Source organism: Nicotiana tabacum, chromosome 13 (genome assembly GCF_000715075.1).
Source record: "Nicotiana tabacum cultivar K326 chromosome 13, ASM71507v2, whole genome shotgun sequence".
Classification (NCBI taxonomy): domain Eukaryota; kingdom Viridiplantae; phylum Streptophyta; class Magnoliopsida; order Solanales; family Solanaceae; genus Nicotiana; species Nicotiana tabacum.
In genome coordinates this window covers 111,877,037-112,021,215 of record NC_134092.1, presented here as the reverse complement: position 1 = coordinate 112,021,215, position 144,179 = coordinate 111,877,037, and the positions used below count along the sequence as shown (strand labels likewise).

At 37.1% G+C, this 144,179-nt stretch overlaps 4 protein-coding genes across 4 annotated transcripts; 2 read left to right on the top strand and 2 right to left on the bottom strand.

Moving 5' to 3' along the window:
• Positions 1-30,319: 30,319 nt before the first annotated feature.
• Positions 30,320-32,695, top strand: LOC107763209 (trihelix transcription factor DF1-like). The gene is made up of 2 exons (XM_075228326.1): positions 30,320-30,751; positions 31,087-32,695. Exons 1-2 carry the CDS (start codon positions 30,456-30,458, stop codon positions 31,955-31,957), a joined length of 1,167 nt encoding a protein of 388 aa, XP_075084427.1. The 5' UTR covers positions 30,320-30,455; the 3' UTR covers positions 31,958-32,695.
• A 53,695-nt stretch (positions 32,696-86,390) lies between these two features.
• Positions 86,391-87,191, top strand: LOC107801854 (uncharacterized). Its single transcript, XM_016625253.1, has one exon. The coding sequence runs from the start codon at positions 86,488-86,490 to the stop codon at positions 87,052-87,054; it is 567 nt and encodes a 188-aa protein (XP_016480739.1). The 5' UTR covers positions 86,391-86,487; the 3' UTR covers positions 87,055-87,191.
• Positions 87,192-89,499: 2,308 nt separating this feature from the next.
• LOC107801857 (uncharacterized) lies at positions 89,500-96,569 on the bottom strand. Its single transcript, XM_016625257.2, has 7 exons — positions 96,236-96,569; positions 93,587-93,616; positions 93,296-93,391; positions 91,627-91,741; positions 90,685-90,997; positions 90,544-90,598; positions 89,500-89,725 (listed from the first exon to the last, which is right to left on the bottom strand). The coding sequence occupies exons 1-7, from the start codon at positions 96,392-96,394 to the stop codon at positions 89,651-89,653; spliced, it is 843 nt and encodes a 280-aa protein (XP_016480743.2). The 5' UTR covers positions 96,395-96,569; the 3' UTR covers positions 89,500-89,650.
• Positions 96,570-126,064: 29,495 nt separating this feature from the next.
• LOC107801855 (uncharacterized) lies at positions 126,065-129,243 on the bottom strand. Its single transcript, XM_016625254.2, has 2 exons — positions 128,858-129,243; positions 126,065-126,835 (listed from the first exon to the last, which is right to left on the bottom strand). Exons 1-2 carry the CDS (start codon positions 129,035-129,037, stop codon positions 126,302-126,304), a joined length of 714 nt encoding a protein of 237 aa, XP_016480740.1. The 5' UTR covers positions 129,038-129,243; the 3' UTR covers positions 126,065-126,301.
• Between the last annotated feature and the right edge of the window lie 14,936 nt (positions 129,244-144,179).

Sequence of the window (144,179 nt, the reverse complement as noted above, 5' to 3'; positions counted from 1 at the left end):
AAAAAAATGCCCTATTGCCGAGGTCAGAAATAAATTCGTCAAAGAAGAGGTAACACGTTTACTTGATATCAGTTCAATCTGAGAGGTAAAGTATCCTGACTTGCTAGATAACGTAGTAGTAGTTCCAAAGAAGAAGAATAAATTTTGCATGTGCGTGGACTATAAGGATCTAAATAAGGCATTCCCAAAAGACTCGTTCCTATTGTCAAACATTGATCAAATGATTGATACGATGGTCGGACACGAGTTAATGAGTTTCCTCGATGCTTACTCCGGGTGCAACCAAATCACGATGAACCCAGAGGATCAGGAAAAAACTTCGTTCATAACGAACTTCGACACATATTGCTATAATGTGATGCCTTTCGGGCTAAAGAACACCGGAGCCACTTATCAGCAGCTTGTAAACAAAATGTTTGAGAAACAAATAGGGAAAACCATGGTAGTTTACATATATGATATGCTAGTTAAGTCTTTGAACGCAGGTGATCATCTTAAACACCTGTAAGAAACCTTTGACATCCTTAGGAAGCACAATATGAAGCTTAACCCCGAAAAATGTGTATTCGGAGTCAGCTCCGGTAAGTTCTTGGGATTCTTGTTATTGCAAAGGGGGATTGAGTCAACCATGATAAAATTAAAGCTATTGAAGACATCCCTGACCAGCTATCAAACATTAAAGAGGTTCAAAGATTGACAGAAAGACTGGCCGCTTTAAGCAGGTTCATTTCCCGATCTTCTGAAAAATGTCATCACTTCTTTTCACTCCTTAAAAAGAAGAATAACTTCAAATGGACTCCGGAATGCCAGAATGCTCTAAAGGATTTGAAAAGGTATTTGTCAAGCTCTCTATTATTGTTGAAACCGGAGGAAGGCGAACTGTTGCTGATTTACTTAGCGGTTTTGGAGGTAGCGGTAAGTGCCATTTTAGTCCGTAAAGATGAAGGTACGCAATCTCCTATCTATTATATTAGTAAAATTTTAACAGGAGCAGAAGCTTGCTACCCACATCTGGAAAAATTGGCCTTAACTCTCGTAGTCGTCGTTCGAAAGCTTAGGCCTTATTTCCAATGTCACCCGATAGCCGTGGTGACAACCTTTCCCCTGCAGAATATTCTTCATAAACCTTAACTTTCAAGTAGGCTGGCCAAGTGGGCAGTCAAAATGTGTGAATTTGACATAGAGTATAAACCTAGGACTGCGACTAAGTCATAAGTGTTGGCCGACTTTGTGGTCGATTTCAGTCTAGGACTGTTACCTTTGGCTACCAAAGAAGTAGTGATGGTGTCAGAATCGACATAAGGAGTTTGGACCTTGTTCACGGATGGAGTTTCTAATGTGAAAGGGTCTAGGCTCGGCATAGTGCTAATCACGCCTTCGGGGAAAATCCTAAGGCAGACCATAAGAACTATTCCTCTGACTAACAATGAAACAGAGTATGGAGATTTGATTACAGGACTCGAGCTTGCCCAGGGGTGACAATTATGGGGGGCAATTGAAGAAGGTGTAACTGCAGGTTATGAATGCCATATTCTCTGTAACGGGCTACGTACTTAATGCTATAAAATATTTTTCATTGAATGTTACCAGGTGTCAGGCATTTATTTTGTCTTTATGAGCAATATCCTCTTTGGGAACAAGTGTGATTGACTTTGGAGGTCAGTGGGATTGTTTCTTGTCTTTGACCGAGTTTGCTTATAATAACAGTTACCAATACAGCATCGAGATGGCTCCATTTGAGGCTTTATATGGTCGGCGATGTCGTTCGCCCATCAGATGGTTTGAGCCTAGTGAGTCTAAGTTATATGGTACTGATTTGGTGAAAGATGCCTTGGAAAAGGTAAAGTTGATTCAGGAGCGACTCCGTACAGCACAGTCCAGACAGAAGAGTTACGCATATCAGAAAGCGCGTGATTTATCATTTATGATGGGTGAAAAAGTTCTCTTGAAGGTTTCGCCGATGAAGGGAATCATGAGATTCGGGAAGAAGGGCAAGTTGAGCCCAAGGTTTATAGGCCCATTTGAGGTGTTGAGACGAGTTGTGGAGGTTTCTTATGAGCTTGCATTGCCTCCCAGCCTATCAGGAGTTCATCCGGTTTTCATGTATCTATGCTTCGGAAGTATCATGTCGACCTATCACATGTGTTAGATTTCAGCACAGTTCAACTAGATAATAGTTTGGTCTATGAAAAAGAACCAGTTGCCATTGTTGATAAACAGGTTCGCCAGTTGAGGTCCAAGAGGATTTCTGGAGTAAAAGTCCAGTGGAGGGGCCAACCAGTCGAGGAAGCGACTTGGGAGACTGAGGAAAACATGCAGAGTAGATATCCACACTTATTCAGCACTCCAAGTACAATTCTACACCCATTCGAGGACGAACATTTATTTAATTGGTGGAGAATGTAATGACCTAACCGGTCATTTCGACTTTTAGAACCCCGTTCCCCTAAATAAAACTCCATGTATGTGCTTTTATTAATTTATGACTTGCGGGGATGGTTGGTTCGGGATTTAGGAGTGTTCGGGTTGAAATCGGAACACTTGATTCCTTAAGTTGGCCTTAAAATGCTAAGTTTGACTTCGGCCAATATTTTGATAAAACGACCCCAGAATCGGGATTTGACAGTTCCAATAGCTTCGTATGGTGATTTTGGACTTAGGAGCGTGTTCGAAATTTTATTTGGAAGTCCGTAGTTAAATTAGGCTTAAAATGGCTAAAATAAGAATTTAAGTTGGAAGTTTGACCGGGGAGTTCACTTTTTAATATCGGGGTCGGAATCCAGTTTCGAAATTTTTATAGCTCCGTTATGTCATTTATGACTTGTGTGCAAAATTTGAGGTCAATCGGACTTGATTTGATAGGTTTCGGTATCGAATGTAGAAGTTAGAAATCTTAAGTTTCATTAAGCATGAATTGGAGGATGATCCGTGGTTTTAGCATTGTTTGTTGTGATTTGAGGGTTCGACTAAGTTCGTAAGATATTTTAGGACTTGTTGGTATAATTGGTTGAGGTCCCGAGGGGCTCGAGTGAGTTTTGGACGGCTAACGGATCATTTTTGGCTTTTGGGAGATTGTTGATAGCTGCTGGAATTTTCTTCTGATTTTCTTATACGCGGTCGCGTAAGTCCGTCTGCGATCGCGTAGAGTAATTTGGGCAGAGGCGACTTTGTTCTACGCGATCACGTGAATGGGGTTGCGATCGCGTAGGCTTAATTGGGTAACAGAAAAATTTGTTCTATGCGATCGCGTGGGCAAGTCCGAGATCGCGTAGGTTGGGCCAGTCTGTGCATCGCGATCGCGTGGCATTATTTGCGATCGCGTAGGGGAAACTGGAGAGGAAGCTAGGCCACGCATTTGGTCTATGCGATCGCGTGAAGAGGAATGCGATCACGTAGAGTTGGAATCTTGTCCATCGCGATCGCGTGGCATTGTTTGCGATCGTGTTGGGTTATTTTCTAGTGCAGTAAAGATTTGTGCTACGCGATCGCGTGAGGAAGTTCGCGATCACGTAGAAGAAATCACTGGGCAGAGAGTTTAAGTTCTGAAAATCCATTTTTATCGATTTGGAGCTCGGATTGAGGCGATTGTTGGGAGAAGTTTAGAGAAAATAACGGGGTAAGTGTTCTTAACTCAATATTGGTTAAGTTACCTGAATCCATCACTATTTTTATCATTTAATTGGTGAATTAAGTTGGAAAAGTTTGAAAACCCTTTTGGATAGATTTGAGGATTTGAGGGCCGAATTGTTATCGAAATTTAGTAATTTTGGTATGGGTAGACTCGTGGTTGAGTGGACGTTCATATTTCGTAACGTTCGCCGGATTCCGAGACGTGGGCCCCACAGACGATTTTTGAGTTAATTTTGGATTTTTATTGAAAAATGTAGTATTTGCTTATGGAATTAATTCCTATAATTTTTAGTGATTGTATCGAATTATTTTGGCTAGATTCGAGCCCGACAGAGCTGGATAATCGTAGAAAAGGCCTTCTAGTGGATTAAATTGGAGCAAGTTGAAGTAAGTCTCTTGTCTAATCTTGTGAGGGAGAAATTACCTCATAGGTGATTAAATTAATAACTATTGCTAATTGTGGGCGCTACGTACGCACGAGGTGACGAGAGTCCGTACGTAGCTACTATTTATGCTAAAAGTCCGGGTAGTTTAGGACTCAAATCATAAATTACTTGTGTAAATTGTATTATTTGTTTAATTGTGGGGACAACGTACGCACGAGGTGACGAGAGTACGTGTGTAGCAACTATTAATGCTAAAGTACGGGTAGTTTAGGACTCAAAGCATGAATTACTTGTGTAAATTGTATGTGTTATATAATTAAATTATTTGGTATATATTGTGAATTGTTAGGGAAAAATATTAAAAGATGAAAATCTCATATGTTTAATTTTCTGTTTAAATTAATTAATTATTAAAATAAATTATTCATCCTCTCAAATTGATCTTATAATAAATATACTCTCCTTCCGGAGGTACATAAGAAAATGTCTTCTTTTCTTGTGGAGCGGGCCGAATGCCTCGGCAGGATAGATGCATCTATGGATCGCGTTGCACGTCCCTCGGCAGTGTACATGACACTCTGGATTGGGTCGTACGATCTCGGCAGAAATCGTGTCTAATAATAATTATTATACGATACCTTGGCATTTCAATTAAAGCTTGTGAATTTAATTAATAGTTTGGAAATTGTTGCATTTAAAGGAATTTAATTATTTCTGCTGGTTAAATAAATTATTGTTAACTCTGTGAATCATGTTGATTTAGATATTCTAGTTTTATTTCAATTATTATTATTGACCCATAGTGAGTGTCAAAGTCGGTCATCTCGTCTCTACATCTTCGAGATTAGGCTTGATACTTACTGGGTACACGTTGTTTACGTACTCATGCTACACTTGCTGCACTTTTTGTGCAGGATCTGAGACAGGTGCTATAGTTGGACCTATCGGCGCGCATCCGCATTATCTGGAGGCTTAGTGGTGAGCAGCTTTCTGAGCCGTTCTGCAGCAACTAGTGCCTCATCCTGAATTTTTATTATGTCTATTTCATTCCAGACAGTATTTATAATTTTTGTATAATCTACTGGATGCTCATACATTTGTGACACCAGATCTTGGCACACACACTAGTAGAATGTTTTGATTTAATTATTTTCTTGGTTATTTTAATTTACCAGATCTTTTCATATTGTTTTAAATCTTGTAAGTAAGAAGAGTTTAATTACTCGATTAATTTTAAAGAATAGCATATGGGTTTAAATTACTGGTTGGCTTGCCTAGCTGTAGTGTTGGGCGCCATCACAGCCTATAGATGAAATTGGGTTGTGACATTCTATATACCATATGTGTACTATTACATAAGCTATTCAGCGAATCTAAATTTTCAGTAGCATGACAAGCATATTTTTCTTCAAAATCAACCTATATGCAATGGAAGATCAATTTAAACTTAGTCTATTATATATATGGTGACACTAACATACATAAGAAATATTGAACTTGACAACAAATATGTATAATAGAAGGCCATTTGGTATTAAAGTATTTAAGTATTCTTCTTGGTAGTTGTTGTTGGTATCATCTTCTGCTTAGTTAAAACTGAAAAATATTTTATTTTCACCATAAAACTTAACAATCAACATTTTAGTTGATCAACATATTCATTTCTGCTAGTTAAGACAGCTCTTTAATTCCTATCATGTTATTTGCACAAATTGCGTTTTAATCTAATAATGAAAATATTTTCCTTGTTAAATGCACTACTATTACCATTGGGGTTGATAACCAAGTGAATGTTGGATTTGTTCTTACTTTTATATTTCTTATCATTTGAATATTTTTCATTTGAGGTCATACGTATAATTTTGACAAACTAGTTTTTACAGTTTCTGTTTTAGTCAATTTTGGAACTGCTGATCGTACTTGACAGAAATCACCTTCCAAACTCTTACTTTTTCACCAAACGGTTCATCGATATCCAATATATCTCTAAAACTCTGGGCGATTGTTTCGATCGTTTGACGCTTTTGGCTGCATAGCCAAAAGCGCTTCATCCCATATTATCACTTTTGCTTTCCTTATAAATTTAGCACTATTGCTCTTATTTGATATATTTGTGATGGTTATTTCAGTTATTTGAAGAGGTATATCAAATCTAAAGTGAGTTGGACGATCTCATAATAAAATCATTGCTGGTACACCACTTGTTCTTGTTGTTAACAATATCATGCCTCTTGATATGACATTTACAAGTAATGCATGATATATGAATATTATTTCGATTCCATCGAAAGCATCTACAAATGATAATCCCGCTATACCACAGACAATGTTTTATAATATAGTCATGAAAACTTATTCTTGTTCAGAATTTAGCTTTGATTGTGCTTTCTCAAACACTTGTATGGCATTCTTAATATCATACTAATCTTTTTTACTTTGTGATCTATTTTTTAAAATCTCTAACACTCTTTTTATGGAATAAATTTATGCACACGATGATTTTTTTTAAACTTGAAAAATAATTTTACTCATATGATGAATTTTAAAAATAATTTAATCGGATTCTCTTGCAAAATAATTAATTAAAAGATTTGATTATTTTATTTCAACATAAAATATAATTTATTTTCTGTTGATTTAGATTCTTAATATTAGTTCATCTCATGTTTGAATATTTAACTGTGATTATAATTTTATCCACCATAAATTTTATTTTTAAAGAGTAAAAAGATCGATGACATTCCACGTTTAGATCTTTATGTTTGCAAAATCATTAGTGGTATTGGCTCTTACCAACCTTTTTATTTCTTTTCTCACACATTTATATTCTTAAAAATTTTCTTAGTTGTTCTTTAATAATTGAGTATATTTTTATATATTACACGAAAAATTAATAATAAAAAAATATTATTTGAGTAGGAAAACAGTTCAAATATAATATAATAATATATTATCTTGGGGATTTTTTCTCAATTACAAAGCTTTATGCAGTCCGTTTAGCATTACTGTCACGACTCAAAATCCCACCACAGACGTCGTGATGGCACCTAGTCTCTAAGACTAGGTAAGCCGATTTTAATTACATTTTGAAGCCATTTTAAAAAAAAAATTAAATAAGTAATCAAAACTAACAGCGAAACAAATATAGATATACAACCTCCCAAGACTGGTAGTACACTACATTCATAACAACCCTTCTGAGGTCACTGTTGCTCATACCGAGTCTGTGCCGGATAACTGAAATAATCATTATAGGAATCTCGTGCCAGTGGTGCATTGTAAGAACTTACTGGAGCAATCCGAGTAATCTGATGTGCGGACTGAGCTGGCCGACTGCTCGAGCCTCCGCTATAATGGGTCCTAGCTGAAGAGTAAAATCCACTGAACCCTCCAGATCTTAGAGACCTTTTGGCCTCCTTAGACTCCCTTTCCTCACCTAACACACCCTCAATCTTCCTTGCAATCTCCATTACTTGTTGAAATGGAGTATCAGTTTGCAACTCTCGAGCCATGCATATTTTAATATCATAATCGAGCCCCTCAATGAATCTGCGGACCCGTTCTCTGATTGTAGGAACCAAGATAGGTGCATGACGGGCTAGTTCATTGAACCTGATAGCATATTTTGACACGGTCATAGTGCCCAGACGCAACCATTCAAACTCTGTGCGCCACGCATCTCGGAGAGTCTGGGGAACAAACTCCTTTAAGAACATTTTCAAAAATTTTGCCTAAGTTGGTGGTGTTGGATTGGCTAGTCTAACTTCTTCATAAATTTGCCACCACCAATACGCTGCCCCTGACAGTTGAAATATAGTAAAGGCAACTCCGCTCACTTTCACAATACCCATGGTGCGTAAAATACGGTGACAATTTTCTAGAAATCCTTGGGCATCATCTGTAGTGTGCCGCTGAAAGTAGGTGGACTATACCTCTTGAACCTTTCAAGTCTCTTTTGTTCTTTTTCTGATGCCTCTGGCCTGACCTCAGGCCGAACCGGAATAACAGGTTGTACCGGTATTGCACCCGAAACCTGACCAATGTGAACCTGCTGCTCTGGAGTTGTGGTAGGAGTCTGAGCTACTCCCCCAATCCGCGAAATATTCGGTGCAACAGAGATTAGTCCCACCTAAGTTAATGTACCAAACATACTCAGGAACTGTGCTAAAATCTCTTGAAGTCCGAGGGTAACAACATGTGCTTCAGGTACCTGTCCCTCAACTGAAGCTACTGGTGGCTCCTCAATTGTTGCTCTGGCAGGTGCTTTAGTCGCGGCACGTGCCCTTCCTCAACCTCTGCCTCGGCCTCAGCCTCTACCTCTACCCCGGCCTCTTGCAGCCCCAGCAGTATGTGCGGATGCCTGCTCAGCTAACCCGGCAGCACGTGTCCTCACCATCTGTGAGAGAATAGAGATACAAAGGCTCAAATTCTACAATCAACAAATCCGCACGACAGGAATGAAAGAAGTGGAATTTTTCTAACAGTTCTGTAGCCTCTCGAAGGTAAGTACAGACGTCTCCGTACCGATCCGCAAGACTCTACTAGACTCGTTCGTGACTCGTAGAACCTATGAACCTAGAGCTCTGATACCAACTTATCACGACCCAAAATCCCACCACATGTGTCGTGATGGCACCTAGTCTCTAAGACCAGGTAAGCCGATTTCAATTACATTTTGAAGCCATTTTTTTTAAAATTAAATAAGTAATCAAAACTAACAGCGGAACAAATATAGATATATAACCTCCCAAGACTGGTAGTACTGAGTCACGAACTCTAACTGAATACATGGAATGATCACGAGGACCGAATATACAATACTGTTTGATTACAAATTAACAGTACAATGAAATGAAAAAGACTCCAAGGGACTGCGATGACCAAGCAGCTTTACCTTGAATCCTTACGATCCCGCTTTAACTCTGCTCTAGTCTGATATCTCCAATACTTGGCTCTGCACAAAAATGTACAGAAGTGTAGTATGAGTACACCACGGTCGGTACCCAGTAAGTATCAAGACTAACCTTAGTGGAGTAGAGAGGAGATACAGTCAAGACACTCACTAGTCTAATAACTTGTGTAATATAATATACAAATAATAGGAAACATATAACAATAAGGGCAGGATAAAACAACCAGTGATATGCACAACAAGACCATAAGAATACCATAAATATCACTCAACAATTAATAAATACATATACGCCCAATTAATTCAAGTTTTTCAATAAATATCCTTCACATATAATTCTTCCAAATAACTCTCTTTCAAATATAGTTTTCTCAAATAATTATCTTTCAAATATAATTATTTTATATAATACTTTCTACATAAAACTCCTTTCAAATAAATATTTGAAATATAATTCTTTCAATTAAAAAGTCACCACGTGACACCTCGTTTCATAATCAATAAAAAAATACGTGTCTCAACCCATTTTCATATTTTTCGTAACCACGGGTCTCAGCCCATTTTCATATATTTCCATGGCACTTCGTGCCCATAATTAAATCATCATATTTTCCCGGCACCTCGTGCCCTCATTTCATATCACAACTGCACGGACAATTCACGTGCCAAATATCATTATCAATTAGTCACAGCACCTCGTGCCCACATTTTATTTTATAATCCACCTGGCAATAGCCACAGACTCCCAATTTCAACATAAATCAGATTATTATCAATTTACCAACAACAAGATAATTTGCACAAGGTATAAAAATAAACATAACAAAATCACAATATCACATGAAAATCACCAACACCACAACTCCACATCATCACATATCATCCCTGACAATAGCCACCCTTATCGCTCTTATTGCCACCCTAATCGCTCCGCCCAGACAATATCAATAGTCACCCTTATCGCTCCTATTGCCACTCTTATCGCTCCTATATCCTCCCTTATCACTCCACCCAGAAAATATTCCAACAAATACAACAGTGAAATGCCACCCTTATACCCACATAATATCAACGGTGAAATGCCCCCCTTATCTCCTCAAAATGATAACTCACACAACACAATAATTTGCACGGAAAATTATCACAGCAACATAACAAAATCAATTCATGTCACAAATTGCCCAATGGCTACAACCAAAATTCCAAAGACAAAACCAAATCAATTAATTTCACAACAGATAGCCGCAGGCTCCACAAAATGTGTATAACACCCCCAAAAACAATCAGCAGAGATAGAAATGAATGTGATGCACACTATCGCCCAGCACTTAAAACAGAATCCAACACAAGATTTAGCCAAAATAATCATTTTCTCAAAAACCAAACGGTGAGAGGCGATTTTCAAGCAAAACCTTCATTAATCCAAATTTAGATAACTTTATTATCCCTTCTTTTTAAACTTGCTTAATTAATTATTTACATAGGGAACATTCATATTGAAATTAATTTTCAAGAAATATTAAACCAACAATACTCACGAAATTTCATAAATATTTCAAGTAACAATCATATCAAATTGTCATATAACAACAGATTCAACAACAAGGATTTAGGCACGATAAATAGATGATTAAATATATGCCAATAATTATCCAATTTACTACACAATATGCCTAAGACTTTAACTCAATGAATTTTGCACATATGAGTCCGAGTATGTACTCGTCACCTCGCGTACACGACTTTTCACATATCACAAATGGAACATAAGACTCGATGCCTAAGGGGTAATTTTCCCCACTCGAGGTTAAGCAAGACACTTACCTTTTTGAAGTTATGCTGATATTCCAAAATCGCCTTCTTGCTTGAATTGGCATCCGGACCGCTCAAATCTATTCAAATCAGTTGTATAACTTCCTTAAAATTCAACGGAAACAATTACGGATAATAAAATGTCGACTTAAAAATTTATTCCAAAAGGTCAACAAAAGTCAACGCGGGGCCCGCTTCTCGGAACCCGATAAAATTTCCACGAAATCCGAATACCCATTCTGATACTAGTTCAACCATACCAATTTTATCGAATTCCAATAACAAATCGACCTCCAAATCTTAAATTTGTGATTTATGAAGTTTCTATAATTTTTTCCAAATTTCCATCTCAATGTACTAATTAAATGATGAAATCAGTGATATATTCATCTATATTAACAAAATCCGAGTTAGAATCACTTACTCCGAAGAATTTCTTGAAAAAACCACGAAATATCGTCTCAAACCGAGCTCCCAAAGTCCAAAAATGAAATAATAACCTAAACCTCGGATATATAGTACATCCTCTGAACTTCCAATGTGCGGTCCGCACAAAAATGGTGCGGCCGCACATCCACAGCTCTTGCGGTCGCATAAAAAATGGTGCGACCGCACTCTCTTGGAACTGCACTGCTAGGCTTTAGTATTTTATCCATAACTTTCTCTACAGATGTCCAAATTGTGACTTCTTTAACTTTCTGAAAACTAGACACGAAGGGTTACAACTTTCGTTTTTGAATCATCTCAAATTTCCTTGTGAATCAAAAGATATAAGCTTCCGCAGTCGGACCATCGAATCTGAGAGTTCCTGAGTTCGGCCGCACACAAAATTGTGCGGTCCGCACACTCCTCTGCGGACATGAGTGCGGCCGCACCAAAATTGTGCGGTGCCCACAACTCCCCTGAGGTCCGCACTTCTCTTTTGCCTCACCACTCCCGAAACTCATCCTGAACCTCCCGGACACAAATCATGTATGAATTTCAATCATAAAACACGCAACGGACCTGATCGCGCACTCAAAACATTCAAAAGAGGTCGTCTTGACCCGATATTGACCATGGTAAAATTCTCAAATTTCTTAACTTTACTAATCTATCAACCAATGACCCAAAATATACACCCAAGCCCCTCGGGACCTCAACCAAATATACCAACACGTTCCAAAATACAATACAAACTTAGTGGAGGCTTCAAATCATGTCAAACAAATGTGTGAATTACGAATCGTGTCTCGAATCGAATTATGAGTTTTCGGATCTTCCAACTTCTATATTTTGCGCCGAAACGTATCAAATCCATCTGGAATGACTTCAAATTTTGCACATAAGTTATAATTGATGTAATGGAGCTATTCCCATCATCGAAATTCCATTCCGGTCATTTTTTCAATAGTCAACTCTCCGGTCAACTCTTTCTATTTAAGTTTCTAAATAAGAATTGTTCTTTTAATTAAATTCTGAATCTTCCGAAAATTAAACTCGACCACACCCGCGGGAAATAGTACTTATTATGAAATTGCTCGAGACCTTAAGTCACTGAACGGGGTGTTAATTCTTAAAACGACAAGTTGGGTTGTTACAATTACTTATATTATTTTTGGTATTGAATATTATAGAGTGGTAATGTATTACCAATATGGAGGATTCTTATGAAATTGATTTCATTAAACATTCCTACATATTTTTAATAAGAATTCAATACACAAGATTGTATTAATTTTAAAATTTTAAATATTAAAAAATTAACATATAAGTTAATATAGTCTAAAAAAAAAGTTATTACAGCTATGTCCTTTCCCTATGAGTTCTTCTATTTAATATTTTAGGGCTATTTTGGTCTATCAATATTATATTCGTGCTTTTATAATAATATATATAGACTATCCTGTTTCTAAATGGATTTGGACAATAATATAATACCTTTTCAAATTAAATTAGTAATAGAAATTTCTTCAGAAGTATATCCTAAAAGTAATAGGATTACAAGGCTAATATCTATGCCCGAAAAATAATTATACTAATAGGATTCCTAACGTGTAGTATTATGTCCTAAAACTAATAGGATTACAAGGCTAATGTCTAGAATTCCGATTATGTCCTTTTATTGTGAGTTATTATGCTTAATATTAAAAGGTTATTTTTATAATCCAATATTTTATTCATACTTTTATAATAATATAGATAGATAGATATAGATAGATAGATTCTTGTTTTAGACAAAATAGAAAAAGAAAGAAAACACACGGCATTATTTTGTTTCCTTAGAACTTTGCGAAAATCTTTCTTTCTCTTGGCCTTGAAATTTTAGAATCGTTTTAACGTTTCTTGCTATCATATCCTTCTTTATAATAATAATAATAATAATAATAATAATAATAATAATAATAATAATAATAATAATAATCTTACAAAATGGCAGAAAGAAAATGTTTACTACTTAATAATTTTTTAAATTAATTTAATAGTCCTAAATATTAGGAATAACAATATAGAAGGAATTATCGGAGATTGGGGTGTACCATGAGCCTGGTTTTGCCCGTATACAAATAGCCCCCTCGTTTTCCGAAGAGTAAACGATGAGAAACGACATGAGCTCCCAACTCTTACTTCGACCCATCGCGGCAGAAATGACAAAACATCTGAAACGTCTCGTCAGTCATGTCATAATGGCATTAAATGCATGTCAACCGCCGGTCGGCCGTCCTTAGACGTGAAACGTTGCTGAACTCCTATAAATACCCCCTCTTCTATCTATTCTTCACTTTACATCAAACCTTCTACCCTCGTACCTTCACGATTTCAACACTCTTTATCACGTTTACCCTCGTTACTCAAGGTCCTTTGCAAAATGTTTTACCCATCTTATTCTCTAGCCAACAAGTCTAATCCTTCAACTTCCTTTCTTTCTTCATCTTTTCCACATTTTCCTTATTTTTTTACTTTCTAAAAGAATGGCAAAGACTTCCAAAACCGTTTCCCAGAAAGAAACTCCTTCTACTTCAAGGCCGGCCACTGAGGTCGCCGTTCCGGGCGTGGCCGTTGATGAACCAGTACCCGACCCCCCCTTGAAAATGTTCATCCAAGGGGATGCTCGATCAAAGACGATTTCAAAGTTGAAAAGCCTTCCTTCGTAAAGGATCGGTGTGAGGAGATCTCGAGATACATATGCTCAATTACCGAAGAGGTCCTCTCCATGATCCGGAAAGACTGCAACGGGGTCGACAAAGATATCGTGGTCCCCAACCCTGAAGAGGCCATTACCACCCATGTTGAGGGATATCTAAGTGTTTACACTTATCTCTTTAGATTGGGCCCGGTAGATCCGATCATTTTAGACTTCTGCAAGAGGTACAACTTGTGCTTAGGCCAGATTCATCTATCTCTATGGAGGATCGTGATCCTCCTCTGAATTTTTGTGAACAAAATTGATGGGTGCTCATTCACCGTCGATCATCTACTGCGTTTATACAGACCTCAAATCTTCGGGGTGGTGGGTGGGTGGGGGGCTGATAAAGCTAGTACGTCGGGCCAGTAAAGCCCCGTTATTGAGCATTGACGATGACTGGGATTGGGGTTATCAAGGGCATTTTGTTCAAGTGAGGACCGCCGACCTAGTTCCCGAGTAGAGGCCATTCCCCAAAAGGTGGAATATATCACGTAAGTATTCCCTTTAAGCGTCGATTTTATGACTTATCTTCCCTTTTCTCATCGATGCTTGTTATGTTGTAGCCCTTGCTCGGGTCCCGAATGTTATCCCTTGACTTAAGGAGTGGGTCAAGGGCATCATATCACATATGCCCTATTACGAATGCTCATGGCGCAAACTTTCAAAAGGTCATTAGGAGGCCCATTCCCATGGTAAGGTCTTCTTCCCGAAAAAGTCGTAGTGAATCTTTTAATTCTAACATCGCATTCTTATCTCCTTTACTTTCCTTTGCATGTTTGCCTAAAAACGTCGAGCTTAGGCCCTCGGTTAGGGATGAGGATTTGCCCACTGAGTCTCCTGCTTCGGGGCAAGCCGGAGAGAAGAAGAGGAAGAGGGCTCCGAGTTCCTTGAGCTCGGAGAAAAAGAAAACAAGGAGAACGCTGGTGCACAAGTCAAAGGAAAACACCAGCTCCCGAGCATCAGCTTCGGACTTGGTTTATCAGTTTAGGGATGAGTCCGAGGAGGAAGAACCTTTTGTTTTTGTGGCCCGCAAGCCGTTGCCCCCCGAAGAGTAGGGGCTATTGAACCAGAGACCCATGAGGCCGATCTGCCTCAGACTAGGGAGGTCGATGAGGATATCGGGGTCGAGGCTTCCCGGGATGCGGGCAGTGCCCCGAAGGAGGTACTTGGTATGATAGATATCACCGACTCACCTTCATTTACCGATTCTATGTACAACGAGGCCCAAACTGTGAAGGAACGACCTAATAAGAGGGCCCATGGAGCGGATGATCCTCTTCACTACTTTTTTGATGGCGTGGATTCCACCGCCACGGAGGATGTCACCGGATTAGGTGACCTAGAGGTACTGAGGAAAAATCCATCATCGGGGGCAGGTGGACCTAACTCGAGCCCGAGACTGGTCAACCGGTTCCCTGCCCCAAGTGCGGATCCTAGTCGGAAGCAGTCTATTATCATTACCATTCCGGAGGATGCTCAAGTTCTTTTCGCCCCCGTAGGGATAGCTAGTTACCTATGGTGCCTGGTTACAGAGGAAGACCACGCCAAAATGAATGAGGTATACTCGCCATGGCTATTCAACAAAGCACAACAGGCGCTGAATCGGGTAACTCTCGATAATCCCAGATGATTCCAATATTTCTTCTGATACTTGAACTAATTTTTTGATAACTCTAATATCTTTCCTTGTGTTTGCAGTCCTCGGTGTTCCACCATGAGACCTTCCTACGGTATCGAGACGAGTTGATACAACTTGAGGCAGAAGCTAAAGAGCTTGCTGAGAAGAGAAACACATACAAATATCTCAGCGAGCAACGTGAAGGAGAGGCTAAGAGCCTTCAAGTTGAATTGGACGCGGCTCGAAAAGAACACGCCGACCTGGTTGAACAGGTAAAAATCTTTGAAGTTAGTGACGATGAGCTAGACACAATGACTAATGGTCAGAACTCGCAGGTCCAACAGAAGATTGATCGGATCGACCAACTCCGGGCCGAGATGGATGTAATCAAGGTCGAGGCCGAAGAATGGAAAGGGAAGATGTACCGCTTGGCCTTAAAAAGGAGACTGCCCGGGCATAATTGGTTTCGACGGAGGCCCAACTTTGAGCGAACGAGGGAAAAAGCTGAGGCACGGTCTCAGAAAGTTAAGGAGCTTCAGTCTTAGCTAAGCTCGGTTGTTGCCGATCGAGAGACCCTCGTCAAGGAGCTTAAAGTGTCCAAGTCGGTGGCTGAAAGAACCAAGGTTGATGCCGAGGCAGCCCAGGACTGTCTGAAAGACATTGTCGAATATATGAAGTGGCAGTTCCGAAGGTTGAGGCCAAGAAGTTGACGTATCCCGAGGATGAAGAAGACTCTAAGGGTTCAGGAAGATCTGGGGGCAAAGAAGACCCCGATGGTCCCGGTGATGAGGCGGGCTCCGACGAAGACTAGGTTGTTTAGGTGCCTCGTAGATTTTTCTTTGTTTTTGCACCTTTTTAATTTTTGTTGAGGCCTTTTGGCCTTTGTAAAGATCTTTTATATATATATATATATATATATATATATACACACGGCTCTTTTTTCCCTTCGACAGTTTTTAAGCTTGTTTACTTTCGCTATTTTCTTTATATATATATATATATATATATATATATATATATATATATATATATATATATATATATATATATATATATACATGGCTCTTTTTCCCTTCGACAGTTTTTAAGCTTGTTTACTTTCGCTATTTTCTTTATGTTCATAAAGATATCAAATGCCTTAGCACGTAATAATTAGGTCTTGTTCGGAGGTTCGAACAGGCCTTATTCTCGATATAATTTTGCTTAAGACTTATGGGGGGCTTGGTATGACCGGAAGCTTTCCCCAAAGTATTTAGAATATTTTATATTACAATTTGCTGAAGGTAGCCTTTTGAACCGGTTTAGAAATTTTGAAGGCCTTATGTTTTGGTTACGGGTCTCGGACATCTCCGAGCCATTCTAGGACGTAGCCTTTCAAGTTCAGGTATTTCCTAATGGGCTTGTTACCCCGAGTCGTCCGGGCTTACCCAAGACAACCGTCCCCGAATGGGGATGGTCGTAGCCTTTAAAGTTCGGGCACTGCCTAATAAGCTTTGTGAACCCGGGTTTCGTTATCCCGGCCCGTCCGAACCTGCCTTGGGCGGCAATCCCCGAGTGAGGCGACCCTTGGGGTCGACGTCTTTAGGGGACCAAATGTAAGAAAGAAGAAATTTTTAAGGGACAAAATATGTATCTGTAAGGTAGAAACTTCATTTTATTTTTGTGCGTAATATACAAGGTTACACATGTGTACAAGCTTTGTGTCAAGGCTCGGGAGGTCTACATTGGGCACGGTTCATTTGACCGTTTGTCCCTTACAATAAGTCCTATCGATCGAGCCTAGACTATTCGAGCACAAAGTTTCTTTCCTTGCTAAAATCATTATCTGAGGGTGATGCCCTCGGTGTTCAAGGACGATCATAGAGAAGCCTCGGATACTGTTGATGTGATCCTTGACACTGGTTCATAACCGGTCTTCGATTCTAAGTTAGCGCGATCCACTGTTGCCTCGTTAAAACCTTGCCGGAAAACCCATTTGGGACAAAAATGGTTCGAGGGAAAAAGAGTGCAACGCGTGCTTCCAGGCCTAAAAATTGTATCGTTCTTTGACGATCACCTGCAAGTGTTAATCCAAAATGTAAATAAATAAAAGAAATGAATGTGGTCGTGCCTTAGTAGAAGTATCGTTTCAAGTGAGTTATGTTCCAGTTGTTCGGTAGTCGCTCACCATTCATTGCTCCGAGTTTGTACGATCCTTTTCCGGTGATCTCGATGATTTGATACGGACCTTCCCAGTTCGGCCCCAGCTTCCCTTCATTCGGGTTCCGAGGGCATAGTGTGACCTTCCTTAACACTAAGTCCTCGACATTGAAGTGTCTAAGGTTGGCTCTTCGATTGTAATACCTCTCGATCAGTTATTTTTGGGCGGCCAACCGAACGAGGGCGGCTTCGCGCCTTTCATCTAACAGGTCCAGGCTCGTATTCATGGCCTCGTCGTTTGAATATTCGGCCGTATATCGGAACCTAAGACTCGATTCTCTGATTTCAACCGGTATTAGAGCTTTGACGCCATAAACCAATGAGAACGGGGTGGCCCCGGTAGTGGACTTCGAGGTCGTACGGTATGCCCATAGGACTTCGGGCAAGATTTCTTTCCATTTCCTTTTGGCGTAGGTCAATCTCTTTCTGAGGTTTTGGAGTATGGTTTTGTTTGTGGACTCCGATTTTCCGTTCCCACTAGGGTGATAGGGCAGAGGCGTATTCAAGATTTTGACAGGATGGGTGCACTATTAAGAAGAGGTGGATCCAAAATATAAATTTTGTGGGTTCAACCTTTAGTTCTTACGATTGCGCACCCATTACACTTTTGGAATTATAAGTTCAAAAAAAAAATTAAATAGTAATTTTCTTACATCTATATCTATTTTCTATGTTAAAAATATTGGGATCAGTTGAACCCATTGACTATATGCTACATCATACACTACTACTAGTTATAATATACATATTTTGTTTAATCATATAAGATTTTACAGCGACAAAAGAAGAATAGGAATTTCAATCTGTGAAAAATTTGAAGAATAAATTAAACAAAAAAGAAATAAAAAGAAAAAGTACTTAATTAATATGCAAAAAATAACACCAGACACGCCCATCTCCCGCGAGCGTCTAGTTCTAGAAAAGAAAAAGAGAAAAAAACAACAAGATTTACATAAGATTTGAACGCACAACCTCAGCTAGAGAGATACACCCAATAACTACTTTGAGCATGGGTGCACACACATATATTTAAAAAAAATTGAAAAAAATATAACATTACTATACATGATTTAGGGAGGGGAGCATGGGTTCACGTGCCCTATGGATCCCCCCTAGATACACCCTTGTGATAGGGTGTTGATAGGATCCTTTTGATCTTATGGTATTCGAAAAACTTGCTTACTTTGCTGCCGTTGAACTGCTTCCCATTGTCGCATACGATCTCGGCCGAAATTCCGAACTGGCATATTATGTGGTCCCAGATAAAATCAATGACTTACTTCTCCCTGATTTTCTCAAATGCCTGGGCTTTCACCCATTTAGAAAAATATTCAGTCATAAGCAATATAAATTGAACTTTACCGGGTGCCCATGGAAGGGGGCCGACGATGTCCATCCCCCATTTCATGAACGGCCAGCGTGATAGGATCGAATGTAGTAGCTCCCCGGACTGATGAATCATCGGAACATGCCTTTGACACCCGTCGCATTTTCGTACGAACTCCTTCGCGTCCTTTTCCATATCAATCCAGTAGTAGCCGGCTCTGATTATTTTCCGAACTAATGATTCGACGCCCGAATGATTTTCACAGGTGCCTTAGTGGACTTCCCTCAGAACATACTTGGTGTCTCCTAGTCCTAGATATATTGCGAGTGGGCCATCGAACGTTCTCCAGAATAGGGTATCGTCTTCGGACAAGCTGAATCGGGCCGCCTTCGTACGTAGATTCCTCGATTCCTTAGGGTCCGAGGGAAATTTTTCGGTCTTCAGATACTCTATATATTTGTGTCTCCAGTCCCAAGTTAGGCTTATTGAGTTTATCTCTGCGTGACCTTCTTCCACTACTAATCTCATGAGTTGTACGACCGTCCCTGAGTTGAACTCATCGTCGTCGACCGACCGACTACCGGCGCGGCCTCGCTATTTTGATCCCGGGGTACATGTTGTAGAGTCCACTCCTTGAACCGATGTAACGTTACCTGCAGTTTTATCTAGGTATCTTTGCATTCTCTCCTCTCTGACTTCGAATGTCCCATTAACTTGGTTCACCACAAGGAGGGAGTCGCACTTAGCTTCGATCACCTCTGCCCCCAAGTTTTTGGCCAGATCAAGACCTACAATCATGGCCTCATACTCGGCCTCGTTGTTAGTTAATTTTACAGTCCTAATAGATTGTATAACTACATTACCTGTTGGTGGCTTCAATACAATGCCAAGTCCGGACCCCTTTACGTTCGAGGCGTCGTCCGTAAAAAGGGTTCAGATTCCCAAAGAAGTCCCCGAGTTTAACAACAACTCTCTCTCAACCTCGGGTATTAGGGCCGATGTAAAGTTGGCCATGAAGTCTACCAAAATTTGAGACTTGATGGCGGTCCGGGGCCGATATTCGATATCGTAGCCGATGATCTCAACAGCCCATTTGGCAATCATCCCAAGAGCTCGGGTTTATGAATTATGTTTCTCAATAGGTAAGTAGTTACAACACATATAGGGTGACATTGAAAGTACGGTTTCCGCTTCCTAAAGGCGCTTAGCAAAGCGAGCGCTAGTTATTCTAGGTGAGGGTATCTAGTTTCGGCCTCGCGTAAAGTCCTCCTAACATAATAGATCAGAAATTGTGTACCTTCCTCTTCCCGAACCAAGACTCCAATTACCGCTATCTCGGATACTGCTAATTACAGGTATAAAGCAGAGATGGGCTCGAGTGATACCGCTTGAGTTCCTCCAATGCTCATTAGTACTCCGGGGTCCATGAGAAGCTATTCTTTTTCTTTAACAGTGAGAAAAACCAGTGACTCTTGTCGGAGGACCTCGAGATGAATCGCCACAGGGCGGCTATGCGTCCGGTTAACCTTTGAACGACCTTGACGTTATCTACAATAGTGATATCTTCGATGGCCTTGATCTTATCGGGATTAATCTCGATTCCCCGGTTGGATACCATGAACCCGAGAAATTTCTCGGACACGACCCCGAACGCACATTTCTCTGGGTTTAGCTTCATATTGTATTTCTTCAATATGTTGAAGGTTTTCTGTAAATATTTCAAATAGTCCTCTGCTCGCAGGGACTTAACCAACATATCGTCAATGTAAACCTCTATTGATTTTCCTATTTGTTCTTCGAACATCCGATTTACTAGGCGTTGGTAGGTGGCACCGGCATTTTTTAGTCCGAATGGCATCATGTTATAACAGTAGGTGTCGTACTTAGTGATGAAGGAAATCTTTTCCCGATCGCCCGGGTCCATCCGAATTTGGTTGTACCTAGAATAAGCGTCGAGAAAACTGAGGGTCTCGTGGCCGACCGTTGTATCGATCATACGATCAATGTTAGGCAAAGGGAAAGAGTCCTTGGGACATGCCTTATTCAAGTCTTTATATTCTACACGCATTCTTAATTTATTTCCCTTTTTAGGGACTACTACTATGTTTGCTAACCAGTCCGGGTACATAACCTCCCGGATGGACCCTATTTTAAGGAGTTTAGACACCTCGTCCTTGATGAACGCATGCTTGACCTAGGACTGGGGTCTCCTCTTCTGCTTGACCGGGTGGAACTTCGGGTCCAGGCTTAGCTTTGTGAGTGGTTATTTCTGGCGAGATCCCTGTCATATCAAGGTGGGACCAAGCGAAACAATCTATGTTAGCTATAAGGAATTGAATGAGTTTTATCCTGAGCTTGGAACTCAACCCCATGCCCAGGTATACCTTTTGATCGGGTAAGTGCTTGATCAGTACAACTTGCTCCAATTCCTCGACTGTCAATTTGGTAGCGTCGGAATCGTCGGGGGTTATAAAAGACCTGGGAACCCCGTAATCATCGTCTTTATCGTTCCCCTACTTCTCCGGTTGGGTCGGGGCCGATGTAGATAATTGCTATTTGGCTTCTTGCTTGGTGGCCGAACCTAGAGCTTTTATCGTTGTAAGTGCAGATACCGAAATTACCTCGTCGACCGCAAACATCTCCTTTGCAGCCGGCTGTTCTTCGTAAATTATTTTTATCCCTCCTGGCAATAGGAATTTCATCACTTGGTGCAGATTCGAGGGTACCGCCCTTATGTTGTGGATCCATGGCCTTCCGAACAGAGCGTTGTACCTCATGTCTTCTTTGATTACATAGAATTTGGCTTCCTGAATGGTCCCGGCGACGTTTATCGGAAATATTATCTCCCATTTAGTGGTCTCACATGCCATGTTGAATCCTTTTAGAACTCGGACTGCAAGCACGATCTGATCTTGTAGACCGAGTTGTTCAACGACCCTCGATCTGATGATGTTGGCCGAGCTACCTAGATCAATCAACACACGCTTAACTCGAGATTTATTTATGAGTACAGATATTACCAGTGCATCGTTGTGTGGATGTATGATCCCTTCATCATCCTCATCGTTGAAAGACAAGGTTCCCTCCGGCACGTAATTCCGAGTTTGTTTTTCCCTTGTGATGGATACTTTGGTGCGCTTCAGCATCGGCCCCTGGGGAATGTCAACCACGCCGATGATCATATTAATGACGTGTTGAGGTTCCTCCTACTCGATATGTTTATTAGAATCTCGATTCCTGAAATGATTCCTGGCTCTCACTCAGAAACTCTCGGAGATGTCCGTTGTTGAATAACTGGGCTACTTCCTCTCTTATTTGCTGACAGTCCTCCGTTCTGTGGCAGTGAGTGCCATGATATTTGCACATTAGGTTAGGATCCCTTTGGGCTGGATCAGACTGTGGAGGTCGAGGCCACTTGGTGTCTCTGATGCGTCCTATGGCGGTTACGATAGCAGCAATATCGACGTTGAAGTTGTACTCTATAACCTTGGTGCTTCCTTAGGTCCGATGGGCCTGTCAAACTGTTTTTGCTTATGAGTCCCCGGTTATTTTGACTCTGATCGCTTCTCCTTTTGTAACGACGCGGCCGATCGCTTCGGGAGTTATAGCCCTGTTTCCCCCATTTCTGTTTCATTTATCCTCTTAAGCTATATTATGATATACCGGGTTAGTTGGTTCGAGTCCGGAAGGAACTCGGAGTGAAATGAGACACTTAGTCTCATAATTAAAAATTTTAAGTTAGAAATGTGGACCGGATATGGACCTATGTGTAAACGGCCTCGGATTTGAATTTTGATGATTCCAATAGCTCCGTATGATGATTTTGGGCTTAGCAGCGTGTACGGAATATTATTTGGAAGTCCGTAGAGGAATTAGGCTTGAAATGCCGAAAGTTTAATTTTTGAGAAGTTTGACCACGGGGTTGACTTTTTGATATCGGGGTCGGAATCCGATTCTGGAAATTGGAATAGCTCCGTTATGTCATTATGACTTGTGTGCCAAATTTAAAGTCATTCCGTATTCATTTAACATGTTTTGGCACAAGATTTGTAAATTGAAAAGTTTGGAAACTCAAAAGATCGAATTGGGGTGTGAATTGTAATTTTAGCATCGTTTGACATGATATGAGACCCCGAGTAAGTCCGTATGAAGTTTTAGGACTTGTTGGTATATTTGGTTGAGATCCCGAGGGTCTCGGGTGAATTTCGGATGGTCAACGAAATTTAATTTTGGCATTTCAAGAACGTTCGACGTTGTTACTTCGAGAATAAGTGGTATCAAATTAAGCAGATTGTTCCAAATTAATATTTGATTGAATAATTAGATCCGTATTGAAATTTCTGAGCCATACCAAAAAGAATTGTCGAATTCGGACATCGTATGAGAGAGTTATGCCCATTTTCGTATCGGAAAAGATTTTCCATCGCCGCGAGCGCCCAGGGTAGCGTGGGGCGCTAGCCCTGGCGCTGGGATATTTAAGGGTACTGGAAAGTGCGCCACAGGCAGCGCCCCACGCTACCTGTGATGCTCAAAAACATCAGAGGCTCTATAAACGGGTCTTTTGGCCATTTTTGACATAAAAATAGTTGGGGAGCTCGGTTTGGGCGATTTTCAGAGGAAAACTTCACAAATTGGACTGGGGTAAGTGATCTTAACTTGATTTGGTCCATTATTCATGAATCTAACATTATTTCCAGCACTTATTTCATGATTTGGGGGATTAGAATAGAAATGTTTCAAAAATTGATTTGAGGGTTTGAAGGCCGAATCGGAGTCGGAATTTAGAAAATTTTATATGGTTGGACTCGTGGTTGAATGGGCGTTAATATTTTATAACTTTTGTCGGGTTCCAAGACGTGGGCCCCACTGTTGAATTTTGAGTTAATTTCGGATTTATTTGTGAAATTTGGCATTTTCATATGGAATTGATTCCTACACCTCGTGTTGATTGTATCGAATTATTTTGACTAAGATTCGAGGCGTTTGGAGGCCGAATCGCGAGGAAAAGGGTTATTGGAATAAAGAATTGCTCGGATTGAGGTAAGTAACGATTGTAAATCTAGTCCTCAGGGTATGAAACCCCGGATTTTGTATCATTCTACTATTTTTAGTGACGCACATGCTAGGTGACGGGCGTGTGAGCGTGCACTGTTGGGGATTTGTGACTTGGTCCGCCCCGTAGCAACTTTAAAGTTGCATACTTTGTTGAAACCATTGATACTTATATGATTTAGAAAGATTTTATGTAAATTGGGCTGAATGCCATGTTTGGGCCTTGCGCCAATGCTGTTTGGACCCTTAGGGGCTGTTTCTTACCATCCTCTCATTATTTTCGATTGAAAATCTATACTCAGTCATGTTTATGTTTGTTTACCGCATAACTCAGTTTATGACTCTATTTTGATGCATATAAATGTTTTGGGCCGAATGCCCTGTTTTACTGAAATGCCCGAGTGGCTTGAGATACTTATGACTGAGTGAGGCCGAGGGCCTGATTTGTGAGGATGAGTGTGGATCGGGGCTGCCCGCCTGCAGCATACCTGAGTGAGGCCGAGGGCCTGATTTGTGAGGATGAGTGTGGATCGGGGTTGCCCGCCTGCAGCATACTTTATTATTATCGCACGTGAGTTGTCCATGCAGATTATAGCGCTTGGGATGAAGGATCCCCTCCGGAGTCTGTACACACCCCCAGTGAGCGCAGGTACCTACTGAGTGCGAGTGCCGAGTGCTGAGTGACTGGGAGGCATGAGTGACTGTGAGGTATGCCCGAGTGGCAAGAGTGATTGTGAGGTATGCCCGAGTGGCAAGAGTGACTGTGAGGTTTGCCCGAGGGGCTGTTTATGATTTCATCATTTTGCTCACCTTTTCATTGAGCCTTTGTTTGAAAAAAAAACAAAATTGTTGGAAAAATATCTTTAAATGATTTTTACTGAAACCGGGTTTAAACGAGATGATTTGATTCAAACATTGATTTTTAAAGCATGTTGTACTTTACTGAGATTTCATGCTATGAACGTTATATGTTTTATTGCTCGTCACTGCTGCTCAGTCTTTATTTATTGTTGTTACTTACTGAGTTGGCGTACTCACGTTACTCCCTGCACCTTGTGTGCAGATCCAGGTGTAGCTGGACACGGTAGCGGTTGTTGATTGTTCTGATTGCAGATTTTTCCGAGGATAGCAAGGTAGCTGCCTGGCGATCGCAGCCCTGCTCTTCTCCCTCTTGTCTTCCTCTAGTTGTATTTAGCTATTTTCCAGGTTGAGTTAGCCTTGACGTTGTTAGACAGATCGTAGTAGATGCTCATGACTAGTGACACCCCGATATCGGGCTTTTCTTTTCTGCACATCTGTTTTTCTTTGATTTAAACTCTTTAATTGGAGGTTTTATGTTAAATAACCTTAAAATTATCTTTGAAATGAAATTATCGTTTTACTTTGGAAATGAGTTGGCTTGCCTAGTTCCACGATAGGCGCCATCACGACAGGTTAGGTTTTTGGGTCGTGACACCTTTCATTTCTCGCAGGGTTTCATCCGGATTCTTTACTCTTACGATCACCGATATACGGCTGATATCGGTCCTTACTTGGCCTTGGTTCACGGTCAATATCTTTTTTGGGTCTGTCATTGGCTCGGATAGGATAAACAAACCTGGAAGGGGTTCCGAGCTGATCATCTTTGACTCTAATTTTTGACTGATATCGGTTATGCACATCGGTCCAAGTTACGGCCGAATATTCTGCCAGATTTTGCTTCAACTGCTGCGAAGCCAACGAGCTTCGAGTATTGAGTCCTTGGGTGAAGGCCTGAACTGCCCAATCGTCCGCGACGGGAGGCAGGTCCATCCGTTCCATCTGAAAACGGGACACGAATTCTCTAAGCATCTCATTATCCCTCTGTTTCACTTTGAAAAGGTCCGACTTCCTGGTCTCAACCTTGATAGCCCCGGTGTGTGCTTTTAAGGAATGAATCTGCAAGCATAGCAAATAAATCAATAGAGTTAGGAGGTAGGTTGTGATACCATATCATAGCTCCTTTTGACAAGGTCTCTCCGAAGTTTTTCTGCAAGACAGATTCGATCTCATCATCTTCTAAGTCATTCCCTTGATGGCACACGTGTATGCGGTCACATGTTCATTTGGGTCAGTTGTCCCGTTGTACTTAGGAATTTGAGGCATGCAAAAATTTTTAGGGATCGACTTCGGGGCTTCGCTCGGAGGGAAGGGTTTCTGAATAAACTTCTTGGAATCTAGGCCTTCCAATATCGGCGGCGCTCCGGGGATTTGGTCGACCCTGGAGTTGTAAGTCTCCACCTTCTTGTCGTTAGCTTTGATTTTCTTTTCTCTCGTTTCCACCCGCTTTTTTAATTCCTCGATCATCTTTATTATTTCGGGGTTGGTTTCAGGTTCAACTTCATTTAGCCTATCTGCGACTGGTTTATTTCTGCGAGTGTTTTCCCGAGATGATTCGGGCTCAACTCTACTAGGAGCGCGGCTTCGGTTCTGCAGTTGGGCTATCGCTGCCTGTTGAGCCTGCAGCATTTCAAAGATCACCCACAAGCTGATCCCATCTCCCTCACCGTCACGAGCATTTTGAGCTACCGAACGGACTCCCCCGCGGATGTTGTTCTCAAGATCGGTGGGCAAATTCGTGTTGATGGCCACATGTGAGCTGGCGTCAATCGGGTCCGCGACCGGAATTCCGTTGGGATTAGTGGGGGGCACCTTGTTACCGAGCGTTATATTATCGTTCTCGCCATGGTGGCCAGACTCAGCATCCGTGTTTAGAGAGGCAGATTGGGAGTTCGACATTTTAACGCTGACCTGAAATCAAAGGCACTTCAAAGAGCAAGTGTAAAGTAGGGTATGTTACGGAAATTTGTATCAAATCGCCGCTATTATCCTTAACCCCACGGTGGGCGCCAAACTGTTTATCCTCAAAATCGGATAACAATTAAATTTGTAAATGGTTTTAAAGATACGCGGATTAATTCGATACAAAGTGATAAATTAAGTTACTATTGAACAAACAAAGATAGAATAAATTCAAACCGCACAAGCAGGATAGTTCCAGCCTTGTGAAAATATTTGTCCTCGAGCCGGGCTCGCCACGGCCGACACCAATCAAAAAGAGAAAAGAGCTAGTGATAAAGAAAATAACGTTATATTGCTTTGGTATGCATGTTACAATGCCTTTAATGAATTATCAGACCCCTTTATATAGTAGGGGAATCCTATTCTAGGTACAACTCTATAAAAGGTAAAAATCCTCCGATTAACTGATTGTCGATTCTTACGTCCCGAGATCTCCGTCGTGATATTCGGCTGATCACGGATATTACGGCCTTCCGTTGGCCGTGCCCGATTGTCTGACAATGTTCTTCGGAGTCGCTCAAGGCTAAGACCGAATTCGAACCGTGACCCCGATATTCTCGAGGGCGGGCGTTGTCCCCCGGATTCTGACTTGATGAGACCTTTGCCTCGATCTCGTTCTCCTGTCATCATGCCTCGAGCTTGGCTTATTTGATCGAAAATCAGGATATACTATGAGCCCGATTTTGTCCGTATACAGATATAGATATAGTTTGGGTGCTAAGCGAGCGTCCTTGAGCTTTTAAAACTTACCAATTGGACAAGGTACATCTTTTCTTTTACTCATAGTTCAACTTTATTTTACTCTGAAAAAGTTAATCTAGAAAATAAATAACAAGTTTCTTTGTCCTTACTTAAATTTAAACACAATCATCAAGCTCATAGTCTGGCGGTATTTGCGAAAGTCCCCTATATATTAGGTGAGTTTGATTCTTGTTGTCTTTTTCTTTTTTCCTTCTCTAATCCCTCAATTTAATCGAATTGTCAAAAGGTAATGTTTAGTTTCACAAATATATGTATATTGACTAGAAACAAATACGAATATTTTTCGTTTTGAAAGAACTTAGGAAATAAAAAAGAAAAAGAAAATGCTTAAATAATATACACACCCTAAATGCTTGAAATTTATGGATGAGAGTTAATATAATGGACGACCAACCAGATACTTTTCACTTGCATAGTTTAATAACTATTAGAGTTCTTTTCATAATTTTAAAAGAACCACGGATAATACAGTGTGGGACAGCATGCAATTTACAACCACAGATTCACTCCAAGTGGTTGAAAATTGGTTCAAAGATAATTACTTCACTCTTTGGCAAGTTTGAAAATGACACACCTTCTTAGATTCCTTTTTGTTTTTCTTTCTTATAATAATAATAATAATAATAATAATAATTTTTACTGCACATATTTTTTTAATTTATTTTGTTTATACGAAACTGACATGGCGTCGAGTTTACGTAAATGAATTCCATCTAGTATTGATCTCTCTATGATTAGGTGTCTCTTTCCTTTTCCCAAAGGCCAACTTTATGTTTCTTTCATCTTCTTACATTAATTGCAATTTATTATTACAAGGCAGTTAATCATACATAAAACTCAAACTTATCATCAGCCCATTAGAACCCCTCGCCCCAGGTAAACCCCAAAGATATAATAAAACAAAAAAGATATGAAAGGAGTTAAAGAAAATTTGAAGTCAAAGAAACTTGGTAAAGAAAAAATCTTTTACTAAAGAAGAGTAAGACCTAGGCTCCTTTTTTAGCTGAAAAGAAAAATTTAAGTTTGAGTACCTTTTTTTTTTTTTGGAAAACTCCCTGAGAAATTTGATGTCGCTATCTTTCGAGTGTGTGCTGTGTAATTTGCTCATTATGCAATAGCTCGCAAATCACACAAAAAATATAAAAATTTAAATTGTACTAAGCAAGTCTGGTACGACGAATTATGACTGAAGAAACCGCTGGTGAGGAAAATCGATCTCAGATCTCACATATGGAAAACTACTTACCCAACCAACTCAATCAACTCTTGCGAGCAAGTTTTAGGACTTTGCTCGAGCTCTATAAGTTTACAATATTACAATTATTATTAATATCATCATTGTATAAGGAAAAGTCACACCAAGTTTATTCCAAAATGCAGAAACGATTTTTTTCTTGTTTAACCAGTAATCAACTATTCAAATATCGTTTTAATCACCCGATATTTTAGTACAGCCAAAGTTGCTTTTACTTAACCAACAATAAGTTTTTAGTTTTCAAATCTTTCCGCCCCTTTTTTAAAATTCATTTTTCTAGCCGTAATTATGGGTCCATATTCTGAAAACAATTAAAAGAACTCTTGTCGTTACAAGGACAATATGAAAAGGCAATACCTCATTTCTCATTTTCACCCATATAGTTGCATATAAAAACCTTCGTATGAAAACAAGAAAGTGTCCAAAAGCTAAAACGTGGGCTGTATGGCCGACTTTTTAACTAAATTTTAGCTTTTAAGGAGCAAACTTACAAATCCCAACTTGGAAATTGAACATATTTCTTTTTCAACTCTTTCAAATTTACTTATCCCTCCATCTCACTTCATCTTTATCTTCCACTTGTTGGTATCTCCTCAAATTGCCAAATTGATAACAATGACTCATCTCGACCTTCTTTCTTTTTCTATTTTATTCCCTATTTCCAAAATTAATTCTTCCAAGGTTTTGAATAAATAAATAGTAGGAGAAAATATAGAAAATGGTGTATCCAAGCTGTTATTTTGGACTTCACCATAGCAAAGTTGACTAGCCATTTATAGCGTGATCAGAAAAGTCAAAATCGAGAGGAAAAATTCAACTTATACATGTATAACCAATTAACCCTTGACAAGCTGTATAATTTATTGGACAGTCACTTCTATAAACCATTAAAGACTAAAGTTGAGTGGATATGATTTATTCATTTAACCAGCGATATACGACTCGAATTTGAAAACAAAATAAATCCTAATAAAGAGTATTATTCTTTTAATAGATTTTACGAAACTTGAATTAAATTAATCCAAGTCACATCATTAATATGTCCCACTTCAATTTTCAATTGTGAAAAATCCTAATTCAGCACCCTGAGGGCATACCAGCACAGGGCACGTGACACCGCTTCGTCAAATTTTATTTATAATATATATATATATATATATAAATAATAAATAAAATTAAAATATTAAATATAAATATAAAAATTAATATTGTTTGTTATTGCAGTAATTAATTTATTTATTTAATTCTGTAAATATTAACACCGCTTACAAAAATTTCTGAGCACGATTCATTATACCTTTAGACAAAGGAAAAGAATAAAAAATAGTGGGGTGAAGTTAAGAAAATAGAAAGTAGGAGTAAAACCCCAAATTTCAAATCAACCCAAAAGAAAAAAGAAAAATAAAAGGAGAGGATAAGTGCCACTCCTCAATTATTTTACTACTAAGCCCAAGAAAAAAGTTTCACCTTTGTGAACTTTCTTGTAAACTTCTACTAGTGTGTGAAGCAAAAGAAAATGCTGGAAACTTCAGTGTTGTTGGAGAATTCAGCTACTGCTGCTGCTGGTGGCGCCGCCGTAACTCAGGCGCTGGAGCTGAGGAATGACGGCGGCGGCGGTGGTGGTAGTGTCGGTGGAGGTTCAGAAGAGGAAGAGAGAAGCAGAGGGGAATTAGAAGGTGAAAAGAATAATATATCAGGTGGGAATCGTTGGCCACACGATGAAACTTTGGCTTTGCTCAAAATAAGGTCTCAAATGGACCTTGCATTTCGTGATTCCAATCTCAAAGGCCCTCTTTGGGATGAAATTTCCAGGTAAAAACACACATCATTCTCTTTTGCATTTATACAATTCATATTTGGTTAATTTGTTTTGTTATATTGAGCTCAATTTTCAATAACCATCTAATTAGTGGTATTATTAGTTCATCACTTTTATAGGCCTGTGGTATTTTTCAATTTGCCTTGCATTTGTTATACTTGGTGAGAGTAATTGTTTTGAATTTTAGCTAGATGAGTAGCTTTTTAACTTTTTAAGCAGTATTCTGTTTGGTTGTTGGAATATTTTTTTTAATTGTAATTGAGGTGAAATTTGAAGTTTTGAAAGAGAAGGGACAAATGGGAAATTTTTTTGTTTTATTATTTGGCAGGAAAATGGGTGAGCTAGGGTATAATCGAAATGCAAAGAAATGCAGGGAGAAATTTGAGAACATTTATAAGTATCACAAGAGAACAAAAGATGGTAGATCTGGTAGACAAACTGGGAAAAACTATCGATTTTTCGAGCAATTAGAACTTTTGGACAACCAGATTAATAGGATGGATACAACAACATTAATTTCAATGCCAGTACCAATGCCTATGCCGATGACAATGATAAAACCAGCTACTAGTGGATGTCAAGATTTCAGTTATCGAAACCAAGGTTTCAATTTCAATCCGGAGTTCATGTCTACGTCCACGTCCACAAACTCTTCCTCGGGTAAGGAATCCGATGGTAGTGTGAAGAAGAAAAGGAAATTGGCTGGTTATTTTGAGAGGTTGATGAAGCAAGTGTTGGACAAGCAAGAGGATTTGCAAAACAAGTTCTTGGAAGCGATAGAAAAATGCGAGAGGGATCGGATAGCGAGGGAAGAAGCTTGGAAGATGCAGGAAATATCAAGATTAAAGAAAGAAAAAGAAGCACTAGCCAATGAAAGAGCAATTTCTGCAGCCAAAGATGCAGCAGTTATTGCTTTCTTGCAGAAAATCTCAGAGCAAACCGTTCAAGTACAGTCGCCAATGGACTTATCTCATGAGAAGAAGACTGAGAATTCGTCGGTGAAAACTGTTGAAAGCCAAGAGAATGTTTTGCAGCAAGACAATGATAAGCATGAGAACATGTTGGACAAACAAGATATAATAGACAGTGCTGGTGAGAATTCGTTTCATATGAGTTCTTGTCGATGGCCTAAAGCAGAAGTCGAAGCATTGATCAAGTTAAGAACGAACGTTGACTTGCAATATCCAGACAATGGATAACCAAAAGGGCCTCTATGGGAAGACATCTCATCTGGTATGAAGAAGCTTGGATATGATAGAAATGCCAAAAGGTGTAAAGAGAAATGGGAGAACATAAACAAGTATTATAGGAGAGTTAAAGAAAGCCACAAGAGGAGGCCAGAAGATTCTAAAACATGTCCTTATTTTCATCTACTGGATTCTGTCTATCAAAATAAGTCCAAGAAACAATTGCTCAGTTCAGAAAATCCAGGTTCTAGTATGAAGGCTGGAGAGTTACTAATGCAAATAATGAACCAACAACAGCAGCAGCAACAGTTGGAAACAGAAATTATTCACAGACAACATGTTGAACAAAGTCAATAAAATGATGAAGAGGATGAAGAAGAGAAGAGGATGACAATAAAGTTTGATACTATCAAATAGTTGCCTATAAATCCTTCTTCAGTAACTATAATGGATTGAGGGAACAAGTTTTTACTTTTTTTTTTACTATAAATCCATTTTTGAGAAGGGGGGCAAAATCATTGGAGTTAATGTCCCTTGGAAATGTGGGTTCAGATTCCATTAAGTGTGAGGAGGACTTTTTAATTCGGAAATTTACTTTTACTACAAATGCACACACAAAGAAGTGGCATCTTTTTCTTTCTAGTTATGTATATTTAATCATTCAATGTTGGGTAAATAGTGTGAAAGACGGAATAGTTTTGCTTTTGTGTGATTTAAGACAATATATAGCATAGTATACATTTTCTTTTCCTTTTGAGGCTTTGGTTTCCCCACCATCCCCATGTGTGTAATAGTTTAAAAATAGTTGGTTCTGTTTGTATGAATTGATATATACTTTTGCATGTTTGTCATATTAGGATCTTGGTAAGGATATGGAGTATTATATCTATCGGGTGTAATTGTTTTAGTTACTTGTTGCAACAGATTATCTGTTTTATTTTTAAGTTATTATTTTCTTTGAGCATGGGGTTATCTATAGTTATCATTTATATAAAATAATCATTAAAACTTCATCTACGCTTATCAGTGTATAGAAGTTAAACTCAATCAACGTATTTAAGTGGTAGAATTTTTGTTGAATTCCTGCATATGATTACGAAATTTGTCCTGCTCGCCGTCTTCCTCTCTTATTTTTGTTGCTAAACCAAAGGGGCCTCATATATTGATGGTCTATTTGCAACCACCAGGGGCGTATTTAGGGGGTTCCATGGGGCACGTGAATCCATGCTTCCCGTTCTAAATCATGTATATTAGTGTTATATTTTTCAAAAAATATTTAAATATGTGTTTGCATACATGTTCAAAGTATTATATGATGTAATGGTTATTGAGTGTATCTTTCTAGATGAGTTTGTGAGTTCAAATCTTATGTCAATCTTGTTGTTTTTTCCTCTTTTTTTTCTAAAAGTAGACGCCATGGGAGATGGGCGTGTCTGATGTTATTTTTTGTGTATTAATTAAGTACTTTTTTTTTTGTTTGTTTAATTCTTTCAAAATTTTCACACATTGAAATTCTTATTCTTCTTTTGTCGCTGTAAAATCTTATATGATTAAACAAAATGTGTATATTATAACTAGTAGCAGTGTATGATGTAGCATATAGTAATGCGTTCAACTGATCTCAATATTTTCAACATGGAAAATAGATATAGATGTAAGAAAATTACTATTTAAAAAAACAAAAATTTGAACTTATGATTCCAAAAGTGTAATGGATACACAATTTAAGAACCGAAAAAGGGTCAAAAATACCCCTAACGTATTGATAATGGGTTAAAAATACTCTCCGTTAATCTTTTGGTCTAAAAATACCCTTAACTTTTTATTTTTGGCTCAAACATACCCTTGAAACTAACGGATCATCCAACCCCACCCTTAATCCTTAAACACCGATCATCCCAAATATAGGCAAAATATTCATGTTCTGTCACACGTTGGAACCTTCTACATAAAGAAACTTCTATTACCATGAATGCAGTTGAAGTTGTAGACCTTTAACCGAATTGAATAAAAATAGCTCTTAGATATCAAAATAAAAGTGCAGCAAATAAAATGTAGTTTTCTGGAAAATAAAATATATCCATCCATTGCCTCCTCTGTTTCTACATCCTATCAAGAGTTTTTACTCTATAGATCTTTGGGTTGAATCCTATCAAGAACTTTGGCTTTATAATAATTCTGAATGCTTATAAAGAATCTATAAAACAAATCTGTACAGAGAGTCTTACCTAGTTTGAGTCATGCAGGTTCTATTTATGAGTGCTACAATGGTAAATTCCTTGTCAAAGTCATAAATTTTACACACACTTCCCCTCTACGTCCCAGACCTCAATTCGATTTTTAGAGTATATGCATATGAGCAGGCCTTTGTTCTCCATTAACTGTAAAAATTTGCTTGAGCTATTATTAAATCCAACCTCCTCCAGTTATGTATTTATTCTCCTTTCTCCTGACGCTCTCTTTCAGTATAAACAACAAGGTCTGGGAAGGTTTCATCGACGCTCCATTGATGCGATTCAATGATCAAGAATGTATTTTCTCCTTGTTTTTTAGACAATGGCAAGTTGGTCCGTCTGTAATAACTCAATCGGTCATTTTAACTTTTAGAACCCCGTTCCCTAAAATAAAACTTTCTGTAGGTGCTTGTAATGAATTATGACTTGCGGAGATGGTTGGTTCGGGATTTGGAAGTGTTTGAGGTGAAACCGGAACACTAGGTTCCTTAAGTTGGCCTTAAAGTGCAAAGTTTGACTTCGGTCAACATTTTGAGAAAATAACCCCGGAATAGAATTTTGATGATTCCAACAGCTCCGTATGGTAATTTTGGACTTAGGAGCGTGATCGGAATTTTATTTGAAAGTCCGTAGTGAAATTAGGCTTGAAATGGCTAAAATAGAAATTTAATGTTTGAAAGTTTGACCGGGGAGTTGACTTTTGATACTGGAGTCGGAATTCAGTTCCGAAAATTTTCATAGCTCCATTATGTAATTTATGACTTGTGTGTAAAATTTGAGGTCAATCGGAGTTGATTTGATGGGTTCCGACATCGAATGTAGAAGTTAAAAACTCTTAGTTTCATTAAGCTTGAATTGGGGTATGATTCATGGTTTTAGCGTTGTTTGATGTGATTTAGAAGTTCGACTAAGTTCGTATGATGTTTTAGGACTTGTTGGTATATTTGGTTGAGGTCCCGAGGGCCTCGGGTGAGTTTCGGATGGTTAACAGATCAAAAATTTGAGTTAAAAAGCTGCTGCAATTTTTCCTCTTCTGTTGGACATTCTGGGCTGTGATCGAGCCCAGATATCGAGCTAGATATCGAGCCCAGATATCGAGCCCAGGGTTGACGAGGTACAGGCTCGAGCTAATGTATCGAATCCATGATCGAAGGTCCAACTCGAGGGCCATGATCGAAGGTCCAACTCGAGGGCCATGATCAAAGGCAAGGCTCGAGGGCCAGGATCGAGACCCAAGATCGAGGGTCACAATCGAAGGCTCAAGCTCGATGCAATGATTGAGGCTATGATAGAAGGCCTAACCTCGATACCCTGATCGAGGTCATGATCGAGGTCATGACCGAGGTCCAGGCTCGAGCCTGTGATCGAAGTCGCGATCGAAGGCAAGGCTCGAGGGCATGATCGAAGGTATGGCTCGAGGGCTAGGATCGAGGCTCAACCTCGATGCCCTGATCGAAGGCACAACCTCGATGCCCTGATCGAAGGCACATGTTCGATGCCGCGATCGAGGCCCAATTCGTGGACCAATTCCGAAGGCTGCTCGGCAGTTTTATAAAAAGAGGACATTCGTCTCATTTGCCATTTTTGATGAACTTGAGCTTGAGTAGAGACGACTTTTGGCAGATTTTCAAGAAAAAAAATATTGGGATAAGTGATTCTAACTCGGATTTGGTCTACATATACAAGTGTATCATTGTTTTCACGATTTAATTAGTGTTTTGAGATTTGAGATTTGGAAAAATTTAGAAATCTCATAGAAACAAAATTTTGAGATTTCGGTATCGATTCGGAGTCGGAATTGAGTGAAACTGGTATGGTTGGACTCGTAATTGAATGGGTTGTCGGATTTCATAACTTTCGCCGGATTCCGAGAAGTGGGCCCCGCGGGCGAATTTTTAATTAATTTCGGGATTTTTATTTAAAATGTAGTATTTTCTTATAGAATTTATTTTCTATAATTTTTAGTGATTGTATCGAATTATTTTGGCTAGATTCGAGCCAGACAGAGTTAGATAATCGTGGAAATGGCAAAATTGTGGATTAAATTGGAGCAAGACGAGGTAAGTCTCTTGTCTAATCTTGTAAGGGGGAAATTACCTCATAGGTGATTAAAATTAAATAATTGTTGCTAATTGTGGGGGGGCTACGTACGCACGTGGTGACGAGAGTCCGTGCGTAGCTACTATTAATGCTAAAGTCCGGGTAGTTTAGGACTCAAAGCATGCCTTACTTGTGTAAATTGTATTCTTTGATTTATTTATATTAATTGATATCTATATGAATATATTGTGAATTGTTAGATAAAGATATTAAAGGATGGAAAGCTCATAGGCTTGATTGTCTGTTTAAATCAATTAATTGTTAAAAGAAATTGTTCTCCTCCCAAATTCATCTTATAATGAATATACTCTCCTTCCGGAGGCACATAAGAAAATGTCCTCCTTTCTTGTGGAGCGGGCCGAAGCCTCGGCAGGATAGATGCATCTATGGATCGCGCCGCACGTCCCTCGGCAGTGTACATGACACTCTGGATCGGGCCGTACGTCCTCGGCAGAAATCGTGCTTAATAATTATAATTACACGATACTTTAATAATTTATTTCAGCTTGTGAAGCTAATTAATAAATTGGAAAATTCTTGAAATTTAATGAATTATTATTCTTGCTTGTTTAGGAATTAATTGTTACTCCTGTAAATGAGATTAATTGATAAATTGGAATTTATTTGAATTGAAGGAATTTAATTAATATATTGAGAATTGTTACATTTGAAGGAATTTGATTATTTCCGCTAATTAAATAAATTATTTATAATTTCTGTAAATCATGCTGATTTAAATATTCTAATTCTATTTCAATCATTATTATTAACCCATAGTGAGTGTCAAAGTCGGCCATCTCGTCTCTACCACTTCGAGATTACGCTTGATACTTACTGGGTACACGTTGTTTACGTACTCATACTACACTAGCTGCACTTTTTGTGCAGGACCTGAGACAGGTATTAGTGGAGGACCTATCATCACATACCCACATCATCTCGAGGCATAGTGGTGAGCTGCCTTTCTGAGCCGTTCTGCAGCTACCAGTGTTTCTTCTTATATTTATATTTTGTCTATTTCATTTCAGATAGTATTTGGAGTTTTGTATAATCTACTAGATACTCATGCACTTGTGACACCGGGTCTTGGCACACACATTGATAGAAATTGGTAATTTTTTATTATTTTTTGAATAAAAGTTTAACCAATGTACGTTTGTGTAATGACCCAACCGGTCATTTTAACTTTTAGAACCCCTTTCCCTAAAATAAAACTTTCCGTAGGTGCTTGTAATGATTTATGACTTGCGGGGATGGTTGGTTCGGGATTTGAAAGTGTTTGGGGTGAAACCGGAACATTTGGTTCCTTAAGTTGGCCTTAAAGTGCTAAGTTTGACTTCGGTCTACATTTTTAGAAAACGACCCCGGAATAGAATTTTGATGATTCCAACAGCTCCGTATGGTAATTTTGGACTTAGGAGCATGATCGAAATTTTATTTGGAAATCCGTAGTGAATTTAGACTTGAGATGGCTAAAATAGGAATTTAAAGTTTGGAAGTTTGACCGATGAGTTGACTTTTTGATACCGGAGTCGGAATCCAGTTCCGAAAATTTTTATAGCTCCGTTATGTAAAGTATGATTTGTGTGTAAAATTTGAGGTCAATCGGAGTTGATTTGATAGGTTCCAACATTGAATGTAGAAGTTGAAAACTCTTAGTTTCATTAAGTTTGAATTGGGGTATGATTCATGGTTTTAGCATTGTTTGATGTGATTTAGAAGTTCGACTAAGTTCGTATGATATTTTAGGACTTGTTGGTATATTTGGTTGAGATCCCGAGGGCCTCGGGTTAGTTTCGGATGGTTAACAAATCAAAAATTTGAGGTAAAAAGATGCTGCAATTTTTCCTTTTCTGTTGGACATTCTGGGCTGTGATCGAGTCCAGATATCGAGCCTGATATCGAGCCTAGATATCGAGCCAGATATCGAGCCCAGGGTTGACGAGGTACAGGCTCGAGCTAGTGTATCGAAGCCATGATCGAAGGTCCAACTCGAGGGCCATGATCGAAGGTCCAGCTCGAGGGCCATGATCGAAGGCAAGATCGAGGGCCAGGATCGAGACCCAAGATCGAGGGTCACAATCGAAGGCTCAAGCTCGATGCAATGATTGAGGCTATGATCGAAGGCCCAACCTCGATACCCTGATCGAGGCCATGACCGAGGTCCAGGCTCGAGCCTGTGATCGAAGCCGCGATCGAAGGCAAGGCTCGAGGGCATGATCGAAGGTATGGCTCGAGGGCTAGGATCGAGGCCCAACCCTCGAGGCCCTGATAGAAGGTACAACCTCGATGCCCTGATCGAAGGCACATGTTCGATGTCGCGATCGAGGCCCAGTTCGAGGACCAGTTCCGAAGGCTGCTGGGCAGTTTTATAAAAAGAGGACATTCGTCCCATTTGCCATTTTTGACGAACTTGAGCTTGAGTAGAGACGACTTTTGGCAGATTTACAAGGGAAAAATATTGGGGTAAGTGATTCTAACTCGGATTTGGTCTACATATACAAGTGTATCATTGTTTTTCACAATTTAATTAGTGTTTTGAGATTTGAGATTTGGAAAAGTTTAGAAATCTCATAGAAATGAAATTTTGAGATTTCGGTATCGATTCGGAGTCGTATTTGAGTGAAACTGGTATGGTTGGATTCGTAATTGAATGGCTTGTCGGATTTCATAACTTTCGCCGGATTCCGAGATATGGGTCCCGCGAGCGAATTTTTAATTAATTTCGGGATTTTTATTTAAAATATAGTGTTTCCTTATAGAATTTATTTCCTATAATTTTTAGTGATTTTATCGAATTATTGTGGCTAGATTCGAGCCAGACAGAGTTGGATAATCGTGAAAAAGGCAAAATTGTGGATTAAATTGGAGCAAGACGAGGTAAGTCTCTTTTCTAATCTTGTAAGGGGAAAATTACCTCATAGGTGATTAAAATTAAATAATTGTTGCTAATTGTGGGGGGGGCTACGTACGCATGTGGTGACGAGAGTCCGTGCGTAGCTACTATTAATGCTAAAGTCCGGGTAGTTTAGGACTCAAAGCATGCCTTACTTGTGTAAATTGTATTCTTTGATTTATTTATATTAATTGATATCTATATGAATATATTGTGAATTGTTAGATAAAGATATTAAAGGATGGAAAGCTCATAGGCTTGATTGTCTGTTTAAATCAATTAATTGTTAAAAGAAATTGTTCTCCTCCCAAATTCATCTTATAATGAATATACTCTCCTTCCGGAGGCACATAAGAAAATGTCCTCCTTTCTTGTGGAGCGGGCCGAACGCCTCGGCAGGATAGATGCATCTATGGATCGCGCCGCACGTCCCTCGGCAGTGTACACGACACTCTGGATCGGGCCGTACGTCCTCGGCAGAAATCGTGCTTAATAATAATAATTACACGATACTTTAATAATTTATTTCAGCTTGTGAAGCTAATTAGTAAATTGAAAAATCTTTGAAATTTAATGAATTATTATTCTTGCTTGTTAAGGAATTAATTGTGACTTCTGTAAATGAGGTTTAATTGATAAATTGGAAACTATTTGAATTGAAGGAATTTAATTAATATATTAAGAATTGTTACATTTGAAGGAATTTGATTATTTTCGCTGATTAAATAAATTATTGTGAATTCTGTAAATCATGCTGATTTAAATATCCTAGTTTTATTTCAGTTATTATTGACCCATAGTGAGTGTCAAAGTCGGCCATCTCATCTCTACCACTTCGAGATTAGGCTTGATACTTACTGGGTACACGTTGTTTACGTACTCATACTACACTTGCTGCACTTTTTGTGCAGGACCTGAGACAGGTACTAGTGGAGGACCTATCATCACATACCCACGTCATCCCGAGGCATAGTGGTGAGCTGCCTTTCTGAGCCGTTCTGCAGTTACCAGTGTCTCTTCTTATATTTATATTCTGTCTATTTCTTTTCAGACAGTATTTAGAGTTTTGTATAATCTACTAGATGCTCATGCACTTGTGACACCGGGTCTTGGCACACACATTGGTAGAAGTTGGTATTTTATTATTTTCTTGGAATAAAAGTTAACCAATGTACGATGGACTTATTAGTTGGCTTGCCTAGCTGTAGTGTTGGGCGTCATCACGACCTATAGGTGAAATTGGGTCCTGACAGTTTGACTTATTAGTTGGCTTGCCTAGCTGTAGTGTTGGGCGCCATCACGACCTATAGGTGAAATTGGGTCGTGACAACATGGTATCAGAGCACTAGGTTCACGTAGGTCTCACAAGTTATGAGCAGACCGAATAGAGTCTTGCGGATCGGTACGGAGACGTCTGTACTTATCTTCGAGAGGCTATATGGTGTTAGGAAACTACCTTTCTTCATGTTCTATCGTGCAATTGATGTAGTACTAAATATCCTTCTCTTATTCTCTCACAGATGGTGAGAACACGCTCTAATGAGATTCCAGACTAGGAGCTACTCCCCCAGTTGCTAGAGGCCGAGGCCGAGGGAGGGCTCCAGCCCGTGGTAGAGGGCGAGGACGTCCCAGGACTATTCCGGTTATGCCGCCAGTGGATCCAGCAGAGAATCCCATTATTGAGGAGCAGGGTGAGGTGCCTGTGGCAGAGCCAGCTCCGGTGGACTTCACATCTGCACCGGGATTTCAGGATGTCATGGGTCGTATGCTGCGATTCATGGATAATATGACTCAAGCCTGTTTATTTCCGGCTGAACCAGCCACATCTCAGGCGGGCGGGGGAGCACAGACCCCTACTGCGCAGGCTCATGGACAGGCAGCTGCTGTATATCAGACCTAGGGTGCACTACCCGTGGGTGGAGTCCAGCCAGTGGCAGCAGCTACACCTGAGCCCAGGCCAGCTGTAGCCGTCGATCCTCAGAAACTATTGGACAGATGGACTAGACTACATCCTCCTGTCTTCGGGGGTGAGTGACATGAGGATCCACAGGATTTCATTGATCGTTGCAAGGATAGACTGTACAACATGAGGATATTGGAATCCCATGGGGTTGATTTCGCTACTTTTCAGCTAGAGGGTAGAGCCCGTAGATGGTGGCAGTCTTATGCTCTTGGCAGACCAGCAGATTCTCCTCCCATGACTTGGGACAGGTTCACCCGTATCTTCTTGGACAGGTATATTCCACCCTCCCAGAGGGAAGAGTTGCGGTTTCAGTTTGAGCAGCTCCAGCAGGGTCAGATGTCAGTGACTGATTATGAGGCGAGGTTTTCTGAATTATCTCGCCATGCACTAATGATACTCCCTAATGAGGCAGAGAGAGTGCGAAGGTTTGTAGCCGATTTACATACTGGTATTCAGGATACTATGGCTCGAGAGGTTGAGATGGGTACTTCTTATGAGCGAGTTGTGGAGATAGCCCGAAGGATTGAGGGTGTACGTCAGTGGAGCCGAGAGCAGATTATGAGAGATAAGCGGTTCAGGTACTCTAGAGAGTTCAGAGGTGCTCCGTCCGGGAGTAGAGGTCAGTTCGTGAGGGGACAGTCCAGTAGACCCCCATATCCAGCCCCACCACCTCCTAGAGGTGCTGCAGTACGACCTTATTTCAGTGCTATACCAGAGAGTTCTTATCGCCCACCAGCTATTCAGGGTCCTTTCAGTGGGTATTCAGGTCCCCAGGGCCAAACACTTAGTCAGCAGCCCATCGCACTGAAGAGTTGTTACGAGTGCGGGGATCCCAGTCACATGCGGAGGTTTTGCCCCAGGCTTCGGGGTAGACCAGTACAGCAGGGTCAGCAGCCTATGCTTACCGGACCAGTTGCTCCACCAGTAGTCTGACCACCCAGAGGTGGAGGACAGGTGGGTAGGGGCCGTCCTAGGGGTAGAGGTCAGCCAGGCGGAGGCCAGCCAGTTGGCGCTCCAGCTCGGTTCTATGCTTTTCCGGCTAGACCAGATGAAGAAGCCTCAGATGCTGTGATTACATGTATTATTTCTGTTTGTGGCAAAGATGCCTCAGTATTATTTGATCCAGGATCTACGTATTCATATGTGTCATCTCTATTTGCTCCATTCCTGGGTGTTTCTCGTGAGTCCTTGGGTACTCCTGTATATGTGTCCACTCCTGTGGGAGATTCTGTTGTTGTGAACCGGATCTACCGGTCCTGTATTATTACATTCTGTGGTTATGAAACTAGAGCAGATCTCCTATTACTTGAGATGACCGATTTTGAAATTATTCTGGGCATTGACTAGTTATCTCCATATCATGCTATTCTAGATTGTCATGCCAAGACTGTTACCTTGTCTATTCCAGGATTGCCTAAGCTGGAGTGGAAGGGTTCGTCTGTTAGTTCATTTAATCGAGTTATTTCTTTTATAAAGCCTCAACACATGGTTGAGAAGGGTTGTTTGGCTTATCTAGCCTATGTTCGGGATACTACTGCAGAGACTCCTGCTATTGATTCAGTGCCTGTAGTTCGGGAGTTCCCCGATGTATTCCCGTCAGATCTTCCAAGTATGCCACATGATCGTGATATTGATTTCTGTATTGACTTGGCTTCAGATACCCAGCCTATATCTATCCCACCGTATCGCATGGCTCTGAAAGAATTGAAAGAACAACTTGAAGAATTACTAGCCAAGGGGTTTGTCCAATCGAGTGTATCGCCTTGGGGTGCACCAGTATTATTTGTGAAAAGGAAGGATGGAACAATGCGGATGTGTATTCATTATCGCCAATTGAACAAAGTCACTATTAAGAACAAGTACCCGTTGCCGCGTATTGATGATCTATTTGACCAGTTGTAGGGTGCTAGGGTATTCTCTAAGATCGACTTGAGGTCGGGGTACCATCAGTTGAAGATTCGGGATTCGGATGTTCCGAAGACTGCTTTCCGTACTAGATATGGTCATTATGAGTTTCTGGTAATGTCTTTTGGTTTAACTAATGCCCCGGCAGCATTTATGGATCTGATGAACAGGGTATTCAGGCCATATATTGACTCATTTGTCATTGTCTTCATTGATGACATTTTGATCTACTCACGTAGTAAGGAGGAGCATGAGCAGCATATGAGAGTAGTGCTTCAGACATTGCGGGAACAAAAGCTATATGCTAAGTTCTCTAAATATGAGTTTTGGCTAGAGTCTGTAGCATTTTTGGGACATATTGTATCGAGCGAAGGAATTAAAGTTGATCCCAAAAAGATTGAGGCAGTTCAGAATTGGCATCGTCCCACTTCGGCGACGGAGATCAGGAGTTTTTTGGGTTTGGCAGGTTATTATCGTCGGTTCGTGGAAGGTTTTTCATCTATTGCAGCACCTTTGACCAAATTAACCCAGAAGGGTGCTCCATTCTGATGGTCCGATGATTGTGAGATGAGCTTTCAGAAGCTCAAGACATCATTGACTACAGCACCAGTGTTAGTGTTGCCTTCCGGTTCGGGGATGTATACAGTGTATTGTGACGCTTCGCGCGTTGGCTTGGGTTGTATATTGATGCAGGAAGGGCAAGTTATTGCATATGCTTTACGTCAGCTGAAGCCCCACAAAAAGAATTATCCGGTACATGATTTGGAGTTAGCTGCGATTGTTCACGCTCTTAAGATTTGGAGGCATTATCTTTATGGGGTGTCTTGTGAAGTTTACACTGATCATCGCAGTTTGCAGCATTTGTTCAAGCAGAGGGACCTAAATTTGAGACAGCGCAGATGGCTGGAGTTACTAAAAGATTATGATATTACTATCTTGTATCATCCGGGCAAAGCAAATGTGGTTGCAGATGCCTTGAGCAGAAAGGCGGAGAGTATGGGCAGTTTGGCTTTCATTTCAGCAGAGGAAAGGCCATTAGCCTCAGATATTCAGTCCTTGGCTAACAGACTTGTGAGGCTGGACATTTCAGAGCCCAGTCGAGTTTTTGTATGTGTTGTGGCCCAATCTTCACTATTGGAGCAGATCAAGGCTCGCCAGTATGATGACCCAGGTGGTTCTTCGTGAAACGGTACTACGAGGTGATACCAAGGAAGTTACTATTAGAGCGGTTGGTGTTCTGCGACTCCAGGATCGTCTATGTGTTCCTAATATGGATGGGTTGAGGAAAAAGATCCTGGAAGAGGCACACAGTTCTCGATATTCTATTCATCCAGGTGCTACTAAGATGTATCGTGACTTGAGGCGACATTATTGGTGGCGACGAATGAAAAAGGACATAGTTGAGTATGTAGCTCGGTGTCTAAATTACCAGCAAGTTAAATATGAGCACTAAAGGACAGGTGGCCTACTCCAGCAGATGACCATACCAGAGTGGAAATGGGAACGAATTACTATGGATTTTGAGGTTGGGTTGCCGCGGACCTTGAGGAAGTTTGATGCAGTTTGGGTGATTGTTGACAGGTTGACCAAGTCGGCACATTTTATTCCTGTTATGACTACGTATACTTCAGAGAGGTTGGCCCAGATTTATATTCAGGAGATAGTTCGGTTGCACGGTGTGCCAATTTCCATCATATCAGATAGAGGCCCTCAGTTTACTTCACATTTCTGGAGAGCAGTACAGAGTGAGTTGGGGACTCGTGTAGAGCTCAGCACAGCCTTTCATCCGCAGACCGATGGACAGCCAGAGAGGATAATTCAGATTTTGGAGGATATGCTCAGGGCATGTGTGATTGACTTTGGAGGTCAGTGGGATCGTTTCCTGCCTTTGGCCGAGTTTGCTTATAATAACAGTTACCAATCCAGCATCGAGATGGCTCCATTTGAGGCTTTATATGGTCGGCGATGTCGTTCACCTATCGGATGGTTTGAGCCAGGTGAGGCTAAGTTATATGGTACTGATTTGGTAATGGATGCCTTGAAAAAGGTAAAGTTGATTCAGGAGCGACTTCGTATAGCACAGTCCAGATAAAAGAGTTACACGGATCAGAAAGCGCGTGATATATCATTTATGGTAGGTGAAAAAGTTCTCTTGAAGGTTTCGCCGATGAAGGGAATTATGAGATTCGGGAAGAAGGGCAAGTTGAGCCCAAGGTTTATAGGCCCATTTGAGGTGTTGAAACGAGTTGGGGAGGTTTCTTATGAGCTTGCATTGCCTCCCAGCCTATCGGGAGTTCATCCGGTTTTTCACGTATCTATGCTTTGGAAGTATCATGCCGACCTATCACATGTGTTAGACTTCAGCACAGTTCAACTAGATAATAGCTTGGGTTATGAAGAGGAGCCAATTGCCATTGTTGATAAATAAGTTCGCCAGCTGAGATCCAAGAGGATTTCTGCAGTAAAAGTTCAGTGGAGGGGCCAACCTGTCGGGGAAGCGACTTGGGAGGCCGAGAAAGACATTCGGAGCAGATATCCACACTTATTCAGCACTTCAGGTATAATTCTACACCCGTTCGAGGACGAACGTTTGTTTAAGAGGTGGAGAATGTAATGACCCAACCGGTCATTTTAACTTTTAGAACCCCGTTCCCTAAAATAAAACTTTCCGTAGGTGCTTGTAATGAATTATGACTTGCGGGGATAGTTGGTTCGGGATTTGGAAGTGTTTGAGGTGAAACCGGAATACTTGGTTCCTTAAGTTGGCCTTAAAGTGCTAAGTTTGACTTCGGTCAATATTTTGAGAAAACGACGCCGGAATAGAATTTTGGCGATTCCAACAGCTCCGTATGGTGATTTTGGACTTAGGAGCGTGATCGGAATTTTATTTGGAAGTCCGTAGTGAAATTAGGCTTGAAATGGCTAAAATAGGAATTTAATGTTTGAAAGTTTGACCGGGGAGTTGACTTTTGATACCGGAGTCGGAATCTAGTTCCGAAAATTTTTATAGCTCCATTATGTAATTTATGACTTGTGTGTAAAATTTGAGGTCAATCGGAGTTGATTTGATGGGTTCCGACATCGAATGTAGAAGTTGAAAACTCTTAGTTTCATTAAGCTTGAATTGGGGTATGATTCATAGTTTTAGCATTGTTTGATGTGATTTAGAAGTTCGACTAAGTTCGTATGATGTTTTAGGACTTGTTGGTATATTTGGTTGAGGTCCCGAGGGCCTCGGGTGAGTTTCGGATGGTTAACAGATCAAAAATTCGAGTTAAAAAGTTGTTGCAATGTTTCCTCTTCTATTGGACATTCTGGGCTGTGATCGAGCCCAGATATCGAGCCAGATATCGAGCCCAGGGTTGACGAGGTACAGGCTCGAGCTAGTGTATCGAAGCCATGATCGAAGGTCCAACTCGAGGGCCATGATCGAAGGTCCAACTCGAGGGCCATGATCGAAGGTCCAGCTCGAGGGCCATGATCGAAGGCAAGGCTCGAGGGCTAGGATCGAGACCCATGATCGAGGGTCACAATCGAAGGCTCAAGTTCGATGCAATGATTGAGGCTATGATCGAAGGCCCAAGCTCAATACCCTGATCGAGGTCATGACCGAGGTCCAGGCTCGAGCCTGTGATCGAAGCCGCGATCGAAGGCAAGGCTCGAGGGCATGATCGAAGGTATGGCTCGAGGGCTAGGATCGAGGCCCAATCTCAATGCCCTAATCGAAGGCACAACCTCGATGCCCTGATCGAAGGCACATTTTTGACGAACTTGAGCTTGAGTAGAGACGACTTTTGGCAGATTTTCAAGGAAAAAATATTGGGGTAAGTGATTCTAACTCGGATTTGGTCTACATATACAAGTGTATCATTGTTTTCACGATTTAATTAGTGTTTTGAGATTTGAGATTTGGAAAAATTTAGAAATCTCATATAAACGAAATTTTGAGATTTCGGTATCGATTCGGAGTCGGAATTGAGTGAAACTGGTATGGTTGGACTCGTAATTGAATGGGTTGTCGGATTTTATAACTTTCGCCGGATTCCGAGATGTTGGCCCCGCGGGCGAATTTTTAATTAATTTCGGGATTTTTATTAAAAATGTAGTATTTTCTTATAGAATTTATTTCCTATAATTTTTAGTGATTTTATCGAATTATTTTGGTTAGATTCGAGCCAGACAGAGTTGGATAATCGTGGAAAAGGCAAAATTATGGATTAAATTGGAGCAAGACGAGGTAAGTCTCTTGTCTAATCTTGTGAGGGAAAAATTACCTCATAGGTGATTAAAATTAAATAATTGTTGCTAATTGTGGGGGGCTACGTACGCACGTGGTGACGAGAGTCCGTGCGTAGCTACTATTAATGCTAAAGTCCGGGTAGTTTAGGACTCAAAGCATGCCTTACTTGTGTAAATTATATTCTTTGATTTATTTATATTAATTGATATCTATATGAATATATTGTGAATTGTTAGATAAAGATATTAAAGGATGGAAAGTTCATAGGCTTGATTGTCTGTTTAAATCAATTAATTGTTAAAAGAAATTGTTCTCCTCCCAAATTCATCTTATAATGAATATACTCTCCTTCCGGAGGCACATAAGAAAATGTCCTCCTTTTTTGTGGAGCGGGCCGAACGCCTCGGCAGGATAGATGCATCTATGGATCGCGCCGCACGTCCCTCGGCAGTGTACACGACACTTTGGATCGGGCCGTACGTCCTCGGCAGAAATCGTGCTTAATAATAATAATTACACGATACTTTAATAATTTATTTCAGCTTGTGAAGCTAATTAATAAATTGAAAAATTCTTGAAATTTAACGAATTATTATTCTTGCTTGTTTAGGAATTAATTGTTACTCCTGTAAATGAGATTTAATTGATAAATTAGAATTTATTTGAATTGAAGAAATTTAATTAATATATTGAGAATTGTTACATTTGAAGGAATTTGATTATTTCCGCTGATTAAATAAATTATTTGTAAATTCTGTAAATCATGCTGATTTGAATATTCTAATTCTATTTTAATTATTATTGACCCATAGTGAGTGTCAAAGTCGGCCATCTCGTCTCTACCACTTCGAGATTAGGCTTGATACTTACTGGGTACACGTTGTTTACGTACTCATACTACACTTGCTGCACTTTTTGTGCAGGACCTGAGACAGGTACTAGTGGATGATCTATCATCACATACCCACGTCATCTCGAGGCATAGTGGTGAGCTGCCTTTCTGAGCCGTTCGGCAGCTACCAGTATCTCTTCTTATATTTATATTCCGTCTATTTCATTTCAGACAGTATTTGGAGTTTTGTATAATCTACTAGATACTCATGCACTTGTGACACCGAGTCTTGGCACACACATTGGTAGAAATTGGTATTTTATTATTATTTTTTTTGAATAAAAGTTTAACCAATATATGTTTGACTTATTAGTTGGCTTGCCTAGCTTTAGTGTTGGGCGCCATCACGACCTATAGGTGAAATTGGGTCGTGACACCGTCAATTTGAATTCTTCAATTATGCATATTAGGGATGAGATTATTTAAGGAATGAATGGAAGTTGGGATTAAGTGTTATTGTTCAATGGAGTTTGTTCTCACGTGCAAAGGAGTACACGTGGCAGGCTTAGAAAATGCCACGTCGCTATTTAAAAGTGATAAAATTTACCATCCATGTTCCGTTAGTTTCAAGGGTATATTTGAGCCAAAAATAAAACGTTAAGGGTATTTTTAGACCAAAAGGTTAACGAAGGATATATTTGACTCATTGTCAATACGTTAGGGGCATTTTTTACCCTTTTTCGATTTAAGAACTAAAGGTTGAACGCGTAAAATTTATATTCTGGATCCACCTCTTCTTAATAGTGCACCCATCCTGCCAAAATCCTGGATCCGCCTCTGGCAACCACCTTAAGTGGTCGTTTGGTTTGAAGACAAGTTATGCTGAGATTATTTCTTATTGACTGTTTGGTATATTGTATTAATTTTGGTATTGTTAATTTGACTGTTTTATCCTGAGATAAATTATTCTAGGATTATTATTCTACCCTCTGATAAGTATAAGTTATTCCGGTACTATTTTTAATCATAGATAACTTATCCTGGGATTAATAACTAAATAAAGAAAAAGGCGATACTAAATTTTTATCCCAAAATTATCTTTTCTTATCTATCATACCAAATGACCCCCAAGTTCACTAGTAAAGTGCTAACCTCGAATAGTTCAATGATTCATGCTGCAGTTTACCCTATAGTTTTCACCTCCATTTTATGGAATTTTCAATCTTGACCGTATATTCCTTCATATTATTTCCAATTTTTACCTGCAAAAATGCTCTAACGCTCTCTGTACTTTCCTAAGAACGTGTTGAAGTTTGAAAATCAAGAAGATAAAATGCTCAAACTCCCCATAAGTAAAGTAACTCTTGATTAGCGCTCAATCAATCTACCACTAGTGAATTATGAACTGAATAATCTTTACATTTGATAATTATATAAGTTCTATAGTAGAAGACAATCACACCTTAATAATATCCCAGGCTATGGGTGGCAAGTGGGTCGGTCCCGAGCCTAAACGAACCAAGTGGGCCGGTCCAAACGGTCCCGGTCTCGGGCTAAGTGATATTTTTGTAGGGACTGACACGGGACCGGGACCATTTGGTCCCGAGCTAAACGATTCCGGCCCGCGGGCTAAATGAGCTAAGTGGGGCCAACAGAATTTTTTAAAAAAAAATTAAATTAGAGACAAAAGGATGTTAAAAAAAATATCTAAGGCAATGCTTTATAAAATTTATTATAGAATTGTGACCTACATTTTATTTAACATCCTAAATTTTAATATTCAATATTTAATTACGAATATAGCTTATATATATATATATATATATATATATATATATATATATATATATATATATATATATATATATATATATATATATATACACTAGACTATACTATATATACATCTTATATCGAATATAACTTATATATATACTATACTATACTATACTATACTATACTATACTATACGTACATCTTATATAGCTTATATACTATACACTTAGTGTGTGTGTGTGTGTGTGTGTATATATATATATATATATATATAACATATATACTATACATTTAGTATATATATTATACTATACTATATATACATCTTATATCGAGATATATATATATATATATATATATATATATATATATATATATATATATATATAAAAAGTTATATGTATATATAGTATAGTATAGTATATATACTAATTGTATAATATATACTAAGTGCATAGTATATAAGCTATATAGAATGTACGTATAGTATAGTATATATATAAGCTATATTCTAGGTAATAAGAATTGAAATACAGATATATATATATATATATAGATAGATAGATAGATAGCTCAAAAACTAAAATAGATCAAATCTAAGTAATATGCTATATATATATATATATATATATATATATATATATATAGCTTATATATTATACATTTAGTATATATACTATACTATACTATACTATACTATACTATATATACATCTTAAGATATATAAGCTATATATATATATATATATATATATATATATATATAGCTTATATATTATACATTTAGTATATATACTATACTATACTATACTATACTATACTATACTATACTATATATACATCTTATATACTATATATAAGATGTATATATAGCTTATCGAATATAGCTTTTATATATATATATATATATTCGATATTAAATATTGAATATTATAATTTAGGATGTTAAATACAATTTAGGCCACAATATACTATGCTATATTATATATTCTATACTATACTATATATACACAAGTGGCAGGCGGTAATCCGCCATGCCTTCTCAATTAAATTAAAACAGAAATCACCGTTTGACCGGGAACTGGACTTGTTTCACACCTCACATCTGGATTTTATATGCCTGGAAGGTTTCCACCAGTTAAAGATTTCTATTTTAACATATTTGAGAATTCTTAATCTAGCTAATTCAGTACCCTTATATTTAAAGACTGGCGGTAATCCGCACAATCAGTAAGGATATAAGAATTGATATATACTTGAATTTTATATATAGTTTAATGACTGTATGGAAGGTTAAAAACCTTTACTCAAGCAAGGGGTCTGTCATAATATAATACATACTTTTATTGAGCCCATGTGTCTAGCAGTTCTAACCGTGAAAGAAGATGCCATTTTAACTCCTTTATCGGGCTGAGGTTCATGGCTGGCTAGACGAAGCCACTAAGGCAAAGCCAATAAGAGCAGTGTTATATCAGACTGTACCAACCATCTTGACACCAAGTCAAAACTCTATATATAAAACTCATTTATATTTTAATAGATGTCGTCGCTTTTATGGTGTATATAGGGAGAAGTTAGATATTCAACATAGATATGATGTCTCTTAGCCGGACATCGTCACGGCCAGAGAGGAGAGACTAGAAGAAAAGCTAACTAAGAAAAGACAGAAATATGTACCTTGTGGCCAAGAAGCAAGGCCCTGAAGATGAAGAACCGAAAAACTTTTATTTACTTGATCTTCTATTACAATCTACAAACTTTAAACTAACTCTTAACTTACTCTTAGAGAGAGAGAGAGAGTTCTAGAGAGAGGGAGTCTCAACTTCTGCCTCCGAAGAATGAACGAATGAATTCTATAAATAGAAAAAGAAAAGGAATCTATGAACAGTAAAAGTGGGTCCCGTGGGTCCCTGTTACAGTGTTTCTACTATTGAAACAGTGTATCTACTGTTGAAACAGTGTATTTACTGTTTGAGTGGGGTCCGGTGGCTTCACTGTTTTGTGGGGTCCAGCTGTTTCACCGTGCTGGTCTCTTTTCCGCTTCTTTCATTTTGTGGATGAATTCTTCTGTTTCATTTAAGTCTTCTTCAGATAATATTCTTTCTGCTTCAATGGGCTGAGAATCTTCAGCTATATCATCATTGCTTGTTTCACTCTGCATTGACGTATCTGATTTTTCATATTGATTGATGGAATGAAGTAAATTTCTTTTGACCTCTTCCAAGTATTTATTAATCATCTCTGCTTTATCTCCTTCTTGAAAGGAGATCCTTCTGGCAATATGCCTTACTGAACTGTCATCAATTACCTCTTTCTGAGGTTTGCTGGAATATTCTTGGATTGTCATCTCAATTGAATCCAAGAGTTCTTGACCATATAAGGTTTTTGTTTTGGGATCCTTCTTCATTAGCTTATCCCAAAAATTGTTGTAAAAAGTTCTGTATAAGCATGGGACTTGTTCTTCAGTGAATCCGACTTCTGGATTCCACTTGTGTATCCAAGGAATAGAAAATTCCAGAAAGAAATAAATTTAGTTATTTTTTTCTGGATAGCAGATATGATCTGCGTGATATAAATTGATTATAAAAGGAGAAATTTTTATCCATTCTTTGTATAACATGAGAAATGGATCTGGTAAAATTTTTATTGTTGGACCGTGGTATGACCATCAGTTTAGAAACTAATTAGGAACAGTTGCTGTAAATATCTTTGCACATACTTTTATAAACCAAGTATGTTTGTGTCTATCATTATTGTAGTATATAACTTTATCAAAAGTTTGGATATAATCCCAATAGGTAAAATTCATTTTATTTTTGTTAAGGCTTATCTGCCTTTCTTTCATTGTGGATATACCCCAGTCTTCAACAGATATAATCTGTTTAATTATAATCTTCGAGAAGTTATAAACGTTTTTGTCTGTGCTATACCCAGAAAAGTGCTGAAAATCTGCACTGCCAGTACTGGTCAATATTGTTTCATAGTAGGAACGGGTTTTGTATGACTCACCCGGATAGTATAACCCATTTATCAAATATCTTTGGAATATCTTCCATGGTTCTTCTTTTCTCTGAATGTCAGAGTTTTCTAAGAGAAATATCATTTCTCTTTTTGACACTTTCTCGTATGACTTGATATCATCATTGTCATCTTTAGAAATGGAAGCAAAAGTATCACTTTGCTTAACAGAAGTATCTTTCTGTTTTTGAGCAGTCAAATATGATTGCAAATGTGCGTATAACGGACTATCTTCTGGAATATCTTCCAGATGGACGGATGGTCCGATTGATGCTTCTTCTCTGAGAGATATCCTCTCATTGACTAAACTCCTTCTTCCCATTTGTATAACTGGGGAGTTTGATGAGGATCCGTATGACGATCCCGAAGGTGATGACCTTCCTCTGGACTGTGGGGACGATCTTCCCCAACCTCTACCTCTTCCCCTACCCCAGGGGGGTTCCATCCTGTAAATATTCACGGGATAAGAAATCTGGCAGAGAATTATCAATTCCCTTTTTATATTGTATTTCAAAATCAAAAGGGGCTAATTGAGCCTGCCACCTTGCAAATATCATTTTCGAGGCATCATGTTTAAAATCTTTGTTAAACATATATTTAACAGATTGTGCGTCAGTTTTTATCAAAAACTTTTGATTGTATAAGTCGTCTTGAAATTTTAAAACACATTTTACTATGGTTAACATTTCATGTGCCACGGTAGCGTATTTTCTCTGGGCTTCAGACCATTTACCAGAGTAGAATCTAATCAGATATTCATGTTTATCATTGGGATTTATCTGTTTCAAATCCCTCCGTAACCAATATTAGACGCATCAGTTTCTATAATCTTTTGCCATGCAGGATTAGCAAGGGTTAAGCAAGGTAAAGATTTAACACGTTGCTTAATATTTTTGACCAAAATAGTGTGACTATCAGTCCAAGGATTTTTATAATTCTTTTTTAGCCTATCATATAAGGAGGCTAAATCACGTGATAGATCTTTACAAAACGGCGAAATATAATATAAACTTCCCAAAAATCTTTGTAACTGAGTTTTATCAGTAATAACATCAGGAAATTTTGAGGCAAAATCAATCGATCTTTGAATAGGAGTAATCTTTCCCTGACAAATATAATGTCCTAAGAATCGAATGTTAGTTTGGAATAAACTCATTTTTTGTTTTGAGATTACCAAACCATTTTGTATAACAATTCTTTTGAAAATATCTAAATGCTTAATATGCATTTCAAGTGTTTTGGAAAATATCAAAATGCCATCGATATAGACAATGACGAAGTCTAGATAGGGGTTGAAAATATCATTCATAATTTTTTGGAATTCTGAAGGGGCATTTTTCAAACCAAAAGGCATAACATTCCATTCATATTGCCCAAATGGAACATTAAAAGCAGTCCTATAAGTATGCTCTTTAAATATTTGAATCTGCCAATATCCAGATTTTAAATCAAATTTTGAAAATATATTGGCGTCATATAATCTAGACAATAAATCTCTTTTATTAGGAATAGGATACCTAACCCACTTTAAATATTTATTCAAGGGCTTATAATTTACGACTAATCTAGGAACACCACGTTCCTTTTCAGCTGCGTTATTAACATAAAAGGCTGTACATGACCAAGGAGATTTTGAGGGTTTTATCAGACCCTTTGATAGCAAACTATCAATCTCTTTTTTGCAAAATTCTACCAATTCTGCGTTCATCTAACAAGGTCTAGATTTAGTAGGAATATCATTCTCAGAGAAATTATCTTCATATGGAAGAGTGACAATATGCTTTTTTCGATTCCAAAAAGCACTAGGATGCTCAGCACAAATATCAATAGCAATCTGCTCGGAAATCAATTTGATTTTTTCCTGTACTTTAGTAGAATTTAAAGTATCAAATATATTCATACTAAACAATTCTAATTGTAAAGAATCAACATGTTTTTGCTTCATATCAATTAAAGCATTAATATCTCTAGTTACTGGATCCGTAACAAAAGTATAACTAATCTCTTTATCCTTATAAGTAGCAGTAAAACCTTTCGAGTCAATGCTGGTAAAAGGATAAATAGCGTTAATAAACGGTGTTCCAAGTATAATTGGAGGGTATAACTGATTTTTAACTAAGAAAAAGAAGTGAGGAATACAAACTTTATTCTGACAAATACCCGTATTAGGCAATTTATACTTTATATCTAAAGCATGTCCGGATGCAGATCTAATCATATGAGTAGTTTTTTGAAAATATTTCGTAGGTATTAAACCATCTTGAATGCAGCTAACATCTGCTCCACTATCAATCATGGCAATGTTTGTGATAGAAAAATTATTATCAATGAGAATAGTACATTTAATATACCATTTGTGAGCAGTAATAATTTGCATCATTCCTAAAAACATATCATGTTTAGGATTAAAACTAATAGGTTTTTCTTCAATATTATTTTCAAAAATACCTTTATTTTTATCATTAGATTTCTCAGCTGGAGAATTGATTTTCTCAATCTGAGTAATCCTATGATCACAAATCATTTGATTTTGTTTAAGAGATTTAATCTCTCGTTTCAAGTTTTCAACTTCAATTTTTAAATCATCGAAAGAAGAATTTCTTGCAGGAGTTGCATTTTTATTTAAAAGACGGTTATTAACCTCCAGTAAAGAATAAGGCGGAGAATATTCAAATTCTTTTTCAAAAGGTTTTGCAAATTTAGAACTTGAATTAGAACTTGAACTAGCAGCCAAATTAATAATTTTTTCACGAAGTTTTTCATCAGTAACTTCTTTTAAAAGTTCTATTACATTATCAGATGTAATAGTTTTCATATTTAAATTTTCAAATTGTGATTGTAATTTATAAAATTCATCATCACAAGCACATGTATCACCTTTGCAAGTTGTACAAGTATTATCAATATTTTTATCACTATTAGATAAATCAAGTAAATCTATTTCGGCTTCGGATTCTGACTCAGAATAATAATCCGATTCTGATCCAGAAGTGTATAACAAACCATAAACCTTATCACGTAACTCATCGTCTAGTCCTAAGGTTTTCAGCTTTTGAAGCTTACAATTCGGAGCTATATGGCCAAATTTACCACACTTATAACACTTAATGTCAGCTAGGTCTCTCTTAGACCTATTTTTGGTAAATCTAGTAGCCTTACGATGGGCTTTCTTAGCTTCTCGTTCTTCTTTGGATCTATATCTAGATCTCTTCCTCCTATAAGGACTGTCTTGGTTGGGGTATCTATGATACTTATGTTTCTTCTTCCTATGAGTAGAAGTCTCGGGTAAACCGAACTGGGTGCAAAAGTCTCCTAATTGGTTTCTTTCCTTAAGCTTATCCATTTTAAGCTGTCTGGATAATCTTAATTCATTGCACAGGTTTAACCCTTCCTGTGTGCAGATTTCTATCAACTTACCATAGGTATAGTCTCTGTATGGAATTTCACCATAACTACCTCTTAAAATTTTCCTAACTCTTTCAGCAAATAAAGAAGGAAGGCCATCTATAAACTTAGCTTTCCAATGTTCAAGCTTATTTTCTGGTAGTTCCATCACTCTACTCATAAAAGTGTCTTTATACCATCTAAACTCACTTAAAGTCTTACATCTAAGGCTATTAAGGAGAGTACGAACAGTCTCGTTCTGGTTGGTAGATCTACCATTAAAGTGTTCTAATATAGTAAGAATAAGGGTATAAACGGCATCTTCCCTATTTGCCACTAGGGCCATGCCTAAGTTATCAACTCCTTCGTCAGTGGCTTGAGCATTAATAACCATTGCTCTTTCTTCTATAGTCAAATAATTGTCCCACCAGCCACGCAGTTGGCCAGTAAAACCTGCAACAATCATTCTGCAAATATTCCTATCTGTATTTTTCACGCTTTTACAGATAGTTGCATACATAAGCATTCTATGTACAAGAATAGTTAATTGCCTATCAGTCAAACCATCAAGATTCCATTCATAGATTTCGGGACCACTATAAGACGTATTAGTCTGATTCCAATCACGTTCCTCTATTAAAACATCTTGAGGAGTAGGACGATTGTAATAATAAGTCTGCATTCTAGGTTTATCAGCATATCTGCTATCTGCAAACTTACTATTCTTTTTGGGGTAACTTCTGAGTTTATTAAACTCTGACAAAATATCCTTTTTATAGTCAAAAGTAGAATCTAATTTATCAGCAAAATCATTTGATAAATCAATGGGTTTGATATTCAAACCGGATAACTTTTTATCAAGAAGTTCTTCTAAGTCACCAAAAGATTTAAATTTAAAATCCTGAATATCAGGGGGTCTTTGAATATGAGTAAGAATAATTTGAGGTTCTGGTTTGCTTCCTGAAGAAGAGGCAATATCAGTCAAAGTCTTTTTAGTATTCATATCCTTAATCAAGACTGTTAAATCATCAAGTTTTTTATTAAGAAAACTAACATTTTCACCCAAAACTTTAACATATAAACTCAAATAATTATTTTGAGAAATTAGTTTATTAATTTCTGTGATGCTGACTGCGGCAACATCTTCATCAATAAATTTTTGAAATGCAGTAAAAGTAATACCTGTATTATTAGGTAAAACAAAAGATGATTGAGGAGGGTAAATGGCTTTAGTAATATTGCCATTCCCGTCTTTATAAGATCTTTCTAAAACTTTTATAAAAAGTGGTAAATATGTGGTTATAAACCAAGGAACAAAATACATAATTTGATTATGTAAAGTACAAGTTTCATAAAACTCTTGGAAAATATTATTTAAATCCTCTTTATTATAAGTATCAAAAAACCAGGTTTTAAACTGGTTCCATTTATCAGAGAAAAATTCTTTTTGAATATAACCTCTAGCTTGTGACCCTGGACTAAAATCAATTTGGTGTGGAATCATTAAGTATCATTGGGGTCAAAATCCATTTCGGACGCAGAAGGAATATCCTTATCAGAAATATTATCATTATCCTGAACAATATTTGTCTTGGGGTTAATTTTAACCCTTTCGACTGGCTTATCACCTACTTTAGTAGAAATTGTGTGTAAAGATGCAGCACGATTTCTAGCTGGTCCATAGACTGGCTCAACAGGAGAAATGTGTTGAATATCAGGCAACAGTCTACGACTAGTAAAGGAATGTCTATTATAACTAGAACTAATAGTAGGCAACAGTCTATTATTAGAAAATGACTGTCTACTATAAGTGGAACTATTATCGTCAAACTGAATGCAAATCCTACCATCCGGATTTTGAGTAATATGAGAATACTCAGTATTACTGACAGCATCAGTTATCTGACTGGGGGATATAACCGAATCTAAAGTCCATGTGGTTGGAAAATTAATTTCTTCCCATTTAATAGGTCTCCTCGTAGTGACCTTAGACTTTGCAAAATTCGTTTCCACTAGAATAGTCTGATCAGATGTATCATATAATTTACATCTGGGGTTTAACGTAGATAGTAATTTAAAATAAATTCTATACGATAAACATATCAGTTCAGAACCAGGCGCATAATTATAACCATGCGTTTTCACATTTAATGTTAATGCATCAAGTATATTAACATCAGATAAAGATAATTGCAAATTGGGTTGAGTATTAAAATATACTGGGCCATAGGCGACAGTAGATTCAATAGAACCCATCAGAGACTGTCTAAAATTCAAATTTCTGGCATCTCGATATGAAATATTCGACATAGATATGTTTCTGAAATGTGGATTTAGGAGAAACTAGTATGATCCTGTTAAATGGTATTAGAGCCTAGGCACTTTCATGGTATATATAAGATAGATATGAAATATTCGACATAGATATATTTCTGAAATATGGATTTAGGAGAAACTAGTATGAAAAATACTAGATTGGAAGAGGTAGATATACCTCAAAACCTTGATTTGTTAAACAAATGGACTATTCCTAAAGTCCCTATTAGAACAATCTATGATTATGGATGGTTTGATAAACTCTCTTCTAAACAACTTGTTAAAACAACTGAGCAATCTTTAGCTTTAAATTCGTCTGAACAGACTATACGTTTGTTAAACAAGCATGATGTAGATGTTTATAAACACCAGTATAATTATTTGCATATTGGTATGGTTCAAATTGCTTTTAAGCCTTTAACCCTTAAAGGGTTACCAGAGACATTTTTGGCTGCTCTCAGAGATGCCAGAAATTTAAATTTTAGACAGTCTCTGATGAGTTCTATTGAATCCACTGTCGCCTATGGCCCAGTATATTTTAATACTCAACCCAATTTGCAATTATCTTTATCTGATATTAATATACTTGATGCATTAACATTAAATGTGAAAACGCATGGTTATAATTATGCGCCTGGTTCTAAACTGATATGTTTATCGTATAGAATTTATTTTAAATTACTATCTACGTTAAACCCCAGATGTAAATTATATGATACATCTGATCAGACTATTCTAGTGGAAACGAATTTTGCAAAGTCTAAGGTCACCACGAGGAGACCTATTAAGTGGGAAGAAATTAATTTTCCAACCACATGGACTTTGGATTCGGTTATATCCCCCAGTCAGATAACTGATGTTGTTAGTAATACTGAGTATTCTCATATTACTCAAAATCCGGATGGTAGGATTTGCATTCAGTTTGACGATAATAGTTCCACTTATAGTAGACAGTCATTTTCTAATAATAGACTGTTGCCTACTATTAGTTCTAGTTATAATAGACATTCCTTTACTAGTCGTAGACTGTTGCCTGATATTCAACACATTTCTCCTGTTGAGCCAGTCTATGGACCAGCTAGAAATCGTGCTGCATCTTTACACACAATTTCTATTAAAGTAGGTGATAAGCCAGTCGAAAGGGTTAAAATTAACCCTAAGACAAATATTGTTCAGGATAATGATAATATTTCTGATAAGGATATTCCTTCTGCGTCCGAAATGGATTTTGAGCCCAATGATACTTAATGATTCCACACCAAATTGATTTTAGTCCAGGGTCACAAGCTAGAGGTTATATTCAAAAAGAATTTTTCTCTGATAAATGGAACCAGTTTAAAACCTGGTTTTTTGATACTTATATTAAAGAGGATTTAAATAATATTTCCCAAGAGTTTTATGAAACTTGTGCTTTACATAATCAAATTATGTATTTTGTTCCTTGGTTTATAACCACATATTTACCACTTTTTATAAAAGTTTTAGAAAGATCTTATAAAGACGGGAATGGCAATATTACTAAAGCCATTTACCCTCCTCAATCATCTTTTGTTTTACCTAATAATACAGGTATTACTTTTACTGCATTTCAAAAATTTATTGATGAAGATGTTACCGCAGTCAGCATCACAGAAATTAATAAACTAATTTCTCAAAATAATTATTTGAGTTTATATGTTAAAATTTTGGGTGAAAATGTTAGTTTTCTTAATAAAAAACTTGATGATTTAACAGTCTTGATTAAGGATATGAATACTAAAAAGACTTTGACTGATATTGCCTCTTCTTCAGGAAGCAAATCAGAACCTCAAATTGTTCTTACTCATATTCAAAGACCCCCTGATATTCAGGACTTTAAATTTAAATCTTTTGGTGACTTAGAAGAACTTCTTGATAAAAAGTTATCCGGTTTGAATATCAAACCCATTGATTTATCAAATGATTTTGCTGATAAATTAGATTCTACTTTTGACTATAAAAAGGATATTTTGTCAGAGTTTAATAAACTCAGAAGTTACCCCAAAAAGAATAGTAAGTTTGCAGATAGCAGATATGCTGATAAACCTAGAATGCAGACTTATTATTACAATCGTCCTACTCCTCAAGATGTTTTAATAGAGGAACATGATTGGAATCAGACTAATACGTCTTATAGTGGTTCCGAAATCTATGAATGGAATCTTGATGGTTTGACTGATAGGCAATTAACTATTCTTGTAAATAGAATGCTTATGTATGCAACTATCTGTAAAAGCGTGAAAAATACAGATAGGAATATTTGCAGAATGATTGTTGCAAGTTTTACTGGCCAACTGCGTGGCTGGTGGGACAATTATTTGACTATAGAAGAAAGAGCAATGGTTATTAATGCTCAAGCCACTGACGAAGGAGTTGATAACTTAGGCATGGCCCTAGTGGCAAATAGGGAAGATGCCGTTTATACCCTTATTCTTACTATATTAGAATACTTTAATGGTAGATTTACCAACCAGAACGAGACTGTTCGTACTCTCCTTAATAGCCTTAGATGTAAGACTTTAAGTGAGTTTAGATGGTATAAAGACACTTTTATGAGTAGAATGATGGAACTACCAGAAAATAAGCTTAAACATTGGAAAGCTAAGTTTATAGATGGCCTTCCTTCTTTATTTGCTGAAAGAGTTAGGAAAATTTTAAGAGGTAGTTATGGTGAAATTCCATACAGAGACTATACATATGGTAAGTTGATAGGAATTTGCACACAGGAAGGGTTAAACCTGTGCAATGAATTAAGATTGTACAGACAGCTTAAAATGGATAAGCTTAAGGAAAGAAACCAATTAGGAGACTTTTGCACCCAGTTCGGTTTACCCGAGACTTCTACTCATAGGAAGAAGAAACATAAGTATCATAAATACCCCAACCAAGACAGTCCTTATGGGAGGAAGAGATCTAGATATAGATCCAAAGAAGAACGAGAAGCTAAGAAAGCCTATCGTAAGGCTACTAGATTTACCAAAAATAGGTCTAAGAGAGACCTAGCTGACATTAAGTGTTATAAGTGTGGTAAATTTGGCCATATAGCTCCGAATTATAAGCTTCAAAAGCTGAAAACCTTAGGACTAGACGATGAGTTACGTGATAAGGTTTATGGTTTGTTATACACTTCTGGATCAGAATCGGATTATTATTCTGAGTCAGAATCCGAAACTGAAATAGATTTACTTGATTTATCTGATAGTGATAAAAATGTTGATAATACTTGTACAACTTGCAAAGGTGATACATGTGCTTGTGATGATGAATTTTATAAATTACAATCACAATTTGAAAATTTAAATATGAAAACTATTACATCTGATAATGTAATAGAACTTTTAAAAGAAGTTACTGATGAAAAACTTCGTGAAAAAATTATTAATTTGGCTGCTAGTTCAAGTTCTAATTCAAGTTCTAAATTTGCAAAACCTTTTGAAAAAGAATTTGAATATTCTCCGCCTTATTCTTTACTGGAGGTTAATAACCGTCTTTTAAATAAAAATGCAACTCCTGCAAGAAATTCTTCTTTCGATGATTTAAAAATTGAAGTTGAAAACTTGAAACGAGAGATTAAATCTCTTAAACAAAATCAAATGATTTGTGATCATAGGATTACTCAGATTGAGAAAATCAATTCTCCAGCTGAGAAATCTAATGATAAAAATAAAGGTATTTTTGAAAATAATATTGAAGAAAAACCTATTAGTTTTAATCCTAAACATGATATGTTTTTAGGAATGATGCAAATTATTACTGCTCACAAATGGTATATTAAATGTACTATTCTCATTGATAATAATTTTTCTATCACAAATATTGCCATGATTGATAGTGGAGCAGATGTTAGCTGCATTCAAGAAGGTTTAATACCTACGAAATATTTTCAAAAAACTACTCATATGGTTAGATCTGCATCCGGACATGTTTTAGATAAAAAGTATAAATTGCCTAATACGGGTATTTGTCAGAATAAAGTTTGTATTCCTCACTTCTTTTTCTTGGTTAAAAATCAGTTATACCCTCCAATTATACTTGAAACACCGTTTATTAACGCTATTTATCCTTTTACCAGTATTGACTCGAAAGGTTTTACTGCTACTTATAAGGATAAAGAGATTAGTTATACTTTTATTACGGATCCAGTAACTAGAGATATTAATGCTTTAATTGATATGAAGCAAAAACATGTTGATTCTTTACAATTAGAATTGTTTAGTATGAATATATTTGATACTTTAAATTCTACTAAAGTACAGGAAAAAATCAAATTGATTTCCAAGCAGATTGCTATTGATATTTGTGCTGAGCATCCTAGTGCTTTTTGGAATCGAAAAAAGCATATTGTCACTCTTCCATATGAAGATAATTTCTCTGAGAATGATATTCCTACTAAATCTAGACCTTGTCAGATGAACGCAGAATTAGTAGAATTTTGCAAAAAAGAGATTGATAGTTTGCTATCAAAGGGTCTGATAAAACCCTCAAAATCTCCTTGGTCATGTACAACCTTTTATGTTAATAACGCAGCTGAAAAGGAACGTGGTGTTTCTAGATTAGTCATAAATTATAAGCCCTTGAATAAATATTTAAAGTGGGTTAGGTATCATATTCCTAATAAAAGAGATTTATTGTCTAGATTATATGACGCCAATATATTTTAAAAATTTAATTTAAAATCTGGATATTGGCAGATTCAAATATTTAAAGAGCATACTTATAGGACTGCTTTTAATGTTCCATTTGGGCAATATGAATGGAATGTTATGCCTTTTGGTTTGAAAAATGCCCCTTCAGAATTTCAAAAATTATGAATGATATTTTCAACCCCTATCTAGACTTCGTCATTGTCTATATCGATGACATTTTGATATTTTCCAAAACACTTGAAATGCATATTAAGCATTTAGATATTTTCAAAAGAATTGTTATACAAAATGGTTTGGTAATCTCAAAACAAAAAATGAGTTTATTCCAAACTAACATTCGATTCTTAGGACATTATATTTGTCAGAGAAAGATTACTCCTATTCAAAGATCGATTGATTTTGCTTCAAAATTTTCCGATGTTATTACTGATAAAACTCAGTTACAAAGATTTTTGGGAAGTTTAAATTATATTTCGCCGTTTTATAAAGATCTATCATGTGATTTAGCCCCCTTATATGATAGGCTAAAAAAGAATTATAAAAATCCTTGGACTGATAGTCACACTATTTTGGTCAAAAATATTAAGCAACGTGTTAAATCTTTACCTTGCTAATCCTGCATGGCAAAAGATTATAGAAACTGATGCGTCTAATATTGGTTACGGAGGGATTTTGAAACAGATAAATCCCAATGATAAACATGAATATCTGATTAGATTCTACTCTGGTAAATGGTCTGAAGCCCAGAGAAAATATGCTACCGTAGCACATGAAATGTTAACCACAGTAAAATGTATTTTAAAATTTCAAGACGACTTATACAATTAAAAGTTTTTGATAAAAACTGACACACAATCTGTTAAATATATGTTTAACAAAGATTTTAAACATGATGCCTCGAAAATGATATTTGCAAGGTGGCAGGCTCAATTAGCCCCTTTTGATTTTGAAATACAATATAAAAAGGGAATTGATAATTCTCTGCCAGATTTCTTATCCCGTGAATATTTACAGGATGGAACCCCCCTGGGGTAGGGGAAGAGGTAGAGGTTGGAGAAGATCGTCCCCACAGTCCAGAGGAAGGTCATCACCTTCGGGATCGTCATACGGATCCTCATCAAACTCCCCAGTTATACAAATGGGAAGAAGGAGTTTAGTCAACGAGAGGATATCTCTCAGAGAAGAAGCATCAATCGGACCATCCGTCCATATGGAAGATATTCCAGAAGATAGTCCGTTATACGCACATTTGCAAGCATATTTGACTGCTCAAAAACAGAAAGATACTTCTGTTAAGCAAAGTGATACTTTTGCTTCCATTTCTAAAGATGACAATGATGATATCAAGTCATACGAGAAAGTGTCAAAAAGAGAAATGATATTTCTCTTAGAAAACTCTGACATTCAGAGAAAAGAAGAACCATGGAAGATATTCCAAAGATATTTGATAAATGGGTTATACTATCCGGGTGAGTCATACAAAACCCGTTCCTACTATGAAACAATATTGACCAGTACTGGCAGTGCAGATTTTCAGCACTTTTCTGGGTATAGCACAGACAAAAACGTTTATAACTTCTCGAAGATTATAATTAAACAGATTATATCTGTTGAAGACTGGGGTATATCCACAATGAAAGAAAGGCAGATAAGCCTTAACAAAAATAAAATGAATTTTACCTATTGGGATTATATCCAAGCTTTTGATAAAGTGTTATACTACAATAATGATAGACACAAACATACTTGGTTTATAAAAGTATGTGCAAAGATATTTACAGCAACTGTTCCTAATTGGTTTCTAAACTGGTGGTCATACCACAGTCCAACAATAAAAATTTTACCAGATCCATTTCTCATGTTATACAAAGAATGGATAAAATTTTCTCCTTTTATAAACAATTTATATCACGCAGATCATATCTGCTATCCAGAAAAAATTAACCAAATTTATTTCTTTCTGGAATTTTCTATTCCTTGGATACATAAGTGGAATCCAGAAGTCGGATTTACTGAAGAACAAGTCCCATGCTTATACAGGACTTTTTACAATAATTTTTGGGATAAGCTAATGAAGAAGGATCCCAAAACAAAAACCTTATATGGTCAAGAACTCTTGGATTCAATCGAGATGACAATCCAAGAATATTCCAGCAAACCTCAGAAAGAGGTAATTGATGACAGTTCAGTAAGGCATATTGCCAGAAGGATCTCCTTTCAAGAAGGAGATAAAGCAGGGATGATTAATAAATACTTGGAAGAGGTCAAAAGAAATTTACTTCATTCCATCAATCAATATGAAAAATCAGATACGTCAATGCAGAGTGAAACAAGCAATGATGATATAGCTGAAGATTCTCAGCCCATTGAAGCAGAAAGAATATTATCTGAAGAAGACTTAAATGAAACAGAAGAATTCATCCGCAAAATGAAAGAAGCGGAAAAGAGACCAGCACGGTGAAACAGCTGGACCCCACTAAACAGTGAAGCCGCCGGACCCACAGCAACAGTAAAGCCGCCGGACCCCACTCAAACAGTAAATACACTGTTTCAACAATAGATACATTGTTTCAATAGTAGATACACTGTTTCAACAGTAGAAACACTGTAACAGGGACCCACGGGACCCACTTTTTACTGTTCATAGATTCCTTTTCTTTTTCTATTTATAGAATTCATTCGGTCATTCTTCAGAGGCAGACGTTGAGACTCCCTCTCTCTAGAATTCTCTCTCTCTCTCTCTCTAAGAGTAAGTAAAGAGTTAGTTTAAAGTTTGTAGATTGTAATAGAAGATCAAGTAAATAAAAGTTTTTCGGTTCTTCATCTTCAGGGCCTTGCTTCTTGGCCACAAGGTACATATTTCTGTCTTTTCTTAGTTAGCTTTTCTTCTAGTCTCTCCTCTCTGGCCGTGACGATGTCCGGCTAAGAGACATCACATCTATGTTGAATATCTAACTTCTCTCCTATATACACCATGAAAGCGACGGCATCTATTAAAATATAAATGAGTTTTATATATAGAGTTTTGACTTGGTGTCAAGATGGTTGGTACAGTCTGATATAACACTGCTCTTATTGGCTTTGCCTTAGTGGCTTCGTCTAGCCAGCCGTGAACCTCAGCCCGATAAAGGAGTTAAAAGGGCATCTTCTTTCACGGTTAGAACTGCTAGACACATGGGCTCAATAAAAGTATGTATTATATTATGACAGACCCCTTGCTTGAGTAAAGGTTTTTAACCTTCCATACAGTCATTAAACTATATATAAAATTCAAGTATATTTCAATTCTTATATCCTTACTGATTGTGCGGATTACCGCCAGTCTTTAAATATAAGGGTACTGAATTAGCTAGATTAAGAATTCTCAAATATGTTAAAATAGAAATCTTTAACTGGTGGAAACCTTCCAGGCATATAAAAGCCAGATGTGAGGTATGAAACAAGTCCAGTTCTCGGTCAAACGGTGATTTCTGTTTTAATTTAATTGAGAAGGCATGGCGGATTACCGCCCGCCACTTGATCCTGTTAAATGGTATATTCAAACCGGATAACTTTTTATCAAGAAGTTCTTCTAAATCTCCAAAAGATTTAAATTTAAAATCCTGAATATCAGGAGGTCTTTGAATATGAGTAACAACAATCTGAGGTTCTGATTTGCTTCCTGAAGAAGAGGCAATATCAGTCAAAGCCTTTTTCGTATTCATCTCCTTAATCAAGACTGTTAAATCATCAAGTCTTTTATTAAGAAAACTAACGGGCCCAAATCATAGGACCGGCCCACGAGACCGGCCCAGACTCACTAAAATCGGGCCAAACGGTCCTGGCCCGTTTGACCCGTTTGGCCCGCGGTCCCGGACCTAGACCGGCCCACTTGCCACCCTTATCCCAGGCTAATCTTCTCTTTTTTCCTTGTCAAATTAGATTATAAAATTTCACACATTCCGAATATATGTCGTGTATATTCCTCATGTATTCGGATAATATATTGTTAAAGAACTATGTATTATGCATATCCATAAAATATAATACTATATACTAATAATAATTAATAAAATACTCCATCGTATAATTAATTAGATAATTATGTCATATGTATAAATAATTTATATATGCTATATAAATACTATACAAGTAGTATATTATACAAATAATATTTATACAACTATAATATATTCTAAATATATTAGTATATCCTATTATACCAGTAAGATACTACCATGATTTCGGTGAGAGATAAAGCGATTAGATTTTACCAGATTTAGATGAGAGATAAAAATAATAAAATTTTAACAAACATGGGAAAAAGAGTAAATATCGCAATCACTTATTTTATGGAGGTTATAATTTTCAGTTCAATTTGCTTATTTTTAGGGAGTATTAATTTTTATCCTCTTCTTGATTTATAGTACCTACTAAAAATGTAATTATTTAGTTGCCATGTTAATAAAATAACTATTACTGCTAGATTCTTGAAATTCTTTCTTAAATATTGTCTATTTATGTTTTTACCTCTTACTAGTATCTATGTGATGCTTTAAACATTTATTTATATGAATGAATAATAAAATTTAATTAATGAGAGAAATTTTATGTATAATAAAACAACAATCATCTAAATGCCGAAAAATATTATTACATTAGCATAATACATGAATTTAAAATAAAAGGACATTATCAAAACTTACACAAACGATCAATTTTGTCAAGTTAGTTAGATAATTATATATTATAGTTTAAAAATATTTAATGTGATGGTATCTTAACAAACACTTCTTTGTGGACAATATTGTTTTGTGTATGTTTTCTCCTAATGTGTTAGTTGCTCTGCCTTAACCAGAATTCTTGTTGTCGATCTTGATATCCCTCTTGAAAGTGCAACATACAGTTGTTCGTGCAATAAAATATATTGCCGTAAATATAGTCCAATATTTAGGATGTTTGTCCTTATGCTTTATTTATTAGTGCAAAACATAAACATATTAAAAATTATTTTCACACAAATTTAAAAGGATATTCCTTAGTTTCGGAAGACGAAAGTTGAATTCAGGGATAAGAATATGCTTAGAAGCATATTAACCAGTATCATAATTTTTGCATTATGACGCTATTGTCAAAACTTCTATATACTATATGTGTGTTATTACATAAGCTTTCAACGTATCTAAGTTTTTTTAGTAGCATGACGAACATTTTTTTTCTTCAAGATTAACCTATATACAATGTAAGATCAATTTTAACTTAGTCTATTATATATACAACGATAATAACATACGTAAGAAATAAGAAACTTGACAACAAACATGTATGGTAGAAGACCATTTGGTATTAAAATATTTAAGTATTCTTCTTTGTATTAATTATTGGTATCATTTTCTGCTGAGTCAAAAACTGAAAAATATATTGTTTTTACTATAAAATTTTGATCAATCTATTATTTAGTTGATCAACATATTCATTTCTTCTAGTTAAGATATCTTTTTTTTAATTCTATCATGCGATTTGCACAAAATCTAATGATAGAGATATTTCTCTTATTAAATGCACTACTATGACTATTGGGATTGATAACCAAGTGTTTAGGAAGAACCAAACCATATTTTATTGGATGCTCTTTTTCGTTTCCGACAGGAAGCAAGAAGACACTGAATACTGGATCTGTTCTTACTTTATATTTCTTGTCAATTAAATCTTTTTCGTTTGAGGCCAGAAGTATAACTTTGGCAAGCTAGCTATTAAAGTCTCGGCTTTGTCGATTTTGGAACTACTGGTACTACTTGACAGAAATCACCTCCCAAACCATTAATTTTTTACCAAACGGTTCATTAATATCCAATATATCTCTAGACCCCCGGGGCAATTATTTCGATCGTTTGACACTTAGCCATAAGTGCTTCATCCCATATTATCGAGTTTGCTTTCCTTATAAATTTAGCACAATTGCTTTGATTTGATATATTTGTGATAGTTATTTAAGTTGTTTGAAGAGGTATATCAAATCTAAAGTCGGTGGCCTCACAATAAAATCGTTATTGGTACACCACTTGCCATTATTGCTAACAGTGTCATGCCTCTTGATATGATATTTGCAAGTAATTCATGACATTGAAATATTTTTTCGATTCTGCCGGAGGCATCTACAAAGAATAATCTTCTTATACTATAGTCGACTTAATATAGTCTTGAAAGCTTGTTCTTGTTTAGGATTTAACTTTGATTGTGCTTCCTCAGATACTTGTATTGCATTTTGATTCTTAATAATATTCTAACATTTTTACTTTGTGTTTTAACGCTCTTTTTATGGAATAAATTTATATACCCTAAGATTTTTTTTTAACTTGAATAAGAATTTTACTCATATGATGAATTTAAGAAATAATTGAATTGGATTCTTTTGCTAAATAATTAATTAAAAGATTTAATAATTTAGTTTTAACATAAAAAATAATTTATTCTATGTTGATTCAGATCTTAATACTAGTCCATCTCTTATTTTGAATATTTAATCTTAATTATAATTTTATCCACCATAAATATTATTTTCAAAGAGTAAAAGATTGATATGACATTCCACTTTTCGATCTTTATGTTTGTAGAATCATTAGTGATATTGACTCTTACCAACCTTTTTTTTCTCTCTTTCTCACACATTTATATTCTTAAATATTTTCTTGTTTATTTTTTAATACTTGGGTATTTTTTTAATACCACACGAAAAATTAATTAAAAAATATTATTTGAGTAGAAAAATAGTTCAAATATAAAATAAAATATATTATTGTGGGGATATTTGTTTCTCAATTTAAACTCTTTATGCAGTCTATTAAACGTTACTTTTACTGTTTCTTCGTATTGGACATTATGTAGTGGTAATGTATTGCCAATACGAAAGATTCTTATGAAATTAATTTTGTTAAACTTTCCTACATATTTTTAATAAGAATTTAATAGACAAAATTTTATTAAATTACAATCTTAAATATTAAAAATTAGCATAGAAGGTATTATAGTCCAAAAAAATAGGTTATTGCAGTTATGTCCTTTCACTATGAGTTCTTCCGTTTAATATTTTAGGGATATTTTGATATATTAATATTGTATTTATAATTTTATAATAATGTAGGCTCTTATTTTTTTCTAAATGGATTTGGACAATATAATACATTCTCAAATTAAATTAGTAATAGGAATTTTTAAGAAGTATATCCTAAAAATAATAGGATTACATGACAAAAGATATTTACTTGTTCAATTTTATAGGAATTAGACAACCCGAGAATAATTATACTAAAAGGATTCCTAATGTGTAGTATTATATCCTAAAACTAATAGGATTATAAGGCTAATATCTAGAATTCCGGTTATGTCCTTTTATAATGAGTTATTATGCTTAATATTATAAGGTTATTTTTGTGAACACCTAATTTTTGTCCTAATATAAAATTACTTCTTAAAAAATCCAAAAAATAGCTTTAAATTATTTTTCTGTATTTTTACTTAGTTTGCTTTGTATGTATTCATGTTTGATGCATTTTTAAGTTGCATTTTAAATCCTAAAGAAAATACAAAAATATTTTTAATTTTTATATTTTTTAGATTTTAATTGTATAATTAATTACATTTGTAAAATACTAAAATACCAAAAAATACATTAGTAACTCTACATGCATTTGTTAGATAAATGAATTAGTTAATTGTAGAAAAATAGGTCATTAGATTAATTTTGCAAATTAGTTGAAATTAGGAGTGTTAAATAAATTGATTAGTCTTGCAAAATACAAATAAAGAAAAGAGAAGTGTCACGACCCCAAATTCTCTCTGTAGGATGTCGTGATGGCACCTAGTCTCTAAGACTAGGTAAGCCTATCAATGCGGAATAATAATAAATATCTTAAATAAATAAACTACAATTCAAATAATTTTAACTCCCAAAATCCGGTATAAATAAGTCACAAGCTTCTAAGAATTTATTCTCAATGTCTCTATATGTCAAGGTCTAGATAAAATATAAGGAAGCAACATAAAATGATAGAAGGGGACTCCGGAGTCTGCGGACGCTGGCAGATATACCTCGAAGTCTCCGTGCGCAGGTAACTCAATGACGTCTAGGCTGGTAAAATATACCTGGATCTGCACAAAAAGATGTGCAGAAGTGTAGTATGAGTACACCACAGCGGTACCCAGTAAGTGCCAAGCCTAACCTCGGTAGAGTAGTGACGAGGTCAGGTGAAGCCCTACTAAAATATAATAATGGCATGATAAAATATTTATCAATGTAGTAAAATAAAATAACATTGGAAATGAATTAAATAGTATGTCACATTTAATGACATCAAATAATTACAAATAATATCTCGTGGAATCAAAACAGAATTTCCTTCAACTTTATGAAAATCACAATAATAATCAAAGGCAACTACGGCCATAAATCAATATCAACAAGGACACTCCCGAGGTACCGCCTCGTAGTCCCAAATCATAAATAAATTCACAATATCTCATTTCCTTATATCACCGCGGGAGCCTTCACAATTTATTTAAAGAAAATATTTTTCCCGAAATAGCATCCCGCGTTTTAGCCGCCCTTATCACACCGCATGACTTCTAGTAGTTCTCCTACTAGCCACGCGTATCAAGCCACCCTTATCTCACCGCATGCGTTTCAACACTCAGACCTTATACCACCGCATGCGTATCAATATCTCAATATATCACAATTTACACCTCAAGTACTCAAATAATTTAACTTGCCAAAATAATTCAACAACAATATTTTTCCACAATAAAGAGCTCACGGCTCATGCCAAAATAAATCATCAATAATAGTTTGCCACAATAAAGAGATCACGGCTCATGCCAAAATAAATCATCAATAATAGTTTTCCACAATAAAGAGCTCACAGCTCATGTCAAAATAATTCATCAATAATATTCTTCCATAATAAAGAGCTCACGGCTCCCTCACAATGAGTATAAAAATATTCAGGAGTAAATAATTTAGGAAAATAATATTTCAAAATCTTTACTACGTTGCTTCAATATCAAGTTTAAAAATGTCAAATACTTCATATTAATAATATTTAATTTAAAGAAAAACAACCTTCAAATAATGCACAGAATAAAAAAAACCAAGTTTCAACTAAACAGGTAAAACAATTAGTAAGAAAAGATCAAACAAATTTGAAGTATATATCTCACATCAATGATGAAGAATATAACAAAATAAAATAATTTAATAAATGCGCAACAGTGATCTACACAATTTAAAAATATAATCTTTCGCAAATTAACCCGTGTACACACTCGTCACCTCGTGCACACGACTTTCAACACATTTCAATAATCACATCAATACCAATTCTAGGGAAAATTTTCCCCACACAAGGTTAGACAAGTCACTTACCTCGACTTGCTCCAATTTAACCAAGTATTATGCTTTTGCCTCGAATTTCCGACTCCAATCGACTCGTATCTAGTCATAATTAATTCGATACAATCAACAAAAATTATAGCAATCACTTTCATAAGAAAATATTACATTTTCATTAAAATTCGAAATTAGCTCAAAATTTGTCCGTGGGGCCCACATCTCGGAATCCGGCAAAACTTATAAAATCCGACAACCCATTCAATTACGAGTCCACCCATACCAATTTTACCAAAATCCGATAACAACTCGATCTCCAAATCTTAAATTTTCGTTTTTGGTTGCAAAAATCTTGATTTTTCTTCCATAAATTCACGGATTCATGATGTAAATGAGTATGGAATCATGAAATATAATCAATATAGGATAAGGAACACTTACCCCAATATTTTCCCGTGAAAATCGCCCAAAAATCGCCCAAGAACCGTGCTCCAAAAATCCAAAACGAAATGAATGAAATGACCATTTTTGGTCCTTAAGTTTCTACCAATCCGTCACTAAAAGTTCATTTTTCGTCACTAAAAGTCCACCAGAAACAGCTCTACTAGTCTTACTTCAATTGATCATAACTTTATGTACATATATCCAAATGATAAATGGTTTACCTTTATGGAAACTAGAATCCACCGACTACAACCTTCATGTTTTGCAATTATTCTGATTCCTTATACATTGCAAGATATTGGCTCCCAAAGTCGGCTACATGCATCAGAATTTCTGGCGAAATTTCTGGCGAAACCGCTCTACCAGCCTTCATTCAATCCATCATAACTTTCTGTACAAATGTCCAAATAATGCATAGTTTAACTTTCTGGAACCTATACGACTACAACTTTCATGTTTTGCACATTTTCTGATTCCTTATGCATTGCGAGATATAAGCTTCCAAACTTGGCTCCACGCACGGAATTTCTGCAACAGAAATTTCTGCTGCAAACAGAAATTTCCAGCACTTTGTCCGAAATCCATTCCGTTTACCTTCCGAAATCCATACGAGACCCTCGGGACCTTAACCAATTATTCCAACATGTCCCAAAATACCATACGAACTTAGTCGAGGCTTCAAACTACATCAAACAACATCAAAACGACGAATCACACCTCAAATCAAAATCAATGAACTATGAACTTTCAAATTCTATATCTTGTGTCGAAACACATCAAATCAATTCGGAATGACTTAAAATTTTGCACACAAGTCATAAATGACATAACTGAGCTATGAAAATTTTCAGAATCGGATTTCGATCTCGACATCAAAAAGTCAACCTCTCGGTCAAACTTCCCAAAAATTCAACTTTCGGCATTTCAAGCCTAATTCTACTACGGACTTCCAAATAAAATTCCGATCATGCTCCTAAGTCCAAAATCACCATACGGAGCTGTTGTAATCTTCAAAATTCTATTCCGGGGTCGTTTGCACATAATTTGACATCCGGTCACTATTTGAACTTAAACTTTTAATTTTTCATCAAAATTCCATATCTCGGGCTAGGGACCTCGGAATTTGATTCCGGGCATACGCCTAAGTCCCAAATCACGATACGGACCTACCAAAATTATCAAAACACTAATCCGAATCCGTTTGCTCAAAATGTTGACCAAAGTCAACTCAGTTGAGTTTTAAAGCTCTAATTCACATTTTAATCCATTTTTCACCTGAAAACTTTCTGGAAAATTTTATGGACTGTGCACGCAAGTCGAGGAAGGATAAATAGTGCTTTTCGAGGTCTTAGAACACAGAATTAATTATTAAATTTAAAGATGACATTTTGGGTCATCACATTCTCCACCTCTAAAACAAATGTTCGTTCTCGAACAGAGTTAGAAAAGTACCTGAGCTTGTGAATAAGTGTGGATAACGGCTACGTATATCATGCTTGGTCTCCCAAGTCGCCTCCTCGACCGGATGACCCCTCCACTGAACCTTCACGGAAGCAATGTTCTTTGATCTCAGCTTTCGAACCTGCCTATCTAAAATAGCCACTGGTTCCTCAATATAAGATAGATCCTTGTCCAACTGAACCGAACTGAAGTCTAACACATGAGACGAATCCCCGTGATATTTTTGAAGCATAAAAACATGGAATACCGGATGAATTGCAGAGAGACTAGGTGGTAGCGCAAGTCTGTAAGCCACCTCTCCAACTCTTTCAAGAATCTCTAAAGGCCCAATATACCTAGGGCTCAAATTGTCCTTCTCCCCGAACCTCATCACACCCTTCATAGGCGAAACCCGGAGCAATACCCGCTCACCAACCATGAATGCAACATCATGAACCTTCCGATCCGCATAACTCTTCTGTCTAGATTGGGCTGTACGAAGTCGATCCTGAATCAACTTAACTTTTTCCAAGGCATCCTGAACTAAGTCTGTACCCAAAAGTCTAGCCTCGCCTGGTTCGAACCAACCCACTGGAGACCGGCAAACGCCTACCATACAAGGCCTCATACGGAGCCATCTGGATGCTTGACTGGTAACTGTTGTTGTAAGCAAACTCCGCAAGTGGTAAGAACTGATCCCAAGCACCCCCAAAATCTATCACACACGCACGAAGCATATCCTCCAGTATCTGAATAGTGCGTTCGAACTGCTCGTCCGTCTGAGAGTGAAATATTATACTGAACTCTACCCGAGTACCCAACTCACATTGTACTGCCCTCTAGAACCGTGATGTAAACTGCATAACCCGGTCAGAGATGATAGATACCGATATGCCGTGAAATCGGACAATCTCGCGAATATAGATTCGAGCCAACTGCTCGGAAGAGTAGGTAGTCATCATAGGATTGCAATGAGCTGACTTGGTCAATCTATCCACAATCACCCAAGCTGCATTGAACTTCCTCTGAGTCCGTGGGAGCCCAACAACGAAATCCATAGTGATCCTCTCCCATTTCCATTCTAGAATCATTAACTTCTGAAGCAATCCACTCGGTCGTTAATGCTCATATTTCACTTGTTGACAATTTAGACACCGAGCTACATATTTCATTATGTCTTTCTTCATCCGCCTCCACCAATAGTGTTATCTCAAGTCTTGCTACATCTTCGCAGCACCCGAATGTATGGAGTACCGCAAACTGTGAGCCTCCTAGAGAATCAATTCACGAAAACCATTTATATTTGGCACACATAGCCTGCCCTACATCCGTAATACATCTTCATCTTCAATAGTGACTTCCTTGGTATCGTCGTACTGAACTGTGTCCTTAAGGACAAGTAGATGGGGGTCATCATACTGACATTCCCTGATACGATCATAAAGAGAAGACTGAGAAATCACACAAGCCAAAACTCGACTCGGCTCGGAAATATCCAAACTGACAAACTGGTTGGCCAAGGCCTGAACATCCAAGGCCAAAGGCCTCTCTGCTACCGGTAAATATGCTAAGCTGCCTAAACTCTCCGCCTTACGACTCAAGGCATCGGCCACCACATTGGCCTTCCCAGGATAATAGAGAATGGTGATATCATAATCCTTAAGCAACTCCAACCATCTTCGATGCCGCAAATTAAGATCCTTCTGTTTAAACAGATATTGTAGATTTCGGTGATCGGTGTAGACCTCACAATGGACACCGTACAAATAATGGAGCCAAACTCTTCAAGGCACGAACAATAGCTGCTAACTCAAGGTCGTGGACCGAATAATTCTTCTTATGAACCTTTAACTGTCTGGATGCGTAGGCAATCACCCTACCGTCTTGCATCAACACTGCGCCGAGGTCAATACGCGACGCATCACAATACACAATATAAGATCCTGAACCTGTAGGTAATACCAACATTGGGGTTATAGTCAAAGTTGTCTTGAACTTTTGGAACCTCTCCTTACATTCCTCGGCCCATATGAACGGAGCACCTTTCTGGGTCAATCTTGTCTTAATAGTTGTTCATAATCAATTACAAAAACGTCAATTAACTTCATGTTAACAAAAATCTCGTTTTAAACCTTCACAATAATGATAACGAGATACGAGACATGAAGACCTCATAATTATTTACCCGACGAGTCACCTTTAACGTCACCTAGGAGGGAACCTACCTCGTAGGTTAAAACTCAATAATTACAACACAAAATTGGCAAGTATGCACAGAGAATTTCATATAGAATTTTCAAATAAGCCTAACAGGCATGACTCCCTATTAGTACTATAGTACAAGTTAAAATTCACAAGAGAGAACTTAAACACAAGAATTTTCCTCACAAGGATCTCGTCCTTATATAACTTCTACCGCAGCTCGTAGCCCGATTTAAACATATCAGTTTATATTAAAATAAGAGGATCTCGTCCTTGGTTCTGAATCACAAGTAATATGCACATTGTGCCAATTGAAAATTTCCAGTTTCTCCTTTTAAATAATTTCGGTTACACCAAATCACAACAAATAATGAACCCCATACCGGTAAGGCATATAATTCACAATTTGTAATTAATTATTCGGAATTTACATCAAAATTTACCGAAATGAGTAACAGAAAGCCACATTTAGCCTCGCAGCTCTTATTAGTGACCAACACGAAATGATAGGCATAGTTATCTCCATAAAATCTCCCAACAGGGGTAAACACATAAGTAAATTATAGAATTATGAAGCTCACTCATAAGTGGAGCACAATAGGAAGACTCGTTTCGATATTGAGAACCGAATCAACTTAAGGAAATTATTCCTTTATATTAAATCAAGGTCGTACCTGTAACGACACCATCTGATGTAGCGACCTCTCCTATACCGTAAAATAAATATATCAACGGCTGGGTCTCCACCTCTAGGACGCCTTTTACCCGTCTGTCCTCCACCCTTAACTGGTCGTGTGGGTGGTGTAGTAACTGCAATGGGGCACGTAGCCTGAGTGCTTTGATGAAATATGTCTCTCCCAAGTTTGGGACAATTTTCTCATGATGTGCCTAGTATCACCGAATTCATAACAACCCTTTTGCTGGTTAGGCTGCTCATATTGAGTCTGTGTAGATAACTGGAATAACCATTGTAGGAACTCATGTCGGTGGTGCATTAAAAGAACTTACTAGAGCACCCCGAGTAATCCGATGTGCGGACTCGGCTGGCCGACTGCCCGAGCCCCCTCCATAATGATTTATACTTGCAGAGTAGAATCCACCGAATCCCCCAGAACCTTGAGACCTCTTGGTCTCCTTAGTTTCCCTTCTTTTCTTTTTTTTCTTTTTTTCTTTTTTCACCCCGAACACATTCTAATATCTTGGCAATTTGTACAACTAGCAGAAATGAAGTATCAGCTTGTAGCTCCCGAGTCGTACAAAATTTTATGATCATAATTGAGTTCTTTAATGAGTCTATGGACTCGCCCTCTGGGTATAGGAAGCAAAGTAGGAGTATGACGGGCTAACTTATTGAACTTGATGGCATATTATGAAATCGTCAATGGTGACATGACGCAACCGTTCAAACCCTATGCGCCACGCATTACGGAGAGTCCAGAAAACAAACTCTTTCAAAAACATTTCTGAGAACTAAGCCAAGTGGGCGGTGTTGCATTGGCTGGTCTGCTCTCTTCATAGGCTTGCCACGAACACCGGTGGAGAATTATCTCTCCCAAGGCGAATTTCTTCTTTTGTTATACTGACTCTACACTGTTGAGCTGACCAATTGCTTAACATACTCTTCGACTCTTCTTTGGGGTAACCCTTACCCCTATTTATACACAACGATCACAAAAGTAGAGCTCCATATAGACAAATATTGTCACGAACCACATAGTCTAGACTCTCGTCAACAAGTGTACTTACTCCGAAGCACCCCAAAATCCGCAACAGTGACGTCCACGATGAGTAGACCTTCTATAAATTTAGAGTTCTTTCTATAATGGTATTGAAGTATAGGATTATTAAGGAGGCGGACATACCACAAGTCCCAACCTTATCCTCTACAAAATCTCAAGTCTTAAACAAGTATAAATTTTAGGGAACCTTTTACTACCACATATATACATTTCAAGCCAAAACTGATATAACACATGACCCCGCAATCCACCCATTGGTAGTGGACTCCCCCCACTCGGCGCGAAGTCATAGGTCACAACGTCCGACGATCCACAATAATAACCTTCACAGCTTGTATAAATCAACCAGACGCCAACGTCTGTTGCACCCCCGCATGATTCACTAGGTGATCTCTCAATACGCCCGCATTTTCAGTCGGAACCACCCGTTGAGGCAATGTTTGAGCATCTCTGGCTCCCTCATAGTCCATCTGCGGCATCACGAACCGTCGACGCACAACTGATATTGAGTGTGCAATGTCATACACGAGTGGATACAAAGGAATATAAGATATATGTTTCAAGCTAAATCAATGCCGTATGATAAGGAGTCAAAGAAGTGAATATTTCCTAACAGTTCCATAGCCTCTCGAAGATAAGTACAGACGTCCCCGTACCGATCTACAAGACTCTACTAAACTTGCTTGTGACTCATGACACCCTGCTACGGCTCGTTAAAAAGTGTCACGACCCCAAATTTCCTCCGTAGGATGTCGTGATGGCACCTAGTCTCTAAGACTAGGTAAGCCTATCAATGCGGAATAATAATAAATATCTTAAATAAATAAACTACAATTCAAACAATTTTAACTCCCAAAACCCGGTATAAATAAGTCACAAGCTTCTAAGAATTTATTCTCAATGTCTCTATATGTCAAGGTCTAGATAAAATATAAGGAAGCAACATAAAATGATAGAAGGGGACTCCGGAGTCTGCGGACGCTGGCAGATATACCTCGAAGTCTCCGTGCGCAGGTAACTCAATGACGTCTAGGCTGGTAAAATATACCTGGATCTGCACAAAAAGATGTGCAGAAGTGTAGTATGAGTACACCACAGCGGTACCCAGTAAGTGCCAAGCCTAACCTCGGTAGAGTAGTGACGAGGTCAGGTGAAGCCCTACTAAAATATAATAATGGCATGATAAAATGTTTATCAATGTAGTAAAATAAAATAACATTGGAAATGAATCAAATAGTATGTCACATTTAATGACATCAAATAATTACAAATAATATCTCGTGGAATCAAAACAGAATTTCCTTCAACTTTATGAAAATCACAATAATAATCAAAGGCAACTACGGCCATAAATCAATATCAACAAGGGCACTCCCGAGGTACCGCCTCGTAGTCCCAAATCATAAATAAATTCACAATATCTCATTTCCTTATATCACCGCGGGAGCCTTCACAATTTATTTAAAGAAAATATTTTTTCCGAAATAGCATCCCGCGTTTTAGCCACCCTTATCACACCGCATGACTTCTAGTAGTTCCCCTACTAGCCACGCGTATCAAGCCACCCTTATCTCACCGCATGCATTTCAACACCCAGACCTTATACCACCGCATGCGTATCAATATCACAATATATCACAATTTGCACCTCAAGTGCTCAAATAATTTAACTTGCCAAAATAATTCAACAACAATATTTTTCCACAATAAAGAGCTCACGGCTCATGCCAAAATAAATCATCAATAATAGTTTGCCACAATAAAGAGCTCACGGCTCATGCCAAAATAAATCATCAATAATAGTTTTCCACAATAAAGAGCTCACAGCTCATGTCAAAATAATTCATCAATAATATTCTTCCATAATAAAGAGCTCACGGCTCCCTCACAATGAGTATAAAAATATTCAGGAGTAAATAATTTAGGAAAATAATATTTCAAAATCTTTACTACGTTGCTTCAATATCAAGTTTAAAAATGTCAAATACTTCATATTAATAATATTTAATTTAAAGAAAAACAACCTTCAAATAATGCACAGAATAAAAAAAACCAAGTTTCAACTAAACAGGTAAAACAATTAGTAAGAAAAGATCAAACAAATTTGAAGTATATATCTCACATCAATGATGAAGAATATAACAAAATAAAATAATTTAATAAATGCGCAACAGTGATCTACACAATTTAAAAATATAATCTTTCGCAAATTAACCCGTGTACACACTCGTCACCTCGTGCACACGACTTTCAACACATTTCAATAATCACATCAATACCAATTCTAGGGAAAATTTTCCCCACACAAGGTTAGACAAGTCACTTACCTCGACTTGCTCCAATTTAACCAAGTATTATGCTTTTGCCTCGAATTTCCGACTCCAATCGACTCGTATCTAGTCATAATTAATTCGATACAATCAACAAAAATTATAGCAATCACTTTCATAAGAAAATATTACATTTTCATTAAAATTCGAAATTAGCTCAAAATTTGTCCGTGGGGCCCACATCTCGGAATCCGGCAAAACTTATAAAATCCGACAACCCATTCAATTACGAGTCCACCCATACCAATTTTACCAAAATCCGATAACAACTCGATCTCCAAATCTTAAATTTTCGTTTTTAAAAGATTTTGCAAAAATCTTGATTTTTCATCCATAAATTCACGGATTCATGATGTAAATGAGTATGGAATCATGAAATATAATCAATATAGGATAAGGAACACTTACCCCAATGTTTTCCCGTGAAAATCGCCCAAAAATTGCCCAAGAACCGTGCTCCAAAAATCCAAAACGAAATGAATGAAATGACCATTTTTGGTCCTTAAGTTTCTGCCAATCCGTCACTAAAAATCCATTTTTCGTCACTAAAAGTCCACTAGAAACAGCTCTACCAGTCTTACTTCAATTGATCATAACTTTATGTACAAATGTCCAAATGATACATGATTTACCTTTCTGAAATTTAGAATCCACCGACTACAACTTTCATGTTTTGCAATTATTCTGATTCCTTATACATTGCGAGATATTGGCTCCCAAAATCGGCTGCATGCATCAGAATTTCTGGCGAAACTGCTCTACCAGCCTTCATTCAATCCATCATAACTTTCTGTACAAATGTCCAAATAATGCATAGTTTAACTTTCTGGAACCTATAATCCAACGACTACAACTTTCATGTTTTGCACATTTTCTGATTCCTTATGCATTGCGAGATATAAGCTTCCAAACTTGGCTCCACGCACGGAATTTCTGCAACAGAAATTTCTGCTGCAAACAGAAATTTCCAGCACTTCGTCCGAAATCCATTCCGTTTACCTTCCGAAATCCACCCGAGACCCTCGGGACCTTAACCAATTATTCCAACATGTCCCAAAATACCATACGAACTTAGTCGAGGCTTCAAACTACATCAAACAACATCAAAACGACGAATCACACCTCAAATCAAAATCAATGAACTATGAACTTTCAAATTCTATATCTTGTGTCGAAACACATCAAATCAATTCGGAATGACTTAAAATTTTGCACACAAGTTATAAATGACACAACTGAGCTATGAAAATTTTCAGAATCGGATTTCGACCTCGATATCAAAAAGTCAACCTCTCGGTCAAACTTCCCAAAAATTCAACTTTCGGCATTTCAAGCCTAATTCTATTACGGACTTCCAAATAAAATTTCGATCACGCTCCTAAGTCCAAAATCACCATACGGAGCTGTTGTAATCTTCAAAATTCTATTCCGGGATCGTTTGCACATAATTTGACATCCGGTCACTATTTGAACTTAAACTTTTAATTTTTCATCAAAATTCCATATTTCGGGCTAGGGAGCTCGGAATTTGATTCCGGGCATACGCCTAAGTCCCAAATTACGATACGGACCTATTAAAATTATCAAAACACTGATCCGAATCCGTTTGCTCAAAATGTTGACCAAAGTCAACTCAGTTGAGTTTTAAAGCTCTAATTCACATTTTAATCCATTTTTCACCTGAAAACTTTCCGGAAAATTTTATGGACTGTGCACGCAAGTCAAGGAAGGATAAATAGTGCTTTTTGAGGTCTTAGAACACAGAATTAATTATTAAATTTAAAGATGACATTTTGGGTCATCACAAGAAGGCTATGGGGTCTCATTACAGCGTTGGGCCAAGTACTTCTAGTGGCCCATTTTCTTTCCATTCGCCCCAGCCCAATACCTGCCGGTCCAATATCCCCCTTCATCTCTAAAATAGACCCTAATTTCACCCCTCCCTTCCATTCTCAACACCAGAGACGGACGACCCCCCCATTTTGGAAAAACCCCATAGAAGAACAGATCATCTCCCCCTTACACCATAACTCTAGCCGCTCCATCTCTGACCTCACTCTCATAGACACTCTCTTTCCTCCGCTCACACATAAAGAAGGCAGAGAAATTCGCTCACCTTCCTCTCACATGGCTCTAATCTAAACAGAAGAAAATAGCTTGAAACACAGATTTCAACGAGTTGTTGGTTTTTGCTGAGTTGGCTATTCAATTCCTAGGTTTTCAAAGTGAAATCGAGCTCTTAAGGGACTGTTTTCGTGGCTGTTTATTTGCTGGGAATGCAGTTGTGCTTCCTTCTTCTTTTATCACTGCATTCTTTTTGTTTATGCTCTCCGAGGTACTGTTCAATCCCCCAATAGTGTTATCATGTTTTGAATTAATGAAATACATGATATAATTGTAATTGTCTGCGGTTTTGTGTGGAATTGAAAGTGCTTTGCGTTGTTTTGTATTTAACGTCCTATAAGCAGGTAGAATTTGTCTTTCAAATCTCAATTCATGAAACATGAAGTAGTTGTCGATTATGTGTTTGATTAAATCAAGTGTACTGGATTTGGAGGTGATTTGCAGTTTTCGAAGTTCTAATATTTGTTAGAGAAAGGACTCATTAATGTTTGCTTCAAATCAGTGATCGAAATGTTGTTGGCCTAATTTGAGTAATACAGCTTTGATTCTGTTTTAATTCATTGCTTGAAATCCTGTTTTGATCGCTCGGTTCATTGGCTTTCAGTCCTTGTTAACACTGAATTGGGCATATTGTTTGGCTTAGATCTGCCTAGCTTTACTCTTCCGTGATGTTGATTGTTGAGTGTAGCTAGGTATTAGTAGCACTCATTGGACAATGAACATCCTGATAAATAGATTAAATTTGTAGGAGAAAGCTCAAAGATCGTTGTAAATTGTTAGAGTATCATTTGCACAACTTGGATTGATTTATAAACTCTCCTGTCATTGAATAAAAACCTAGATATACACTTGGATGATTTGGTAAGACCATTGTGATTATGTATGAATTGACCCTCGTGATTATCTATGAATTGAATATTCTACTAAAATTAGAATTGAAATGGGCCTTGAACACGAATGTCTCCTACACCTGCCCATCCCGTTTTAGTAATTCTCAGAATTAACCCAATTCACGTGAGTTTTTAGATATAAGCTAATAAGGTGTAACAATTGTATAATTTTGTGAAAGTAGGAAGCTTTCCTAACTTAGTTGAATTGTGTGGATGTAAATTCTTTCTACGATCATTTAATCCTAAACCATAGGAAGTAATTAAACAAATTATGAACAAGCGTTAGTTGCTTTAGGTGCGATTAATAATAACTCATCGTGAATATGAGTACGGAACTCGTGGCATAGTCATGATAAATAATTTTCCAATTCGAGTGTGCGTTTCACGTGATTCGACCCAATTTCAAGTAATAATAAAAATAAATATGTCGTAAATCGTGGGTGCATTTCATGTGGCGCGGTTTGCAATGTGTACCAAAACGATAAGTGTACGACATCGTGACTTGTTCCATAAATAATTAAAAGCGGTTAGAAGATAAAAATACACAATAGGTTTTAAACATGTAATAAATCATATAATTAGGCCAATTATTAATAGTTGAGCGACCGTGCTAAAACCACGGAACCCGGGAATGCCTAACGTCTTCTCTCGGGTTAACAAAATTCCTTACTCGGTCTTCTGGTTTTCGCAAACTTTAAACATAGTCAATTTTCTCGAGCTGGGATTAAAATAAACCGGTGACTTGGGACACCATAACAATTATTCCAAGTGGCGACTCTGAATTAAATAAATAATCTAATATCGATTAATATCATTTTAATTGGAGAAAACTTCATTATCCCCTCGAAAAAAGGGTGGTGTGACAATTTTCGTAAACCAACATTGTATTCATACTCTTATTTTATTTCCCCTCCATAGTAGGTCTATATTGGGCTCAACTATTTTATATTGGGTAACCCATAACACGAGACTGATGGGTGGTCCAAAAGAGGTCCAATGACTGTCAAGTATTTGTTTATTTTTCCACTTCTATTTGGAAACAATTTGGTTGCAGTAACTTAGGTGTCAGCTTCAAATTGTCAAGCCTTGTCCCCTAGTTGAATCACTAGTCACATGTCAATGTATAAGATTATCGATGCTACAAGAAAATGAAAAACAAAAGACTACAAAATACATGTAACTATCCACAAAATAGGAAGAATTGAATAAAAATTTATAGGTAACATTTTCATTTTTTTTTTTTAAAAAAAAAAAAAAAAAAGGGAAGCAAGGAAGAGGAATCATGAAATATTACTTACTTCCTATGAGATGGGACAAAGTCAAAAAGAAATGAAGAATCTCATACGAGTAAAAAAAAATGATTAATGCAGTTAATGATCTTGGTAATTTTATTGGATCTTACTTGCCCATAAGAGAAAGGGCAGAGAAAAGGTCAGTTCTGTATTTATATGGATAATTTTTTTTCTCTTTTTCAACATGTACTTATATGGATAACTCATTAGTTTACAACTTGCACACCAGAGTAAACGATCCGATTGAATTGTAATATTTTCCAATGTTGATTTATCAAATAATTAATGTCTAATTGTAATGTAATCTTCCCATTGTCATGAGATGGTAAAATACATTTCGTTTCTTAAAAGTCGACCAGAACGTTTGATTAATATTTCTAAATAGTACCCTTTTTTTCATTTTGATATGGACAAAATTCATTATTTAGGAGTAAGATTTACCTTATATGCATTTACAATTAATTTTTACCATATCAATATATTTTTATCTAGTAACTTAGCTTATTTTTTAGATTACTAATTTTATTTTTGATTAATAGATACCTATTATTCTTATTTATCTGACCTAATAGTATAACAATTCTTTAGTATACCTTCAAATGGTTATTTGTTTTAACAAATACTTAGTAGGCGTTTGGACATAAGAATTGTGATATTCTAAAAAACTAAAAAAAAAAAAATCAAGTTGAAAATGGTATTGGAATTGTGTTTGGACATGAATACAAATTGGAGTTGTTATTGAATTTTTGTGAGTGATTTGGAGTGAAAATTGTAAAAAAAAATATTTTTTGAATTCCGAAAAATTCTGAAATTCAACTTCAAGTTGGATTTCGTATTTCATGGCCAAATATCGATTCCAAAAAACAGTGAAATCGTTTTTGGGAAAAAGTAATTTTTATGGCCAAACGAGCCCTAATACTACTTTACTACTCTCTCTGTTCACTTTTAGTTATCCATTTTGAGTTTTTTACCCCCTTAAGAAATAAAAATGAAATAGAAGTATATATTTTATAATTTTATCCATAATAATGATAGCATTTTAAAAAAAAATTAAAAATAATTTGGGGAATGAGTAGTTAATAATAAAAATAAAATAAAAAAATTTCTTAATTTAATATAATAGACAAATAAAAATAAAAATATCGAGGGAGTAGTAAATTTTCTTAAAATTTTCACCCCTCCCGTGCAAAAGTTACAAATTCTTCCAAATCAAATGCAACATGGGCCCCACCCACCCCCACCCTAACACATTTCCCTACCGTTGCAACAATAAGCAGAAATATCGGTATCAAATTATACCTAGATATTCTCTGTCACCCCACACCATTTAACTCCAAAATTCCCATTTCTCTTTTTTAACTCTTCCAAAGTTTCTTCTCCACACTCTCCAATGGCGGAATACGACGCCGTAACAACCACCAACCACCACCCAAGTCTCATCCAAAAAGAAACAGCTCTACAAGCTATCAATAGCATAATCCAACTCCATTTCGAAAAAACCCTCGAGAAAAAAAGAGCTGTTGATTTACAAAAAAAAGAACTTTGGAGAATGTTTCAGCTCTTCTTCCTTTTCTTGGCTTTACTCTTTTTGGGTCAAGCTCTTTCCTCTAAGCTCCAATGCCGCCATTGTTGGATACCCATTGGGCTTCTTTCTTTAGCCCATCTGATTTTTTATGTATCTGTGGCCCAAACTTTGAGATGCATTAATGGGTTTAAGTACCAAAGGAGATGCCATAAGCTGACATTGGGTTTGGCTACTGAAAGGTTAAGGCAACTGAAGATGAGAATTGGGAATGGTGGGGTTGAGGAAATTGGGGATGAATTTGAGATACATTATCAAGAACCACCAGAGAGTTATTTTGGTAAGTTTAAGAGGAATTGGGCTTTGCATTTTGGGTTCTTGATTTTCATTTATGGGTTCATGGTTTCTTCCTCTGTTGTAATCCTTTGTTTCTAATTAGGAGTGAACTTTACTCAATTATCTAGAGTTGGTTGAGGGGTAGATTGTGGAAATTTTGATTAGCTTTTGGAGGAACAATTTTGAGAATTTAATGGAAAATATTCTTGCATCTTTTACAAAATTGATTGAAGTTTTATGGTTTTGATTCTTTTGGTATGTTTATCAAAATTGTGGATGTGTTATATATGTGGACATGTACAGTTTTGTTTGTATGCTTGTATTACTTGATTTTCTTTCGTGCCATTAGTCTAGGGTAGTAAAATACTTGTGAATTAATTACATCTTTAAACGTATAGTTAGTAATATTAGTTAGTACTCTCCTATCTCAATTTATATAATGGTGTTTGACTAGACATGAATTTTTTTTTTAAAAATATATTTTTGGAACTTATAATTAGACATAAATATTTATCTCTCATCAAAGGTACAATGATATTTTAAAGTTAAATTATTATAAAATATAGAAAAACGAGTGTCATAAGACGAAGGGAATACTATTTTTAATATATTATCATTTATTTTTTCAAAGAAAAAGAATTATTTGTTAGTATTATCCTACAAGTATGATTGCGTATATATTTTTAAGTAGTCAATACATAAACTTAAATTCCGATAGATATAAGACGAGAAGAAGGGAAAAAAAGGATGTTATTACGGTAGAATTGAGAAAGGGGATTTTTGGTATATTTGTCTTTTTGTTGCACTTTACATGACATTGTTCACACTTGTTGGACATCGAGTTGTATCTTTTTTCAATATTTACCAGTACTTTATTCTTTTCTTTTTTTTGCTAATAAGTACTTTATTCTTCTTCTTTTTTTTTGCTAATAAGTATGTTGATCTTTTCAAATATGAAATCGCAACTAAGTTGATTATCTAGAAGCCATTAAGCCCCCATCTGGCCAATAGATTTTGCCAAGTTTTTTTCATATTTTTTTTGACAAAACTTGTTTGTTTATATATTTTATCCATATTTTGGCGTATTTTGAAAACAAAATTTTCAAATCCCAAAATTAGCTTTATACTTGTTTTTGGCCCAAGATATTACCTTTTAGTTTTTTAATAATTTCAAAAATTATCCTAAATTTTTGTATTTTATTAAAATGCGTACCATCTATTATGACCCAACTAATCCACCAGTTAATTACTATTTTTTTTTGGGACTGATGGATCTTGTAATATTATTATAATTTGACGAATTGTAGTAGCTAGTGATTGTGTTATTAGCAATTGATATTAAAATATCAGGTTACTGTTTTAGGATAGTGTATTATTTAGTTCATTATAAAAATGATAATTTTATGCCAAACTTATCTATGTTCAGGACTATGGTTGTGATAATGATAATGAATGACATCGATGAAGGTTTTGCATATACAAGATTAGCATGTGTGTTTGTTTGGTATTGTTGGGTATTTTTGATAGGTTTTTTAACTTATAGGTACAACCGTATAAGTCATGTTTTTTCAAAAAAAAAAATATATATATATATATATATATATATATATATATATATATATATATATATATATTGAAAAATTATGTCCAACCAGATTTTCATCGTCAAATCAAACTTTACCATTTTTTAAAGTTGTTTGAATGATTTTTATATTATTCTTTTTGGTCCTTTGGATAAATGTATACATTCTTTTTTGAACTCTTTGTCCAATACAGCTGCAAAACTGTGTCACGTAAAACGAAGTGAATTAAATCATACACTTGTGTAGCTCAGCAATAATGAGAAAGCTGCAAGATATATCCATTAGTACTTTGGTAGTTCCATTTCTAGCTAATATATAAAGGCCAGCCAGAATGTGCTTGTTATTTTAACCTCGTAGAGTCGCTGTTCAGTCTCTATCATGATCTTATTGTAAAACTATTTAATGCATTCAATAAAAATAATTCTTTACCATTTATTTGTACCATAACAATAAAAGGAGCTGTTTAATCTACTGTTTTGCCCTCCTAAATCGCACAGCCTGTCTTAAATTCGGACAAAATATAGTAGTAGAAGCAATGGTTTAATGCCCCCTTTGGTTATTTTTTGATATAATCAACATGAAAAGTACTACACATCAACAACAACATAAGCGGGGTCTCTGGGAGGATAGTACGTATATACACATACCTTACCCTACTTTGAGAAGGTAGAGAGGATGTTTCCGAATATCATATGAAAATAGAAGGATGTTACTCCTATTTGCTTTCAAAAGAACCGAGTCACCCAAGTATAGGAGCACACAATCATCATTACTGCTACTAAGCCATGGACCTTAAGAATAATTAAAGCAACTCTTACCCACCTTCAGAGAATCCTAGGAGAGTTTTAACACAGTATTGTGTCATCCAAAACAAGTTAAAAAAGATATGCCAAATAGAATGAGGGAATTAACATTCAATGAGCTAATAAACCTCATATGTAAGTAAATTTTCATGCCTCTGCTGGGAAAGACGGCCTTTATTACCCGAGTAAATAAGTTTATCATACAGAATTAAATTAGAATACATAAGACTGAGCTATTATTAAAAATGAATGGTGACTTTGGCTTCTGAGGCTCGAAAAACAGAACCCATAGATGTATCAGATAAAAGGTTAAGCTGGGGAGAGCGCGTTGCACAATGATTTGTATGCAGTGACACAAGATTTGAATTTCTCTTCTGCTGCTGCCTGCACAAATGCAATGACTTACCTTGTGAGGACTCTTGAGAATACGATAATGAGTAACTAAATCTTAGAACAGAATAATAAAGTTCCAATACACAGGCATTCACACCGAAAAAGAAGGATACACTAATGCATTGCGCTTTAGAAGATAAATCTTTAGTACAAAGCAAGTTACATCTGTAATTGGCAGTCTTCTACTTCCTCCTCCCGTCCCTCCCTCTGGCTTGCACTCGCAAATATGTTGAACATGCCAATAGTTAATTTCAGTTTTTAGATGAGTGAATTCATTCTGGACTAGAAATGCCTCGGGACAGACAACCATGCTAATGCCTCTGTTCAGATGCCTGAACCTGGTTCTTTCACGAAACTAAAGTGATATCGGAATGAACTCCATAGCTCACTCTCACCACAATTAAGACCAAAGAACAACAAACTAACAATCTTTCCAGATTGCCTTTTACAAGGTAAATACACAAACAGCAACGCTGTGCCAAATAGCTGCTATATATGTTGCTTCAAATTCATGACATGTTTCTCTCTCAATGAATCCAACTAACAGATGATGCATTGCTTGAAACTAAAGGCAGCAGGAATCCCTCTATGGATCACCCTTGTCACATTTACATTAATAACAAAATCAACCATTCATCTAGCAACGGTTTCTACAAGCCAGATCCATGAACACACTTCGGTATATTTCCTTTGGACCTCCTATGAAATGCTCCTCTTTAATAAACACTAGAAGAATATAACTGGTTCGTACAAGGATAAGTTTATCGCATAAGAGGACAAACAAAGGAATTATATAACTAGAAGCTGACCTGTGAAGGTCCTTGATGTTTATCAGGATGCCACTTCAAAGCTGATAAACGGAAACTGCAAGGAAGGTCATAATGTCTCACATAAGTCTTCCATATATCTTGAGTATGGACTATGAAGAGCACAAAACTTTCAGAACTTACGCATTCTTGACATCCTCAATCTTCAGAGGACCTTTTAGGGGCAAACCGAGAATTGTTCTTTCAGAGTAAGAACCTGCATTTAAGGATCCATAATTGGATTCCCGCTCAGTCTCATGTTCAGTTTCATTATCCCATCTGCAATGCCTTCTTTCTGACCAGTCTGTTTCTTGTCTTCGGGAAAATAGGTCTTCAAAAGCAGATGATTTACCAGGCTTAAAAGACCAAGTGTACCACTTATTACCAAAAGTTGCTTGAAATACTGTCTCAGGATATTCATCAAAGTCTTCATCTAAACTCCATTTCTTCATTTTTCCTAAAAAGAATAATTAACAGGTCAATAAATATATTACCTACATCCTTTCGTAAATTAGTTCTCACCTGCGTATCACCATCAGTCATGTAAAGATAGTAGAGACTAACAATAAGAAAGCTTTTTGACAAGTCAAATTTCCATCTTTTCTTTAAAGAAGTACAAATACAAATGTTACATTGAGCAGCTCAAAGTCTTGCAATACAACTCCTACATGGAAAAAATGTAAATCAAGGCAGGACCATCCTATTTTATGCAGCACTATAGCAGCCAACCCAAAGCCAATAAGCCATTTTTTATTTGGAAGACGAGTACAACATTTAATTCGAAAGGCATGGTTTTCAGTATGTCTATTCATAGGAACACCACTAGTCCAGCTAGCAAGTGAGCAGTAAAAGAGCTTTAGGAAATACTATCCCAGCTCCAAACAAGGAGGGCCTAACAAATTAGGACGAACCACCAAAATCCAATAGGAATATATGTTTTAGTTCATCTGGAATTTCAGAATCTTTAGAAGGGGCCAAAAAAAGTTGAAACACACTGATATTTATCACAGGGAGACATACGAATTTTCATTAGACAGTGCTAGTCAAAGCAGAGAAGCTAATAGTGAAATGAGAGTACAAACTTACGCATCCTTCTCCTTATGCGATCCCTACGACGAGCAGCAGACTTAAATTGACTTTTCTTCTCTGAACGGTCATCCCGATCCACATCCCATCTATCATTTATTGCTGAAGATTCATTCTAGTAAATTGTTCAACAAGAAATTAGCAACCATAAGTATAACAATTTAAGGTAAAGTAAAGTAAAATGAGAATAGATCTAATATAGATAGTATACTTGCATGCAACTGATCAGGTACTAAAGTTCAGAAGCGGAACACATCATACCATGTAGGATTTAAGCCAAAAAAGTGGACATTCATGCCTTGGACCACAGAGGAAGTTACACCAGTACACTAAAGTCGACCAGAACTTACCATGAACACAGAAAAGATGCATTGGGATAGAAAGACAAAGCAATAGAGAACTAAGAGAAAGTATACACGGGATGAGGTATAAGCGAACATTTCATCATTGCTTATATATTATCCATCTTTTCCTTCTATATACTCGGTGATTCATCTTACTAAACTGAACTTGTTTTATCCTCATTAGACCTTGAGACTCTTTTCCTTTGATCATTGTATGGGTAAATGTTAAAATTGCACAAATAAGGAGTTCCCCAATATATCTTCCTTTAATCCTCCTAAGGAGATAACTTATTCGCTTCAAAGCTGACACGTGACAAGTGAGGATCCTAGATGAAAGACTAAAGTTTCTGTGGTTGATTAGCAGAGGTTCTTACATTACATGAACAGAGACTTCAAGCGTCACATTCAGAAGCAGACATAAAGCAGCTTTTCCTTGGGTTGAGGGCGGGGTGGGGTGGGGGGATGCTGATAAGTTGTAGAAGAAGAAAAGAATAGCTCTCGAGCTTCCCTGCAGTTCATTCCGTAAGTTAGTATTTTCATGGGAATTATTGGAAAGAGAATCTTTCTTTAGTTGATTCTCTCAGTTGACTTTTTCCTTTGGTTCACTTTTTGGATGTTCCTTGCTTCCCAATGTGAGTAGTAACTGTTTCTTTTGTACACCAGTGCACATGGGAATGCAACCTTGGTGATAATCTAATGATATCACCTTTTATCTATCAAAAAAATACAATCAACAGCCTGAAACTTTTCGTAAAAGATGGCATACATAGAAACTCCAATTGGGGAAGCAGATAAAGGAGGGAACAAGAAGCAGAAGAATAGCCGAACTAATCTTCAGTATTCCAATATACAAAAATGACCTTGCATTCAATGATAAGGTGTGTAGCAATCTAGGATGTATTCGTGTCTTTTTGGAAGATGTTGTCCTTGATAAATATGTAGTGTTTGGTTATTGTCATATGCTAAGTTTCAACCAAAAAAAAAAAAAAAACAGACACCAAAGGGGAAAATGAGAGTGTAAGTCGTACCATATGAAAATATTTCAACTCTTACTTCATATCACTTACTTCAACTACCAAGTAAATATTACTGTCAACCTTCAATACTCAAAACGATTACCCGGAATGACACCCCGTACCACTTCTATTGGTCACCTACCTTATGTCCAACCAAACATCGGAAAACAATTCAGAAAACAAACTAATCCAAAGAAATTATTTTAAATGAAAAGCATTTAATATCACTCCATGACAGTAACAGTTGATGTGTTATGACTAAGATTAAGATTTGCCTCATCTGTGAAAGGAAAAAAGATTAATATTCACCTCAAAAGAGCTTTCTGATGCCCCATAAAAGAGAAGATTTTTCAAAGCTTTTTTTGAGTCAGCACGCTTTTGACGTGTTGCATATCTGATATAATTCTGAAAAATAAAGAAAACGTAAGATGATTAATAAGCAAAAGAGGAGGTTGATAGATATTTAACATGGGAGAAAAAGAAATGAACAGGAACGTATCTAACTGACCTGAGAAGAGTAAGGAAAATCACTCACGAGGATATAGCTAATCCTAAGAAATTTCACTCCCTATACTACTGGAAACTGGTAAAGATATTTACCTTCGTTGGCTGCTGATTTCCTCTAAACTCCTGCAGGAACAATTTATGAAAGTCATATACACAAACTGTAGAAAAATATTGTTTGAAATTTAAAGTAACAGGCATGTGAAATTCATTGTGAATCAGAAGAGAATGCTAAACCTGAGTTCAAAAACACAACAAATTCCTAATATATACCGGACTCGATGAACAGGCATATTGAAACTTTTCTTTGGGGATAAGGGAGTGTATTGACACTTAATATACAAGCAAATATAGAAAAACACCACCTCCGCCCCATTCCCAAACCAAGGAAACATAAAGGGGAGGAAATATACTCCATTCTTGGTGGAATTTTAAGCAAATATTTTCTAAAGTGCGATTGACTTGATGCACGTCTCTAATTTCTATTGATACATTCCTCAGAGTAGAGTTATACTACACCAAAGAAGATGAAATCCTTATCCAAGTTATGGAAGCATAAAAAGACTCTTGATAATTAATATAACAAGCATTCTAGTTTAACCTTTTTAAAGAGTAATCAACTGATATCTAATGATTTTATTTATCTTATCTCTTGTAATTTGAAGATTACACAATGTGCAAAAACCTTTTTTGTTCTATGTTGAGGTAGATTTTTTTATTTATTTTATTCTCCACTTCAATTTTTAACTTACATACACTTTACATACATCACCTAATACTAACACTCCCGTGCCGCCAGCCATGAAACTGGGAATAGAATATGACTTATACCTTTGATTTCTTGACCAATTCCTGCTTTCAGATAATGAATTGACCCCAGGAGATGGGTAAACAGTCTAAACAGATACGACAATTTAAGTGGGAGAATGCAAAGACAGGTGATGAGTATATCTCTGCTATGCATTATTGGCTGAGCAATTCTAGTGACTTAGGTGAGGTGACATCATTCAGTGTCCTCCGAAAATTCATCACTACTGGAAGAAATTGAAAGAAAATTGTGAGCAAGCCTCAATGTGTTTATAACGGACCTCTTTTGCACCAATAGAGGGAGTGAAGAGTTCCTATTAACCAAAAGGATAAGATTATCTAGACCACGATAAATTGACAGCATAAGCCTTGTTGACTTAAGAGAAGGCATATTGGCTGATTACCATCTCCAAGGCCTCTTCCTTTGTGGTATACAGAGAATACTATGGAATATCAAAAATATTTCTTAATTTGAAGCGATACACTTTATACAGGTGGCCGTGGAAACAACCTCTTGCAAAAATACAGGGTAAGGCTGCGTACGATAGACCCTTGTGGTCCGGCCCTTCCCCGGACCCCGCGCATAGCAGGAGCTTAGTGCACCGGGCTGCCCTTTTTTACAATTTATACAGGTGCTTAGACCTCCATATCTTTGCTCTCATGTAGAGGTGCTTCAGTCTGTTGGTACGAGGAATAGAATCAGACAACTATTATCTATAAGAAAATCAACTAGAGCCAACTTGGTAAGAGATTTGGTGGCTAACTGGTGCGGATGTAAAGCCACTAAAGATGAGTGGAGACTGGAAGGGGGCAAATGTAGCACGTCAAATTGCTGAACTATTTCAAATTTATTTAACTACTTTTAGAGATGAAGGTTTCAGTCTCTGCTGAAGTCATTTCAAAAGAACATTTTGAAGACAGGAAAAACTTAGTTAACTGATTCCACCACAAGCTGTTAACTCTTGAGTCATCATAGGATACCTTCACATGAAATAAGATTGCTTATTTCCTAGCTCTAAACCTGTTAAGAGGTAAAAGCTTATGCGCTCTCCAAAACTTTTGAAGAATATAGGTGATCCACATAAGAAAAAAACTATTGTACACATGCAGAACACACAGACTGAAAAGGTTACCATCTCTTGCAAATGAAAATTTATAAGCATGAATGCCATTGTCCGCAAAAGTGCTGATACAATGAAATTAATCGACATGAAATCTCACTTTGTCATATAATTTTAGCATAAGCAAAAACAAATGCAGTGAAGCTATTCCAAATGACCTCAGGCACCTCTTGAGAGTGATACTTGCACTTCCCCAACGAAATAATTGCAAAATGTACATACTATTGAACCCCAAATAAGATTGCACGAATTCACAAGACCAGTTATTCCCTCTTCATATGAACAGGGACAAGGTAGAGATGACTGAAGCTCTTGCAAACTAATCCTCTTCTATTATATAATTCATCAACATTGAGCTACCGATTAACAGAAAAAAAAAAAACAGCTTCCAACACAACAATTAAAAAAGCAAAAAGCTAATCTCTTTTCAGTATTTAAAACCAGTATATCTCCTTCTTTTCTCAATCTAGGATTCATTACTCAACTAGCAAGTACTTTGACTAACAATGGAAAAGGAAAAAAACATACTATCTTCTCTCACATTTTACTCCAATTATAGCAGGTTCAATCAATAATCTAAAACAACTTTTTTATGCAGCTACAAAAAAAATGAAATAAACAAATACTGATGCAGCTAAAACCAAAAAGGAATTTACTTCTGCAGCTACAACAATCAAAGATCAAACCTTTTTTCCATTAGTGTGTCATATCTTAATTAAACATCAATTACAGAATAAGTGATATTGTCCAAAAAAGCAGAATTTAGTTTGTGACCAAAGTCTATTACGGAAAAAATAGGAAAAGAAAAAGAACTCACAGAATTCCACTTAGTTTTCCATTTCTCGGAGCAAAATGATGTAGAATGGAAAGAAGCCAAATGGGTATTTGTTGATTGTGTAGAAGTTACAACTTTTGTGGAATGAATAAGTGCATTCTTTAGGATCAAAACGTTACGCCATCTGGGTATTACTTGCATTTTCTTGAAATGGCAAAGGTATTTTGAAAACGGCCCAAATTTAAATGTATAAAAAGGCAAAAGAATGAGCTTTCTGAATATTTTTGTACAAGAATATATAAATATAATGGTGCTTTTAGTTGCTTGCAAGTGAAAGACAACGAGGAAGGACGGAGCTGTTTTTGGGGAAAAACAATGTAGGATACACAACATCGGACCCCGTTTGACGCTTTACCTTTTGTTATGGGCTCGCTCTTTGGGCTTTGCTCATTGGGCTTTCAGTTCTGCGCGCGAAGAAATTTGGGTGAATGACACAGTTATCCACAAAAACAAAATTATTTATTCTTACCTACTCATTTATTTTTTTACCCATCAAACTAATTATATTTCCTATCCATAGTAGTTTTTGTGAGAAATTTTCTCTTTTTTCTCCATTTTTTTTAATTTCTATGCTTCTTTTCTTTTTTCCTTTTTTTCTTTCTTTTCTTCTTTTCTTTTTTCTCGTTTTCTTCTTATTTTTTTCTTTTTTCTCTTTTTCTATTCATTTATTTTTGCCCAAATCGTATTATTGTTATTTTTACTATAACTTATTTCACACTCAATTTTGACTACTTATTTATTTATTTTTTCTTTTTATTTATCTTCTTTATTTCTTGTTCCTTTTCTAATTCCATTTAACTCCTTTTTTCTTTTATTTTCTTTATTTCTTGTTCCTTTTCTAATTTCATTTAACTTCTTTTTTTATATTCTTTTTCTCTACATAATCTAATTTCATTTACTGTTTTCACTATTTTTTATTATTCCTTTTTTATACAATAAGAAAAAATAACTGATACAGTAAATATTTGTTTACTTTTTTTTTATATAACTGGTATAATATGCCTTTTGTCTTTTTTCTCATTTTTTTAATTCAATTATTAAACTGAAATAATATCAGTTGTCACTTGATCTAATTCACTGAATATCACACTGACTGTTGTTGAGCACCATAAATTACATAATCAGACTCTAAGAATCAACACTTGATTGTCATGCAAACCTTGATCTCATTCCCTACAAATATCAGTACACACTCTATTATTAACAGTAACATAACCAGTTATGGAGAAAGAAAACATAATCTACTGCCACCAAATCTCTATGTATACTAGTTAGAATATAAATAATAATAAAATATTGGAAAATGCAATAAAATTATAAGTAAAAAAAAAGACTTGTAGTACCATATGATACCAATATGGTATACATGTATACCAACAGAGTATATGATTGCTCTAGAATATTGCTACAACTATCTGCGACTATACTACTGTACCAAATCATTATAGGATGCAATAAAAGTATGAGAAAATTACATGCTCGCATTGCAAGCTAAATATTCGCAAAGCAACTTGCTCATTCTGTATACTAACAGGGTATATAGTTATATGGGGTCGTTCCAACAATTTTTTATAACTATAAAAACTATTACATAATACACATAATTTATGTCCATCGGCACAAAAAAATTCTAGCACAGCAAATCATGTTCATATAAATAACTTCATAATAGAATTCACTTAAAAATGCAGCTAAAACAATCAAATAAATGTTCAAACTACCATATGATACCAATATGGCATATAACTATACCAACATGGTATATAGTTTTATTTGTTAATTTTCGATAATTATATGACTATACTACTATTACATAACACACATGCATAAAGAGAAAAATAAAAAAATAGTGTACCACATATTAATATAATGAAGTATTTTAAGATATTGTACTATATTACTATTATTAAAAGAAAATCAAATAGTGTACCAATTAAATGCAGCTAATACAACCAAAAAATGATTCAACTATCATATAATGCCAATATAGTATATAGCTATACCAACAGGGTATATAGTTGTACGGGATCGTTCCAACAACTGTATATAACTATAAAAACTATTACATAATACACAAAATTTATGTTCATAGGTACAAAAAAATCCAACACATCAAAACATAATCATATAAATTATTTCAGAATAGAATTCACTTAAAAATACAACTAAAACAACCAAAAAATATTTTAACTACCATATGATACCAATATGATATATAATTATACCAATAGGGTATACAGTTCTACTAATCAATTCCAGCCAACTATATATGACTATACTACTATTACATAATGCATATGCATAAAGAGAAAAATCAAAAAATAGTGTACCACATATTAATATAATAATGTATTTCAAGATATTGTACTATAATACTATTATATAAAACAAACGCATAAAGAAAAAATCAAAATGATTACATAATACACATGCATAAAGGAAAATTAAAAAAAATCAAGATAATGTACTATTTTACTATTACTAAGAGAAAAATCAAATAGTGTACCAATTAAATGTAACTAATACAACCAAAAAATATTCCAACTAACATATGATACTAGTATAATATATAGCTATACCAATAGGGTATACAATTGTACGCAAAGAGTTTAAAAAAGTTTTTTTTAATTTAATTATTAAACTGAAATAATATCAGTTGTCAATAAAAATTTCAAAAAATTCTAAAAGGACCTAAACCAATAGGGTATACAATTGTACGCAAAGAGTTTAAAAAAGATTTTTTTTAATTTAATTATTAAACTGAAATAATACCAGTTGTCAATAAAAATTTCAAAAACTTCTAAAAGGACCTAATTGTAAGAGTATACCGTTACAACCAAAATGGTATATAGTATATCATTTTGGTATACAGTACAAATTCTTCTTCGCCAATTCAACGCAATAAATTATACACTATTGAATTAACCAAAATGGTTTATAATATGTTATTTTGGTATATAGAGGATTGGTTCATTCCTTCAAAAAAATTAGTAGTATACTATTGTAATTAATTATATACTCTTGAATTAATTATTGTATACTAATACAATATACAATATAATATTTTGGTATACAGTATAAATCTGTCTTCTTTGCTAGTTCAACTTAATTTCAACCCAAAATTTAAAAATCTACTCTAAAATCTTCACCAAATTGCTCAAAATATAGGCACATCCTCCAATTAACATTTCGAACATACCCGATCAGAATCGGATCAAAATAACCACAAACTCAACAAACCCAATTTATGAGTTTCAAGCTTCATGGTCCTCCAATGATAGATTAATGTTTTGCAGAAGTCAGAAGTCTTGGAATTCAAGTCATAGAATAAAACAGAACGAAAAAAAAATTTGCATTTTCAATTTGCCCCTCACGCTGCTGGGTAAAAGCGTAAAGCAAATTAAAAGGGAAAAGGCAAGTGAATTTACGGGTAATAAATTTAGATTGCCTAGGTAGGAGTTGTAATTAATTTTCAATGGGCAAATTCGGGTAAATATTTTGGGAGTGATAGGTATTTAGTGTTATTTCTTCCTCAAGAAATTTTACATCCTATAGCTAAATATTGCACCCTATTTATTAAAAACTAAAACACTTTAAAACTATTATTTTTTATAGTAATTTTTTTTATATTTTATAGCAAAATACACATTTATTATGCGTGTTACATTTCCCAAATCAAATTCAAGGGCGCGAAATTCTTTCCATGAATTCCGGCGAATCTACTTCAGCTTTTCTTTGTCTCCGACGACTCTGCTTCAGATTTCCAAAAGCTCAATCCGTAGCCATGGCCAGGCCTGTTTTTCATGGCTATTGAGTACAGATACGAATACAATGATACAAACACTCTTCTTTGTTATTGAATCACATACAATGATACAAATACATTGTATTATGTACAAATACATAATTTTTTTCGCCTGCGTTTTGGCTAAAGATTCAGAATCAGTCCACACCAATGAGGGCGATGAAATGGGATCGGCGTTGGAATCCTAACTCAGAAACTTCCATGACGGTGGCTTGGATTTCGTTTCCCAATCTTCCCCCGCAATATTTTGTTGAGGATGTAGTGTTTTCACTTGCTAACGCTATTGATATTCCTTTGCAATTAGATGCAGCATCCAAGAACCAAACCCGCCCTAAGGTTAAAATTAAAGTTGATTTGTTAAAGGAGGAGCATCCAAATATCACTATTTTTTTGTGATTTTTTGTTGTTTGAATACGCTGAATTGAATATAATGTGAAATAATTAAAAATAAATATAGATGAATTGAATACAATGTATACAATCGAATTGAATAGAGCTGTATACAATTTTTTGTTGTTTGAATACAACTAAATTCAATATAGTAAAACTAAATACAATATAAAATATATAAGAATGAATACATTCGAGTTAAATACAGTATATACAATCGAATTGATAAACTCTCATTTATTGTGCTTTCCGTTATTAAACAGTTGCAATCCCTATTTTTTAGGCGGATTAGCTTACTGTATTTATAAATACAAGCGCGCGAATACATGGAATACAGAATTAAACAACAGTAAGCCTATTTTTTTAGTTGGATTACCTCGCTGTATTTATAAATACAGTCGCACGAATACATAAAATACTTAATTAAACAGCTGTAATCTCTATTTTTTATGCAGATTACCTCACTATATTTCTAAATACAGTCGCGTGAATATATGGAATACTTCACAGTAACAACAAAATTGTAGCTACGCCCAGTAAATATGGATATTGTAGCTATAACTCGTTAATAGCCACTTAACTATAGTAGTTTCTGAAAATTTCTCAATAATTTTCGCTGGGCAGAATATTTTTAAAACGCAACCACTTCTTAAAAAACTTTACATCCATAGCAAGTTAAGGTCTCCATTAATAAAATTACCATTATTGCAAGCTTAAAGAAATGGATCTTGAATTTTGAACATAAAATATGAGTTTAAATCAAGTAAGTATCGTAGGTGTTGTTGGAAAAGTTTATTTTCTTCTTCGGACAACTCTTATACACCGTCTAAAAATCACCAACGCTGCAAGTTTGAATAAGTGGGTCTTGAATTTCAAATATGGAATGAGTTTAAATCAATTAATTGTTGTTGGAAAAGCTTAAAAATATTAAAAGGAATAAAACTGGTTATATAAACTATCAAAATTTTAGCATATTATCAATGTCTAAAATTAGGCTTTGGCAAGCCAAATTCAAACGCATATGTTTGAATTTTCAAACGAAGTTGATTTAAAATAGCTAAATTTGCAAACATTGAACTTGGCTATAACTTAAATGGGGGTCTTAAAATCGGCTATCTGTGCATTTCGCTCTCTGCGCGTGAAGTATATGGGCCTCAACCAATGCCTCCTGTACCATAAATATTTGAAGTCATACTACTCTTTGATTGTATCAAATGAATAAGGAAGGAGATTATTACCAATTTATGCTATATTATAAACTTATTTATCTCTCTTGTAGAATAATAGTAACATGAACAAAGATTTGTATACTTGTTAACAGCAGCAGAAGTTTTGCAGAACCTGCTTCGATTAATTGCTCTAATTCGACTTTGTCTCTCTTGGAAACGAAATTCACTTCCAAGAACTAAATACTTGTATGTATTTTATCGTGTGTTTCTTGTTCTTAGCGAGAATTCTTAAGCCGTCAATTACCTATTGAAGAGGAATATATAAAGGAGGAAGAGGTTTCAAGAAAGAAACTACCGCACACTTCAACTGTTCACACGTCTTCTATTATTTTAACGTGCAATAGTTTTTTTTACTTCTTTAGGTAACCTCCTTTAAATGGGTTGGTTCAGTCCACATGGACGACCCACGACCCAAATTCAAATTCCAATATCTCCCACTTCGCACATGATGGACTAGACCCAAACTAGTGATATAACGATAACAAAATTAATTCATACTAATAAATAGTTCTTGAGACCTGCGACCATCGAGAGCTATAATATTTCTAATCCGTTAAGGTAATTTAACAGCTTCATGTAGAAATTCAATCACATACGGAAGAGATTTACTATTAACATAAGGATCTTATTACTCGCAATACATTAAGCATCATTCGCTATTTCAGTAGCTACTTACCCGATACCTCATCCTCAAAGAGGTAAACTTGAGTTCTCGTATAATATTGTACTCACATTACCTATTAGTTGGTTAACTTTCTTGATGTGTAAAACTTATTTATTTTAATGCTTTAAAACAAGTTAGAAACTAGAAAAACAAACAAACAAAAAGATTATTCCAAGAAGTAATAGTTTAATTATATGAATCTGCATCTAGATTTTGGGTAACTAACTTGTTTTATATTAGTCACCAGTAACTGTACAAACCATAGCTAACTAATATAGTTAGCTATCATATTTATAGAAATCACAAACCAAATAAAAAATCCACTAAAATCTATAACTGATTACTACATTTCTAATCCTAGGAGGAGCTCGGACAATGCATACACATGCTATCTCCCTAGCGATAACTTCCCATTTTCTGCTCTTCTTCTCGAAAACTCTCATGTTTTTTTTAATCCACACACTATGCACAACTTCTGTATATATCATCTTGAAAATTTGAGCAGCTTGTGACTTCTTCTTGAATCTATTGATAGCTTCCTGTAAGTGTTGCTCCCATCCTCCTGCATTTAGAGGTTGATCACTTTGCATCCATTGTTTTCACATTCCACAAACATATGCTCTCTTGATTCATTGTGCTTTGGCATAAAGTGCATTGAGTTCAACATCCATCCCAATTTCACTAGTTTGTCAGTAGTTAGCAGCCTATCCTGTATTTATAGCCATAAAGTGACTTTTGCTTTTGGTCTACCTGCATTCTGGAACATCATACATTTTCATGAGGTTCTGAGTCTATCTTCCATTAGTTATATGTAGATTTGTTTGATGAGACTTTTCTTTTTGCTTTGTACATATTGCATAGATCTCATCACATTTTCTACTTCAATAATCTTTTTTATCACCCATCATACTTGTTTTGCCACTACTACATGTTTTATCTGCTGTTCTTCGATATAGTAATTATGTATCCATCTAATTCACATCTTGTCCCTTTTGCTAACCAAATCCCAGTAAGTTTTTATTATGGCAGCCTTATTCCACAAGTGTATACTTCTCAAGTTCAGCCCACTACACTTTTTGGTGAGTAGAGTTTATCTCAGGCCACTAAAGCTTTCGTGGTAACTGTATTACTTTCAGACTATAGGTAGCTTCTACAGTATGCATCCACTATTTTTATAACTTTAGCTGGTAATATTTGTGCCCAGTAAGATTGTATCCCAAATAATACACTTTGTACCAGTTGAGTTCTACCTGCATAAGACAACTTTTTTTATATCCAAGATGAAATCCTTGCAATTATTTTCTCTATAAGAGGATACCATTGTATAGCTTCTTTGTTGACAATGGAACACCTAGGTATTTAAAGGCAGTTCACCATAAGAGAAACCAAGTTGTTGTATTATTTGTGCTCTTTCAGCTTGTGACACTCCCCTAAAGTATACATAACTTTTTCCCAGGTTTGCTTGTAATCCTGATGCTTCAGAAAAATGAGTGAAGTATTGATGCATTGCATTTACAAAAGATATTTCTTCTCTGGCAAATAATAATGTCATATGCAAAGTATAAGTAAGTGATAGCCAATTTAGAGCATCTAGGATGGTAGTAAAAATCATTCATATATGCTAGTCTTTTAAGCTTTTACTCAGGTATTGTTGAGATGGTTAATTATGTAAAGTGGCTAGATACTTGTAACGTGGTTAGTTAGTTAATTTGTAAAGAGGCAATCTTAGCTATTCATTTTAGTTAGGCAAGTTTGTATATATTGTTAATACAAATATTAAATAAATTTGGTCGGTTCATTCCAGATATTTTTTCTCTCTCTCTTCGTTATGCACTCTCTCTATCTCTCTGACCTCCATTGTTGCTCGTCTCAAGCTTGAGCGAGGTGAGGGCATGTGAAATCAATATGGTATCAGAGCCCGGCCACTCCATTACAATCATCTCCTTTGTTCATTATCTCTCTTCTGCTCATTATCTCCTTGATTTTGCCCTAACCGGTTCGATTCCTATGGTCAGTTTCATTTTTCCCTAATTTGAGTGCCTAAACAGGGGCTTATTCTTCTAACAACATAATACTAGCATAACTAGTTTCAATTACTCATGGCTGTGGATGATTTGAGCGATGTAGCTAGTACAACAGTGAATGTCGGAGTTCAAGGAAATTCTGGAATCGATCCAAGTGATCCTTTGTATTAACACCCGTCGGATAATCCCGGTGCTATGCTTGTGTTAACTCCTTTCAGTGGAGTTGGTTGTCGATCATGGAGGCGGAGTGTATTGCTAGAATTATCGGTTAAAAATAAACTAGGGTTTATAAATGGTGTATGCAAGCGTCCAGACCCCCACTCGTCCACATTCCGTCAGTGGGAGAGATGTGATGATATGGTACTGTGGAGTTATGGATTGAGTTAGAAGATCGATATGAGCAAATAAACAAAGCTAGATTGTATCAAATCCAAAAGAAAATAAGTGATACATCTAAGGGAACCCTTGATATCACCAGCTACTACACTAAATTGAAAAAGCTTTGGGAAGAATTGAGCACTTTGAGTAAAAGGTCCTAGTGCAACTATAATTGTACTTGTGGTACCAAGGAAAACTTCTACAAAACTGAACAAGATAGGTGGCTAATATAATTCCTCATGAGTTTGAACAAGGCATACACTGTAATTCGAGGAAGCATTCTCGTAATGAACCCATTACCAAGATTAGCTTAAGCTTTTTCCTTGCTGATACAAGACGAGGAACATAGGGAAATCAAACCAAACACTCAACTGTTTATTGAGTCCACATCATTGAATGCCACCAATTACTCACCCAACAATGGCAACTACAATGGTTATGGAAGGGGAAGTCCCATATGTGACTACTGCAAGAAGCCAGGGCACACTAAGGACATGTGCTATAAACTACACGGCTAACCTGATAGTTCTGGATATTCACGCAATCAAAATCAAAATCCCAATCAAAGTTTCAATCAAAATCAAGGTTTCAACCGAAATTAGAGTTTTAACAAAGGAAAAAAGGGTGGTGGCTAATGTTCATCCTGACACATCTTGCAATAAGGTAGAGGAAGCTAGCGACCTGAATGAAGATCAAAACATCAGTTTATTAAAGGAGTAATATGGACAGATCATGAATCTGTTGCAACACTTTCAAGCTGGGAATGAAGGAGAATATACAAATGCTGCCAATTCTATCAATAGAACTGTGAACTTTGCAGGTATAGTAGTTTGCACTTCCTCTATAGATTTTGGTAAATTGTCCTGTAAGTGTTTCAAAAATAAGACTGATTCCTCGATACTAGACTTAGGGGCTTCAAATCACATGACCTTTAATATGTCCCTACTTACTAACATTGTGACATTACCTTATCCACTCCTAGTTGTCCTCCCAAATGGCTATAAAATAAAATTAACAGAAATTGGTAGTGCAACACTTGTGCGTGACATCACCCTACATAAAGTAATGTTTATACCCTCTGTCAAATACAATCTAATTTCCATTCATTGTCTAGCCAGTTCCAACCCCAAGAGCATAGTAACTTTCACTGATCATCTTTTCATTCTACAGGACCCTTTAATGAAAAGGCCTCTGGAGATTGATAAGGCTTGTGATGGTCTGTACTTTCGTTGCCCAAAGTGTTTGAGGAACAAGTACTCATGTTCTGTAGTCAACAATTCAGTTTCTTGTCTTGATAATGAGACTCACTACACACACAACTCACCATGTCATGGTCATTCATCTGTATATAGTTCAATTTCAACAAATAAGTGTGTATCTTTCCCCTTTGTAAATAATTCAAGTTCAAGCAATAAAAATTAGAGTCCTAATCTGAATTCTTGTGTATCCACTCGTTATGATATGAATATTTTGTGGCATAATAGGCTAGGGTATGTACCCTTTGTCAAAATGAGAGGGATCTAATCTATCCATGTCCCTTTTCCATCCAAACAACCTTTTCTCTATTCCATCTGTCCAATGGCTAGACAAGGGATACTACCATTTCCCCAGAAAACTAATTTCACCACTGAAATTTTCCAATTACTCCATATAGACATATATGGACTTTATCATGTGGTAACATATGATAATTACAAATACTTTCTTACAATGGTAGATTATTACAGTAGGTGCACCTGGACCAATCTTCTAACCTGTAAAAGAAATGCACTACATGTTATAAAAACCTTTGTTTACATGGTTGAAACCTAGTTCAACACCAAAATCAAAACTATTAGGTCTGACAATGGCTCAGAATTTACCAGTACAGAAGCAAGCCTGTATTTCTAATCCAAAGGCATTATTCATCAAAGGAGTTGCCCTTACACACCACAACAAAATGGCATAGTAGAAAGAAAATATAAATATCTTCTAGAAACTGCCAGGCACTTTTGTTTCAATCTAAATTGCCTGTGAAGTACTGGGGTGAATGCATTCTATGTGTAACTTACATCATAAATAGACTACCTTATTCCCATAGTCACCCTACATCCCCATTTGAGTTACTTTACAAAAGAAAATCAATATACTCTCACATGAAGAGCTTTGGATGCTTGTGTTACCCTTCTATACCAAATATGCATAGGGACAAATTTGAACCTAGAACATCACCACACATATTATTTAGTTATCCCTATGGAGTTAATGGGTACAAGGTCTTAAGTCTTTCCACTAAAAAGATACATGTCTCTAGGGATGTTGTCTTCATTGAAAGTGTGTTTTACTTCTGTTTTTAATCCATCCCCTTTCATTGATCACACTCATAAGGATGATAAACATCTTTGTGATAGTGATAATGGCATAAGTGTTACACACAATCAACCTTTAGAGCATGATACTCCTTTATTACCTGTGAGATCCTCCAGGTTAACTGAATCTTCCACCTCCTCACCACAATCTAATACACCACAGTCTTCAAGTCAAAGCACATCACCAGTTGGTTATCAATCAGGCCTCACATCCAATACCTTAAGAAAATCACAAAGACCTCACAGAACACTACTATACTTACAAGACTATCTACACTCACTTCCAAAATTAAAATCAGCATCACCTCTTTCTCACAGTAATTTAGCTATACCATTTTCTCTCAGTGCTTTATTTTCTAAAAATTATCATGTCTCCCCTGATGCTCTAAATCCTAAGAGGCAAAGTCTTGTAAGAGACATACAGTGAGCCCTCATCATATGAGGGGGCAACTATGAATCATGCCTGGAAAATAGCTATGAACCAAGAGTTTGAAGTATTATATGCCAACCACACCTGGGACCTAGTGCCCTTACCTGTTGGGAAGAAAACTATATGGTGCAAATGGGTATATAAGATAAAACATCAAACAGATGGGAGTGTAGAAAGACTGAAAACTAGGTTGGTTATGAAGGAATATACCCAACAAGCAGGTATTGACTATACAGAGACATTCTCTCATGTAGTCAAGATGACAACAGTGAGGTCTCTGATAGTTGTTGTTGTAAAGAAGAGGTGGCATATATCCCAATTGTATGTAAATAATGCATTCCTACATGGGGACCTGAATGAGAAAGTCTATATGGAGATTCCATAGGGTCTGGCTGTAGATAGTTCAGAGTTGATTTGCAAGCTCAACAAATCCCTTTATGGGCTGAAACAAGCCAGTAGGCAGTGGTATGCTACGCTCACTGAAGCCTTATGTTCAAGGGGTTATGCACACTCTATTTATGACTACTTTTTGTTTTACAAGAAAAGTAAAAACTCAACTGTTTATATAGCAGTGTATGTAGATGGCATTGTGGTGACATGAACTGATATAATGGAAATTGAAGACTTGAAGGTGTTTCTAAATGACAGCTTCAAGATAAAAGATCTGGGCAGGGTACACTACTTCCTGGGTTTAGAGTTTTCTCACAAAGATGATGGTGTGATAATATCTCAGAGGAAGTTCACCCTTGACTTTCTCAAAGAGTATCAGTGCATGGACTACAACAACTTTACTTCACCACTAGACCCAACAGTCAAGCTCAAGGCAAAAGAGGAAGAGGCTTTGACAGATCCTACTTACTATAGGAAACTAGTGGGGAAGCTCAATTTCCTCACCAATACTAGACTAGACATAGCCTACAGTGTACAAAATCTGAGCCAATTCATGGATGACACCAGACAACCTCACTTGAAAGCAGTCTTTCATCTACTTAGATATTTAAAAACAGATCCAACCCTAGGGATATTCATGTCTAGAGATACAAATTATACTTTCAGGGACTACTGTGATTCTAACTGGGCAGTATGCCCAGATTCCCGAAAATCTATAAGTGGCTATCATGTATTATTGGGCAGCAGTCCTGTTAGCTGGAAGTCCAAGAAGCATGCCACTATTTCATTGTCTTCTGCAGAAGTAGAGTATAGAGCTCTGAGAAAGGTAGTGGGGGAATTGGTGTGGCTTAGTAGACTGTTTGAAGAACTTACAGTTCCTTTCCCCAAGCCTATTGTAGTGTTCTGTGATAGCTAGTCTGCCATGCATATAGCAAGGAACCCAGTGTTCCATGAAAGAACCAAACATATAGAGGTGGATTGTCACTTTGTGAGAAGTAAGCTACACGAGGGGCTGATTTCACTGCATGAACTACAGATCAACTTGCAGATGTTCTAACTAAAGCACTAACAGGAGTCAAACATTCAGCAGTCTTGCACAAGTTGACAGTGTTTTCCACACCACCAACTTGAGGGGGGTGTTGAGATGGTTAATTTTGTAAAGTGGCTAGATACTTGTAAAGTGGTTAGTTAGTTAATTTGTAAAGAGGCTATCTTAGCTATTCATTTTAGTTAGGCAAGTTTGTATATATTGTTAATACAAATATCAAATAAAGTTGGTAGGTTCATTCCAGATATTTTCTCTCTCTCTCTCTCTCTCTCTCTCTCTCTCTCTTCGTTATGCATTCTTTCTATCTCTCTGACCTCCATTGTTGCTCGTCTCAAGCTTGAGCGAGGTAAGGGCATGTGTAATCAACAAGTATTCCATGTAATGGTGAACAAAAAAAGATACACATGATCTCCTTGTCAGAGACTTTTGGCTGCATTGAATGTGTTGTTTGTTCACCATTAATCATGATGGTGTAGTTCATAGTTTTGACTCATTGCATTACCCATAGTATGAACCTACTAGGGAATCACAGCTCATTCATAACCTACTCCAAATATATCCACTTCACAGAGTCATAGGATTTTTAGAAGTCAATTTTGATCATGCATCTTGGAGACACATGTTTCCCTGTGTAGGCCTTTATCAGCTGATGTGCCATAATAATATTGTCACTAATCTTCTTTCCAGGGATAAATCCAGCATGTGCTTCACATATAATACTTGTAATTATCTTCTTAATCCTAGCAACAAGCACCTTGGAGATCAGTTTGTATAAGACAATACAACATGTGTTATGAATCAGCCCCAACCCAATGTCATACAGATAGTTATTGGGTTGAGAAGAGCTATTGGACGGAGAACAAATATTTTGACCATGTTAATTTGGAATCCACGTGGATTGGTGGGCGTAATGGTTCTGTTAAAAGGGATAGTGGTATGAGATTTTGGGGATATGCCTATTGTTGAGCTCTATAAAAATTTAAAAGTCAAGCTCTATAAAAATTTCTTCAATAAAATCTCTCTATAAAATATAAATTCTCTGTATTCTCCCTTTCCTTTGGTTTTATGCTTACTTTTATTAGTAAAATTCTAATTTTATCCTTTTGTTATTTTAAGTTTAAATTATAAAACTATAGTTCTATTAATTTTCTTTTTAATTGTTTAGCCAAATGTTGCATAGTTTGAATTAAAAAATTTGGTACACCATTTATCGACAAAAAAAAAATTTATTGACTTGTTTAAAGTTTGAATACCCTTGACGGAATTCCTGACTACATCATTGCCCATAGATAATAGTTAAAGCGCACACAGCCCCATTGATTCTTCCTTTAACCATAATGTGCAGCAATTGAGGATCTTCTTTCACCTTGTCCACCATATATAGATTTGTATCCCATACAAGCCATATTCTACCATTTCTAGCTGTGTGGTAGTTGTTTACCCAAAAAATTGGATAACGTTAAATTTGTGTATGGTTCTAAGTATATGTGATACAATTTGATACAAATTGTATAGGGAAATAGAAATATTTGTGTTCTTGGCTATGAGAATGGGAATAGTGAGCAAAAGAATGAATAAGGTGAAACAAAATAAGCTTGAGGATATCTCTTTCAATATGAGAAGTGATCTTTTGTTACAATGTATTTTTTTCTCTCTGCCTTGCTTACAAGGACCCCCCCTTTTTATAATAGAGGAATCCTACTTCATTTATAATAAAATAAAGCATATAATGGAGGACCCATGATGATTTGTCTCTTCCTCGATTTCCGCCAAGATTCTCTCTCTTAATGCGGTTGTAACGACTCTTGTCTGTGAGCTCGACACTAGCTCGGGCTCGTTATTAGGTCGAACCCTCGGTTTTGGCTTGAGTCCGACCTCGGGGATGGGCGTAGCACATTTCTGACCTCGAAGCAATGCCTTGCGGACCGATTTGGTCACAGGCTCGATGAAAGTATCGAGTCGACTCCTCGATCAGCCTTCGGACTCGAGGCTAATTTGTACTGCCTTCGGAACTCATCCCAAAATCCCACTCCGGTTGCTTACCATTCGAACTCGATCGAACGTAGAAAGACCAAAATCTATTTTGACCGTATACAGATAGTCCCCCCGTTTCTCAGGAAGGATGTGGTGAGAATTGACATGATCTTCGACGGTTCGATCGGGTTATAAGCTGACGTTTTCACAGGGCTCGATCATGACGTATGTGATAGCTGTCCCGTCGATTTAGTCTTTTCAAGGTATTTAATGCATGTCAGACGGTGGTCGGCCACCTCTGATATTGAACCGTCACGATGCAAGCCTATAAATAACCCCTCCATCTAACATTTACCACTTTTACATCTTTCACTCTTCCAAACTTTCTTACCCTTTCTCTCTATTCCGTCGCTTGCAAAGCCATTTGCATCAATTTTTCATCTTCCTTTACCTTTCTTTCTCTTGTATCAATGGCCAAAAATTCGAAAACTCTACCTTAGAAGGAGAAAGCTTCTTCTTCACGACCGTCCGACGACAAGGCACCGATGGAGCCACCTACTTATGAGTATGTTCCCGGCCCGTGTACTCTGAAGATCGATTTTAAGGTTGAGAATCCTTCATCTATTTCGGGTCGATGTGAGCATGTGTTGATGTACATGTGCTCGATAATGGAGGGTTATCTCGAGGATGTGAGGAAAGACTACAACTGGGGTTCCGAGGTTGTGTTACAAATTCCCTCCCCCGAAGAGAGTGTCATCACCCATGCGGAGGGATTTTTAAGTGTTTACACTTACCCCTTCACGTTGGGTCCCGTCGACCCGGTGATCATCGATTTTTGCAAGAGATATCAGGTCACTCTTGTTCAAATTCATCCCTCTCTATGGCGTATAGTAACCTTACTTCACTTCTTTTCCAACAAGGTCGGGGGCTGGAATTTTCCCCGAATCACCTCATATGACTGTATCGGCCTCAAATCTTTCGAGGACTAATCAGGCTTCATCGTCAGGCATCGAAGACTTTGATGTCGAGCATCAACGAAGACAAGGATCGGGGTTGGATGGGCCGTTATATCCGAGTGAGGACCCGTGATCTCATTCCGAAAGAGAAGATGTCGTTCCCTGAGAAATGGAATTTCAACCATACGCGGTTTTCATAAGACGTTGATTTTCGTATCTTTTTTCGATTTTGTCTGATTTATTTCTCCGATATACAGCTGCCCCTTGGATGCCACAAGCAGTACCCTATCTCGAGGATTGGGTTCGGAAGTTAGCCTCGACTTTCTCTTATGCCGAACGCGCTTGGCGTGATTTGGCAAAAGGTAGATGGGAGGCCAAGAATCATGGTAGGGATTGCTTCTCGTGTTTTTCGAAATATTTTTTATGCTCCATTCATCACCGATTTCCTTTTATGCAGGTGTAACCAAGGATGCCTTTTTGAGGCCTTCGAGTGGTAAAGAAGGAACCAAGTCCCCGGTCCCGGAACTGGGGAAAGATAAGAAGCGAAAAGCTATCTCTCGAACAGAGGACCCCAAGCCCAAAACTCGAAGGGTGAGGAGGAAAGTAATCGCTCTTTCGATGGACTCGGTCCAATGACTGAGGGAAGAAGAAGAATAAGAAAAAGATGATGCCTCGGCTTTGGTGATCCGATCTGCGAAAGCTATCGAGGTCGCCAGAGCTTCTGAGCCGATGGAGGTTGTACCGGTCGGGGTTGATTTCGGTACCCCGAGTCTCGATCAGAGCATCCCGAGAGATTCGCTTGGGACCATGACAGTAGGTCATTTGCCTTCTCTTCCAACCTTTTCTGAGGAGGCTCGAGAATTGAAGACCCTCGATATGGGCGAAGGTTCTAGTGTAGGGGATCCTTTTCGGGATTGCTTTACTGGAGTCGATGATGCCTCCGACATTGGTGATGCTTCTCTTCTCCTAGAGGAGGCCCAACATTTCATTACTCGGGTAATGATTTTACTGTACTTGGTTTCTTAGTTCTTTTCCCAAACTTGACTTGTGTTATTTCCTACTGTGCAGGCCATTAGTAGGTTTCGAGTCAACCTCAGCCAGTGCGAGGTCGAGCTTCAGAAGGTCTCGGGGGAGAGAGATGCCCTGCGGCTTCTTTGCAGCCAAAAAGACGAGGCTATAAAGGACCTTCAAGCAGATTTGTCTAAGACTCATGAAGAAGAGGCCGAACTAGATAAGCAGGTGAGCCTCGTTCTGTTAGAGTATTGGTTTGACTCAACTGTAGAAGTTAACCCTTCATTATCTCAGCTGCACCAGAAGGTTGAAAAGATCGGGTTACTTCGGAAAGAAGTTGATCAAATTAAGGCTGAATGTAATCGGTGGAAGGAGACTATCGACCGCCTAACTGCGAAAAAAGAAACCATCTTGGCCAAATTGTTATCGGCTGATGTTCAGCTTCGAAACATCAAGAAAAAGGGTTCGGCTCAGGCTAAGAGGATCGAGGAGCTTGAAGCACAGCTTGTTGAGGCCAAGGCGAAGGTTGAGTCGTCGAAAGTCATGGCGGACAAGTCCATTGCCGTGTACCGGGATGATGCCGGGGCTGCTCAGATGGAGGCACGAGAGGCGGCGGATACTGCCGACACTCGAGCAAATTGGATTGCCGAACTTGCTAAGTGTCGGTCTCGGAGGGAGACCCTCGAGGAGATACACGCTCGAGGTTTCAACTTTGCTGAAGAGATAAAGAAGGCTAAAGAGCTCGAAGATGAAGCTGAAGCCTTGGCTTCTGATGGCGATGATGATTATGATGACGGTAACAAGAGCGGATCAGAGAACAGGGGAGAGCCCGATAAAGTAAAGCCCGTTCCTGAGGATGACCAGGAAGTTTAGTCTTGTAATCAACTATGTAGATAATTTTGTATATTGATAATTCTGCTGACTTGCTTCTGTTCGTGAAGATTTTATTCACGCATTTATGAATGTTTTTACAAGGATCTAAATAACTTAATCGAATTTGGACTTCGTAGTCTTTATGATTGATCGAGTGTTTTTTCAGACTTGAAGTGATGTAGCCCTTAGGCTTATTAGTTGAGTCAATGATTCGAACTCGAAGAAATATAGCCTGTAGTCGTAATGGTCGAGTGAGTGCTTGCTCGAACTTAGAATAAAAGTAGCCCGTAGGCTTATTAGTCGAGTGAACGATTCGAACTCGAATTAATGTAGCTCGTAAGCGTAATGGTTGAGTGAATACTTGCTCGACCTTGAAATAAAAAGTAGCCTGTAGGCGTAATGGTCGAGTGAGTGCTTGCTCGAACTCGAAATAAAGTCGCCCGTGGGCTTAGTAGTCGAGTGAATGATTCGAACTCGAAGTAATGTAGCCCGTAGGCATAATGGTCGAGTGAGTGCTTGCTCGAACTCGAAATAAAGTAGCCCGTTAGCTTAGTAGTCGAGTGAATGATTCGAACTCCAAGTAATGTAGCACGTAGATGTAATGGTCGAGTGAGTGCTTGCTCGAACTCGAAATAAAGTAGCCCGTGGACTTAGTGGTTGAGTGAATAATTCGAACTCGAAGTAATGTAGCCCGTAGGCGTAATGGTCGAGTGAGTGCTTGCTTGAACTCGAAATAAAGTAGCCCGTGTGCTTAGTAGTTAAGTGAATGATTCGAACTCGAAGTAATGTAGCCCGTAGGCATAATGGTCAAGTGAGTGCTTGCTCGAACTCGAAATAAAGTAGCCTGTGGGCTTAGTAGTCGAGTGAATGATTCGAACTCGAAGTAATATAGCCCGTAGGCGTAATGGTCGAGTGAGTGCTTGCTTGAACTCGAAATAAAGTAGCCCGTAGGCTTAGTAGTCGAGTGAATGATTCTAACTCGAAGTAATGTAGCCCGTAGGCGTAATGGTCGAGTGAGTACTTGCTCGAACTCGAAATAAAGTAGCCCGTTGGCTTAGTAGTCTAGTGAATGATTCGAACTCGAAGTAATGTAGCCCGTAGGCATAATGGTCGAGTGAGTGCTTGCTCGAACTCGAAATAAAGTAGCCGGTGGGCTTAGTAGTCGAGTGAATGATTCGAACTAGAAGAAACATAGCCCGTAGGCGTAATGGTCGAGTGAGTGCTTGCTCAAACTCGAAATAAAGTAGCCCGTGGGCTTAGTAGTCGAGTGAATAATTCGAACTCGAAGTAATGTAGCCCGTAGGCGTAATGGTCTAGTGAGTGCTTGCTCGAACTCGAAATAAAGTAGCCCGTGGGCTTAGTAGTCGAGTTTATCTTAATTCTGTTTGCATAATAAATCTCAAAATAGAGGAATTTTTCTTGGATATAAGATGTTGGCAAAGAGAACTTTCTTTGCAAGTCACTATAAAAGTATTTATGCTTCGTGTCTGGGTTCGGGCCAACTACATGAGCATGGTTCGTTTTGACCATTTGGCTCTTACAACTTTTCCTATTGAAAACCCGTTGTTGCGAAATAACTTTCTTGCATCGGAGTTTGATATATTCGAGGGCTAATGCCCCCCAATATTCGAAGTCGATTGTGAAGAGGCCTCAAATACTGTTGTAAGCGCAGCACGATCACTGGTTGCCTCATTAAAAACCTTGCCAAAAAACCCATTTAGGATAAAACCGGTCAAAGGGAAAAAGAGTGCAACGCGTGCTTTCGGATCTTAAGGCTCCGGAGGGATTTGTCTTAGCTCCTGATCGAATTTCTGCAGGGGTTAGTTTTGAAATGTAAATGAATATGGGAGAGTCGTACCTTAGTAGTAGTATCGCTTTAGATGTGCCACATTCCAATTGCTTGATAATTGTTTGCTGTTTATAATACCGAGCCTGTATGATCCTTTTCCGACGTTCTCTTCCAAATTTGGTCCTAGCTTTCCTTCATTCGTATTTCGGGTATTGATGGTGACTTTCCTTAGCACTAAGTCCCCGGGCTTGAAATGGTGGAGCTTGGTTCTTCGATTATAGTATCTTTTGATTCGTTGTTTTTGGGCGGCCAATTGGACGAGAGCAGCTTCTCGTCTTTCGTCTGATAATTCGAGGCTGGTGTTCATAGCCTCGTTATTAGATTCTTCCATTGTGTATCGAAATCTGGTACTGAGTTCGCCGACTTCGACTAGTATCAATGCTTCGAACCCATATACTAAGGAGAACGGGGTCGCCCCCATACTGGATTTTGACGTCGTTCGATATGTCCAAAGGACTTCGGGTAGGATTTCTCTCCACTTTCCTTTAGCGTCGTTCAGTCTGTTCTTTAGGTTCTGAATGATGGTTTTGTTCGTTGATTTGGCCTGTCCGTTCCCACTGGGGTGATACGGTGTTGATAATATCCTTCTTATTTTGTGGTCTTCGAAGAATTTTGTCACTTTGCTGCCCACAAATTGTTTCCCATTGTCATATACTATTTCGGCGGGTATCCCGAATCGGCATACGATATGGTCCCAGATAAAGTCTATAACTTCTCTCTCTCTTACTTTCTCGAATGCATGTGCTTCAATCTATTTAGAGAAATAGTCAGTCATAAATAAAATGAATTTAGCTTTACCTGGGGCCGATGGCAGAGGGCCGACGATGTCTATTCCCTATTTCATGAATGGCCATGGGGATAGGACCGAATGAAGTTGCTCTCCGCATTGATGGATCATTGGTGCAAACCTTTGACATTTGTCACAATTTCGAACAAATTCCTTCGCGTTTTTGCCCATATCGATCCAATAATACCTTGCACTGATTATTTTTTGGACTAATGGATCGGCACCGAAGTGATTCCCACAAGTTCCCTCGTGCACCTCACGTAGGATGTAATCGGTATCTCCTGGACCTAGGCATACTGCTAATGGTCCATCGAACGCCCTTCGGTATAGCGTTCCATCTGAAGCCAACGTGAATCGAGCAGCTTTGGTCCGTAGGGCCCTTGAGTCTTTAGGGTCCGATGTGAGCTTTTCGTTCTTTAAGTATTCGATATACTTATTTCTCCAATCTCAGGTTAAGCTCGTAGAATTTATCTCAGCGTGACCTTTTTCGATCAAGGACCTCGAGAGTTGAACGATAGTCCCCGAGCTCAAGTCACCTTCCTCGACCGATGATCCCAAATTCGCAAGTGCATCAACCTCGCTGTTTTTCTCTCGTGGAACATACTGTAAAGTCCATTGTTTGAAATGGTGCAAAGTGACATGTAGTTTGTCCAAATACCTTTGCATTCTATCTTCTCAAACTTTGAAGGTTTTGTTTACCTGACTTACCACTAATAAAGAGTCACATTTGGCTTCGATGACTTCTACTCCCAAGTTTTTAGCTAGCTCGAGACCTGCAATCATGGCCTCATACTCGGCCTCGTTGTTAGTCAACCTGGTAGTTTTAATATACTATCTAATAGTGTTACCTGTGGGTGGTTTTAAAACTATGCCCAATCCGGACCCTTTTACGTTCGAGGCCCTATCCGTAAAAAGGGTCCATACCCTCGAGGATGTACCCGATTTCAGCAGAAATTCTTTTTTGACTTCGGGTACGAGGGTTGGCGTGAAATCGGCCACGAAGTCTGCTAAAATTTGAGATTTGAAGGCCGTACGGGGTTGATATTCGATATCATACCCACTGAGTTCGACGGCCCATTTGGCCAATCAGCCCGATAGTTCGGGTTTGTGCAAAATATTACGAAGTGGGTAAGTTGTCAATACGCATATGGGGTGACATTGAAAGTATGGTCGTAACTTTCTAGAGGCGCTTATCAGTGCAAGTGCAAATTTCTCTAAGTGTGGATATCTAGCTTCTGCTTCTCCTAAGGTTCGACTTATGTAATAAATAGGAAATTGCGTGCCTTGCTCTTCCCGAACTAGGACACCACTTACTGCGATTTCTGATACTGCCAGGTATAAGAAAAGTTTTTCGTCTGCTTTTGGAGTGTGAAGTAGTGGTGGGCTCGACAGATATTGTTTCAGTTCCTTCAGTGCCTGTTGGCATTCTGCGGTCTAAGCGAAATAGTTCTTCTTTGTGAGTAGGGAAAAAAATTTATGACTTCGATATGATGATCTCGAAATAAATCGGCCTAGGGCCGCAATTCATCCCGTTAGCCTTTGTAAACTTTTTACACTGTCCACGATGGTGATATTTTTGATAGCCTTGATTTTATCGGGGTTAATCTCGATTCCCTGGTTTGATATCATGAAGCCGAGGAACTTGCCCGAACTGACCCCGAAAGCACATTTTTCGGGGTTGAGCTTCATGTTGTATTTCCTCAAAATCTCGAATGCTTCCTGCAAATGGGTCAGATGGTCCCCTGCGTGCAGAGACTTAACTAGCATGTCATCAATGTAAACTTCCATTGATTTACCTATTTATTCTTCGAACATTTTATTTACTAGGCGTTGGTAAGTAGCCCCCGCATTTTTTAGCCCGAAGGGCATCACATTATAACAATATATTCCATATTTGGTGACAAATGAAGTTTTTTTCTAGTCTTCCGGGCTCATCTGGATTTGATTATACCCGGAGTAGGCATCGATAAAAGTGAGGATCTCGTGGTCGGTTGTGGCATCGATCATGCAATCGATGTTGGGCAGCGGAAAAGAATCTTTGGGGCATGCTTTGTTTAAATCCTTATAGTCCACGCACATCCTAAGTTTGTTTCTTTTTTAAGGCACTACAACTATATTGGCTAACCATTCGGGATATTTCACCTCCCGAATGGACCCTATCTTGAGAAGTTTGGTTACCTCGTCTTTTACGAATGGGTGTTTTACCTCGGACTGGGGTCTTCTCTTTTGCTTTACCGGTCTGAACTTAGGGTCCAAGCTTATCCGATGCGTCGTTATGTCCGGTGGAATCCCTGTTATATCTAAATGGGATCAGGCAAAACAATCAATGTTATCGATAAGAAATTGAACAAGTTTCTTCCTGAGTTTGGGGCACAACCCCATTCCCAAGTATACCTTTCGTTCGGGCCAGCGCTCGATTAGTGTGACTTGCTCTAATTCCTCAATTATTGATTTGGTGGCATTGGAGTCATCGGGAATTACGAAGGATCGAGGGACCCTCTAATCATCATGTTCTTCGATCACCTGGTTTTCTGGTTGGGTCGAAGCCAATGTATGTGATTGCTATTTGGTGTCTCGTTCTCCTTCTGAGGCCGATCCCTTTACTGACGAAGGCGAGGATATTGGTTTGGCTTCCTCGACGGCGAACATTTATTTTGCGGCTGGTTGTTCTTCGTACACCGTTTTGACTCCTCTCGATGTTGGGAATTTGAGGACCTGGTGTAGGGTCGAAGGTACAGCTCTCATGTTGTGGATCCATGTCCTTCCAAAAAGGGCGTTATACCTCATGTCGCCTTCGATCACGTGAAACTTTGTTTCCTAGATGGTTCCGGCCACGTTTATTGGTAGAATTATCTCGCCTTTGGTGGTTTCATATGCCATATTGAATCCGTTTAGAACCAGGGCTGCGGGTACGATCTGGTCCCACAGACAGAGCTATTCTACGACCTTCAATCTGATGATGTTGGTCGAGCTACCTGGATAAATCAACACACGCTTAACTTTAGTTTTATTCATGAGTACGAATATTACCAGTGCATCGTTATGAGGTCGTACTCCCCTTCTGCATCTTCATCATTGAAGGACAAGGTTCCTATGGGTATGTAATCCTAAGTTCGAGATCGCTTTTCTCTCACAATCGATGTTTTAGTGCGTTTAAGCACTAGTCCCTGAGGGGTATCAGCACCGCCGATGATCATGTGAATGACGTGCTGCGACTCTTTTTGCTTGTCGAAATCCCTATTTTTAAAATAGTTCTTCGCCCTATCGCTAAAAAATTCCCGAAGGAGGCCTTTGTTAAATAACCGGGCTACTTCCTCTCTTAGTTGCCTGTAATCTTCCGTTCTGTGGCCATGGATGCCATGATATTCGCACATTTGATTGGGATTCCTTTGGGCAGGATCGCTCTGCACGGTTCGAGGCCATCTATGTCTTTGATGCGTCCGATAGCAGACACGATGGCGGATGCATCAATGCTGAAGTTATATTCCGATAACAGAGGTGCTTCTATAGGATCGACATATTTATCAAAGCCGCTCTTGCTCATAAGTCCGCGAGAATTTTGCCCTCGATCAATCCTTCGATTGTTCCAAACGGTATTGCGTGTTGAACCGTTGTTCATCCGATCTGTGATGTATGGTTGATATCAGTATCTGTTCGACCTTTGTTCTCTATCGATCTCCCTTTGGTTTTTAGTAGCTGTCCTGTTCTGATGCATGGATTCAAACGGAGCTCCCAACTGGTCATCTTCGACCCTAATTTTCGACTGATATCGGTTGTGTATATCTGCCCAAGTTATTGCTGGATACTCAATCAAATTTTGCTTCAGCCGATGCGATGCTATCGAACTTTGCTCGTTCAACCTTTGGGTGAAGGCTTGGACGGCCCAATCGTCTGTGACCGGTGGCAATTCCATGCGTTCCATTTGAAATCGGGATACAAATTCCCTCAACATTTCATTACCCCTTTGCTTTACTTTGAATAGGTATGATTTCCTTGTTGCAACCTTTATGGCACTAGCATGTGCCTTTATGAACGAATCTGCTAACATGGCAAAAGAATCGATGGAATTTGGCGGCAGATTGTGATACCAAATCATTGCTCCCTTCGAGAGGGTCTCCCCGAACTTTTTCAACAATATAGATTCGATCTCATCGTCTTCCAAATCGTTACCCTTGATGGCATATGTGTAAGAGGTGACGTGTTAGTTAGGATCGGTTGTACCATTATATTTGAGAATTTCGAGCATACGGAATTTTTTGGGGATTGGTTTTGGGGCCGCACTCGAGGGAAAAGGCTTATGTATGAAATTTTTCGAATCCAGCCCTTTTATCATTAGTGGAGCTTCGGGATTTGATCGACCCTGGCATTGTATGTTTCTACTCTCTTGTCATTGGCTTCGACACGTTTTGTGAGTTCCTCAAGCAATTGAGTAATTTCGGAAGTGGTCCCCGATTCTTGCTTGTTTGATTTCACTATGTCGGGTTCCGTTCTGGGGGTGATTTCCCGAAGCGGACCGGAGTCTGGTCTGCTTTGTATATGAGTTTGGCTCTGCAACTGAGCTATCTTTACTTATTGGGCTTGTAACATCTCGAAGATCATGCGCAAGCTGACTCCGATTTCTCCCTTGTTATGGGTGTCTCGAGCTACTGATCGGGTACCGCCCTGAATGCTTTTTTCCGGTTTGGAACGTTAGTTCGCTTCAAGAGCCACTTGCGAATTTACATCTAATGGTACTTCAGCTCGAATTTCAGGTACTTCGATTCGAGCCTCAGTGCCATCGTCAAGCGGCCTTCCGACCCCGGGTACCAAGTTGTTGGTCTCATCTTAAAGGCCGACTTCGTGGTCGATAGGTAAAGCCATTGCTGATTCGAGGTTGTAGATTGGTGTGTACTGCAAATTTATATCAAACAATCACTGTTATCCTTAGCCCCACGGTGGGTGCCAAACTGTTTACCCGAAAAATCAGATAACGTTAAATTTGTATATGGTTCTAAGGATATGTGATACAATTTGATACAAATCGTATAGGGAAATAGAAATATTTCTGTTCTTGGCTATGAGAATAGGAATAGTGAGCAAAAGAATGAATAAGGTGAAACAAAATAAGCATGAGGAGATCTCTTTCAATATGAGAAGTGATCTTTTGTTACAATGTATTTTTTTTCTCTCTGCCTTGCTTACAAGGATCCCCCCTTTTATAATAGAGGGATCCTACTTCATTTATAATAAAATAAAGCATATAGTGGAGGACCCATGATGATTTGTCTCTTCCTCGATTCCCGCCAAGATTCCCTCTCTTAATGTGGTTGTAACGACTCTTGTCTGTGAGCTCGACACTAGCTCGGGCTCGTTATTAGGTCGAACCCTCGGTTTTGGCTTGAGTCCGACCTCCGGGATGGGCATAGAGCATTTCTGACCTTGAAGCAATGCCTTGCGGACCGATTCGGTCACGAGCTCGATGAAAGTATCGAGCCGACTCCTCGATCAGCCTTCGGACTCGAGGCTCGTTTGTACTGCCTTCGGAACTCATCTCAAAATCCCACTCCGGTTGCTTATCATTCGAACTCGATCGAACGTAGGAAGACCGAAATCTATTTTGACCGTATATTCTAAAATCTCCACCCTGGAGCTATGTTATTACTAATTCTGCTAGCATTAAGTTCTTTAGCTCTAGTCTAGGTTGATTTAAGTGCTTTAAATTAGCTTATTGCTTTTGAATAATTTTAAAAATAAGTTGCGCATTGAAACCAAAATGAAGCGATCATGTGAACTTTTTCTATGAATGGAGCTTGCTTGTATTACGTATTATGATAAAAATAAATTGTTGTTGACACAACAAGAAATAGGTAACCGTAAAGAAAACAAGAAGGAAGAAAATTGCAAAACAAACCTATAAAAGGTTAGTTTTTCCAACAATTAATCGTCTTCACACACACTTATCTTCGTACATGTTTAGACTGATAACTTATAAATCCAAGAAGATGTCACGTAAGGGAATTATTCAAACTCTTTCTTGTCTTAATATCTTGCTGTCTTCTTTCTATAAGTAGTGAGTTATTGTCTCAAAATTGCAACACTAAAGTTTTTCAACCTTTTCGTACTAATAGCAGTAACTTTTGACACCATTAGCTGTTGTCGCTTAAAGTTCGGTTAGTGCAGTTCCTCAATTAGAATATGTAACTGTTATGGAAGAGTACAAATTTTTTGGCTTTAGAGCCTAGTTTATTGGATTCAAATTTAATATTTCCGATAAGCAATATAAATATACATGTAAAAATTATTAAAAATTTAATGAATATAAAATTTTAAACTCATAATTTCAAATATTTATTCAATGGTAGGAACTTATCAATTGAACTATCTAGTTTAAATACTAAATTCGTCTCTGTATATATATATACACACACTTCACTTAGCACATGCAATTGTAAGAACTGAATTGGTTTTTAACTCGAAACAGAAAACTAACTCTTCCTTGGTTCAAAGCTACACGTCTCATGTTTAATCTTTCTTGAGTTACCTAAATCAGGGTTAAGGCCAAACTTCATAGTAATCCTCAATTGATATTAACAGAAGTGAACTATATCTAGGTGGGACATGTGATTACCTTTTCTCGTACCTACGTAAAGCTAAGTGTACTGATGAATATATATATATATATATATACACTAATTAACCTAAGAGAGAGTGAAAGAATTAGCTGATCACCTAATTAATTAAAAGGTTGGTGCTATCTTTCATTATAGTATAGGAAGTATGAAAACAGTGATATTAATGGTGCTAAGTCAATTAGCATCTGGAAGTGTAAACATTTTGTACAAGATTGCTGTTGCTGATGGAATGAATGTCCAAATTATGGTCTTCTACAGATTGGTTTTTGCCACTGCTTTCATGGCTCCTCTTGCTTTCATTATTGAAAGGTTCTTTAATTTCCTTTAATTTGTTTAGTGTGTAAAAGTAGTACTGGAATTTCACAATCTTCTTTTCTTTTGGTGCTTTAATATTTGAATATATTCATGAAACTTTTTTTCTACTAGAGAGTCATTTGACACGTAAATAATGTTGAAGTGCAACCTTTTAAGTTGAATAATGGAGCACTTTGATTAAGTATCAACAATATTTTGTTTATACTACTGCTTTTGAGAGTCTTGTGTTTCTTTCATGCATCGTTGAAGTTCACTTTTTTTTTCTTTCACTTTCAATTCTTTATTACTAGCATTTTTCTAACGTACCGATATATAAAAAACAATTTAAGGATTGAATCAAGATCAGCTTGTTTATACTTATTTTCTTCTTTGCTTTTGCAGAAGAAGTAGACCAAGATTAAGCTGGACAATAATCTTCCAAGGGTTCGTGAATGGATTGATGGGGTGAGAATTACAGCTAATGGATAATATTCGTCGCATCACTTTCAATTATTTCACTAAGAGAGCAGTCCGATGCATAAAGCATTTTGCATTCACGCAGAGTCTGAAAAAGGTTGCAAGGGTGTGTTATAGGGATGCAGCCCTTCCCCGACCCTACGTAAATACAGAATGCGTGCATCGGGCTGTCCTTCTAGTGAAATAATTGAAAATGGTGATACGAATATGAAAATATTAATCAAAACTTTTTAGAGATGAATAAATAAATTCCTAGCACTTTAAAAGACAATACTCACATTAAGAAGAACTTTTAGTCCTAACTTCTACCATAAAGGGAAAATAATATGTTTGTGTGCGCGCTTTGAGCACATTGTTACCTCTTTCGGCCAGGTTTTTTCACTTAAAAATCACCTCATAATATCACTCCATATTTATTAAAAGTATTTTTCTTATCACTAGAAAAATGCCACAGCCCCTACACACGTAATCATCCTTAAATTTTTGGAAATAATTTGGGTATATTTATTTTTACAGAGCAGCACTTGGAAGCAATTTTAATGCGGAGAGTTTGATTTACACGACGACAACATTTTCATCAGCCATGTCTAACCTTACTCCTGCAGTGACATTAATTATGGCTGTAATTTTGAGGTAATTCTTTTCTTCAAAATTTACTGGAATCTCTTAATTTGATGTTTACATCTTATGTTATATTGTTTGCCTAAGATCAATTGTTATCAGAAGAGATGGATATGAAAGTACATATACTAGCCAAATATTACCAGTGGCATGGAAGATTCAAGAATTTCTTTTATATTAAAAAATGAGTACTCTGAAAATGAATGTGTGTAGGGGTGACAATAAGAAATTTTAGAAATGTTTTATGTCTTTTTTATACCATAAAAATTCCAGCTTTTGACTTTCTCGGGCAAACTTTTTTCTTATCGTTTCCTATTAGTGTCATTTTGACTAAGTGTACGAGGAGCTAAGGTATTCAAAATCAAAATGTAGATGCAATTAACTTTATTTTATTTATTTCCAATGATTTGTAATAATATTTTTGGCCATGATATTCACAGGATGGAAAGCTTGGACATCCATAGATTAGCGGGAAAAGCCAAGTTGCTAGGAACTATATTGGGCATTATGGGAGCACTAATTCTGAACCTTTACAAAGGAATGAAGATTCCATTTTGGTCTGCCAATATACATCTTCTTCATAATGCTAATGTCACTGCAACATCAGCACAACCAACAACCTACAACAATGTTTGGGGTTCAACACTTGCATTTTTAAGTTGTGCTTCTTATGCTTCTTGGTTGATCTTTCAGGTCATTTTTGCAACTAATTTCTCCATTAACTAAATTAAGATATAATCGTCGTCATACAATGTATTATGTGTTCTATTCTCTTTTCTTGACATCAGGGTAAGATGAGGCAGAGGTACCCCATGTACTCAAGTACTGCATTGATGTGTTTTTGTGGGGCAATAGAAGCAGGCATCTATGCTTTTTTAAAAGAAAGGGATTCATCTGCCTGGAAACTTGGCTGGAATATCAGACTTTTCACTACTGCTTATTCGGTATGTCACTCAATTCTTAAAAGCATTAGGGGGGAATGAAACCAACACGCTAATCGATTCCATTCTCGAGTTTTCAACATTTTCTACACTGTTTTCAGGGCATTGTTTCTTCAGGATTAGCAGTAACCATGATAGCATGGTGCACAAAGCTAAAAGGGCCTCTCTATGTTTCTTCGTTCTATCCGTTGGCACTTATCTTTGTAGCCATAGTTGGTACGCTTGTTCTTCACGAGGAGCTGCACCTTGGAAGGTAAAAATCAACCCTATGACTGTCCAATTGCAGTTCATTTCTATCAGAAACTAATGATTTCTGCTGATGATGATAGCGTTATAGGATCAATATTCATCATTGCCGGCTTGTATATTGTGTTATGGGGAAAAGCTAAAGAGATGAAGCTGAAACTGAAGCCTTAAAAAGTATAGCTGAAACTGAAGACTTGAAAAGTAACAACAATGGAATCATTGAGATCATCTCATTTGCCGGTGGAAATCTGGCTACTGCTGCAATAGTACCAGAGTTAGAAACTGATCATCAAATTGTTACTACATCAGCTGCAGCTCTTCAGGAAGCATAACTGGAAGACCAGCAAAATCAAATGTTTTATTTTGTCCTGATTTAGAATGGAGCACAAGAATTTGTAAATCCATGTATAACAAATATGGTGAATAAAAAACTAGAAAAATTGGAAACCATACTAACTCGTCATATTGCAAAAAGCTAATTATATAGTATGTTTAAACGTACCATTGATGAATAAGATGAAAATATAGTATGTAATCAGAACTCAAACCACAACCAACAAATGAATGATTAAATCTAGCTAATCACAACTTGTTCAACCAACAAAAAACAGCTCCACTCCATCCACCTTGCAATCTTCGACCAACTAAGGAAAAAAAGTTTGATTTTTCAAAGCCTTACCGCATTATGGTTCACTTATCCTATTAAGATTTGTCCGACTTCTTTTCTTCTATTACAGTTTTCTCTGCATCGGCAGCTGGTTTTTCTTCTGCTTTCGTCACCACTGGAGCTTCAGATTTTGGAGCCTCTGTGGCAACTGTTTTTTCTTCTGCTTTCGTCTCCACCGGAGCTTCAGATTTTGGAGCCTCTGTTGCAACTGATTTTTCTTCTGCTTTCTTCTCCACAGGAGCTTCAGATTTTGGAGCCTCAGTAGCAGCTGGTGCCTCTTCTATTTTCTTCTCTGCAGGAGTCTCTGCTGCCACTGTTACTTCCTCTACTTTCTTCTCAACAGGAGTCTTGGTTTCTGATTTTACTTCCTCTATCTTCTTCTCCTCAGAAGTTTCCGCTTTGGGGGCCTCTATTGTGGATACCACTTCTAGAGCTCTTTCTGTCTCTGTCGTTACAGGAGCATCAACAACCTTCTCAACTTCATTTGGCTTGGCTTCTGATGGTTCGGAAGCTTGTGTTATCTCAGATGCCTCCTCTTTCACTTGCTCCGATCCCTTAACTTCTTCATTCTGCGACAAAAGAAATGGAACATATCGGAAACTAGACAAATGCTACCAAACAATATCAAATCAATGTTCCCCTTCTTGTGCTTTGTAGCAAAGCAACTATCTTTTTGCAGTAAATGGTAACTATGAGAACAAGCATAGAATATCCTGTTAAGTCAAGTCAAATAAGCTGGCAATTGAATGGTTAAACAACAAACTCAACCAATCTATCAATTCCATTCACATTTATGACATAAAGTTGAAGTCAAAAACTATGAACTAAAAACAAAACTATTTCATTTCTTCCATGTGGGGTTGAAGATATATATATATATATATATATATATATATATATATATATATATATATATTTTTTTTTTTGAGAATGTGTAGGGGGAAGGGAAATATTTTCTTTCTTTTCCACCAAGAAGGAAATTCTCATTTTTTTCCTTTCTCTTCCTCTTTGTAGTTTCTGATGAAGCTGTATTATGTTCTTTACACAATCTTGAAATTTTTTATGTTAAATGTGAAAAAGTTGCATTACATTTTCTACTGGAAACTTTCTAGGTAATTAAAAGGTACAATATACTTATAACCAAACAATCCAGAATGACCCTAATGTCAGTGTCGCTATAATTGAAAAAAAGTGAGTTAACATACATGAAAACCAGTGAAACAAAAAGGCAGACAAAGCCAGCAATATTGTCTAGTATAAAAGCAAGATTATAATAACAAGACTACACAGAAACAAAAACAAAGAGGAAGAAAACAAGTTTAGTGGTCCATTACCAAGAAAACAAATACCCTGTTTGGTTGTCAACAACTCAGAATCCAATTGAATGTCAAACATCATTACCAAGATTCTTTTAGACCACAAAGACTCTAAATATAGCAATTAATCTGTACTTACACCACACCATCTCTGTTCCAGCCACGCAAATTAAAGAATAAACAATTTTAACACCAAAAAAGTTAAGTTTGGTTTCAGAATTAAGGATATCTTTAAGAAAAGATAAAGAATGCCGACAAAAATACTAGTGAAAAATAAAGGGATGGACCATATAATTATGATGACAGTCCATTAATGTCCAAAAAAGTAATTACATGTTGGTATTAATTTATATCACATTCATTAGGCCTAGAGTAGCGTTTATGACTTGCTTAAGTACACCTTCTTGCTTTCTCATGGGTATTAATGTCTATCATCAACATTCCAGTAAAAATATCCAAAAAATACAACATTAGATGCAAAAATACTTTATTTTTGTTAAATTCAGAGTCAGGAATTGATGGAAAACCTAAAAAAAAGTAATCCACCTCTCTTTTTGATAGCCGTTAAGGTGGATTATCATCATTATAAATAACATTATCCAGTAGTCCAAAATAAATAGAACAAGATACTTCCTCCAGTCCTTTTCAATTATCATGGTTACTAAAAACAATTGATAGACTAATATAAATAAAGGTAAATTAGTAAAGAAAAAAAAGTTGTTCTTATTAATATTTTATGAAGGAGCGTGTAAAATGCAAATATGACAATTAAAAAGAATTGATGGCAGTATTAGCAACAATTTTTTTTTTATAAATGAAATAAACTTCTACAGTGATATTTAATTTTTTCTTTACTAAACCATAAATAAAATAGGAAGATTCAGCCATCAATAGTATCGACAAAAAATAGAAAAGCGTGTAAACAAGAAAGCAAAGGGCAAATAGGAGGTCAATCTAAAGATCACCAAAAGAACACAAACAAAGAGAATCTCATATATACGAAAATCCTTTCCTTTTAGCTCCAATTTGAAGCTGTTGTCGAAGAATATACAACAGATTCAGAGCAATCAATATTCAAATAAACAGTAATAAAAAATGTAATTAAAAATAAAAGAATATAATAAAATCAACAAAATGAAAACAATTAAGTATTATAGAAAATAACCAAAAAGACATCAATTATTCTATTTCTACAAATAAAACACATATTTATACCGAAAAAAATAAAGATAAATATAAAAATACGATAGTTGACATATGAAAAATTGAAAATACCTGCTTGAACAAGTTAGAGAGAGATCGGCGTTTCTCAGGATCATCATCAGCACCAACTTCTACTTCCTTCGTCACTTCTTCCGCCACCACCGTCACATCCTTCGCCGCCGTAACATTCTCCGGTACGTCTTCCGGCGCCTCTCCTTTCAACTCCTTTGGCTTCGTTGCACACGCTCCCATTTCAGAGAAAATAATCAAAACCCACGAAACCCCTTTTTCTTCTTTTATTTTCCCCTTATGAGTTTTTTTGACTTAAGAGAAAAAGAGAAGAGAGATTTTATAGTGGCGGGAAGGTTTTATAGTCTATTTCAGACGATCTTTTTCCTAAAGCCCAGAGAGATTTTAGTGGGACTTCACCTTCTTTTTTTTTCCTTTTAAAATCATTTTTCCTTATTTTTCTTTAAACCTTTTTGCTACTTATTGTGTCTTAGAGAGAAAAATAATGATCGTGTGTTCCTACATACTTATGGAAAGTTAATCAGTATTTTATTTGATTACCATTTTATTTAGAAAAGAACTAAACAACATTGTCCAAATTCATAGTACCTAAAACTAAATGGGTTTTTTGCTTTATAGAATAAGCTCATCAACAAGCAGACATTAATATATATATATATATATATATATATATATATATATATATATGTAATCAGGTCGCTTATAAAATAATTACAGGTAAATCTATATAGTCAATTAGTAATTTGATAAAAATATTAAAATTTACATTAGTGTAAATAACTCTTTAACACCGTCTATGTGTATAACTTAATAAAAAATTCAATGGTTAATACTAGTATGTTGGATCATGTCTTTTTTTCTTTTTTGGGATATCATGAGCTTTAATATTTGTGTGAGGGATGCGAAGTAAAGGAAAACTTAAAGATAAGATCTAAATATTTTACCTTTAAATATGCTATTATGATTGAGTAGTTTTATTAGTAAGTTATTGCTAAATTCTCTTCATTTTTTTTTCAGCGAAAATGAGAGTCGACCACGTTAAGAGAAGGAAATTAAAGGGTTAGACATTTATGATATAAAGTAGAGCATTGACCGGTGAAATTTCAGGCAATTTTGTGTATGACTTTATCTGTGAAATTTCAGGCAATTATGAGTTTATCTTTTTCTTTCCCACGCTAACCGCAACAGAAAACTTGATCAGATACATTCAAATAGGTACTACTTTCTCTTTTCACTTTATTTATCGTAATTTAACTTGAATGTGATTTAATAAAGATACAAAGGTCTTTCAATGTTGTGGACTTAAATAATTTAAATTATTTGTGTGGTGATAAAATTTTTGAAACTTATATTTTAAAATGTAACATTATATTTGTGTGGTTGTAATAATCTCTTGTTAAGGAAATAATGTAATGTCTCATTTATTTTTTCGGCAAAGAGCCAAATATACCCCTGTACTTTTGAAAATGGTCTAAGAATTATTCTCGTTATACTATTGAGTTATCTATACCCCTACAGTCATACTTTGGGTTCAAATATACCCCTCATTTAAACGGAGGGACACGTGTCATCGTCCTGTTGGCCAATTCTAAATATCTCCTAATTAATTAAAAAAACTCATTACCTATACCCGAAGAGCAATTTTCGAAAGCAACTTTTTTTGTAAAAACTGATTTTTTTAATACTAAAAACTGAAAAAACAATTTTTTTTTCCAGTTTTTAAACAAAACTGAAAAATATTTTCTAAAATAATTTTTGTGTAAAAACTGGAAAAAAAAAAAGCTGAAAAGCAATTTTCTAAAACAACAAAAAACTGAAAAAAATTGAAAATTTTTAACTAAAAACTGAAAAAAATAAATATTTTTTTCCAGTTTTTAGAAAAATATTGCTTTAAAAAAAACTGAAAATTAATTTCTAAAGCAATGTTTTTTGTAAAAATTTTAAAAAAAAAAACTGAAATTTATTTTCTAAAGTAATGTTTTTGTAAAAACTGGATTTTTTTCCCAGTTTTAGTTAAAACAAATTCAGTTTTTTATAGTTTTTAATTGCTTTTCAGTTTTTACAAAAACATTGTTTTAGAAAATATTTTTCAAGTTTTTTTAAAGCAGTTTTTTTTTTTTGTAAAAACTGGAAAAAAAATTCATTTTTTTCAGTTTTTATATAAAAAAATTAGTTTTTTTTTCAGTTTTTACAAAAAACATATTGCTTTAGAAAATTGCTTTTCGGGTATGGGTAATGAGTCTTTTTAATTAATTAGGAAATATTTAGAATTGGCCAACAGGACGATGACATATGTCCCTCCGTTTAAATGAGGGGTATATTTGAACCCAAAGTATGACTACAGGGGTATAGATAACCCAATAGAATAACGAGGGGTATTCTTAGATCATTTTCGAAAGTATAGAGGTATATTTGACCCTTTGACGTTATTTTTTTAATGAATCAATAAAAAAATAGTGCCAAATAAAGTGTAGCATGACGAATTACTTTTTTTCCCACTACATTACAAGTTTATACGCAATAAATGGGGATGGAGTAAAATAGAAATGTATATTCATAGATGTTCCCACATAATATATATATATGTGTATTATATACATATAATATTCTTATTTTAATATATTTTTAACTAGCAAATGTGATTAATTGTGATTGGCCGGCCAATTTTATATTTTGCCCAAGAAAGAAAAAAGCTCTCGAGCATAAGTGAGAGCTCCATCAGGATCCTCTGGATTAACTTTCCTTTTCAAATTTACCACATTATTTTCATACCAAAATAGAACCTACAGCTACATCTTATTTACTATATTCCCATTTAAATTAAAAATATTGAGATTATTATTATTATTATTATTATTATTATTATTATTATTATTATTATTATTATTATTATTATTGTCAAAAGTAAAGACCGAGAAAGGAGTTTTCACGTTTTGTTACAAAAGATTTAAACTGGTTAAGAGGTAATGTTTAGTTTAACCGAGGAATAATATTCAAATCACGTAGAATATACGCATATTCTGAATTGTCATTCGAATGTGCTACAATATTCAAACGAGTGCAAGAAAATTAGAATTAATAATCTGAACATCTACCGACCAAGTTCAACACGTATTTAGGAAAATTCTTATCGCTTAACGGGTTCGCAACACGCAACTAAGGTCCCGTTTGCCGTAAAAAAAATTTCTTTTTTTCAAAAAATGTGTTTGTCCATGAAATTTTGCAAGTTAATGAAATTTTTTCGAAATAAGTTTTTAAAAAATTTCAGAAAGAGTTTTTCTCACTCACAAAATTGCAATATTTTTTCAAGTGAAATACATGTCCAAACATAATTTCAAATTCCAAATAGTATTTTTCAACTTAACTTCAAATACAACTTTTTTTTCCCAAAAATTACAATGTTTATATCCAAACGCCTTCTAAGTGTATACAAAGAAATAGAGTCCTAATCACAATTTTTTTTTTCAATTCAAATGTGTTTAGTTTAATCACGGTTATTAAGTGAAGGCTGAAAATCAGAATTGACGACTCTTTGTTTAGAAATATGACGGGGGCCATAATGATATTTTATAATTTGGAATAAATAAGTTAATAACAGAACATGATAATGCTTGGAATAGTCAATTGCGTCCAGTGTAATTTCTTTGGTCAATAAAGGGTTATTTTATTATACATTAAATGGGTACAAAACTTGACATTTGTAAGGTATGTAGTTCCTATTTGGTCTTGTACAAAAGACGGTGGGGAATCAAAATTGAGTTCTAAGTTATATGCACGATAGTATAATGAATTTTTACATCTTCAAGTTATATTTATTTGTTCTAAAATATAATTATCTTATTATCAAAATTACAAATTTTATATTTTAAGAATACATATCTATTGAGTCTTGACATCATTTAGGTAATTTGGTAGTATAAATTTTTTTATTACATTGACAATATATATATAGCTTAAACTCATCAACATAAACTAGTCTAGCAAGCTCATTTTAAGTAATCTCCAACCAGCTAATGAACTTTTCCATGTGGTAGGGTAACTGTTTTTTTAAATTTTTTTTAAAATATATTTTGAGCATCTAGGAAAAATTGTTAGTCATATGCGAAGGTGAATTTAGTATTTGAATTTTGTAGGTCCGGATTTATATTTTATCGTATATCATTTAATTTATTGGGTTCAAATTATTTTTATTTATTCATATTCTTTTAAACAAATACTAAACTAAGACTACCAGTTCAAATTAACTCCTAGTTTTCACTAGATCCGTCCTTGAGTTGAGCAAAATAGACCATAAAGAATGTTCATTTTTATGAATCACTTATTTATACTAAAAGATTAGTATAAATTGCCTCTGATTTAATATTATGAGTCAGTTTTAACTCTTAAATCCAAATATATATGTATTCGTTTATTTATAAAATTTGATCCAATATCTAAAAATATTTTTCATAATCCAATTTATGGTCAACTATTTTTAATTAATCAAAGCCAAACAGGCTCAAGATCGTGTTACATACTAAAAGGAGAGTGCTCAACTTACGAGGACTAAAAGGGAAACAATAATAAGAAACATTATACGACCTTGGGACAATAATTCTACTACTGTCCTAAGCTAATCGAACAAAAAATCGATTTAAATTTTATTAACTCGTTTGTCAAGTCTGTTTAAAAGTACAAGTCAAGATCTTATATCATATCTCGTGTAATTATTCAAGTTTATATATAGACATATATTATGGTAAAGAAGAAAGAATTTGAGTTTATATATAATAATAGAATAAAAATTTGAGATAATTACATTTTTAGGTCACCTTAAAAAATAATAGTCGGCAAATATATACACACACACATACTAGTCTTAGGATATGCGCTTTGTGCGTATACCCATATCAATAATATAAAATTTTAAAAAATTATATAAATATTATTAAATTTTGTATATCTTACGTGCAATTATCAAGTGTCGTTCGATAGTATTTTTAAAATTTAAAGTTGAGTTGAAGAGAATAATAATTATGACCATTGGGATAAGGTATATCTAATAATAGTATTTAGTAGTATTTGTATTTGTATATAACCAGAGATTGAAACATAATTTTTCACAAAAAGTCTTTCTCGATATTTTTCTTTTTTATTACACTAAAATAATTATATTATATAAAATTAATTAGTTTTATTTTTGTGATCGATTTATAAATCTATAATTGATAATAAGAAAAATCGAAGGAGTATCGACTGATATTATAAAAAGATATTTAATATAGAATCTTATATAACTCAAACAAGGATTTAATGTACACAATTTAGTTAAATTAAAAATGTTAGTCGCTGAGCACAATTTTTTTTAAAATTACATAATAAAAATATTTTTCAGTTATATAAGTTTTTGAAAATGATAAATATTAATAGCAAGCTTAGATTGTTAAATAAAACTGAGAAAAAAATATAAAAGCTAAAGAATTTAAAATAAAGTGGAAATAAGAGAGTAGAAATAAGAGAGTATTCAAAAGCAGATGAAAAAAATATTCAGTAATATATTAGAAGGAGTAATAGATAATATATTTCTAATATAAAATTGTATACGGTTAAAACCGATCCTCGATCATGAAGATCGATCGAGGATGGCATTTCAATCGAGGGGTATCTTCATGTAGACCCCGAACGAATTTCGAGATGAGGGCGTCGAGCTCGGGCGTTCGAATCGACCGAGGTAACATCGACCGATACAGGTCCCGAACATCGATGCCCAAAAGTGATCACCTAGCTCGAAACCAAGGCCGGGGTTCCGATCCGATACCGAGCTCGAGTCGGTATCGAGTTCACAGACAAAAAGCTGTTACAACCGCACCCAAGGAGAGAATCTCTGCGGGAATTAAGGAGGAGACACACCATCATGGGTCCTCCACTAGTAATATTTATTCCATCATGTTGCTATAGATGAAGTAGTGATCCTTGGCTATAAAGGCAAGGAGAGTTTGTAATAGAAGACACTTTTTTAGCTGGGATTAAGAATTCATTGTGTTTATCTTTCTAAAGCTCACCAAATACCTTTGTTCATCATCTTCTATTTTTGCACTATAAATACGTGTATTGTTATTTTCAGATCAAAGGAATCTACTTGCCCTTAGAACCATACATAAATTCAACATTATCCGATTTTTCGGGTAAACAGTTTGGCGCCCACCGTGGGGATAAGGATAACAAGTGATTATTTGATACAAATAAACAGCACACTCCAGCTTATAACTTCATGTCAGCAATGGCTCTGCCAATCGACCTCGAAGCCGGCCTTCAGGATGAAACCAACAACTTGGTGCCCGTGGCCGAAAGACTACCCAATAATGGCAACGAGGCTCGAATCGAGGAACCCGAAATTCGAGCCGAAGTACCAGTAGATATCAATTCACGAATAGCTCTAGAAGCGAATCAACGTTCCGAGCAGGAAAGAAGTGTTCAGGGGGGCGCTCGACCCATAGCCCAAGACAGCCACAACACGGGGGAAATCGGGGTCAGCTTGCGCATGATTTTCGAAATGCTACAAGCCCAACAAGTAGCGATAGCTCAGTTGCAGAGCCAAACTCATATGCGTTGTAATCCAAACTCCAATCCACTTCTTCGAGAAGTAACTCCCAGAACGGAGCCCGACATCGTGAAACCGAACGAGCGAAAATCAGGAACCGCTCCTGAAATTGCTAAACTGCTCGAGGAACTCACAAAGCGAGTCGAAGCCAACGACAAAAAATTCGAAACATATGATGCTAGGATCGATCAGATCCCGGGGGCTCCGCCCATGATGAAAGGGCTGGATTCGAAGAAATTCATACAAAAGCCTTTTCCATCGAGCGCGGCCCCGAAACCGATCCCAAAAAAGTTCCGTATGCCCGTAATTCCCAAATATAACGGTACGACCGATCCTAACGAACATCTCACCTCCTATACATGTGCCATCAAAGGCAACGATTTGGAAGACGATGAGATCGAGTCCGTATTATTGAAAAAGTTCGGAGAGACCCTCGCAAAAGGAGCAATGATCTGGTATCACAACTTGCCGCCGAATTTTATCGATTCTTTTGCCATGTTAGCAGATTCGTTCGTAAAAGCGCATGCTGGTGCCGTAAAGGTCGCAACGAGGAAATCGGATCTATTCAAAGTAAAACAAAGGGGTGACGAAATACTGAGGGAATTCGTATCCCGATTTCAAATGGAACGCATGGATTTGCCACCAGTCACAGACGACTGGGCCGTACAAGCTTTCACCCAAGGGTTGAACGGAATGAGTTCGACAGCATCACGTCGGCTGAAACAAAGCTTGATCGAATACCCTACAATAACTTGGGCGGATATACACAATCAGTATCAATCGAAAATCAGGGTCGAAGATGATCAATTGGGATTTTCGTATGAACCCACGCGTCAGAACCGCGCAACCACTAAAATTCTGAAGGAAACCAACAGAGAACAGAGGTCAAACAGAGACCGATATCCACCGTACGTCACAGATCGGGTGAACCACGGTTCGGTGCATGAGACAGTTAGGAATAACCGCAGATATGATCGGGAGCAAAATTCTCGGGGACTTATGAGCAAGAGAGGTTTTGATAAACATGCCGATCCTATAGAAGTTCCTCGATTATCGGAATATAACTTCAACATCGATGCATCCGCCATCGTATCGGCCATCGAACGCATCAAAGATACCAGATGGCCTCGACCCATGCAGACCGATCCGGCCCAAAGGAATCCCAATCAAATATGCGAGTATCATGGCACCCATGGTCACAAAACGGAAGAATGCAGACAATTAAGAGAGGAAGTAGCCCGCTTGTTTAACAAAGGGCACCTCAGGGAATTTTTGAGTGATAGGGCGAAGAACCATTTTAAAAACAAGGACTTCGGCAAGCAAAACGAAGAAGGAGAGCCACAACACATCATTCACATGATCATCGGCGGCGTCGATACCCCTCAGGGACCTATGCTCAAACGCGCTAAAACGTCGATTGTGAGGGAAAAGCGATCTCGAATTCAAGATTACACTCCCTCAGGGACTTTATCGTTCAATGATGAAGATGCAGAGGGAATCATCCAACCCCATAACGATGCACTGGTAATATCCGTACTCATGAATAAAATTAAAATTAAGCGTGTGTTAATTGATCCAGGTAGCTCGGCCAATATCATCAGATCGAAGGTCGTAAAACAGCTCGGCCTACAAAACCGGGTCGTATCCGCAACTTTGGTTTTAAACGGATTCAATATGGCATGCGAAACCACCAAAGGCGAGATAACCCTACCGATAAACGTCGCCGGAACAATTCAGGAAATAAAGTTTCACGTGATCGAAGGCGATATGAGATATAACACCCTTTTCGAAAGGCCGTGGATCCACAGCATGAGAGCTGTACCTTCGACCCTACACCAGGTACCGACAGGTATCAAAATAGTGTACGGAGAACAACCAGCTGCAAAGGAAATGTTCTCCATCGATTAAGCAAAACCAATATCTTCGTCTTCGCCAGTGAATGGATCGGGTTCAAAAGGAGGCACAGTCGAAGACCAGAACGCCAAATAGCAACCAAAGACATCGGCCCCGACCCAGCCAGATAAGCAGAGCATCGAAGAAGATAGTGATCACTGGATCCCTCGATCCTTCGTGACCCCCGATGACTCCGATGCCACCGAATCAACTATTGAGGAATTGGAGCAAATCATTTTGATCGATCACTGGCCCGAACAAAAGGTATACCTGGGAAGGGGTTTGAGACCCGAACTCAGGAAGAAAATCATTCAATTTCTTATCGATAACATCGATTGCTTTGCTTGGTCCCATTTAGATATAACAGGAATCCCGCCGGACATAACGACACATCGACTAAGTGTGTCCCCTAGATTCAGACCGGTGAAGCAAAAAGAAGGCCCCAATCGGAGGTGAAGCACGCATTCATAAAAGATGAGGTAACTAAACTGCTCAAAATAGGATCCATTAGAGAGGTAAAATACCCCGAATGGTTGTTCAATGTGGTCGTAGTGCCTAAAAAGGGAAACAAACTTAGAATGTGTATAGACTATATAAGGACCTGAACAAAGCATGCCCCAAAGATTCTTATCTACTGCCCAACATCGATCACTTGATCGATGCCACGGCTGGCCACGAGATCCTTACTTTTTTCGATGCCTATTCCGGGTATAATCAAATCCAGATGAACCCGGAGGACCAGGAAAAGACTTCGTTTGTGACCAGATATGGAACATATTGTTATAACGTAATGCCCTTCGGGCTAAAAAATGCAGGAGCTACTTATCAACGCCTAGTAAATAGAATGTTCGAAGAACAAATAGGTAAATCAATGGAAGTCTATATTGATGACATGCTAGTCAAGTCCCTGCGCGCAGAGGACCATTTGACCCATTTGCAGGAAACATTCGATATTCTGAGGAAATACAACATGAGGCTCAACCCCGAAAAATGTGCTTTCGGAGTCGGCTCGGGTAAGTTCCTCGGCTTCATGGTGTCAAATCGGGGAATTGAGATCAACCCAGACAAAATCAAGGCCATTGAAGACATCAGCATCGTGAACAGCGTGAAAGCTGTACAAAGGTTAACAGGAAGAATAGCAGCCTTAGGCCGATTCATTTCGAGATCATCAGATCGAAGCCACAAATTTTTCTCTCTACTCAAAAAGAAGAACGACTTCGCTTGGACACCGGAATGCCAACTAGCGTTACAAGAACTGAAACGATATCTATCGAACCCACCACTGCTGCACACTCCAAAAACCGACGAAAAACTTTACCTGTACTTGGCAGTATCAGAAGTCGCCATAAGCAGTGTCCTGGTTCGAGAAGAGGAAGGTACGCAATTTCCTGTTTACTATGTAAGTCGTACCTTGGGGGAAGCGGAAACTAGATACCCGCACTTGGAAAAATTGGCGCTTGCGCTGGTTAGCGCCTCTAGGAAATTACGACCGTACTTCCAATGCCACCCCATAAGCGTATTAACCACCTGCCCACTTCGTAATATTTTGCATAGGCCTGAACTATCGGGCCGATTGGCCAAATGGGCCATCGAACTCAGCGGGTACGATATCGAATATCGACCTCGAACAGCCATCAAGTCTCAAATTTTAGCAGACTTCGTGGCCGATTTCACGCCGACCCTCGTACCCGAAGTCGAAAAAGAACTACTATTAAAATCAAATTTATCAACGAGGGCATGGATCCTCTTTACGGACGGAGCTTCGAACGTAAAGGGGTCTGGGCTAGGCATAGTTTTAAAATCTCCCGGGGGTAACATTATTAGGCAAGCTATTAAAACTATCAGGTTAACTAACAACGAGGCTGAGTATGAAGCCATAATTGCAGGTCTCGAGATAGTTAGAAATCTGGGAGCGGAGGTCGTTGAGGCCAATTGCGACTCTTTGCTAGTGGTGAGTCAAGTAAACAAAACCTTCGAAGTCCGAGAAGGCAGAATGAAAAGGTATTTGGACAAACTGCTTGTCACTTTGAACCATTTCAAATAATGGAGTCTACGACATGTTCCACGAGAACAGAATAACGAGGCCGATGCGCTTGCTAATTTGGGATCATCGGTCGAGGTGAATGATTTGAACTCGAAAACTGTCGTTCAACTTTCAAGATCTGTAATCGAAGAAGGGCACGCCGAAATAAATTCTACTAGCTTAACCTGGGATTGGAGAAACAAGTATATTGAATACTTAAAAAACGGAAAGCTCCCTTCAGACCACAAAGAGTCCAGGACCCTTAGAACTAAAGCTGCTCGATTCACTTTGACTGCGGACGGAACGTTATATCGAAGAACATTCGATGGACCGATGGCGGTATGCATAGGCCCGGGAGATACCAATTACATCCTCCGGGAAGTACACGAGGGCACTTGTGGCAATCACTCCGGTGCCGACATATTAGTTCGAAAAGTGATCAAAGCAGGGTATTATTGGATCGATATGGGCAAAGACGCAAAAGAATTTGTTCGTAAATGCGATAAATGTCAAAGGTTTGCTCCAATGATCCATCAGCCCGGAGAACAACTTTACTCGGTCCTATCGCCATGGCCATTCATGAAATGGGGAATGGACATCGTCGGCCCCCTACCATCGACCCCAGGTAAAGCCAGATTTATTTTGTTTATGACTGACTATTTTTCTAAACGGGTTGAAGCACAGGCGTTCGAGAAAGTAAGAGAAAAAGAGGTTATCGACTTTTTGTGGGATCATATCATATGCTGATTCGGGATACCATCCAAAATAGTACGTGATAATGGGAAGCAATTCATTGGCAACAAAATCACAAAATTCTTCGAAGACCACAAAATAAGAAGGATACTAGCAACCCCATACCACCCCAATGGAAACGGACAAGCCGAATCAACAAACAAAACTATTCTTCAAAATCTGAAAAAGAGATTGAACGACGCTAAGGGAAAATGGAGAGAAATCCTGCCCGAAGTCCTTTGGGCATACCGAACAACATCGAAATCCAGTACAGGGGCGACCTCATTCTCCTTAGTATATGGCTCCGAAGCATTGATACCAGTCGAAGTCGGAGAGCCTAGTCCCAGATTTCGATTCATGACGGAAGAATCAAATAACGAGGCTATGAACACCAGCCTTGAATTATCGGACGAAGGACGAGAAGCTGCCCTCATCCGGTTGGCCACACAAAAGCAACGAATCGAAAGGTATTACAATCGAAGAACTAAACTTCGCCACTTCAAGCCAGGGGACTTGGTGTTAAGGAAAGTGACCATCAATACTTAGAATCCAAACGAAGGAAAACTAGGACCAAATTGGGAAGGACCGTACCAGGTGCTCGAGCACTTTGGGAAAGGATCGTACAGGCTCGGCATCATAAACGACAAATAGCTATCAAGCAGTTGGAATGTATCACGTCTAAAATGATACTACTGCTAAGGTCCGACCTTATTCAACTGTCCCGTACAGAAGTTCGAACAAAGAACAGAAGTATTCTTTTACTCAAAAGCACGTGTTGCACTCTTTTTTCCTTAGACCGGCTTTTTCCCAAATGGGTTTTTTGCTGCAAGGTTTTTAATGAGGCAACCATCGATCGTGCTGCGCTTTCAAAATAGTATCCGAGGCTTTCGACCCTTAGCCCGAACGGCCTCGAATACCGGGGGGCACCAGGGCCTCAAATACATCGAGTTCAGATGCAACAAAGTCTTCTCACAACAATAGAGGAAAAATTGTAAGAGCCAAAATGGTCAAAATAAACCATGCTCATATTAGATTGCCCCAAAACATATGTACAATGTCTTGAGATTTATTATGCAACCAGAATTAACGATCACTCGAACATTAAGCCTACGGGCTACTCCTATATCAAGTTCGAAATACTCAGTCAACCGTTGAGCCTACGGGTTACTTCAACATCGAGTTCGAAATAATCACTGGAATATTAAGCCTACGGGCTTCCACATTATCTCGAGTTCGAAATAATCATTCGAATATTAAGCCTACGGTCTACTACATTATCTCGAGTTCGAAATAAACACTCGAACATTAAGCATACGGGCTACTCCTATATCAAGTTCGAAATACTCGGTCAACCGTTGAGCCTACGGGTTACTTCAACATCGAGTTCGAAATAATCACTCGAATATTAAGCCTACGGGCTTCCACATTATCTCGAGTTCGAAATAATCATTCGAATATTAAGCCTACGGGCTACCACATTATCTCGAGTTCGAAATAAACACTCGAATATTAAACCTACGGGCTACCACATACTCAGTCGACCGTTGAGCCTACGGGCTGCCAAGTTCGAACAAGGACCCAATCGAATTTGAAACATTAAAAAATCTACGTTTACTCAAAGTTTACGTTAACCACCACATCATCATCGACTCAACAAGCAAAATCGACCTTGTTTATATATACAAAACTGCCTACGTAATTAATTTACAGGTACTGAGAATTAGACTCTAAGCTTCTGGGTCGGGGTCTTCCCCACCCTCGGACCCTCTTTTGCTACCATCATCGTTATCATCGTCATCATCATCAGAAGCCAAGGTTTCAGCTTCCGCTTCAAGCTCTTTTTCCTTTCTTACCTCTTCGGTAAGATCGAAACCTCGAGCATGATCCGAGATCTACACTTAACAAGTTCGGCAACCCAATGAGCTCGAGCATCGGTAATCTTCGCCGCTTCCCGGGCCTCCACCTGAGCGGCCTCAGCATCAGCTCGATATACAGCAATAAACTTATCCGCCAAAACTTTCGACGACTCAACCTCTGCCTTAGCCTCAGCAAGTCGTATCTCAAGCTCATTGATTTTCTTAGTCTGAACCGACACCTTTTACTTGACGTTTCGAAGCTGAACGTCGGCTGATAATAACTTTGTTAAGATGGTTTCTTTCTCCGCTGCTAGGCGGTCAATAGTCTCCTTCCACTGGTTGCATTCGGCCCGGATTTGATCGACCTCCTCTAGAAGTAGCCCGATCCTCTCGATCTTTTGCTGCAACTGAGACAACGGATGGTTAACTTCCACAATCGAGTCGAATCTATACTTTAACAGAACAAGGCTTACCTGCTGATCGAGCTCAACCCTTTCTTCACGAACCTTAGCCAAATCCGCTTGAAGATCCTTTATAGCCTCCTCCTTTTTGCTACAAAGAAGCCGAAGGTCATCTCTTTTACCTAGGACCTTCCGTAGTTCGGCCTCACACTGGCTAAGATCAACTCGAAACCTACCGATGGCCTGCATAGTTAGAAACTCTCATCAACACCAATAAAGCAAAAAATGGATCACCGATATCGGAACCGCCAAGTATGGAAAAGAACAAAGAAGCCAAATACGGAAGAATCATTACCCGAGTAATAAAACGCTGAGCTTCCTCTAACAAAAAAGAAGCATCACCGATATCAGAACTGTCATCAACACCGGTAAAACAATCCTTAAAAGGATCCGCTGCACCTGAGCCAGCACCAATATCGGGAGTCTTTAGCTCTCGAGCCTCCTTCAACGCCTCCTCAGAAAAAGACGGAAGGGAAGGTGAATGACCCATTGCCATTGCCCCGAGCAAATCACTCGGAGTACTCCGATCGAGACTTAGGTCTTCGAAACCAACCCCGATGGGCACGGCCGCCATCGGCTCAGTAGCTCTAACAACCTCGACTGCCTCCGTAGGTCGGACTACCAAAGCCGAGGAGCTATCTTCTTCTTCTTCTTCCTCCCTCAGTCGATGGACCGAGTCTATCGAAAGGGCAATGATTTTTCTCCTCACCGTTCGAGTTTTGGGATTAGGGTCCTCCGGCCGAGAGGAAGCCCTTCGTTTCTTTTCTTTTCCCTGTTCCAGGACCGGGGGCTTATTGCCTTCATCACCGCTCAAAGGCCGCAGAACGGCATCCCTAGTTACACCTATATACAAGGGGAAAATCGATAACGAAATGAACGCAGAATATACCTCGAGGGAAACAGGAACCAAACCTCACCATGATTCTTGGCCTCCCATCTACCTTTAGCCAAATCACGCCAAGCGCGCTCGACATAGGATGAAGTCGAGGCTAACTTTCAAACCCAATCCTCGAGGTTAGGCACAGCTTGTGGCATCCAAGGTGCAGCTGAACATCAGAAAATAATATTAGCAAACACGGAAAAAGACACGAAAAGCAAACACGGATCACTTATGGTCGAAGTTCCATTTTTCAGGAAACGGCATCTTTTCCTCCGGGATAAGATCACGAGTCCTCACTCGAACATATCGACACATCCATCCTCGATCCTTATCTTCATCGATGCTCGACATCAAAGCCTTTGATGCCCGACGATATAGCCTAATAAGTCCACAATAAATCTGAGGCCGATACAGTCGTATAAGGTGGCTCAGAGAAAAATCCAACCCTCCGGCTTTGATAGAGAAGAAATGCAATAAGATGACTATACGCCATAAGGAAGGATGAATTTGGCCGAGGGTGACCTGATATCTCCTACAGAAATCAAAAATCACGGGATCGACAGCTTCCAACGTAAAGGGATAGGTGTAGACACTTAGAAATCCCTCCACATAGGTAGTGACGCTCTCATCGGAGGAGGGGATTTGTAACACAACCTCAGAACCCCAGCCGCAGTCTTTCCTGACGGCCTCGAGGTGAACCTCCACTATAGAGCACATATACATCGATACGTGCTCACACCGACCCGGAACGGACGAAGGATTCTCCACCTTAAAATCATCTTTTAAAATACACGGGCCGGGAATATAATCTTGAACGGACGGCTCGGTCGGCTCCTTATCGTCACACGGCCGTGAGGAAGAAGCTTTCTCCTTGTGAGGTACGATTTTTGAAGTTTTCGCCATTAATACGAGAAGAAAAAGTCGCAAAGAAAGGTGAAA

Excerpts from the sequence above, each read along its gene's own strand:
- LOC107763209 (XM_075228326.1), top strand. The coding sequence starts at position 30,456 with ATGCTGGAAACTTCAGTGTTGTTGGAGAATTCAGCTACTGCTGCTGCT. Across the intron at positions 30,752-31,086 it reads CTTTGGGATGAAATTTCCAG|GAAAATGGGTGAGCTAGGGT; the intron begins GTAAAAACACAC and ends ATTATTTGGCAG.
- LOC107801857 (XM_016625257.2), bottom strand. The coding sequence starts at position 96,394 with ATGCAAGTAATACCCAGATGGCGTAACGTTTTGATCCTAAAGAATGCA. Across the intron at positions 93,617-96,235 it reads GGAAAACTAAGTGGAATTCT|GAGTTTAGAGGAAATCAGCA; the intron begins GTGAGTTCTTTT and ends TTGTTCCTGCAG. Across the intron at positions 90,998-91,626 it reads TCGCATAAGGAGAAGGATGC|GAAAAATGAAGAAATGGAGT; the intron begins GTAAGTTTGTAC and ends TATTCTTTTTAG.
- LOC107801855 (XM_016625254.2), bottom strand. The coding sequence starts at position 129,037 with ATGGGAGCGTGTGCAACGAAGCCAAAGGAGTTGAAAGGAGAGGCGCCG. Across the intron at positions 126,836-128,857 it reads TCTCTAACTTGTTCAAGCAG|AATGAAGAAGTTAAGGGATC; the intron begins GTATTTTCAATT and ends CTTTTGTCGCAG.
- LOC107801854 (XM_016625253.1), top strand. The coding sequence starts at position 86,488 with ATGGCGGAATACGACGCCGTAACAACCACCAACCACCACCCAAGTCTC.